The sequence below is a fragment of the Ylistrum balloti genome, unplaced genomic scaffold (genome assembly GCF_031769215.1).
Source record: "Ylistrum balloti isolate Yb309-2 unplaced genomic scaffold, AGI_CSIRO_Ybal_v1 Utg370988, whole genome shotgun sequence".
NCBI lineage: Eukaryota > Metazoa > Mollusca > Bivalvia > Pectinida > Pectinidae > Ylistrum > Ylistrum balloti.
This window is the reverse complement of record NW_026782553.1, coordinates 87,907-232,085: the sequence shown is the minus strand read 5'-3', so window position 1 is coordinate 232,085 and position 144,179 is coordinate 87,907. Positions and strand designations below refer to the sequence as shown.

The 144,179-nt window shown below is 34.4% G+C and overlaps 2 protein-coding genes and 1 long non-coding RNA gene across 4 annotated transcripts; all 3 read left to right on the top strand.

Annotated features, from left to right (window-relative positions):
* Positions 1-16,505: 16,505 nt before the first annotated feature.
* Positions 16,506-35,286, top strand: LOC132559869 (peroxidasin-like). The gene is made up of 13 exons (XM_060224500.1): positions 16,506-16,746; positions 19,090-19,219; positions 19,936-20,168; positions 20,924-21,109; positions 22,765-22,822; positions 23,893-24,005; positions 27,161-27,262; positions 27,893-27,994; positions 30,381-30,843; positions 31,094-31,309; positions 31,486-31,676; positions 34,598-34,697; positions 35,226-35,286. Exons 1-13 carry the CDS (start codon positions 16,506-16,508, stop codon positions 35,284-35,286), a joined length of 2,196 nt encoding a protein of 731 aa, XP_060080483.1.
* A 13,526-nt stretch (positions 35,287-48,812) lies between these two features.
* LOC132559868 (uncharacterized) lies at positions 48,813-103,505 on the top strand. The gene is made up of 59 exons (XM_060224499.1): positions 48,813-48,895; positions 51,203-51,342; positions 53,003-53,036; positions 53,134-53,195; positions 53,747-53,851; positions 54,189-54,350; positions 55,557-55,759; positions 56,816-56,933; positions 57,990-58,160; positions 58,528-58,607; positions 58,922-59,035; positions 60,103-60,259; positions 62,144-62,393; positions 63,152-63,293; positions 63,629-63,961; positions 65,042-65,200; positions 65,916-66,159; positions 67,177-67,429; positions 67,654-67,852; positions 68,078-68,169; positions 69,624-69,673; positions 69,774-70,118; positions 70,385-70,593; positions 71,922-72,061; positions 72,949-73,058; positions 74,042-74,197; positions 74,727-74,820; positions 74,983-75,140; positions 76,363-76,473; positions 77,500-77,619; positions 78,346-78,459; positions 79,300-79,464; positions 80,000-80,244; positions 80,827-80,965; positions 82,091-82,165; positions 84,088-84,228; positions 85,752-85,993; positions 88,134-88,272; positions 89,075-89,221; positions 90,660-90,803; positions 91,704-91,951; positions 92,267-92,411; positions 92,978-93,130; positions 93,369-93,616; positions 93,932-94,076; positions 94,610-94,762; positions 95,212-95,459; positions 95,776-95,920; positions 96,453-96,605; positions 97,063-97,310; positions 97,626-97,770; positions 98,302-98,454; positions 98,904-99,151; positions 99,467-99,611; positions 100,143-100,295; positions 100,745-100,992; positions 101,310-101,454; positions 101,995-102,147; positions 103,360-103,505. Exons 1-59 carry the CDS (start codon positions 48,813-48,815, stop codon positions 103,503-103,505), a joined length of 9,567 nt encoding a protein of 3,188 aa, XP_060080482.1.
* Positions 103,506-103,957: 452 nt separating this feature from the next.
* LOC132559874 (uncharacterized) lies at positions 103,958-106,365 on the top strand. Of its 2 annotated transcripts, XR_009554641.1 has the most exons (4): positions 103,958-104,416; positions 104,681-104,731; positions 105,678-105,743; positions 105,919-106,365. It is a non-coding gene; the product is annotated as an uncharacterized LOC132559874 (long non-coding RNA). The 2 variants fall into 2 exon arrangements; XR_009554640.1 differs by having other exon boundaries at positions 103,958-104,731.
* The last annotated feature ends 37,814 nt before the right edge of the window (positions 106,366-144,179 follow it).

The window sequence follows — 144,179 nt, the reverse complement described above, 5'->3', positions numbered from 1 at the left end:
ATTGAACTGATTACAGGAACATGTTCCGACAAATTAAGTTCACTTTCATCTAAAATTGACGCACTCTGTACTAAATCAAGGGAGCTTGCTTCAATGATAATATGGTCAATAAGTGTTGATTTACCCGTTTGGGGAAAAAACGAACTAAATGGACCTCTACACGTATTTTGTACATTGATGGATATCAAATTACACCGGCTTAAAAACCCCTGAAAAATCTTAGACCTATCATTTTCAACAAAGCTATACCGAGGACCTTTAATCTTGACATTCATATCGCCCATAAACATAACCTGCCCCTTCTCAGAATAAACTGAGTATAGGCATTCCAGAAGTTCAACATGTTCTGTAAACATTTCTATTGTTCTAGACGCGGCAGGCATATATACAACAAAACAATACAAAATCAAATCGTCGGAAAGAGTAATCTCTGCTCCAACTATTCTTGGACTATCTACCTCTATTTCTTGTACTCTGAAAAATGGTTCTTTGTACAACAGAGCTACACCTCCTCTAATGTTACATTTGTATTTGAACGGATCTCTTTCAAAAACGGGTTTAGCTATAACACTATACCCTATGGATTTAAATGTGTTGAAAAAAGACATATTAAATTCACGTAACCAGTGTTCAGATATACCACAAATATTAATGTTGAATTTCTTGAGACAGTTCACTAGGTAAGGTGTTCCTGCCATGATACCCTCAATGTTCCAACACAGTGCGTTCACAAAGTCAGCCATGCCTGTGTTCACTCAAAAAAATTTCACGCGGCTGCCACTCCCTCATGTAAATTCCTTCAGGCCAGAAGGACTTGTTACTGATAATCTCCTCATCTTCCGCCACGATATTGAGTTGTGCCGAAGCGGTATTTTTCCAACGTTTCTCAAAGTATCTAATCCATGTTACACGTACGTTTGCCTCTTCGAGATAACTTCGCATAGCGTTTTCAGAAGATATGTGGCGGTTAATACCATGTACATAGAAACGTTTGATTCTCCTTCTTGGCTTTTGACTGAATCCTACAAATCGATTTGCCACCGGATTGCAAACTGAAGAAGGAAAGTGGACCCTGATAGACTGTTGCGACTCTGCATCAAGCTCGTGACGCCTTAATACATTGTTGTTTCGCCTATTGTGAAGAGATTGCGTAGAACCGTTGACAGACGTGCCTTGCCTACCAGCCACCTCAATGGACTGATTGGAATCCTGAGAAGTGCCCGGGCCTGATGCAGTCTTGGCTGCTACACCTTTTGTGATATCTTCCTGGTTTTCTGAACACAGGACCTCAAATCGGTTGGATGTCACGATAGCCGGTATCGCTTCTATTGTACTCGAGTTGATGTTGGCTCTGACAGGATTGATATCTCTCTGTACTTCTTTACGTACTTTGTCGATTTGTTTCTTGAGACTAACAACTGACGTTGCACATGACTTGATTGAGTCTTTTGTCTCATCTAGGTCGGATTCATGACACTTCATGTAATTTGTCACACGCTCTGACACCAATTTCAACGCACTTTTGACACTAGCGACACCGTTAAGTTGTTCATCATCATATCTTTTTACTATGTTTTTCATGTCTGCTGTAGATTCCTGTGCGTCTTTGAAATCCGTCTTCACTTTCATTAGCTGTTTTTCTATTTTGTCTCGATGTGTTTTGCTTTTACGTATATTTTCTTCAAGAGTTTTAATTGAAGACGACACTTCCTTTTGAGTCTTGCTGTTCTCAGCTCTAAACGAATTTATTCCAGCAAGATTATCGGTGCAGTTTGCATTCGCTTTCTCTACATCTTCTTGCAGCTTTGCTATGGATTGCTGGTAAGTAGTACAGGCCGTTTTACATTCTTCTAATTCTGTTTGAATTCTCTTTACATCTTCTCTGTACTTTGTCGCCCTGTTTTTTGCACTTTCCTTTTCCTTTAGTAAATCGTCAATTCTCGAGTTCAGATGTTTAATTTCCTTATTGTGATCACTTTTAAGAAAGTACAAATCGCGTTTCAGGATTGCGACAGATTCCTGAAGAACACTGAAACCTGCTATTTCACGAGCGCCAATGTTTTTAGAGTTATTAGAAGGTAACTGGGTCCTCCTAACCCTCGTTGGGACAACTTCTGATAGCTCATCCACAAATTCGCCTTCGCAAGCGCGTACGAGTATAAAACAATCACGTGCTAATTTGGCTTGCATTGTCGGAGCGTTTGGTGTCCTAGTTTCTTTTCTTTTTCTCAAATAACCTTCTTTGTAAGGGAAATCGTCGCGAGAACAAGCTTTTTCAAACAATGAGTCACGCAGCAATTCAATATCCGCAACGTTATCACTTGTCAACCGTCGTATCTCGTCGACTAACAGCGTTTTCGGGCAATCTTTTGCCTTTTCAATCTGCTTCATATATATGTCTATAGTACGTTTGTTTTTGTCCGTTGTAGTCGACTCCCCACTATAGCATACGTTGTCATCATGCACCTGATTACAAATCACTAAAGAGTCACCATCTACATAACTTTCCTCAAATTCAGCATGGTCATCGTGAAAGTAGATTTGACCATTTTGCCAAGATGACGGCTGCATGTACACTTGGCTGACCGGTAATAGTTCTGTGAGTGTATTTGTATCTGAGCGTTCGATATCACCCACTTCCCCGTCATACTCCATCCTTATTGGAATTGCATTATCAAAATCATTTCATATAAAATAATTGATAAGGAAGAGAGAAAGTTATTAGATATTAATTGACCAATTAATTAAAAAAAAAATTCTATTGTTTTACAAGATAATCTTCAATCCCATACAAAATTATGGTTGCCATATAACAGTGCCCCGGTGGATGGTATAGACTAAATCTCAAATTCACTGAACACTCACGTTCAGTTTATCATTTAGAATGATGACTTACATTAAACAAGTCAATAGATTCAGTTCTACAGTGTACTATATATAATCCATTTGCCACTCTGTTGCATCACATTATGCTTTAAGAAACATGTCCGTGATGTTTTTACAAATCCGTGTATCCATATATTAAATGCGATATTAATACACCAACATAATTAAATCTTCTTATAAACCATGTAAAAACATGAACGTATAATAGACGGAATCGAGACTGTGTCTGTATCCTTCTCCTATCATGCTAATCATAACAAATATTGTTATTATTACATAACGAGGTGCATTTTTCTACATATCCTGTATCCCTCCATACATATGTATCTTGCGCCCCTCATCGGTGCCGATCTTTTTGTTGTACATATAGACTGAAGTTAATGTCATTCAGATCTATATATTATATAACAACAGTGATTGATATTATGGTTGTATTTGAAATGTTCCTGTCATTTAATAAATTACCATTTGACAACATTTCTTTTCCCTGTTGTTTTTTGTTTATAAGATATGTACAACAAATAACAAGCGGCAGTCTCTGAGCTGGTTTACCGTGCTAACACAAATATTGTTATTATTATATAACATGATATTGCTGAAACACTTTCAATTTAAGAGAAGTCTCTAAACATGGATCGTAAACACAGGTCTGTACGATATTCACTTGTAATACACGTAAAATGTAGGTACCTACAAGTGCTTATCAAGTACACCGGGTAAAAAGTAACTGACAGTCGTCCTAATATTTTGTACTACATGTAGTTATTTTTATCACATGTATCCTAAATTACGGTTAGATTATGTCTAATAACACTTTTGAGAAGAAAATCTAGTCCTGTACACACAAAAAATACTAGATATTCATCAAATTACACAGACCTGTGAATCATTATTTGAGAATAGGGCATCTTCCTAAAATATACAAAACTTACACGCATTACCTGTGACATTAGTACTTAAGTAGTAACAGCATCACTTGTGTCTTGTTCTAAAGACGTCTTCCCAACGATAATGTATAGATTCGTTTGTGGTTTGGTCCTGATGCAACCACGACACATGGCTTCACATTGTTTTCTTTTCACTATTCCTCCGAACCCTCTATCACTCAGTCCACATACTTCAGTGACAAAGAAAACAAGATCATGAAGCCCTATATAACACGGTAATACCCGGGAATATAAAAGTGGTGTATTTTTACAAATATGATACGGTATGTGTGGAAATATGTTGAAGCGAGTCATACATTTTCTATAACAGCATAAATAGATCCCTTTATTATTTCTTTCTAAAACATCATACTGATTTCGCATTTTATGTCCTAGCAATATACACGGTCATCTGCAGACAATCATAACAAGGTAAGATGAAAAAGATGCCAAATTTACCCGCCTTCTGAAATGATGCATTTGGGACAGCATGTATAAATTGTGACGTCCTAACAGGATGGTATATAACATATATAGTTTTAGATATGTCCTATCATTAATTGACTCGGTAATTGAGATGTTAAAAAAATAAACAACAACAGATGGACGAGGAACGTTGTTATAAAGCAGATAATGATCACTATAAGCCTTCAGATAGGACACTCTAGCAGGAAGTCAGTTTTTAAAAATGTTTAGCCCGCGTGCATAAAAAATGAATTATTGTAGTGAGAAAATTTAACCAAAAAATGAAAAGTCAAGACGCGAGTTTAAGCGATAATATATACATTGATTGTTCGGATTTAACCCCACATAGGAAGATACATAATTGGCATGAACACATAAACAGTCTCTTAGGAAACCTGATTGTGATTAAGTCAGAAATGTATTGTATCATAACGAAATAATAACCCTCAGTATCCATTTAAATGTTCGATCACACTAATTCATGTTCGTTAGAAACTGCGCGACTACCAAACCGATGACTGGATGCAGTCAAGATCCTCTGAAACACAGAGGCCTGTAACAAATCGCCGGTATTGTTTAGCAACTACAGTGAGCTAAAGTTGGACAAATTTACTCTTTCTTAAGCCGTTTTCCCTTGTAATCTGTTTTTTGATCATTTCGGTACCAAAAATTGAATTTCTCAGGTATTTATGTTGTTCTAGTTATAGAAACTAACTGTGTACAAGATGTCCATCGGGCCTATTGCTCTCCTAGCTTTATTTGGATGAAACTGCTTCATTATAAAGATTTATATCTTTTCCCCCCGTTGGAAGCAATCCTTCTACCTTCAGAGGGTTAGTTTAACCATAAATACAAGTATCCTTCACCCAAGCATGCTTTAGACCAAATTTGGACTAAATACTATCATTCTTATAAAAGAAGAAGTATTTAAAAGAATTTACCTTTTCCGCCATTGGGCCCAGTTCTATTTCCCCAATCTTTTATACCCACGTAGATTAAAATCCATCGCTTTTACAAATCAGTTTCATATTTACCCAAGGATGCTTCAGACCAAATTGGGAGGGGACCGACTGATTGTTTAATCATTTACAACACTGGTTGCCCGTCCCCCGAATATCATTTAGGTTCCCTTTGATTCCTGGAGAGATTATCAATTACGATACTGATAGGATAGCATTATGGTCGACAGACGCCTCTGTTTGATTTTACAAATCGACGTTACCTATAAAACAGCCAACTGATTTCATTAAAACATAGGTTGAATTCCCTTGATCCTTATTACTTTTATTAGACTGACAGTATATTTCGAACATGTGATTTCTTGTACATTTTTTTTATCGACGGAGTGAAGTTTTCCATAAAAGCTGGAATGACGATGGTTGTGACGATTCCAAAAGAAAATCTTGTCTATGTAAGAGAGGTAATTATTTTATCTTAACGCCTCCGATATGATTCGAACCCGGAACCTCTTGCGTGCTGGTCTGACGCTTAACTGATCGAGTAGTGCGTATACTTGTTTGTATTTGTTATATTGATAAGGGTCCAACGTAAATAAATGATTTCGCAATTATAATTGATAATTAAGTTAAATTTGAAATTACAAATATCAAGGTTTCACACCAGGATGTACTTTGAATAATAATAATAAAAAAAAAAAAACAGTTTTATTAAACTGCTTAATGGCAATGATAGAATCTTAGTTTAAATGGAAAACATATTGAGGTTGCAACGCAAGAGCGATGATCTTTAAAGAAGAATATTACATAACAATATTTAGATGAATCTAGTGATAACAAATGGAAATGGACACGATTTACGCCTTCTCAAAAGTACATATCTAAATTGTTTAGCGAGATAATTGAGTAGCCGATTAATCCTAAAGAGCTTAATCAGTGATGCTTAAAAAAGATTTATTAAATTTAAAATTGAAGTCTTTTCGGTAGGCAACTTTGATTTTTTTTCGTCGCATGCATAATTTTGTGTTATAGAAACACTACCACACATCTTACCATATATATATCCTTAATGTTAAAATAAAGTTAGATATGAAATAAGCGTATTCATGTTACTATTTATGTATATGTCTCTGCAGGTTATGTAATATCTAATATCTACTCTTAGGACGAAATCATGTCATTCTTACATAATTATAAGGATTATAAAATGTTTGCTATAAATTGTATATATCCAATGAAGCACCGACAGTCCGGACCGATGGCGCCAAGACCATCCATTAATACAAATTAGTTTCAATTCTCTCAAGGAAGCTTTTGACCAAATTAGATATAATTCTCTACCATTCTTTGAATTAAAAAAATATAATGCCTTTTAACCTATTGGGCCCGCTTTTCTGCCCCTGGGTTGGGGCAGGGTCAGATAAACCGTAATTTGTTTCATTCAAGGATGCTTCTGACCATATTTGGACAAATTCCTGTCATTCCTGTTGAAAAATTCAAAAATGATTCCTCTTTTTCATCTATTGGGCTCCGTTCATTCTTAAGGATGGTTATAGCCACCGTTTATACAAAAGTAAGTCTCCTTCACATAAAAAAACACTTAAAACCACATGGACGGAATCCATTCACCGGAAGGAATATTTTAATGAATTTGCTACATTTTCCCAACTTTTGCCTTGCCCTTCAGGCCCCAGTAGCGTCATAGCAACTATCGATAGAATATATAATCTTAATTAATAATTAATAATTCTTTCCCTTGACAATTTGTCAAAATCCGATTTGCTGTAAAATCTAACGGACGGACGACAAACTATAGTCTATTAACTTATTAAGATTTAATTATATACAACATAAGAGAGATTCCATTAACACTGGGCAAAGTTGTGAACAATACTATTTATCGCTACTTTTTTTTTATATACGTGCTCAATGAATTTTCCTCAAATTTCCAAAGCGTGTTTCACTTCGTCTCTTGTTTTTTAATTCAGGACTGATTATTTAGCCACAATGACCGTCACATAAACATCTTAGATTTTTTCCAGTTTTAGATTGTAATGATTGTCCCTTTCCACCAAATAAGGACAACATTATCTAATTCGTACAGAAGAAGGATTCATCTGTCCCCTCACGGGTCCGCACGTCTGCTTCAGAGGCCAGAACTAAACATATACAGAGAGACTTTTATTGGTTTCAGGTAGGGTACACGATTATCTTGTTAAACTACCTCTTAAACAAATGCCACATAAAATTTGAACTCTCTCATGGGTACGAGCATGCGAACTTAATTGCCGAAGATAACATTTACGAAACCTTTTTACGAAAAAAAGTTTCGTGTTCAATCTTGTCTTCAATACCTCTGATTAGTCAATTCGAAAACTACTTTAAGATGAACGCGATTATATCCACATTAGTCATTAAATTCATCTGTCATGCATGTTACATGAAACGGTGAGATGTTTTACGGAGATAAAATGTGTTTTGATTAATTTAGAGTGTGATCGAGATTTACAGGTATTTTACGTCAACACTATGAACCGTAACAACACAGAAGTTAATAAATTAGAAAAACAACCATATTATGAAGAAATGTGCACAAGAAATAGAAGATATTTAAAAGTGCCTTCAGTAATAACAAACATATTTCACAAGTATGTCTTAAGTTTAAGACTTGAAAGGTACTAGACACACAAGTAAAATATACTTGTTATTACTCAAGATACTGTTAAATATTCTGTTTATTACATTTTCACAAGCAAAATAGCCAAATTATTGGCTTGTTTACAGATATTAAGCAAGGAAGCTGACTAAGCTTTTCGTGGACACTACTCACTCATTATAACTTCGCAGTACGTGACAAAATATAATATTTTAAAAATGAAAATAAAACATTAAAATCATGTTAACACAATTTTGGAATAATGTTTCTTGTCCGATGAGGTAATTTTTATTGCATTGTTTTCTGGCTTTCGTGGAATTGAATTACGTATTACTAGTAACCAACGCCTTTAAGTCTCTGGTGCTGAGAGTTTTAGAGGCGCCCATACACCTCACTAGTTCATGCACATTTATTAATGCTCTATGTTTTCTCCAAAAAGTATTTATTAATTATACAAAACAACCAGATTGATAACTTATCAAGGGATAATGCCAATATCTGATGATAGATTGATAAGTACAATGCAATTTGAGTTCTGTTTCAGCCTTCAATTTTTGCTTTATATAATATTTGTTTTAAATATCCACATGACGTCATCAATGTACCTGTGCTGTTAAGCATCTGCATATCAGGGATGGAAGTGCTAATGCTTTTACACGTGTTGGTATGTTTTCGATACTTAAATTAGAATTAAAGTGAGCCAAAAGAAGTGAACATTGTACAAAAGATACATTAACTATTTCACAGTTACACTATCTTACAAGATTTTCCGTTTCCTGTAATAGAAAACCACACTCGAGTGATATTTCAACTAGTCTGAAGTATTAGGAAACCCCACTCGAATAAAGTTTAACTAATCTGAAGTTCTCTTGTTCATTTGATTGGACATGAAACGGTATTTGCCAACACAACCTTATTTATTTTTGAACTTCTTTGAAATTCATTTAACTATTTTCACCTTAAGTAGAAATTCAAATTTACAAGTACCCATGGTGATAAGAACTATCTACAGAACAGATAATCCAAACATTTTCTGCCGGTTTTGTTTTGTTTTTATCATCTTAAAAGGGAATAGACGCTTTGTCGAATTTTGATTTTGTCTTTGAATATCAAAATATGTGGTTAGCTTACAAACCAGAAATGTTAGGTCATGTCTGTCAACCTATAAACGTATTCTGATGCAGTTGATATTAATATCCGCATTTAAAAGGATGTTTCTTACCCATTGATTACTGGTATGTCCTGTTATATTTGTGTGATTCACAAACTCACTGTAGCAGAAATTTTGTTTTGTTGTTTACAATGGCGTGCCTCTCTTTTAACAGGGAGTAAGATACTCCAGAAATTTAAATCCGGATTTAAATGTTTTGCACGGGATCGTCAACATAGGAAAAGGGAAATTAATAGAATGAATTACAACATCTTGATTCAATAATATCAGTATCAATAGTTAACTTCATCAAAGAGATGAGTTTTATAATCAATAATGTATTCACATTCAAAATTAACAATGAGTAAATTTGGCAAGTTCTGATGATTGCGTCAAAAGTTATCAATGCATTTATTTCTAAAGTCAGGCATGTAAACGTAGTCAAGTGTCGATTGGTTATCAGAGAAAATCGCAAACTAAAAAATTGGATTACAATACAATTATTATATCTATTTACAATACAAACCATAGATTATACATACAGGTAACGCTCGCAACCCCCTCTAAAAAAAAAAAAAAAATAGAAAGAAAAACAAATGCGGAGCCACTACCTATATATGCTAACCCCTCATGTAAAGCTACAATAGATTAATTGACATAAACATCTTAACACATCACTCACATGTCCATGTACATATCAATAATATGTATAATAATTAATCTATGAAAATTATTCCTTATCAACAACTAATATGTTTTAAATACGAGCTAATATTGCGTGACTCAAATTTACTCTCGAAATTGGCACCATAATACAATTATGATTTCCTATCCAACTGCGTGCCTTCTGCGTATCAGATTAGGACCATAGAACAGGACTACCATAAATTTTATATAAGTTAAACATACGATACAGACAGAATAGTTTCCTATTAAAAAAGCAATACGGATGTACAGTCAATATAAGATAGCTATACATAAATGAAATTAGAAGAAAATACAGTTAAACGATAAGGAATGGTCATGGCTGAATGGAGCGCACAGGTACTCTGTTTAATCCGTTGATAAATCGGTATACTACAATACTACCAGCTAATATTACATAGAGTAAGACTGAAAGTAAAGCTTACCACAGTCTGGCATCTTTTCCAGATTCATAAACTGTAAAATCACAATATATCCAAATCGGACACACTATACAAAGAAACAATAAAAATTTTACTCTGTGCATGTCTAAACGTGACGCATTTTGTACCCAACGGTGCCTACTTGCCCGGCAATGATAACATGTAGCATAAACATAATATGATATACCAAGTACATTTCATTATGAAAGATATATATGTACAGGCCTTTGGCATCACTTACCTTAGTCTTTGAAAACAGCTGTATGATGCAGGTGTTTTCATTGCTCGGCTCTATAGTACCCAAATTTTATATTTGTATGAAAATAGATGAAGTAATTATAAACCTGATTTCATCAAATTTCGATATCTTATCTTTAAATTGCGCCAATTGGAATAGCACATTGGGCTTCACACTTACCAGTTCAATGTGCTAAAATAAATTGGCATGCTCATTCTTAAATATTTCGGAAAATAGTTTCGGACGCTGACAGTGTACCACAAATGACGTCATATTTCACAGATATGATATTTGTGTTAACAGTTGTTATTTGTTGTATGTCTTATAAACAAAAAACAAAAAAGAAATGTTGTCAAATGGTCATTTATTAAATGACAGGAACCATAATATCAATCACTGTTGTTATATAATATATAGATCTGAATGATATTAACTTAATATATTTACAAATTATCGGAAAATAGTTTGAATTTAAAAAAAAAAAAAAAAACATGGATATATAAGCTGCTCAAGACAAAATGTGTACCACTTGATGAAGATATGACGTCGCGCCTCGCTGATATTTCACAGATATGCTAAAACCGTGACCGCATATATTTGTGCAAACACGTTCATCCAAATAACAAGAGATACAAACTACATAGGGTAACAGATCTTTTTGGCCTTACATAACATTATAATGTGAAGAACATCTGTAGGATTATGACAATTATACATATATATATACATGAATATATAAAGTAACCATCTAACACAAATGTATTTATTTCATGAAATAAATTTTATTTGTGCAATTCCAGTGTTCTTTTTGGCCTTTTTGTTCGAGCCCCGAATTACCGAACGTTGATAATGTAATTATCTTCGGATGCGTCTTACGCGTTGTGCCTCGTTATGGTTTATTGTTATAAATTCACCTCGTTTTATTACAATTTTTTTATGATTCGTATGTAAAATCATCTCCACCGCAACATGTTCTTCTCTGACGTAAAATACAGGTGTATGTAAGCTTGTAATAACAACATCACTGATGTATATAATTTGATATCTAAACTCTTCTGCTTATGATTGCATGCTTCACAAATAGCAGTTTGTCAGTCGGTCTGAGTGAGAAACCATTATAAAGCAGAACAGCAAGCTTGATCAAAATGTTATAGTATTAAAACAAATTCGTGAATATGACTTTCGACTTCTATAGACAATTAACAGCTAGATATGAAAGTTGAAATTGTCATGCGACATTTTTTATTTGCAACCATCCGGGGGTCACGGAATATATTTTTCTGTCTGAAGAAACGTTAATGTATTTCACGCTTTTAATTTAAGGGACCTCATGGTATACCCATGTTTTCTGAAATTGAACAGAGATATCGCTTACGTTTTGTATCGTATTGTTATTCTGTCCGGTACTGTGCCACTTAGGAACGTATTCCTTGTCTTATAGGCTGTCCGTGGCATTAACGTTTTGTACAATTTTTTTTTAATGTAGGCGATCATGAAAGAAGCCATAGTTTTACCGAGATATGTGTATTTCGTAGGTCATATACAGTATTAATAGCACATATCTACAGTGTCTACCAACACTAAAAGGAGTCCGGTTATATTTTTTGATTAGTATTTGTGTATACCAATTTCACCAAAATCCACATATTTTCGCTCATTAAGTTGACATATGACATACCACTTTTTATCAACATTTTATCTTGGAGACACTTTAGGGATTGTAAAGAAAGACACGCTTGATTTGATGATTTCGTCAAAATATCTAGCACGTGTTTATTTATATTGAACTGTACCACGAAAAAATGTTTTAATCGGCATTTTATATCTTATTTTCCTTAAATATTTAAATGTTGACTATTTACAAACTGTTAATATTTAGCTCCCGATGACACATTCGTTAAAAGTCACGTGTTACCTACCTGTCATTTTACCCTTTTAAAATGTCTAGCTATATCTAAGCCCACCCTCACTACAGAAATATACGGCCGCCTAGAAAAGTAGATTAGTTCGTTTTATTCCATAGTAAATCTTTCACTTACAGCCCCCGGTTGCAGACATCGAGTCACGCTGTCAACATGAAATATCGAGCATAAACAAACACGATTCCTACATTTATGCAAGTGGTCATTTGAAATTAATTTTATGTTGATACGTCGGTATGCACAACATCAAATTATGCTTGTTCATGACGTTTCTACCAGATAAATACGCATTTCAAAACTGAAATGCCAGAATTCAATCCAACAAGCGAAACTGTGTCGTGGTGTTTGCAATAACCATACAGTATCCAGCCACAGGTACGGGCGTGAAGGTATTCCAAAACATCAGTAGGGTCCGTACACTATATTGAAAGTCAAACAAAACAACCGTTAAGAGTGATACGGAAACGTTACTTACCAGATCCCCTTTTCAAGCTCGTCTATTTGCAGCCCTTGAATCTCACATTTCATCAACCATAGGAGCTGTGCAAGGTACATAACACTATCATGCAGACAACGTTTTCATATGACCTTGGCTGAAAAACAAACCAAACAAACAATGTAAATTGTTAATACGCATCACAACAATATTTGCTTGTTGAAGACTATGTTGGGTTTTAGTCACCCTGATGCACCTTTAGAAAATGTACATTTACAATTCATTTCAAGTGCTTCCAAAAGTATCAGTTACACACACACATATATATATAACCCAAAAACCAACAACGAAATCTATGACTTTACGGGACTAATTCACCGCCCAATATATATTTCGATCATTCTTTAGATCACGTTGGATAGTATGTCTGGATTGTAACACAGGCTTCTGAATTTAGGACCTTGGCATCACTGACAAGTCCTAGAAGGAGGAAACAGCTGTATGATGCAGTTTAATGTATTGTTTGGCTCCATTGCATCTAACTCTAAATTCATATCAAAAGGTGATATTCGCGTGCGTGTTTTTTGTACAATCTTTGTCTTAAAACTTATTACTAACGAGCCGTAAGAGGACGAAGCAGGAGTATGATGCAGTTCGATTCATGACTTCGCTCGAATGTGTCTAAATTTGTATTAAAAGGTTCTATTCACTTGTGTACGTTTTGTTAACTGTTCTTAGGTTTGCTAAATGTCCTAAATACTGTTCGAAGAGGTTTCTAATATAAGAGTTGTTCCTGAGTAACATGTAGTGACGAAATAAACAGTCCATGAGATATCTAAACCCGGAGAGGATTTATATTATATTATGGTATTGCTATTAGTTATAGTCAATTTGCTGTGGTAAAAACGAAAAACCAAATAAAGCAAAACGAAGGAAATGCTCATTTCATTCTTGTAATCATCAATATTTTAGAGTGCATAAACATGCAATTAGTGGTTTATCTAAAACATGTATGTGGATTTGAATTTTGATCTTCAGTTCTTTCAACTGTGACCTCATGGGGTCTTAGCAGCCAATGACTCTATAAGGGCGTGGTTACAATGTTCATAGTTGATTAATCTGAGATTTTGTCAGTATAAATACATGGATGACAGCTAAAAACTCTGACTATCCCGGCGCAGGGTCTGAAGACATCGGTGCTCAGGTAAGTCATTATTTATATCATTTATTGGGGTTTATTTAAAAGTGAATGTTTCAAATAATCGGACGTTCAAACGTTTTTATTGCTGCTTCAAAGCATTTCTATTTATCATTGCTTCTGACTTTTATACAATCTATCACCCATATTTTTATGTAATTTTATGGCATTAGTATTTAGTTTAGAGCCAGTACTAATGACTTGAAAAACTTAGGCCCGTGACATCAGAGACAAATTCTAGAAAAACGAGACAGCAGTTTTATGCTAATGCTAATGTTAATACGTCGGAATGCACAACATTGATATAAATTCTTGTTCAATTTATTTGGAAAGATGTTATTCGCTTGTTATTCACTTGGCAGTATCGAATGACCGTTTGGTTGTATGTAGGTGACAATTACAAATATTACGAAAATTACTCTGGAGCTCATCGCGAAGTTATAAGGCAATATTTGCAGTTAAGACAGCTGTATTATCAAGTTTAATTCTACTCTGTCTAATTTCAAATGTATATCTAAATCATGAAAGGTGTGTTTTGTACAATCGTTAACATAGCAAGTTGTAGACACTGCTGGTAAACGTCAAATCCCCGAGGTTTGCCGTATCCTGCTTGCCACGTTTTAATTCATTCGAACAGTGACACGGTTAAGAAAATACACATGTACTTGACGCATTTCTGATATCATCTGGTGTAAAAAAAAAAAAAATATTAAATTTTTCTAATTATAAGCTGCTTTTGACATTTCTTTTGATCACTTTGGATTGCCCTTAGTCGCTTCCTAGACTTAAGAATTTTAGCATGACTGAGGAGTCCTAGAAAGACGAAACAGCTGTATGCTGCATTTTAATGCATTGTTTAGCTCTACTTTATCTCACTTTAATTTTGAAAAGGTGCATGTTATGTGCAATCCCTTGTATGTTTGCAAGGTCGGTCATATTCCTATTAACCAAACAACAGAAAATGATGCCCTCACCATAAATCCTAGTCTCAAGTGTATTATCTGTCTTCAGTCATATTTGAATTTGAAAAGCATGTAATATTTTGATGCGAGTGGTATACGGGGCTGATTAATCAAATCATCCAATTTAATAAATGATAATTAAAGACGTTATATCAAAACAAAGGCAAAAATATGGGGTTAAAACACCGATGAATACTAAACAAATATTATAATGTAATAAAAATATCTATGTGTGTAGGCTATCATCTTAATTTGAACTTACTAATTAGTCCATATCAAACACAAAGGACACATTTAAAGCTGAAGATAAAATTGTCATTCTTAATGTGACGGCTAAGAGACATTGTAAGTTACATTCACACTCTTGTCTAACAGTAAAATCATGTGATATGGAAGGATATTAGATTCTACAAGTCGCTCATTTATAACAGTAGCGCGGCTCCGTGTTTTACGGGCAAAGGGAGCTCACCTCGTGGATGAACATTTTAAATGATACGTTTATTAGGGCTGCGACATGTACAATACTGGTCATGTCTTTCTTAAACAATTATAAATTACTGTTTACAACATCCATCTGAACAAACATACGCTGGAGTTGCACACATGCCCTAGAAGTTCCCACATGCTAATACTGTTTTTATAAATCGCCACGAAAAACAAACCAGTGAAATGGAGAATGAAGTATGATTTCATGAATGCATAATCAGTTAAGTTACGCAATCGCACTTTATTATACGTAGCGCACAATTATGTGATAGGATAGCACATTTGTGTGGTTTGGTAGCAAATGGTTGGCTAATATTACAGAAAAAAATTTGCGTAGCAGCGTCTAATTAACAATCAGATGCCTATAAAGATTGATAAGTAATTATAAAAGATAATTTCCAATTCGACAGTTTTCGAAATAGCACTAGATCCTACATTATTCCGAATGTATACCATCACACTTCAGAGAATAACGAGTAGTATGCCACGGGCAACGATAAAATACCAATATACGGGTATATACGTTTACGTGACAGGTCCGGATTCCTACCGCCTAAGTCTCCCGTGTAACAAACAACCTGTAACTTCAGCACTGGCTAGGTCTCCCGTGTAACAAACAACCTGTAACTTCAGCACTGACTAGGTCTCCCGTGTAACAAACAACCTGTAACTTCAGTACCGGGTAGGTCTCCCGTGTAACAAACAACCTGTAACTTCAGTACCGGGTAGGTCTCCCGTGTAACAAACAACCTGTAACTTCAGTACCGGGTAGTTCTATCGTGTAACAAACAACCTGTAACTTCAGTACCGGGTAGGTCTCCCGTGTAACAAACAACCTGTAACTTCAGTACCGGGTAGGTCTCCCGTGTAACAAACAACCTGTAACTTCAGTACCGGGTAAGTCTCCCGTGTAACAAACAACCTGTAACTTCAGTACCGGGTAGTTCTATCGTGTGACAAACAACTTGTAACTTCAGTACCGGGTAGGTCTCCCGTGTAACAAACAACCTGTAACTTCAGTACCGGGTAGGTCTCCCGTGTAACAACCTGTAACGTTTGAATTATTCTAGTAACATTTTTTTTTATTTTAATCAAGGATGATGTCTATCAATATTTGCCTGTTGATGGTGGCAATCGCTTGCGTTATTGCAAGTGTCGCCGCAAATAGCCCGCATGAAAGAGAGGTGGAGCTTGAATTGGCTGAACGAATCCTGGATATATTGGAAGATGAGAAGCGAATGGGCTTCGACGCAGCCAACTTAGTAGCAACAGGAAAACGCTCAGGAGAAATGGTTTTGGAAAAGGACTACGCATTAAAACAACAATATTACTACCAAGGTATGTGATTTGGCTATTTATTAATTTTGTTTGTTTGTTTTCATTTTTTTGTTTGTTTAATCGCATATAGATGCTGTATTCAGCTCGTGTTTGACCCATCTTAAAACGGAAGATATTTCCGGCGGTTAAAAAAAAAAAAAAAAAAAGAATGAACAAAAACAAGAAAATAAAAAACCTCCAAGAAAATACCAACAAACCCGTCATCATATTGCAGTAAAAGTTAATTTTTTCTCAATAAGATCAGCATGATGATCCATACTTTTCATCAAGCTGCATCTTTTGAAACCCAATGTTACGAGTTTATCTGTAATTGGACGACTTTTTGTACGAAAATCGAGAAAATGGGTACATGGATATCGCATTAACTGCTACAGGTAAACAATATAGGTTGGTGATGATATTGCTATCAAGAAGCAATACATTTACAATGAGGAAATTGATATCATCACGTTTCTCATACAGCCTGGAAGAAAGCTGTCAGAGTTTGCTCCGTTGTAGGAAAAGATCGAGATAGGAGGCTGTAGAAGAGTGGTCTTACCACTCGTCGAAGAAGTTGTCGATCAGAAACTCGATCATTTTAATGACTTCATCCCCCGTATGTCTCTTCTTTGATTAGGACGTATTTTTCACGAAACACGCGTCATATATTTGAACTGTCGTTCACATTTATTGGTGAAGACAGGTTTTATAATGAGCGAACGAATACGTTTTACAATTCAGAACTGGGTATTGTAGTGGAGAGAGTGAAAACTGAAATGTTCTTATCGAGAAATGTTTTTAGAAGAGGGTGTAGAAGACTGGTCAAAAACTCGTTTGGGGTCTTTAAAAACTTCACACACTATTTACTCCACTTCTTGAGCAGACAGTATCACAATAAGACTGTAACCCATATTTTATAGATAGCGGTACAGTGGTAGTGAGTTTTTTTGACAAAGGTGTTGTTGAACAGCTAGACGAGCTAGTTATAAAACGTTGTAAATATGGATTCTTGTGAAGTTTAGGAATCCAGTATAAACGAATGAGGTCCGTATCATTAACATTAAAAGGAAATCTTCATTACTGTAATACTGAAATATGATGAGCCAGTATTCAGTGGTGTTACTTCTTTGAAAACTTCGCACAATGTTTACGTGGGATTTTCTTCGCTCTCAGGCAAATCTATTGTTTTTTTGTCTACAGGAAATTTAATTTATTCTCTGCACTCCTTGTACATGTCATGGAAAAACTGAAGGTTCCATGACTGACACCTTTTGGACAAGATGAAAAGTCTTATCACACACATGCATCAATCTGTATCACATACGAAGTGCCTCTCTACTCTGAGTAATTCCTTTGTTAAAAATAATTATACTGTATGTGTAATAATTAACAGGTGATAACGTACTGTATAGCTATATATCAATGTGTTGATACATTTCTAATTTAACCGAATTGATACGAGTTACAATCCATTAATACAATCCGTCATTAATCAGCTCTTTACTAAAATCGCAACTAGTCATAAATTGTTTGACTGATTTTGACCAAATTTAGTCAAATGCCTCATTGGGTATGGCAAAACAAAAGGGGACTGAGTGATGGGTCCCAAAAGGGGAAATGTAGCAAGTTCTTCAAATTCATTCTTCTTCTGTGGGGATTGTTCGATTTTGCCAAAATTTGGTCTGAAGCATTCTTGGATAAAAAATAATTTTGTGTAAAGGACGGGTCTCGTCTCCCAGTAGCGAGGCGCAATAGGAGAAATGAAGGTTGGTCTCGGTCCTCTGGGTGGAGTCAAATAGTGGAATAGTGGGAATGCCTTGATTCCGTCAAGAAAACTTTTTTTTTGTATCAACTAGCCTGACAAGGTCCAAGAGGAAATTCCCTGAAAATCCTTCTACCGTACATGGATATTTACCAAATTTGGCCTGAAGTGATTTTCATTAAAGACTTCGATCCAAGAGCGAAATTATTTCAGAAACTATTTGTCATAATTGAAATTCTTTGTAAACGACTGCATAGATATATAAGCTAGGTGAGCTTCGCATGCCCCTTTGGCCTCTTGTTTTTGTCTATAATGTATCAACTTGCGTTGACAGGAGCCATTGACTTGTGTGTTTTCCTGTTTCATTTAATATGAAGAAAGGACACGAAGGTCCTAAATTTAGTCACATCCTTCTAGTTTTGCAATTAGAGAATTAGTAAAAGGTGAGGCCTTCAATATGAGGTAAAAACCAATCTGTCGAATAACGTTGGTTTTGATCAGTCGAACCCTAAGGAATCAAATAATCTGTTGTCTTAACGTGACTACGTGGTGCGCTGTCTGTACTGATGGATGTTATCGCTATGATGTCAAATTCGTTTCAGGAATCGACAAGATCGCAGGCTCGGATGCTACAGCCGCTATAGCATACACGGACTATACTCCAACTCATGCCGAGGAAATAGACAACCATACGACCGTTGCGCTCGTTGCATTGGAATATATACTAGACCAGTAAGACATATATTGTATAACACATGAACCACATGTACTATCCTCGTATATCAGCGAGATATCTCGAACGGTTTAGTGACCATCCAAATGTTCTCAAAATTGGGCCGTTCCATTAGGCCGATAGAGTTACTTACCTTTATTTGTGTAAGTGTGTATTAACAACACGGATCTTGTACCTGTGCATACACTACTAATGTGGCATTCTTTCATTGAAAAGTTTGTATGTATTTGTGCTTTTTCATTTTACTTAAGATTTAATTAAGTAATTATACTGTCACCATTTTCAATTTAAAGTAATAGGTGAAATTAAATTGCTTTGGTTAGATTAACGATTGCCATTGATGTATGGGGTTATAAAATTGTCATGTTTTTGTATATCTTAATTGGTCGCGCTTTAGAGGTTTGAATATTATCGTTTCTTTTACACATCAGCATTATAATTCTTGAGATTTCAATGAACTGTTTTTCAACAATACTGCTGCATTCTTTCCTTTCTTTGATATCTTAAAATATCTGATGAATATTACAAGGACGAAATGCGTATATATTCCGTATTATTTGACAGTTTTGTAATGCTTTCTTTGTTTGAATTAAAATATGTCGTCTTCCATCAACCCAGATATGTTTAAAGTAATGCTGTTTGTCAAATATAAGCCTTGTATATCGAAAACGTCATTCCTTTTTCATTCTGACTCATCAGTGTTTCCTTTTAATAGGCTTGGAGTCCCCCTCGACGATTTGCTAAAGAAGAACCGTTATAGTGCAATTCTGAGTGAATGGAGAGCACAATTTGAAGAATATGAATCTAAAACTACATGTACCACAGCGGAACAAGATGCTGAATACCGATCAATTGATGGATCGTGCAACAACCTCAACCATTTTGATTGGGGAAAGGCTTTAACTGCACGAGTCCGAATGATACCGGAGGCTTTTAGTGACCGACACGGTAAAATTGAATGCACCAGTTTTTTTAATTACGCATAATTATTTATTCTGAACCCAAACTGCTCGAGCAAGTGATGTGGACTTGCCTACAAGGCCGTAATGCCACAATAATATTATGCCTTCCGGACCACTAGTTAGATCGGAAGAAGCGCATTTATAATTCACAACTGTCAATTCCTGTTGATTAACAACCTTGTTTATAAAAAGTTCATACATGTAGGCTAAATGTCCTCAAAGCATTGAATATTCCAAAACTAACTCTGACAATGCCCGAAAAAGATAAAATAAAACCATCCTTTGACAATGATCATTTCAAGGGTTTGCTGTCAGTATTTTTAAACAATTAACCCCTTTGTCTATCCGAATATTATTAAAAAACATACACTTACTACAAACGATCAACTGATAATGAGATGGGATTAAAATGTAATACAAGGTGTGGTAAAAACTCATCTATAAAAAAGACAATCATACATGGCTTAAGACTACTATTTGAACTGCATGAACGATTTGTTTACGTCTGGGGATATTGAATTGTACGTGAAAACATTCTTGTCTATATCAAGGAACGATAGTGTGAAATTTTGTGTTGTAACTCGAGTAAATCAGTAATACGATGAACACAAACTTTGACCTTTCTTCATTCTTATCTTTATTGGAAAGGGAGGTAAATCCATTCAACTCTTTTGTTGATTTGTTCAAATTTGGAAGGTAGACTGCTTTCATTCGTCATAACTGCACTATCTTTAAAAAAAGGTTTGTACGCACCTCGGAAGGCAGCAAATGGTGATGATCTGCCATCGGCCAGATATGTGAGTAACGTGATGGCTAGGTACTTGCCAGACTTAGCAAATACTCCGCTGGACAACGTCAGGACAGTTGCACTTACCGGATGGGGTCAATTCATAGATCATGACTTAACTGAAACACCATTATCAGCTGGTAAGTTTATATTGATTTCATTTTTATCTTAGATGTCTGGTCCGAACCGACGACAGTGTGTCTCTCATTGGATACAATCATTCTATGAGTGACGGGGAATCATTTTGGTTAAAACTGGGGGTTGGAGCCGCATGGGTAAGGGAAATTATTATAAGGATTCTGTTCCAATTCGAAATGAAGTATCGTTTGCATGGGGAATCCTCGTTTTATAAACAGTCGGTCATTGCCCGCAACCTCGGGTGACTAAACGAACTATCGAAAGTTTTGACAATGATAATATATTCTCGTTAATAAGACAGTTGCCATAGGTACATTGTACCACGTTATATCTGTCAAATGCGTGTTGATTTTGTCAGTAATCTATCCTCGTTCTACCTACTTTATATTATTATGAAAAACGTAAAACAATTACAACATGATTGAACTAATTTTCATTACAAATAAACATTCCAGGAACGTGTGCATATTGTCGATAACTCGACTAGATCGGTGGTATTCAGATACAAATTGTTCCTTTTTAAATTACAATGGGTTTGCTCATGATTTCTTAAATTCTGTTGAATCATAATCAAAGTGACTTTACCACTGATATGTGTGCTCTTAAATATTTCCCGATGTCTCTTTCTAGGCATCGCGGCTTTTTTCGCCTGATTAAGAGAAATTAAAGAGGAGACCGGTCAGGTGGTACATTTGACGTCAAAGTGTTACTTTAACTGACCATATCTAATATGTAAACATGAGTGAAGCAGGCAGACACATAATTCCATTTTTGCGATACACTTGATAGCCTTGGTTACTCAGTTCCATGGAGAACGTTCACATGTACCTGTGTCAACAATCGTAATATAACCAAGATAATAATGCGGATATCCAGGACAAATTGATAAAAGATATGGATCCGAGTTACAGTTCAGCATTAAAAACAGCACAAACTGAATTCTTTGAAGCTTTCGAGAGTAGGGCATCTTTAAAAAGGTTACGAATATCTCTCATATGCTTTGACTGGCGGTAAAAAATGTGACTTGAAGTTGCATTAGGCGTAATTTGATTTCCTTTGTTATAGGTGAAAATACAGCTACTCAACATTGCCTCCAGTTTTCCGATCACATTGTGCACAGTTTATAAACATCAACCATATAATTTGTTTATTTTTGCTACAAAACTGACCAGATCCTTTCCCCAAATTTTATCTCCCTTGCCTAAACGATGACCAAATACGACAAAAAATAGGTGTCGAAAATGTGACATATATACACGACATACGATAAATGCGATTTGATGACATATATCGTCATGATCTTAGGGGTCAGATAATCATTAATTCAAATAAAATGTCATATCATTAATTTTTAATCTAGAATTGTTATATATCTACTGTTAAGTTGATACAAAATGAAACTATTGCTTATTAAAAAAAGAACAATGTTATATACGTTCAGCTTTATGTTTAGAGGTAATAGTTGATAGGATAGATAGAAAAGAGGTAGTGGTTAGATAGAATATTAATTAGGTTATCTTAAAATAATTTGATGATTTGCTCTGGAAACGCTGAAATAAGCTATTTTGTGTTAATGGTAACCTTGCAATCATTAAAGCTGAAAACTGATCAATGGCTTGATTCACATATTTAGTCATTAACTTTTGTTTTTAATCAGGTTATGCAGGCGCTGCAATCGAATGTTGCACATTGCCGGAAAATGAACGAAGACAAAGGTATGTATGTGTGTGATTTTAATCATTCTGTGTACCTAGGATAAAAGCATTTTTTTTAAATGAAGATTTTCTGTCTAGTGTATCTCATAGAACTTCGTGGGTTTTCAGCTTCTGCCCGTGTAAGGAAGTATATTGGTACAAACCGTTGCATATAAAAACGTACCTCTTTACACAGCTTGTAACATTTTTTAAACAGGATATCTTCATCCAAGTAAAACATCATTTCTTCAAACTCCTGCCTCTATTTCTCATATTGCGTTGCCTTCATTCGAGAAAATTTTCAACAATTTTTTGCAACGAAACTCGAGAGGGTGAGACTTACAATATACAGAAAATCGAGATACCTTCATCAATGGATGCTTTAGATCTAGTTGGAAACAATTTTACGAATTTACTAAGTTCCCGTAATTCCTCTACCCACGGGAGAGGGCCGAATGGATGAGGTAATGGGGAAAAACTCTGCGACGATGATGATTGGTCACAGTCACTTTTCTTCACAAATATTCGAGCTTCATCTCCGGGAACGTGATTTTATGCCATTTCATTCATCAAAATAAGTGTTATGACCATCACTAAGGGATAAACAGAAACAAAACAAGATCCTTAACCTGTAAGTTAATCAGTCGACTTCGTTTTATTTTTGTAAAACAAATTTGGCCCATGTTACCGTGAATATAGACCAAAATCATTATTTCGTTTGCAAACTTCGGCAGGCTTCACAAAAGAGTCTGACAGCAAAATGTATATGTTACTAGACCGTAAAGCAATGTAAAGAATTGACGTTTGCCAAATGGACAGACGTAATTTCATGTCATTAATCATTGGGGCATTGTTATTTAATTTACTGACCTTACAATTATCAAGGACAGACATAGGCAGAGGTTACAATTCCAATTTAACTACCCATAAGCGTGTCCTGCAGGTACATTCGCCAACCTTCCGCACTATTGTAAATTCTAAATGTATGCCTGTCAACAGGTTTAACAAAGAAAGGGACAGGTTAAGCACCGATTTCATTTTGACTACGAGGAACAATCTGTATATTTAAAGATTCTCGTTTTCATTTACAGACCTCAGTGTGTTGATATTGAAATTCCTGCTAATGACACGGCATTTTTACCGAATCGAACATGCATGGAATGTGTCCGGTCAGCTGGAATCTTAGAAGATTTCGGAGAGCCAGGTAACAATGCAAAGCATACTTGAAGTCCTTTATTGGTTTCAATTCTTAACGGTTATATTAATCATATAGTAGAGTTGGATAACAGTCATATCAAGCGCATAGTCATAAGGGGTAACACGATACATTTGAGCTTCCGGCAAAGCTCGAAATTGCATGCTTCCTTTTTCCAGAAGGAGTGAAACCAAGGTATCAGAGTACTTGATGTATTTTGCTTGCAATTCAGCTAAAATGAGTTACTGGCAAGAATGATAAAGTCATTATTTGTACGTGGGAATGTGGGCTGTCGTTTAATATGGGGCAATGACACCTTCCCATGTAGACATTATTTCCTACGAGCCTCCCGATTTCACGATGAAGGTCCTTGCCATCACCGTGCGGTAAAGAATATGTATAATGCACCTATAAGTACATCTCCCTGTTTGATGGTTTCCACCAAAACTAAAACACAGGGAGGCAAACTAGCATTTTTTCCCATAAGCAATTACTGTTGATTGCAGCAATCAATCTACTAAATCTTTATGTAATGGGATCGGATAGGGTGCCTTCCCCTATCCCTTGTTCGTCAGGAAGATGATTTGAAAACGTTCGTAGGTGACCCTATCATCCATGGAAAGTGTCCGATTGACAATAGTCGTTTTGAGCCGGAAACAGTATAATTCTTTATAAGTTGGATCTTTTCCTATTTTTCCTATTTCACTTTCATTTTGAACTGACAGATGAATTAATTATGGATATGGTCAATAAACAAGGAAAACTTGTTGACCATTTTGATTCTACGATCACCTCCTATTTGAATACAAGGAAACCTACATATGAAACATGGGAAAACAATCACTACTTCAAGAATGAATAGCAATCAAAATTTAAAATGGCCGCAGGTTTGCAATTCGACCTAGAAACAGATCGTGCACGACGAAGGACAAGATAATACGTTTATATAATACTTTAAAATAATTGACCATTTGAACTACATGGCTGCTGATGGTAGGCTAGTTTTTCGTTGCTTTATGTTGTATCAACACCCGGGGTCATTTAAGACATGCCAGGTTCCCTTGGTGGATGAAAGCCGGTGTTTTCGGAGAAAAAAATCCCACTGTACTGCAGACAAGACAGGACTTGGCGACTGTCTTAAGTAGGCCTCGACCTAGGTGGAGGATTAATGATAAAGTTGTTCCAAGGCCTTAACCACTTGATGTGATTTAGATATAGCTATAGATAAGACTCTTATAACATATTCACATGGAACAGCGGGTACTTTTCATTACTAACTTATCTGTAGTCTTCGGCATGTTTAAGCAAGGGGACATAATTTGGAACTTAAGGTGAAATAAGACAGTGTTAAGGGAGTGCTAAGGGCTGCACCAATGAAGAGAGGTTATTTCATATTTGTTTATTTTGATTATATTTTCGTTTCTGTAAACTGCTTACATTCATTTCTTCTGTTCGATGATCCGATGATATGGAACTGGAATTATTGATAAAAAAAGTCCAGTGGTCAATTTGTGCCGTGTGCGTAAGACCTATATCTGATGTGTTATAAATTATCTTTTTAATTATGTACCACTCGGTATGTTTCATATCATCTTAAACATATTCTTATAATTTGCATTATTTTCTTATTTCTTTATATATATATATGACGGTCACAAGTTAATTGGAAGTTGCACCATTTTCCATGACGCCTTTTTGATTGAGAATAAGTGCATTGAATAAACTTTATCAGACATGCTTTGGAGAAAACTTGCATAATGATTGACCATCTCTCACATTCTGTCCGCTTAAATGATTAATTTCAATTATTTTATGTACTATTCAGGTAAAAATAAGCATACCCAATCAATCAAACAAATGACAATACAACAAAATATACTTGTACTTAATTGGCATAAATCAAAACTATAAGATTTCAATACGGGTATTCAAGATAATCAATGCATATTTATCTTTTCGTCTTTTTTATGACATGAAAATATAACCTTCAGATTATATTGGCAAGCAAGTGGTTTTCGATTTTATCTCTCAAAACATCAAAACTTTAAGCATTTACAAATAAATCCATTTCCATTTGAAATTGTTTCCTTTCATTTTTTATAACAAAATGTGAAAGAATTTGTTTTGGCAACGTGTTACATTTTGTTTCCTTGACTGACGTATCCTTGATATTATCAGTAAATTCCAGATATTAAATGCTGGAACGAATTCCATCATGGTAAGTATCTTATCCACATCATTTAACCTGATCGACAATTTTTGCCCAGATCGAGCTCTGACTTTCACCTTAACATGACAACAGTAAACTTCCTGGAATTAAACGCTGCACTTGTTCTGTTTCCCCTATGTCCTGTTACGCATCGCTGCATGTCTGTCAGGAATTCTTTTTGATAACTTCGTATTACTATTTGGTGAAAGGCACAACCTTGGGAATTCTATTTCGCCATCTTTGGATGATTATTCTTGGTATCGCGGTCAGCTAGACACTTTGATATAAGTATAAAATGATTTGTCAGATAATAAGTACTGAAATGATGCAGATAGATAGCACGTGCATGTGTGTACAGACAATCGCATACAGTAAGATGGACGCTTCCAGGCATCATTTATTCTATAAGATTGTTTCGACAGCGTTGAACTTGCAGAACTTGTGATGTCACATATTTGGGCTACTCATATCGCGGCGGCAAGAGTCAAAGGTGTATATTTAAAATAAATCATAAAACGCATTTCGACGTTCGCATTTTCTTGGCCTTTTATTGTATAATATGAAATATTTAATAACTAAAAATAGCAAAACACTCAGTAAGAACTTTAAGCCTTTCTGTATTGATTCAAGATGTTTGGGGCTATCAAATGTTCACCCGTTAATGTTACATACATAATGATCAATCTGTTCTTCTTGGGTCGCGAGTTGAATCAATCAAGGCAGATTCCTCTCAACTCACCACGAGAATGTTTCAAGTTGCTGTGATAAATCACGAACTCTGCATTCCACTACTGTTAATTATGGCGTCTGCTTCTTAACAACATCTTAATGACTTCATTCTTCCCATCCTTCAAATTGACCATTCCTCTTTACATCATATCGACTATTCTGGGAGAAATATGCCTGTGACTACGCTCCCTTAACCATTTATAAATATTTCACTTCTAAATTACAGGTCGAAGAGCACAGATAAATGAACTCTCGGCATTTCTAGACGCTTCCAACGTTTATGGAAGCGAAACAGAGCGTGCTGAAGAAATATGGGATCACCAAACAGGTAAAGCATTAGCTATTATGTATTAGGTAATTGTACAGTTTCATTGGATTTTCGCAGGAAGCACAGTTCAAAATGTGAATATAAATCCTTCGGCAGCCTTTCTTATCATGATATATTGCAGAACGCATGCGCACCGTCACATGAAGGTTTACACAACATATTTAACACATGTATTCACATATCATGTCCTTATCTATTATCCATACCTGGTGAAAACCGGGTGTACTCGTCTTTCAATTTCAAGAAGACAGTTTTGTACCATCAAACAAAAAATACTTGATTTTTTATGATTTCGTCTTCCGCATATCTCTTTTAACTTTAACAAAAAGAAATATCTCACGGAAAAAGAGAATATGATGGTATAAAGAGTGGAGAAATAGTCCGCTGAATGACATTCGGACCAGATGAGCTAAAATAAAGATATGAATATCCTGACATGGGTTTTATCATTTTGAAATTTAAATGAATAAAAATATGTTTTATACGATTATACTGACACGTTGAACATCTGTGAATCAAAGGAAAGTCAATGCTATATAAGAATTCTTCCATTGGGATAAAGATCACAGAATAATTCGGATTTTTTTTTCAAATAATTACAAAAACATGAAGATTGGTTTCTACATACAGGCAGACTGATTGAGAAATTGCCAGGATACCCTCCTGAGGATGCAGAGGAAGGTGCATGTGTGAAAAACTTTGATCTAATTCCGTATTACTGCCCTAAGGCCGGTAAGTTTACAGGCATAATTTTGTAATTTAATTAATAAACAGAAGAACTGCACTACAAATTCGTTCCAAAATAGAAACAATGCAGATATATGAATTATATTTAAATGCAACTTTAACCATTAAAAAAAAAAAAACTTATAAAAACACTCACAATATCAATTAATAAGACACCAAATAGACCAGTATCAGTTATCATACGAAATTTTGTGTACTATATTATTAATAAGTTTCTCCTTAAAATAAGAAATTTCAAAGCTTCAAATCAAACTTTGTCTTTTCATTTAAGCAGAATAACAATTGTTCATGTGTCGCTATGCATCGATCTTAATATCTGCGCGTACTACAAATGCTATTTATATCCTTATCTTAGTGCGCTGTTTTCAGTCGTATTTCGTAAACATGAACCTGTGCTCCAGTACCTGTATTTGGTACATACAAATAAATAGTCTTGTCCAATGCTTGATTTTTCCTTTGATGATTTTGACGTTATTTCTTGCTTAATATTTCATAATTAGTATACCTTAATACGGAATACTCAAAATAATGTTGGAATGTCAAGTGAAATATTGTTGAAATGCTTTGTAAAAGTTAAGATATATATTCATTTGTCTACAATACCTTAAGTTATTAGTCTTTTTATACAGGTTTGATACCAAAGTCAATGTTTGCACACAAAATGCTCTTGTAACCCTGATCCTTATAATCAGAATTTTGTATTGTGAGAGATGTGTGCAGTAATACGCGTTTCAGGTGAAAATATTATGACGCCCTTTGGCCATGTATATAGTATATATATCTAACCCACATGGACAATGATCGTATGGAATGACAGCGTCGAGATCAACCTACAAAAATAAGAAAAATACATATTCCTGTAAAGAGCTCCAAGTCTCCGGCGTCGTCATCATACGGTCTTACCAACTCGACCAAAATGACCATATCTAACACTTCTTTCACACTACTCCTCTGTTTTAACGTTTTATAGAGCTAAACAATAATAATAAAGCGGTAAGAAAACACCATGAAAATGCTACGGAAATGCCACGCTTAAATTGTAACAGCAAACGTGTATTTGTCAGTATCGCGTCTGAATTTTGAGAAGGTCTTTTTTTTTTTAACTTGAATTGCTTTTACCCAATGTGCCCGCGCCATCAGTCCCTGAGGATCAGCAAGACTCAAGTAGTACATATCACCGTATTGTTATTTTATATAAACCATTCTAAAAATACTTTCATTGGGATTTAAACAAATGTATTCTGAACAATTACTCTATTGGGCACAGACTTGGTGGTCCGATGCATGTCAGATCTACCACTTTTATACAAAATTGAATCGCATTCTTTACGTACTGATCGGAATGTAAGTACGTGTGTATCATATTCTTTAACAAATGGGAAAGACTCAAAGCATTCCAACAAATGAAATAATATTCTCCCCTAGAAGCCGAGACGCACTGGTTATTCGAATGATCCCCAAAGGATTCATCAGATCATTCGTGGCATGATCCAGACATTCCAACAGAGTAGAAGTGTTTAAAACCTTTTACTCGATTGCCCCATATAGGCCCCCTCCCGTCCCACGCCAGGCGACCACACAGTCTGTGATAAGCATTCTTCAACTCAAATTGGGATCCAATCCCTTCATTCCTACAAAAGAATAAGGATTTTGAAATTTGCCCTTTTGGACCCTGAAACGTAGAGAAAAACCCACAAATTGTACAAAATTGATCTTCCTTCCCCAAGAATGCTGCTAACAATGTTTAGTCAACATTTATGACCAGTAATGATTTAGGAACTAGAAATAGTAGTATAAAATACATTAATGCCGCCGCCGACAAGGCTTTGAGTCTGGAACCTAGAAATACATCTTTGCATAAAGTCTGACCAAATTCCGGAAAATCAACAATTTCGAAAGTATACTCACACTTGATCTTCTTCAAGTTCATGAAAGAACGAAGTTGCTTAGTGTTTAGATTGAATCAGTAGATGCTTGTTCTATATATACATAGAAAGGGCGAACTTTTGGTTTGGCTGCTGAAACACAACGACATTCAAAATGTACCCATAATTGACCTTTTGTTTAATGTTTGGCCAAATTCTGTCCTAGCATTAAGTTGCTAGAGCTTTACATACCTATAATATATGAGCGCTATTTTATGGACGGTTTACAAGTTGACGATCGACAGACCTCAAAGTATGACAAACGCACAGGACCATCGGAATAAGTGAGATAAAAAGGGTGTTGTGATCTCCAAGAATTCGAAAATTTCACTTGTTCCGGACATATAATGCATACTAGATAAATGACGATAGTAATTGGTTTTCTGAGAAGTAGCGGTATATTTAAGGTTTACTTTTCACTAGAATTTTTTCTTTTTTTCCCTTAGGTGATAGAAGAGCAAGCGACATCGCACATTTGACTGTTTTCCACATTCTGTTTTTGAGAGTGCACAATGATCTCGTTACGAGGTTGTCGATCATGAATTGTGGTTGGTCCCCGGAAAAGTTGTACCAAGAAGCAAGGAAGATTGTTGGTGCAATCCTACAACACGTCACTTACAACGAGTGGCTCCCTCTCCTCATCGGAGAAGATCAAATGGACAAACACTTCAAAGACAACTATAAATACGATGAAACTATACAGGCATCTATTTTGGACGCTTTCGCCTCTGCAGCCCTTCGCATGGGACATAGCTTGGTAACGGCACACATGGGCCGTATGAACGAGAAGTTTGAGATTATAGACATTCTACTAAACAGGGAAGCATTTCTGGATCCCTACTTATCTTTTCTTAGTATCGAAGAGGTGATGCGATGGGTGGTATCTGCACCAGGACAGGAAAGCGATAGGTATATTATCTGGCAATTTCAATAGTTGTATCCGTCTGTTATGTTTTTGAATGCAATATATTCCTCTTTAGAAAGTATTTGTTTCGTGATTTTCTTCAGTTTCAGAACCATATTTCATTTAAGATATAATAAGGCACACTATTTCAGCAGAAATGCTCTTAATGTTGGTTTATTACATATCAGATATGAAAATATTTATTAACACCTCGAATAAAGAATGAATTATACATAGAGACAAATATACTTTCAGATTTGTCAACCAAGATTTTCTGGACTTCCTTTTTGCCAATATGGGTATTCCACTAGATCTGGTATCGATAAATATTCAGAGAGGTCGAGAACATGGCTTAGGGGGATATGCGGCTTATCATGAGGAATGTGGCTTGGGGAAAATTAGAGATTGGGGAGACCTAACCGATCACCTAGCTCCCACAGTGGATGCACTAAAACTGGCATATCCTGACGGGTAAGTTAGAAATTGCTACACATTCAGTTTTAATATTGTTGATTTTGTGAAGTAATAATTAAAAAAAGCGCATTATGTTTTGTTCTAGTAATGACATATTTTAAGTTTGCTTGGTGATATAGCATCCACTGATGTTTTCAATGCATGTTTTTTTTTTTTTTTTTTTTTTACGAAAGATCGGTGGAAGACATTGACCTATTTATTGGCGCATTATCGGAGAAGCATACAGAAGACGCCCATTTAGGAAGAACATTCGCTTGCATCTTCGAAAGGCAATTCACGAGGCTAAGAGATGGCGATCGTTTCTGGTTCGAAAACGCTGACTTTCCGAACAGATCAGGAAGGAAAAGAGGAATGTTTACATCGGGTGAGTGCATTTTACGGTGAAGGAGTTGAAGAATTTTTTTCAAAATAGGCCTTCCAGTATTTACCACGTGAAACATAATTTTACAAGGATGGAAATTAATATAAAGCAATTAATAGCACTATGACCACTTGAAAATTGAAAATCTTGTCAGGGCATTTACCTCTTGGCATCAGTCATGTACACATGAAGATGTATCGAAGAATGCTTAAACAACTGATAGATGCTTGCATAGACTCATTAAAATGAAATTTAATACTCTGAACATCTCATCCACCATATAATAGGACAACGAACTGACTGACCTTTTAATTGACCTAATGCAAGTACTGTTAACGCTAATTCATGTATATCTTAGTCAACAATCATTAGTTGGAGAATTCATTGAAAAAGTCATCTGTAGTTTCCATACTGTAAATAGTAGTGTGAGATCATACGGCTAGATTTTCGGGTAACAGTTAATGAAGGCAAACTTATGGCTATAATGTATATGAATTCATACGTATGATATATATGGATTGCATGGAACTGACTCTGATTAGTTTGTCAATGTCTTCATAAAACAATACTTTCCTTTGTTTTATAAACAGTGGGCAAATCTAGAATGCACTGTAGGGTTGACCAACAGCTAAACAAGGTTCCTACAATAATGAGTTTGATTTTTTTTATTCACTGAACGCGAATACCAGGCATATCGAAACACAAAACTTTTGCTACGCTTAAATTTGACAATTGCATAGTTGCTTGAAAAATAAATTAACAAGATATCAATGTCATATTAAACTGCTGTGTTGATAAATGCTCTTTTATTTTTTTTAAAAATCAGTGCAATGTTTAAATATAACTGATTTGCAATTGCACGACCAGTTCAAGAGTCAAAATGTATATCATAATCATGTTTAGCTGTTGCGGAAGATATCACTTTTCAACCTCAATACAGCGATGTTGGTGTCCTTAGCATGATGGATGAGTCCTAGACAAACACCAAGAAAATACCACATAATAATGGTTCAAATTATATCAAAATAAAGATTTGCTATGAGAATCATGAAAAAGTACAAAGAGAATAAGACAAGATGTTCAAGAAGAGTTAGCATCTTCTGTTTAATCGACGATACCAGCCCAAAAAATCTTCGTCAAGTTATGTCACGTTCTCATGGCAACACATCCCTGTTTATTTGATTTATCCACACAACTTTCGTACGTTTTTTCTTCACATAGCCTCTGACAGACAACCACACAGGTCAATTTATGTCAAGGGAAAAAATGGCCGAACATACTCTAAACACTTATCTGCCTAGCATGATTTTTGTTAAGCCTCAGCAGTTTTCAATCTAATCGGCTCAAGAAACCTGTAGACCTTATGTCATACCTGACCAAATGTATAAGATACTATATATACTGTATCGGACACAGTAGCACAGTAGTTACTGAATAACTAGAAAAGTTCTTTTGCAGTGTCATGTGAAATACATAAGACATCTTCCATTACCGACTGTTGTTTAGTTTATGATATTTCTCGTAATGTTACACGGTACCCACATCAACATGACGGAAAATTGATATCGTCATGTGACACAACACTATTATTTCAACAAGAACAATACTATTCGAAAAAAATAGTGGTTAAGTCAAGACATGCACTGTATTGCTTGAACTGTAAGGCAAGACAGACACATGTACAGAATTTAAATTAGACACAATATATAAATAGCCTATCAAATAAACAGCATCATTCAGCCGTTTCGTCCTTTAAGGATCATCAGTGATGCTAAATATATACATTTTGAAACATAGGGAGCGAAATCACAATTGATCGAAATGCCACCATCTAAACATTATAATGCGCTAATCTTATACTTTGATTTTTTCGTTTACAACTATCTAACACGCATGGCTGACTGAACATGGGTTGCAATATAAGTGTTTAAGATAAGTTCTAAATGATTCCTTCAATATCATTATACCATTAAACGTCATTGTAGAATCATTCACTCACTGAGTTTGGCCTTCCGTATCATTTCCACGCTGGAACAACACGAATAATTTTAGATTGTTTCAGGTGTTTATCTTTTGGTGGTTCAAAGCATTAGTCAATGAACGTTACCTTTGAACATGTTACCCAAATATTACAGATGATGAAGTTTAGGTACGTCGACATATGACACCCGTACCAATGTGCATGGGTAATTTCTTTGGACCAGCATCTGGTATTATTTTCACTGTATTTTGTCAAGGTTCAAGGTTTCAGTCATTCTTTCTTCTGCTAATAGTTTGCCCTGGTCTAGCATTACGTTTACCTTTATTGTAGCACGATTCTAGTCGATTTTGATTCCGCAATATCCAGCTTGTACGAACATATTGCATTTTGCAGCCTTCCAAACATAGAGCTCATCAATAAGCATACATGATAATCGAACGTTAAGCGATATGAAAACAAACCGAACATTGTTCACCTATATCTACTCTTAAGCGACCGAATTATGTGGCTCATTTTCGGATCTCACTACGCATCACTTACTTTGAACTATCCCCTTCATGCCGAGGATGGCTTTAATCAGAAATGCCTTATAATACGGCCTGCTCTATTCCACCGCACAGTCGTAGGAGTTGACTTAAAGTGGCCTCCTACATATTATGTTTTTTTTTTTTTTGCTTTTGCTACTCTAAATGTAACATCTTGGATTTTTCTACCCTTTCCTTTTTTTCAGTCTGCTCATTCTTTCTGTGCTTTCTTTATCTTCATTCATGTTTCATTTGTGGTGTAACATAAGACTTGTTGAACTATGATATTTAAACGTGATATAACTATTAATCTGAAGCATAATCCTTAGATACCGTCTTGATATAAAATCTGTTATTTTAAGGATATGTAATATAAATACACATAAACATATCTTGCTACACACTTTGTATCTTTTTAGATCAAGTTGAATCGATCAAGAAAGTCAAGCTCTCGGGACTGGTCTGTCGACACTACAACCTTGAAACTATACAAGAGAATGCATTTAAGGTTCCTGACCCGTAAGTGCACATTATCAAACATACGTACTAGCAAAAATCTCTTTGTTAGATCTTGGAATCGAGATTCTGTCGTTACTCTACCATTGTCTTCATCTACACAACTTGTCACTGGAATTTCATACAAAGCAAATGGGATATTGCTTTAATCTGACCTACATTTTGGCGTTTGACTCTATTTCCTACACTACTAGTCACTTGACATTCTTGCTTGAGGCTTGGTTCAACTTGCAGTGTTTTAGCATATATTACTATTTTGTTGGAGGCGAAGCTGTTACTCGCCGCATTGTCTTGTGAACCAAAAATTGCTATCCATTAATGATACTTCAAAGCAAATTTTTATCTATCTGCCAGGTTGATGTCTATGTGTTTAAAAGAAATGTTGACTGTTAGCTGGTGTAAATTGAATACTCAAAAGCACGTGAATAGAACAGAAATAATTGACAATTTTTCCTCCCTTAAGAGTACAGTCATTGTTGATATGTTTGCTATTGGTGGTATTAATGTTGTTTTTTTTTGTATTTTTTCCAGAAATGACCGAATGCCGTGTAAAGATTTGCCCGGCATTGATTTGACTCCGTGGGAAGAATAGACTACTTGTTTGAGAAACACGAATAACTGAAATCTTATAATAAAAATCCAATATTTCCCTAGTTATAATAATCTCTACATTTCTGCTCTTCTTATTATTGTCCTAATCTATCATGCATGCAAAAAGATTTGAAATAAAAATTATTTGAAATCAGCAAGTGTTATATTGTTTTACTGTATATAGTAAATGTTTGTAAATGATATGTTTGGTTGCATCACATACACGTGCTCGGTTTTTGTATTCCGGACAGAAAATTATGTTCTCGAAGCATCATTTACAGCGTTAAAGGGCTTTCTTTATTGGGTGAGCATTTCGCATAATGCCTGTTAAAACACTCATCAATAAAAACATCATTTAAAGAAATAGTTACACTAATGCACAAGAAGATTAGAGATGATGTCCAATAGAAAAGGGACAATTGAGAGATGTATTGAACTCGGTGCCCTGGTTGAGATATATTGGTATATAAATGGTACTGCTTGAGTGCCGTAGGTAGCGTTCTTCAATGAGATAGCACTGACAAGCTGGCATCCGTTTCGCACAATCACAAGAAGACTTATATGTATACATAACAGCCGAATTCTATAATTAGGTTTCAAAGTAAACGAAAGTATAATTTATGGTATTCTCATCTCTCCTCATTTAATGCCTGAGACTCATGCCTTGGGCCTTCAAAACCAAAAAGAATTGCAAGTCAATGAGGCCAATGAAACATCGTAAACACCGTTTGATAATCGTTGGTATAGATTTACATGACTGTAGGCACTTCTGCTAAAATTGATCTCTTCAAACCCAAAATATAAATGTATGTTTCATTACGAATATAAATATAATGCATCACTTCGTATTTGCATTTCCCCTGTATTAGCAAATGCTAAAAATAATGTCAGCACAAATGTATCCTTCATAACAACTGAAAGTCCTCTATTGCTTTTAAATCACGAAAAGATAGACTCTTCACTTCATCAGTTACCACCAAATTATCACCAAATTTTATATGGGGATTTACATTATTCCCTTTTGAAATTACAATAAAGATTTAACGACTTTCAGTATCTAAATAGTCATTGTTCAAAAGAAAATCATGAGGTCTCGGTGACCAATGCAGCTGAAAATGCAGCACTTAGATGCCGGCTACCTAACAAAAACTCGATATTGTAAAAGATATATACCTATGTACTACAAATAATTATTTATTCCAAATGTCAGTTCGTTTTACAAGGGCTTAGTAACACATTGATACTACTGTGCTCAAATAATATAATTGTATTGTTTTCACTCTGATGCAAGATATTGGGAATACTAGATTGTGAAAAAGCAAATCGTGGCACAAATGCTGCTTTATCATAACCATCTATCATTTTTTAAATTTCATTTTACTAATTATTAACTGCTTGTTAACACGTCTTTAATGTCACAGAATCCATGCGATGTACAGACAACAATTTAAATCAATAAAACCGACGAAAGGTTTCTTTCCAATTTCTCACAATAACATATGTAACAATCCAAATTGGGGAGCGAATTACTTGATGGTATATAATGTGGTGATTGGTTAAAAACCATAATTATTTCCTTCTCCTCCTCCTCCTCCTCTCCTCCTCCTCCTCCTCCTCATCATCATAATAAAGTCATATGTCATCATTATCACCTTTCTTATTCATCACAATCATTTACACTTAGCACATTTTTGAGGTAAGAAAGATGAGATGTGGAAAATATCTTCAAAAACAGATGTGGATAGATAAACGTTTGGCAAAATGTCAGGCTGTGGGTTTGACTATTAAATATCAAGTTGAATGACATATCTCCACTAACTCTAGGTATTAGTAGAGTGTGTTATTCAATTGGTTTTCCTTGTCAATTTTCCGAGAACATTGTTACTTTCTGTAAATTGTTTATCTCTTTCATTCCAAACGTCATTAAATTGCAGTCAAATTGTTTTGTATAAAATACAAGTAACATAGAGTTTTGTTCTTTACTCAAAAAAAAATATACTTCGGTTTAGCTATTCACCGGTCTTTATCGGAAAGTCCAGCAAGCTATAACAAATTACCGATGGAATTTTGATATATTATTTTAAATGAAACCATCCAGATTGGAGAAGGAACAGAGGATATTTGAATTAAAAGACATTTCTGAAATTAAGAGCTAGTTTCCTAAGAATTCTACCTCTTGAACAAAATGAAACATGGTCTATTCGCTAATGGCACATTTGATTCAATGCCCTTAAAATCTATTCAAGATCATTGATGTGAAGAAAAACACGTTGGCCCTTAACTAATGCATTCCTCTTACATATTTGAAAAAAAAACGTATCATGCTACAGGCCAAACATTAGTACCATGGCCTTTTGAGATCTTAATTTTAACACAATTACCTTATGTGACAATGGAGATGGGTAGAGGTGTTCATTTGACCAAAAACGGAAGTCCTTCGCCCGATTACGTAACGTACCAAACATTAGAATCTTGCACTTTGTCTTTGAGAAGTCATTTAACAGTTCAAATATATTTGATCTAGTTGACCTTAAAAGTAGGTCCATGCAATCAGCATCATGGATATCTTGTATCTTGAAAGTTTGAGAATCTTGACCTTGAAAATAGACAAAAATCGATCATCCCGGTATGCTGCTACACAGAGGCTAGTACCAAGGGCAATTTACTGGTTAAGAGTTATCGTTATTTATGTTTTTGGTTTTCTTTTTGTTTAGTCCTTTCTTGGATAGGGGGTGTATTGTGTACGCTGTCCGGGCTTTTATATCTCATAGCATAAGACACATTAACTTGATAGTGGTCGACTTAGGTGAGGCAGCGTTTCATGTACCAAAAGTAGGTCACTGTGACCTACATCAAAGTTAAAAGTTTGTTCGGGTTCCCCCTCTTTGTACACTGGTAACCTGAACTTATAGTATTTGTCATTAGTGATGATGCAATAGGTCATCCTGACTTACCTTTTGTCCTCCGATCCTAATTAGGAACGGTCGATATCATCAATCCAAATCAGTGATCTTCATTCGTTAAATTGGTGATATCGCTTCCGATATATCTTAAATTGAATATTGAAACATGTGTCATCGGATGTGATCTCATAGGAACAAGAAACAACTTACGGTATACGTCCGATTTTGTTTCCAATAGTGACACTAACCCAATTCCTGATATGAATACGTTGGATCTGTCAAACATTCAAAATTTGGAAACTTGTGAATATATCAGATACACGCTGAATAGTAAGATACACTCGTAACTTTAATTGTTTTGTTTACAAAGAGCCACACGTGAACAGCCTTAGTGTACGGACATGCATTATATATACATGTACAATATCTATGTAAATAATAAATGAACTTCTCTTTACAGTAATTAATCATTTAAAATCGTATAGCGTCAGAAAAGAAATTTTATCTTAGTTGCTTATGTATTACTAACAAAATATATATCTTCAGGTAAATCTCAAGTGTTGAATACGGATCCGGACCTGTCCGTATATACCCGTACACAAGTAAACTTTTGTTGTCGGAGAAACAACTGCTCGCCACATTCTGGGGTGTGAAACAAAATACCATAAGAATAATTTATGCAGGTCCAGTGTTATTTCGGAAACTGGCGAAATAAAGAAGACTTTTCAATCACCGATCAATTTCGATGTTCAAGTGATTGCTGTTATATTTTTTCTGTTTAATTTTCAATCCGTAATATTTTTTACCAAAGAGCACAAAACATGTGATCCTATCACATGATACGGAGTCGTGCTGGTGTGCGCACAATTTTTTTTTTGTGCGTTGTGTGTTACCAAAATTGCAGAAGGTAAACACGTTTCATTTTGATTAGTAACAAAGTGTTTGATACATATGCAGGATAATTGCTTAATAATAAGAAATGATTCAGCAAAGGTAGCCTTCTACTAATGTGCTTCATCGACGACATCGTAAAGTATTGCACAACTTCAACATCGTGATGTGGCAAGCCTAGTAAACCAAACGTGACATCGTTACACGTGGGCGTCACGGTCTGCCATGAACTCTTTCCGTTGCGTTGACTTTACAGGTATTTTCGTGAATTTCAATGTGAGTAGCGACCTACCTTGGGTATTGCGAGAGCCCTCCCTCTATCAAGTTAGGATAGCCTAGACGTATTTGTAAAACCAATTATTGACTGAAAATGTATTGACGATTATGCTTCGTGGTGAAATCGAGACCAGTATGAATGGAAAAGAACGCATGTACAGTCATTATGTATTGGCAAGATAGGCGCACCGGATGTAGTGTTTTGTCACGAATGACGGATTTTAAACATTTAATGGGGGATTAGGTAAGGTGACCTAATATTTCACTTACTTTTTATACGGCTTTGTATATTCAATTCAAAATACTTTTACAATAAAAAAGTACCGCCTCTTTATCCTTTCAGTATATAAACTTTATTTTACAACAGTTGCCAACCAAGTTATTTCAACTTATGCTAATCTCTCTTGTTGGCCCGGATGGCGATGGTTCTTATTGTTGAAGAAAACTGGGGAAAGCCAACGTGAATTTGATGTTGAACCCTTACTTTTTCACGTCCGTTCCGGGAATTGAAACCCGGACGGCTAGGTAAAAAGCGATTGCCTTTCAACTGTGCCATCTCAGTTGTAATAATTTACAATGATCCAGAATATTCACATACAAAATGTATACCAACATACCACTTCATAAGATTAACATATACCAACATACCGATTCATAAGATTAAGATATACCAACATATTCCGATTCATAAGATTAACATATACCGATTCATCAGATTAACATATACCAACATACCGATTCATAAGATTAACATATACCAACATACCGATTCATAAGATTAACATATACCAACATACCGATTCATAAGATTAACATATACCAACATATTCCGATTCATAAGATTAACATATACCAACATATTCCGATTCATAAGATTAACATATACCAACATACCGCTTCATAAGATTAACATATACCAACATACCGATTCATAAGATTAACATATACCAACATACCGATTCATAAGATTAACATATACCAACATACCGCTTCATAAGATTAACATATACCAACATACCGATTCATAAGATTAACATATACCAACATACATATACCGCTTCAACATATACCGATTCATAAGATTAACATATACCAACATACCGATAAGATAACATATACCAACATACCGATTCATAAGATTAACATATACCGCTTCATAAGATTAACATATACCAACATACCGATTCATAAGATTAACATATACCAACATACCGATTCATAAGATTAACATATACCGACATACCGATTCATAAGATTAACATATACCAACATATTCCGATTCATAAGATTAAGATATACCAACATACCGATTCATAAGATTAACATATACCAACATACCGCTTCATAAGATTAACATATACCAACATACCGATTCATAAGATTAACATATACCAACATACCGATTCATAAGATTAACATATACCAACATACCGATTCATAAGATTAACATATACCAACATACCGATTCATAACATAATATATACCAACATACCGATTCATAAGATTAACATATACCAACATACCGATTCATAAGATTAACATATACCAACATACCGATTCATAAGATTAACATATACCAACATACCGATTCATAAGATTAACATATACCAACATAACGATTCATAAGATTAACATATACCAACATACCGATTCATAAGATTAACATATACCAACATTCCGATTCATAAGATTAACATATACCAACATACCGATTCATAAGATTAACATATACCAACATACCGATTCATAAGATTAACATATACCAACATACCGATTCATAAGATATATACCAACATACCGATTCATAAGATTAACATATACCAACATACCGATTCATAAGATTAACATATACCAACATACCGATTCATAAGATTAACATATACCAACATACCGATAACATAATATATACGAACATTCATAAGATTAACATATACCAACATACCGATTCATAAGATTAACATATACCAACATACCGATTCATAAGATTAACATATACCAACATATACCAACATATACCAACATACCGATTCATAATATTAACATATACCAACATACCGATTCATAAGATTAACATATACCAACATACCGATTCATAAGATTAACATATACCAACATACCGATTCATAAGATTAACATATACCAACATACCGATTCATAAGATTAACATATACCGATTCATAAGATTAACATATACCAACATACCGATTCATAAGATTAACATATACCAACATACCGCTTCATAAGATTAACATAAGATTAACATATACCAACATATTCCGATAAGATTAACATATACCAACATACCGATTCATAAGATTAACATATACCAACATACCGATTCATAAGATTAACATATACCAACATACCGATTCATAAGATTAACATATACCAACATACCGATACATAAGATTAACATATACAAACATACCGATTCATAAGATAAACATATACCAACATACCGATTCATAAGATTAACATATACCAACATACCGATTCATAAGATTAACATATACCAACATACCGCTTCATAAGATTAACATATACCAACATACCGCTTCATAAGATTAACATATACCAACATACCGATTCATAAGATTAACATATACCGCTTCATAAGATTAACATATACCAACATACCGATTCATAAGATTAACATATACCAACATACCGATTCATAAGATTAACATATACCAACATACCGATTCATAAGATTAACATATACCAACATACCGATTCATAAGATTAACATATACCAACATATACATAAGATTACATATACCAACATACCGATTCATAAGATTAACACATACCAACATTCCGATTCATAAGATTAACATATACCAACATACCGATTCATAAGATTAACATATACCAACATTCCGATTCATAAGATTAACATATACCAACATACCGATTCATAAGATTAACATATACCAACATACCGATTCATAAGATTAACATATACCAACATACCGATTCATAAGATTAACATATACCAACATACCGATTCATAAGATTAACATATACCAACATACCGATTCATAAGATTAACATATACCAACATACCGATTCATAAGATTAACATATACCAACATACCGATTCATAAGATTAACATATACCAACATACCGATTCATAAGATTAACATATACATATAGATTAACATATATATTAACCAACATACCGATTCATAAGATTAACATATACCAACATACCGATTCATAAGATTAACATAACCAACATATTCATAAGATTAACATAAGATAACATATACCAACATACCGATTCATAAGATTAACATATACCAACATACCGATTCATAAGATTAACATATACCAACATACCGATTCATAAGATTATACATATACCAACATACCGATTCATAAGATTAACATATACCAACATACCGATTCATAAGATTAACATATACCAACATACCATATACCAACATACCGATTCATAAGATTAACATATACCAATTAACATATACCAACATACCGATTCATAAGATTAACATATACCAACATACCGATTCATAAGATTAACATATACCAACATACCGATTCATAAGATTAACATATACCAACATACCGATTCATAAGATTAACATATACCAACATACCGATTCATAAGATTAACATATACCGCTTCATAAGATTAACATATACCAACATACCGATTCATAAGATTAACATATACCAACATACCGATTCATAAGATTAACATATACCAATACCGATTCATAAGATTAACATTCATAAGATACCGATTCATAAGATTAACATATACCAACATACCGATTCATAACATAATATATACCAACATACCGATTCATAAGATTAACATATACCAACATACCGATTCATAAGATTAACATATACCAACATACCGATTCATAAGATTAACATATACCAACATACCGATTAATAAGATTAACATATACCAACATACCGATTCATAAGATTAACATATACCAACATACCGATTCATAAGATTAACATATACCAACATACCGATTCATAAGATTAACATATACCAACATACCGATTCATAAGATTAACATATACCAGCATACCGATTCATAAGATTAACATATACCGAATTCATAAGATTAACATATACCGACATATTTTAGTCCATTTTAAATAACCAGTTGATATGTCGTATGAAGAAGGACGAAGTACTTTATTAATCAGCATAGGTTGTCATTTGGCATTTACTCTATCTGTGATTGATTCCTATGATGACAATGCATTATATAGATATTGATTTCGCTCAATAATAATTTATGTCTGAATATTACGTATTCTCGCGTTAGCCAAGTGTTTATGAAGACAAAAGTTTATAACATCCAATGAACATTTAAACCCCACAGCCTCAGGCAAGCACATCATTACTAAACGCGTTGAAAACCTCCAAATATGACAATTAAGTCACGGCCATATTTGACGAGTATGTCCGTTTTTCAATACGTGATTAAAGTATGAGGTAAACGAAAATAAAATACAAAATATGAATATATATTGTGATCATCAGACGCTAAAAAGATCAATAATTACATACAAGCGAGAATATAGCTGATATATTTGATGGAATGCGTATTTTATTTTACTTATCCTAAAGCTCAAATAATGGTTGACTTGTTCTTGTGGACAGATTAACATATCTAACTAAGACATCATTGTCTATATCAGTGCTTGCGTGTATTGCTAAAGGGAACGAAAGCTCATAGACACATTGATTGATTTCTTTTTTCAATTTTTAAAATTATCAAAGCAGTATTGTAATTAGATATTTTCTGTTAGGAAATATGAATAGTAGAAAAATGAAATTAAGGTAATTAAAGTATTGAACATCAATACGCAAGACGCTACTTTCACATTCATTGTCCAGAGGCAATGGAATAAGTGTTTGGCAATTGTTTTGTTTACAGAGATTGGAAAACAAGATATACTTCTATTATCCACGCTAGCCGACCCAGATTAAAGCGTGCGAGCAGGTTACCTCTACTTTTTCACAGCCGATCAAACACATTGTACAGAGGTAGCCGGCCACTGCGTCTCTTACCCCACACATTCAAGGCAATACGGTGATCAGTCTAGGACAAACTTATGTTATTTTTCGACATGTTTAGAGTGAAAATTGAAAATAGATAAAACATAGATAACAGAAGCACCCTCCAGATATTGATTTTAGGTATGACCAAAGAAATAATGACGTCATGTATTAGATACAGCTTGTTGTCGAGGAAAATACCAATCATTTAAGACAATGGATCTTTATCGATTATAAAGCGGCATGTGCATCTAGCGACCAATATATAATTAGCAGCATTGAAAATATTCCAATAACAATGTTTTTTTTTTTACTTTAAACAGATGTTGAGATAGTGTCATTTTACAATAAAAACACTATTAAAACGAGTAGGCTTTACAATACTGATTAAAGGTAGAAAAAAGAAACAAAACATCGCATGAATCAATCTGTCTTCAAACCCAAAGGATACGTCCTTCTTCCAAACTGTTACTGCAGATTGATTCCGACACACAATTAAACATGTCATATTTCTACTCAGCAGCTGGTTATCACGTAAGTCAATCTTCTCCACACGATCCATACTGCTGGACACACAAGAGCCAGCTACTGATTTCCAATAGTAGTAACACAACACTAATTGAAACATGCTTGAACTGTCAGTCATCTGTAGTTTAGTAAGAAAAGACTTCGCTCAAATCAATGCTGACATAGTGATTACGAAACAAACAAGGTAACGCTGTTGTTAGCACATCAGCTCCCTATCGATTAGTTAGAAATACTGTTAGATTCTTAACTGGGGATAAACTATGTAAGAGTTATTATCATTGGAAACAAAATTATGTCAAAGACAAAATCCCTTCTTTTGTTTAATTGTATAATGTTATAAATATTGTTAAAATTGATCATTTGATCAAATAACGCGCGCGCGCGCGCGAGAGAGAGAGAGAGAGAGAGAGAGAGAGAGAGAGAGAGAGAGAGAGAGAGAGAGAGAGAATGATCGACATATTAACAGAATCTTTGTTCAACTCGGAACAGTTCAGAAACGTGTCAAATGTGGATAAAAGGATTGATATGACATCTTTTGATAGAGTTTAATGATAACAAGCATTTTCTCAAAAACACAGCAAGCTAATTACACCGTAATTATTCATAATGATCGTGCTGTGTTTTAAAACTCGGAATTGTTCAAATATTATTGTGTTTGAAAAGCGTGTGAAGTTTGATGAACATCTCTCAAAAAAATGAGCGCTGGGAATGAATTTCTAAAGATATGTTATAGTCACCTAGACCTTGATCCCATTAACCCTGAATCCCGAACTTTGCCAAGACCTACGTACGTACACAGACGGACAAACAAACAGACGGAAAGGGAAATTCAAATTGTAACATTCCCCTCCCTGTTTAAGAAGTTTATATTCTGTTGACAACATTTAAACGTGCCAATCGATGCAAGTGATGCTTCTTTTTCAAATGCGAACGAGATCAACAACAACGTCGAACAAATCTTATTTCTTAAAATACTGCTTTATCTTTTTTTCTTTTTGTTTATCACATAGAATATTTATTACAGTGAAAGAAGTTAGTGTCACTTTCAAATAACTGGATGTGTTTCATCGACAATAATTTGCCTGTTGGCCCCGTTGTTGTAAACATTATTTTGATTTCAGAACGTGACATTACTTTCCTGGATTGACCAAAATTAACATTGCGGAAATTGTGAATGGAACAGAAGACGCTTACTCTTCCGCTTCACCTGATAATTTTCTCCGTTAATTTTTTCACAAGTATCAATATAAATCGTTCATATACTGCAATTAATCTCAATAATTAATTGGTATTGATTCATATATTCATATATATCATAATCCAGTCAGTTACGTCAAAATTAATAAAAAATAAGGCAAAACAGCAAAAAAAGAAAGATTTACACGAAGTCTCATGAAAAAAGTTCGACAAGAATAAGACAAGGTGATTCGGAAGTTGACCGTGTTTTCATCGGAACATCACATTCAAATGTCCTACTGTTTGTATTATGAAAAAAAAATAAATGAAATAAAAAAAACCAATATGGCAACATCCCCATGATTCAGATTCAAATTCCTTAAAACTAGGACAAATACAAACAAAAATGTTTTACAAGGAGACTAATGAAGAAGTACAAGAAGAATAAGACCAGGTGTTCCGGAATATTAAGCATCTTCTGCTTCATCGACGACCGCCATGTAAACCATGGTCAATCAAAGTAGGTAATGTCACATCCTAAAATTAGAACAACGTATACAACAACGGAGCCAACAGGCAAACTAACGAGTATCAAATACGTGCAGCTTCATGTCGCACTAAGACATATAACATTTCGCAATGACATCAATATCGCGACCATAAAACTTCCCCATAATTTTAATCAACCTGCATCTTCTGAACCCTTGTGTTACGAGTCTTTCAGCCAGTTGATGACTTCTTTAACGAAAATCGTGATAATAGGAACAGGCCCTTGAACATCAACTGCCATATGTAAATAACATTGGCTGGAGATGGAAGGGTATTGCTACCAGAAATGGAAAATTCTCCACAGGAAAATTGAAATCATATAACTTTTTAATGCATGGATATCATAATGATAAAGATAAATGATTAAGCATACTTGGTAAGTAATAATTACGAACCTACCTTGCAATGCCATTTTAATAACTGAATAAAAACGTTTAACTATTCGACTCAAAGACTGAATTGGCGACTGAAACAATTTTTATGTGAACACTTTTTACATAATAAAAACGAAATGTCAATGAATATCACAACAAAATAAACCAGGTTGCTGAGCAGTCAGATCGCCGATTGTCATGTTTTAAAATCAAAGTGACTGTTAATTGACGAAGATATACATTCAAATATTGATGACAATTAGATAATAGTACATATCTACACTTGTCGTAGTCGTTCATAAGACAATGTGCATCAAATCAGTTCTTTGCTGTATGTCAACTGGTGTAATCTTCAGTGGTCATATTACTCAAACACACCATACCATATTTCTCGCAAGTACTGCTAGGCTTTTCCACCGACTCCGTGAAATGTGTAATTTATGTCTTAGAAAACGTTCAAAATAATATTTTATGTCCTTTATGAACTGCCTCCCTATCTATGCCTGGTTTATGGAAGTATGAAGTATGTATGTGTATTCCATATTGTGGTAATGCGGAACCGATACCGATGTTTTAGTACTATTACGGTAAAGTATACCACTGGAGGCTCCCAGCAGAACACCTCACTAGGGATCACTTTATACACACAACATCACCAAAGAGTATTAGATGTATACAACAGAATTCAAAAGTTTCAGAGTACATGAATGTATGCCATTCCAGTTACTAATAGATCATTCAAATATTGTACTATGAGTTCGTCCAACGAAAACCTTTTTCACATTGAATAAAACCATCAAGTGCATTACTTGCGCATTAAACTACGTATAATCTCATATAGTCTCTGATTTCCATCAACAATAATATTTGAATACATTAACCATTTCCTACATTTGTTAAACGGAGTAATTAAAATGTGTAAATGTACTGCCGTGGTATTTTTCAACATTGGGCGCCTGCAATGACAACGCGGCTGGAATTAGTCTTGCTACATCTGATCAACTCTACGGATTAAAGTGCGCAATATGTAACTTAGCTAAATGAAGAATGTACAAAAGGCACACAGGTGGATAACACCTTCACGTACGTTTTTAGAGCTAGATGCAGTAGAACGAAACAACGAAATAAACTGTGTCATATGTATTTATGGTGTTCAATATGTATATATTGTATGTAATTTGTCAGAATATTTTGTGCTTTTGTTAATTCAGAGCCATTGGAAGATGGTCAAAGACGAATAAGAAATTACATAACAAAAATATAATACATTGTTCAGGGACTTTCATGAATAGACAGTCTCGTGCTGATCACTCAAACTTGAACATCCGGTTTCATACAAGACATCTCTCTAGAGAACACACCTATATTTACATATATGTATTAGTCTTATTGTTAACCATGAGGAAAGAACAGAATAAATCGGTGATGACAACGGATAAATTTTCTCAACGTAATACTTTTAAATGACATCATCTAGTGTTATAAGCATAAAACACCCTTAGCAGCATAACCCACGTGTGTGTGGTGTTATGGTGGAAATAGGAGGAGTCTGAATAAAACGTTTTTCCTATTGGACAAATTACCACTCATTAGCTCTTCAATCAATTTTGACTTGTTACACAGCATATATAAACTGATGTGACGAACTAGACAGTAGCGACCAGCGCTCGAAAGAGTCTAATTACACCTCTTCGTTTATAAATATCGAAAAAGATACGCACTAGTATTGAAGATATTAGAAAGAAATAAGATAGGGGTTATACCTCTCAGCAGAAAATGAAGACCTTAGAGGAGACAATGAGGTCCTGGTTCACCGTCCAGCTCATTATCCTAACGATTCTTGCCTTCGCTAAAACCAGGTAGGTATATGTACTTTCGGTTATGTTTCAGTCAATCACATTTTAGGGTTTAAAGTACATATGCTTATGCCTTAAAATTTGGTAACGATATATATAGTACCAACGTAGTCTGATACCGGAGCTAGAAAGCACGAGATTTTTCCTCTCGTAAATGCCGATTAATTGGTGTTTATATAAGTTAAGTGCCATACAAATAGTCATTATATCACTAGGAATTATAAGCATGGTTTAATGAAGGATATTAACGGCTTGTTGATGAACCTATGCATCATTCCATTGAGTACATTATACCATGATTGAATCTAGATGGAACTTGATATGGGAAAACAGATCATGCAATGACATAGTCTTTGTATACGCTTGTCAAAAATGATGAACGTATTATAGTATGACGTCTTTTCTAGTAAGATTTTATATTGGTTTGGAGATCTCGTTCGGTTCTCAACCGATTTCCTCCGATTTGGTATGCAAAATTTTCCAAGGCACATCGATTCGACAGAAAAGAGTTGATGATCCTTGTTTTTTTCATACAGATAATCTATTTTTCAGTTTTCAAGCAAATATTCTTTGATATTCAATAAGTCCAATTACCATGACATGACTTATATTTTCCTTCACTTCAAGATTTTAGAGATGTGTCCATATGTGCAAACATGATTTCTAGTACATTCCCAGCCTTTATTCCTATACTTTCTCGGACAATTCCGTTTAAAAAAAAATATTGTTGGAAGGTATCTTAAAACGCGCTCGAGACATACGCTTTTACAACTATGAAGTATGACAAAAGGCGCAACGCTATGTGCCTTCGGTCATTGTTTCGGGGGACAGTCACGTAAATGTATATGACTTAACTTTACAAACGCGTGAAAGACCGTCTAATGAGATACTTGTAAAATTGTAAATTATAGTCTATAGAGCTGAATACTCAGATTTCCTGCAGTATTGTTTTCAAATTATCTGTATAAGTTAGGGATATTCATGTAACTGCAATATAGATATAACTTGTTTCGCAAGTGTTTTAAATAAATCATATTCATAGACGATAACATTTTTCGCATAACAAGAGAGGGGTGTTAGCATTGTCAGTGAGCGGTTTAGACAGAAACAAAGTTGAATAGACATTGGTGCAATGTTTTCAAATCAGTTTGAATCATACTTTTACTAAATGATCCGTAACCACTGTAGAGATGGAGTACGTTGTATGGGCGTCGTGTGCCAAACAATCCGCAACTAATTAAAAACCCACGATTAAAAGTGTGGTTTCTCATAAATGGCCCATTTTGTTGCGTGTTCACCGTCACAATTGTTCACAGGATATGAGTTCACCATTGCTTGTTTTCAGACAAGACCCAATTGTATCTCTGTGAAGGTAACATTATGTAGCATGCGTCGCAGATCAATAATTTTTAAGACACCAGCACATCACAATCGCGTCACCCGAATATAATACCGGGCGGGTTTCAGATTGGCCACCGTAATGATTTGTAACCAATAGAAGATGTTTTCGATGTACTTCTGAAACGCGTGTGATGCCCGTTACAAATAGTGTCACGTTTGAAATTGACCTTAAATCCCTTAATATCTTATAAAACCAACCAGGTTTATTCGGATTGATTAATCACTTTATTTGTACATGAATAATAAAGATTTCTAATGGAGATAATTAATTAATGGCAATTAAAAGTACTGTTAGTTTTCCTATTTGCTTGGTATATTCATCGTTAAAAACAGTAGAATATGTTCATGTCATATGTTCGTTAGCTTTTATAATTAAAACACAAATATAATCACGGACCCTTTGAATGAGGGTCTGTACAGCACAGTGACCTCGTTTATAATTCAATCTTATTCGTGATTTGGTATCACGCTATTTCTTTAGAATGAAAACGATCATACAACGGAAAACACAAATTATTTAACCACATTTAAAACACATACAAAAGAAAAAAGTTTAGGAATTGGTTGTATTTTATATAGAGACCACTGATGAATTTATCGATTTTCAACATGTCAAGTGTACTGATTGGTTCGATTAAAATATTAACATAGCATGTGAAACTGTTCGGGAAGTTACGAAAAATGAGCGGCCTTTGTTGTATCTGTATACCCCCCGAAGGTGAGACAAAATAATCTCAACTCAGGGAATTTTTTTATTGAAATTACCACACAAAAGATTGATAATTTGATGGTATATCTCTGGCAACATATGAATGAATCTTTAACGTTTAACGGTTAACCAACAACAAATGTACAGAACTGAAAATCCGATTCTGCTGAAAAAGAATACATTACTTTTTTGTTTTTCAGCAATGGCAACTTTTGTAACAAAACATTCACGAAAACAGTGACAAGAGAAGCCCTTTGTTCAGAGGCCATCAATTTGCTTTATGATCAGTATACTTTGACCTCGAAGTACGACAAAAAAGAGTTATACAGTTTTATAACTAGTAAGTATAATCCATGGTATAAGTGATATTTTGTATATATATGTTACATCCATCACTCTTAAAACTATTTACAGCATAGAATTTAAATCGAAAACAAAACATAGATCAGCGTTCCTCGATCCTGATGTTTAATCTACACTTCAAGGTGTACATGACAGATATGTTGCTGTACCTACAAAGAAGGTGTCCACTATCGCGATCCTTGTCTGCAGATATTATTACATTTACATTATACAAAAAGAACTAGACTCTCTTGATGTTGATGGAACTACACTTATACATCTACAATTTTGCAAAGAAATACTGGCTAACCATACTTCGGTATTGCAAATAGATTGCCTATCAATGATAAGGATGTGGACACCCTCTTGATATTGGACTCATAAATTTCACAAAAAACCTTTGTCAAATATACTAACTACCATTCTAAGCACTATTCAACCTGGACTACAGTGCTATTGTGATACCGTTTACTAAAGGGGTAGAATCAATAGTATGTGGATTCTAAATAGGTCGAAAGCTCTTTTGACCAGTCAGTCAATAACCTAAAATACTAATTTGAATGTTAAATCACTACAACATTATACCCTTTTCTAAACTGAAAGAACGAATTCATTCTCTTGTTTTGAGAACTTTATTTTTCACGAAAGGTAAATAGCGGTACAAATATATGGCTGGTATTGAAACGTATTTTTTATGAAACGTATTTTTTTATAAACCGTTATTTTTCATGAAACGTATTTTTTATGAAACGTTATTTTTTATGAAACGTATTATTTTATGAAACGTATTTTTTTATGAAACGTATTTTTTTACGAAACGTTATTTTTTATGTAACGTATTTTTTTCATGAAACGTTATTTTTTTATGAAACGTATTTTTTTATGAATCGTATTTTGTTATGAAGCGTATTTTTTTTATGAAACGTATTTTTTATGAAACGTACTTTTCATGAAACGTATTTTTTATGAAACGTATTTTTTTATGAAACGTATTTTTTTATGAAAATTATGTTGAAGCAGAAATAGTAAAAATGACCATCTATGTGCTAATTTGCTTTTTTTTCATACGAGGCTGAATTTATCGAAGAACCTATAAAAACAGGTCGTGAATACCTAGCCAAGTTGTTTAATGTAACTTTCAAATATATTGATCGTAAAATTTAATCAGCAATTCTCTCAAATTGCTTCCGCATTTATCGATATTTGAGCACGTTTCACGTTATTACGTCATATATTTACGTTACACCAGTCAGGTCATTCAGGTCACTACACAGTGCACTATTGACAAGACAAGAAAACAATTGACTCTTCTATATGATGTTTCCTGTATGATATGATTTGGAAAAAATTACAGCTGCCATTGCGTCATATTAGAGGAAAAAATATAATTGTTAAAACTGAATTGCGTTCTGTCACCAAAACAATATCGTACTAATACATTTTTGTTAATAACAAATTAGATTGTATTTCAACAGCGTGCTGATCCTAACTTGTTGAGTTTGAGATAGCAAAAGATGGGGAAAAAATCATAAATAGTATGTAACAACACGTTAAATGTATACATTTGAGAAATAATGCAGATCTAGATAAGTTAAGGCAGTGGAGTTGCCATCATAGAAACTCGGATTGTTTTCTAATGTAATATCTTACATTTGCAGATGATGACCAAACGGCTATGTGTTCCTTCGAAAAGTAAGTCTTCATATAATTTTGTTTTCCTTTCTTTTGATAACGGTATTTATAAAAATATTGTTAACTACACTAGTTGATGTCATTGCTACAATTCCAGGTCACAGAAAGAGTACAAAACAGTATGCTGTGACGGATGGCAAGAACCAGACTGTGAAGAGCGTAAGTTATATTTGATATTTAAATGAAGAAGGAAATTGTTTGTCTGCCCGTTATCAAATAATCATAATTTTGGAGAATTCTTTCCGTTTGAATTAAGAGTTTCATCATTTAGAATGGTTCAGAACTATATTATATGAATGCAGTTATAGTGTAATGCACATAAGTACAATGAATTGTCGATTTTATAGCCTATTACACGTTAGTTTCACCCTTTTCCTTTTATCTTTTTGTTTTGATACTTACGCTTTTCACTTTTTTTTGCGATTTCTTAAGTAGTAGCTCAACTATGCAAAACATAATGTGCTTGTTTACGAAAGGAGGTCTCCCTTTCGTATAATTCACAAGATTTCTATTCATTTCCTCTATATCTATAAAAAGGTGTTTATGTTAAGCAGTCTTTAACGACGTCCATGTGCAGTATATTTTCGTTTTTCTGAGATTTGACTGCTGTTAAAATAAAACAACAGAAAATATGGATGTTGTCTCCTTATCTTACCTTAATTGATTTCACAAAGAGTTTCAGTGTAATGTTTTTCTTTTATCTGTTATAGCTATATGTAATTCTACATGCTATATTCACGGAACTTGCGTCAACCCGTACATTTGTGAATGTGACGAAGGCTATGCTGGTTTTCTTTGCGAGGACGATGTTTCAGGTAAAGCGAGTTCGTCTACTTGTTCAAAAGCTACTGTATTGATGATATATTCATCGAATCCTAATCATTTGTATCGTCTTAGCATTATGCTGATGGTGCACGATTTTTTTCACCTTTGACTTTATCCACATTAAAACATTTTAATCCGTATTAACGTATGTCTTGTATGTTTATCTTATAACTTTGAGGGCAATAGTCAATTCTGTTTAAATTTGACAGTTAATCAATTACTTCATACAATGATTCATTAGATAACATTTTGTAAACTTGATCCAATGTCTCTGTTATTTAGGTTTATTTTGCAACAGTGATGTAAACTGCTTCTCTCCTTTCGTAGATTACGACTACGGTCAGGAAAAACAGTACTGTTATGGAACATCTACGTGTTATGGGCCGAAGGCTACCGGATTTAATCAGACTCGTGTGACAAAGGAAGAATGTTGTCGGACAGGTGGTAACAGTTGGGGTGCACAAACGAAACGCTGTGACAACTGTTCAGGTAATACAAATTCAGCATAATTGTATAATTAATTTATTCAAGTAGTTTATACTACATCTATGCATATTCACATAAAGTTGGCTATGATCCACCCGTATAATAAAAAAGTACGATGAAGTATCAACTAAAAGCAAATCACAAAGTAAATCATTAAACACTTTTTATAATATCTGTCGAAATTAGTGGACAGGGTCAATTGACTAAGAACTTGTAGGCACATGTTTTGTAGTTAAATAATATATGTACATCAGAATACCTGTAGCTAGCACTTTGAAAGTTATATTACAGGTGCCAAATTATACTATTGATATTTCATATTTTATATTTAAAACAACATTCCTTACAAGTATAATTACTCCTCACGTTAGGAGAATATGATTGAGTTAGGGACTAATTCAAACATTTATATGCCTTGTTAAAGCACATGTGGTCGCCATACACAACTTATTTGCAATCAAACACAATTAGCTGATCATTAATTACTGCCACGGTAATGGCGTTACGCTGCCGTTCCGTCAACGTTTATGATGACGTCAGAATGGTCATGTGACTGATAACATTTATGGAAGTTTAAAGAACGCTAATTGTTGGTAAACTTATATATATATTGGTTTCATCCATAACGTTTGTGTTAAATGAATAAACCTGATGATGTTGAATACTGTGTTGTATATCTCAATGAAATAATGGACAAATCGATGATATAGGACCTTATGCAAGTCTCTAATACCATCCATTCAAACTATGAAATTTGCTACGCATTGATGCAACGTTTGCGTCAAGCCAGCTTAAATTTTATGAAAAATACCGAAATATAGCATAAAATAAATATTATTTTTCGTAAAAGGAGTGCAAACGTATGAAATATATCCGATTTTCTGTTATGATTATGACTCGTAAATACGAGAAATTATTTGCATTAAACCTAAATATGTGTCCATTCTTACGCTAACAAAAGGTTGATCATTAGAGGGAAGGTGATGTAGTTGCAGTTGTTTCATTGTTCATCGGATAATTTTATATTATGCTTTTTTATCAACATTTATAATCAACAAATGACAAAAAGAATATGCTTTTATGATTTATGATAATATGATGTCTTGATTTAGATTTAAAAGTTAAACAGTTAAAAGGATGTTCTAAGATATAACTTCATCGTGAAATTACTTTGCTATTTCACAATATTTTCCCTTACTTTTTTGACAGCAACCAGTGGAGATATCATTAATCAAAATCATGATATCGGGTTCCGTTCATGTTTAAGTTTCGGTCGAACCTACTACAGAACTTTTGATGGCAGGCAATACTCATTTGGAGGAAGATGTACATATGTGTTAACTAGAGCACCGGGACATTTTCAAGTTGATTTACAACAAATTGACTGTGAATTGCCATCAACATGCAAAAAGGTAAGGATTTTATTCTACATATTAGATACGTCGATCAATGCTTCTAGCAATAAGACAGCTATTAAAAGGGAATCGAGTCTAGGTTTGACCACAATGAATACTGTTAAGAATACCCAATAAGTGCTGGAATAAAGCATTCACCACCTCGTAGACAACCTGCGATATAAGGGTATTGTTGGCACTAAATAGTTCGTAACTTAACACTTCGGTTCGTTGCTTAATGAAGGTGAATCAAACATAGTTGTTCAAGTTAACGATACACATCTTTTCAAAAATATCTTCACCACCCTATAGTATATCTATTTCGTTTTAAAAGAACTACAATGATCCTGTCAAAGATCAAATTCAGTGCTTCCATAGAGACGTCCCTCTCCCCAATTTGGGTATTACTCGAAAATGAGAGGATTATTTTCATCAAATCTCCCCTTGTACGCTAATAAATGGTTGACATTGAATAAAAAAGAATAAATATAAGGATAGAAAGAGGATGTAAACTGATGTTGTTACAGACTCCTACATTTTGTTCACATTGGTTCATTGCTGATCGGATAATTCTAACCTTTGTCTGCGCATCAACGTACTAATATTAAAAAAAGATAATAGTGCTTACAATCCTTTCTGTTCCATATTATTTTTTTAAACAACATAGGAAAAACCCGATATATAAACAGAATCTGAATTCAAACATGAATTCGACTGATTCTATTTAAGAAGAAATAACACTGAGACACTTGAAAAAGTCTACCGACGTGCAAAGAGATGCGAATAAAGTATCATGTATTACTTTAACAAATAATTTCTGAAATTGAAATTTAACGTATTAAGGATAATGCAGTTTCAGAAAAGCAACTGCATAAGTGAACTTGATTGATGGCTTTTGTTAAATAGATTAATGATTTACCCAGCCTAATGTTTAAAACTTTAGTGTCAAGATTGTATATCGGACATCTTCATAAGCAGCAGCCATAACAGGAATTGTCATAGATTGTAACCGATTGGTGTATCTTTAAAAATTTGGGACCTACCAATTTATTTTCTTAATATTTTAATTTGTAGAAAGTTATCGCAGTTGATAGCATGGGTAATACGATTGAAGTAGTGGACGGAGTGGTCAGTGTCAACGAAGAAATTGTTCAAGTGGAAGAAAAGATTCCGACACTCAGTCAGGGGCATGGTATGTGTCTATTGTTTCTCCTTTGGTACATGTATCTTACATGCTTGATCATTGTTTACCGTCATCATTCCATATGAAAAAGGGGCAAAATAAAAAAGATCCTTGGTTTTAATTTGATGATGATGATATATATACACATATGCTGTATATCTCTGCATATCACAAACAGATTTCATGTACTGAATAAAATACTAATTATTTTGATAATACAACTGCATGTAATCATAATTGATTAGACGCAAACGCACCGTACGGGTTTTGTTAGGTAGACGAGTAGTCATGATGTATTTAATACCGACGAGATATATGACAATTTATCATCACAAGATTATTCGAGCATGTAAAAGGAAGTATTACTAACATGCTGGGTTGCAGTTTGTAACAGGTAACGCCACCTCCTGCTCGATGAAACAGTCCAACTTGGGTTAATTTGACGGCAGTATAAGTAAACAACGCTATTCATGTTTGAATCAAGCTCGCGTTGTTGATTGGTTCTTGTTGTTAAAAACTTTGTCCGATCGAATATTTTTTTTTCATAAGGAGAATTACCTCGAATTCGTCAGGATAGTTACGAAAAAAAATGAATAATTTGTTGAACACGCGGCGTGGTCACCACTTCAACTTGAATACCGTTTTGCTTACTTTCATTGAGATGACAATTACACATTTTTTCAACCATATACGAGGAAAAGGAGTTTCTTTACGACGTGTTTATTGTAAAACATATATAACAACAAATTATAGGAAAACTGATTCTACAAGTTTAAGGTTTCCAGAGATAAATGTTGTATGTAAGGCCAATTTTCGGTTTAAAAGTATCACCTATCATTGGCAGTTTGTTTCTCTATCAAATGCTTACATCGCTTCTGATTCTCTACATATGCAAATGGTTTAACATCGTTTAGAAAGATTTGTCAAATCTCTCTTTATTCTTACGTGTCAGATACATTTATGATTTATAATTATACCCGATTAAGTATATACACTGTGACTACATAAATATTTGTGTTATGTACAATTGCAAATAATAAAGTACGTGTTGTTTTTAATCTTCAGTTTGCACTGTTCTGAAAAGTGGAGATTGGTTATGGATAACATTTGAGAAGTTGGGACTAAGCCTAAAAGTAGATAAAAAATCCACTGTTTATGTAACCCTTAAAAACAAAAATGCTCAGTTACTTCCGAATATTGAGGGATTATGTGGCAACGACAATGGCGATGGTAATGGTAAGTGTGCGTTTCTTAAAGCATTGTACTGACAGATCCAGTATTAATTATCACCGCATCAGAACAAGGTAATATTAGGATCCGATATAAGTTTCTAAAACGCAGAGACTGTTGAAATAATGAACTTTACACGAAGGGAACAGCTATTTTGAAGGAGGTATCCTCCAGAAGCATTTTATTGTGAAAGTCGTAGTTAATGGAATCTTGTCAGAAACCGCAAAATGGTATGTCTAGACAGTCTCTAGCCAGGCCAATAATTGAATACTCGTTTTAAAGGTTTGACAGATTGGTAATTATTCAGATACACCATTGTTGTAGATTTTCTGTAATTAGTAAAGTAATATGATCATGTCTTTTTTTCACGTAGATGACTTCGTTACTCAGTCCGGTGTTGCGACAACTAACCCGACGTCATTTGCAAACTCGTGGGTAAACGGAGACGAAAAGGTTTGATTTTTTCCTTATTTTGTGATTAATATAGAAATGACATATTTATTCACGAGATACCTAGTATTGGGGTTACTTTAAATATGCGATTAATTTGATTTTCTAAGAAATGCTTTTTGTGTTCAAATCTTATAGAAAATTTGTTAGAATATAAATATGTAAAAAACAAAATTATGGACACATTTTTCTTTCAAATTATCATAAATGTACCTGAGGTTTGTAGTAAGGAAATAATGCAATCATTTCTCAAGAATCGTCGATGCATTTCTATGTCATTTAATAATGGACCCAATTGCGCTTTGTTTCCTTTTCAGTGCCCCATAGCGGGATCTGTTCCTAATTCTTGCAAAGATGATGTAAGCAAAGCACGTGCAATGGAGGCATGTGGAATTATGAGATCAAGTGTGTTTGCTGAATGCCGAGCAAAAGTAAGTGTACAAGTAACATCTGCACGGCGATGTTATATAATTTTGCTGTCATTGTTTAAGTAACAAATTGTGAACATCGTTTAGAATATCAACAGGCAATAAACAACAAGGTGTCCTCCTTTCAATATTATGACATATTTATATATTACAACTCGATCGAATCATATGGTTTATGCATATTTCTCACAATGTTTTCATTTGATTGTGTATGGTCCAGTTGGTAACTTTACTGACTATATATTGTAATTTCCACGTTAAAATTACAAAGTAATCATTTATATTATATTGTTAATAATGTACTAGGTGCTCTGTTTAATTGATCGTATACTCATAGTTTGAATCATATGACAGGTTTCGTTTGATATAAAGTTAATAACTGATTTACGGTCCACTGACAGTTTTACAGCACAGAAATAGGCATTCATGAAGGAAAGAATAGACAATTTGAAATTTTGAAATTCTGCTGATGAGAAATAAAAATGCTGTATGCTAGGTCATAGTTTAAAAGTTTTATATGTAAAAAACTCGATTTTAACAAAAATTGTCGGAAGTAAACTTTTTCTTAGACAAAACATTAAAATTATTTGCGTCAAATAGAATCATTCAGTCTTGAAACTGAGTAACAACTTTCTCTTCTGTACCTTACATTAAAGTATATTTCACAAATAGACGATTGATTAAAACAATGGAAAATAATACGTCGGAAATATTTGAATACCATTTTAATAGATAATATCTAAATCTTATGTTCTCGTATGTTTCAATAATTGAAGATTTAGTATTGATTATAATGTGTGTATGACCTAGATTATTAAAATTTTCAAAAAAATGTTTGTTACAATTTATAATTGCTTTTCCATTTTTGTGGTTTCGTTATTGTACGTCTTGTTCTCATTCGGGAATAAGACATTATGTATCCGTGTCGACCAAAATTTACACTGTAGGAGCCTTCGATAAAGCACTTTTGAAGCTGTGACTATGTCAACATTTATTTTGTTTATATTTTGCCTTAGTTGAATTGAATTTAAATTTATGTTAGTAATTTTGTTGTTGTCTTCATGGTATAGATGGCTTACATCAGTTGGTACCAGATGTGTGTGAACGAATACTGTCAAGCAGATGACGATGAAAAGGAATCAGTACGTTGTGAACAACTTGGAGCGTTTGCTCAGGATTGTTCTATGCAAGGGGCAGTCATAAATTGGAGGAGTCAGGGTTTGTGTCGTAAGTATTATTTATGATATAATGCTTATTGCATAAAATTGTCCCAGTAATGATACACTTGGAAACATGCTGTTGAAGTGTAAGTGTAAAGCGTTTTCAATACCACTCCTATTGAATCTGGTAAGAACGAAAAATACGGTAAAACATCATATAGATATTTCCATGTAACAGCTTAACTGTTTCGTAAATAAACATTATGATTTGAATAGTTGTCCCCTAGTAAGAATTTAAAACATATATTGTATTTTCTCAGAAAAAAATGTCAACATGTCAACTTAGTCATAATCCAAAATACAATAAAAATACAAAATATGATCAAAAGGAATATTTTACAAGGAAGTAAAGTACAAGGAGAAAATAAGAAAAGGGGTTCGGGAAGAGTAAACGTCTTCTTCTTCATCGAAGAGTTGATAAAAAGCATCTGTTGTGTCTGATTGACATTTGATTTGTTGCAATGTGAGGAGAAACCGCTTGCTTCTAAAACAAGTAATAAAGCAACAATGTGTCCGAGTTTCTTATTTTCCATATAGATATAGATCTCTAGTTTCTAAACCATTTACCCTTTTACAACCCAAATTTCAAAAGGTAGTAACCAATTTAAAGCTTTAATATATTTCACATATTTAACATATTTCAAAGCAATTCATTTAAGCAGCGAGTGTATTATATATATTTTTTTTCATTTTTTATTTAAGTTTTTGTTTTTACTCCCCTGCCTGTGAAACCAGAGGGGACTATAGCATCTCCTGTCTGCCTAAATGTCCGAATGTTAGTTTCCAGACGATAAGTTGAGAAAAGATCATGAATTTGAATGAAATTTCATTTACTGTTAGGTTATGAAATAGAGTGGGATTGAGTTTGAGGTCGAAAGGTCAACTACAAATGTCATTGTTGCTGCAATAAATATTTTGGTTTTGGTTTGAAGATGATGACTTCAGAAAGGATTTATGGATATAGTTGAAATTTCATACATTGTTAGGTTATTATGTTATACAGAGTGAATTTGCGTTTGTGGTCAAAAGGTCAATTGAGATGGTCACTGTTACTAAAAACAGAGTTTTATGGTCATATTTTGGCTTCCAGAGGATAACTTGTCATAGGATTGAGAGTCAAATGAGAAGCAGTGAAGAATTTGAAACTCACTAGACATTTATCACCATTTTTAGGGCCATGCATTAAAGATGCGGGATGCAGTTTGTATAAATATCACCAGTAGTCAACAGAAAAATGTTTAAGGTCACTGTGTCCAAAAGTCAAAGTCAAGTTTTCATCTTTTCGTGTGTATGCTGACACTGTAAAATTAAATTTACCTTTAAAAGTCAGACACTAAGCCGGGTTTTTTCTGATATGTCAATGTTTTAGTTTGTTTTCTGATTATCACTTAATTGGATTAGAGCTGACGGACTTGATTAAAACTTCATACAGTATTTAGCACATGGGAGTGCATATACTTTTTGTCCGCGTAATTTTCTTGTATTTGCATCTTTCCTGTCAAGACACTGATTTTTGGAGCGAGTACTTTCAATTGTTAAAATGAGATATCTGTTAATTGTTATCAATTTCTATTCTGCGTAGAAACGTTAATTAACAGCAGGGGTAGCCTGCTAGCAAATTTGACAGGAAGATATTTGCAATTACATCTACTACCAACAACATTCGACATTGTTATATTAAAAGAAGCACTGTATTTTTATACGATATGGCAAATTCAGCAATAGGAAATGACTGCGTGTTTGAAAGGCCATGGTCGAAGGGCCAGCAATAACTTTGTGATAACAAAATACAGTGAGACAATAATTTGATTAAAATTACCATAATAATATAACTCAATACTAATGAAAGTTCATGCAGGTAAACTGTTAGTTTTATTTCATACAATTTCAGCAAAACAGTGTCCAGAAGGTCTGGTTTACAACGAATGTGGTTTATATTGTCCCAGAACATGCAACAATATATTCGTGGAGCTTTCCGATGCATGTTCAAAGGAGAAATCACAGTGCGTGTCCGGATGCGAATGTCCAAGTGGCAAAGTACTTGAAAACGGCAAATGTGTGTTTCCGTCAGAATGTAGTTGCACCAACAACCGCATGACCTACAGCCCTAATGCAACCATAAAAGTAGACTGTAACTCCTGGTAAGCCAATGTATCTTATTACCTTTTTAATTATCGTTATTGGTACATCTGTGGGTCAAATATAATTTAGAGTACAATCTTTGCCCATATTGGTAATTTCCTCAACTATTATTCAGATTATTCTTTGGAAATTTACAACGTGTGGTTTCACGTTCAATTGTTTATAATCTAAATATCATTCTGTTATTCTTATTATTAAATAATTATTATACTCATCTTCAAAGTTAATATTTTTCGTTTAGTTGTGTTGCACTGCTATATGTCTGAAACCTTGAGTACCACTGTCAATCCTACTATTAATCTTAGCGAGTAGCGTTATTTCATTTCAATAAAAATCCAATGTTACAACATATGAATGTTTATGACCTCAGAGCTAACACTTCGACTAGCCATTGTTCTAACTTTCCTTACAACTATGGTCTAGCCGGGCACATATTAGTTGGCGCGATTTATGCATATTCTCAAAGATTAAGCTGCAAGATATTTTCTTGGGGAATTAAAATACCGTGAAACCTAATCATTTAATCGGAATGTGAAAATGGGGATACTTATGCATTATACATTAGCATCATCACAGTAGGATTCGCCTGTGATGACAAGGGTCTAAATTGAGAAACCGATGACACCACAGTAGTATAGTTGGTTTGGTTCTATTGATTTCCATATAAAATACATCATGTCGTTCCCAAAAAAAAAAAAAAAAAAGATTGCAAAACTCGAACAATTCACTTAAGTTATTTTTTCTCGCATTTCTACAGCACATGCAGTTTTGGAAAATGGCACTGTACAGAAAACGAATGTGCAAAAATTGGCAGTTTAACCGGCCTTTCCCATGTCCAAACTTTTGATGGAAAACATTTCAGCTTAGATCCATCTGCCTGTGCCTTCGTACTTATTGAGGTAAGTTAGAGAATGTAATAAAGAAGACTTCAAACAAATTCTAATCTGATAAAGTTGAACTCTACGTTGACATTTGCAATTTTATTATGAAGTAATACCATCATTAAATCCAATTGCTGAAGATAGTGTTGTCAACTGTGTCATTATAAATCACGATTGCTTTACTGATGATTAGTTTCCAGAGGATTGCAGGCTTGATTTTTTTCAAACGCAAAACTGATAGGGTAGAAATGTGGAAAATGACATGACGGCTCTTTTTTTCCTACATGTAAAGGTTTTGTCGGTAATATTTGTAAAATAATATTTCGTTGATTTGTTCCTTTTTTATATTTCAGTCAAGAGACCCGAATGGTGATAGTCGAATAAATCTAACCGTGCAGGCAGTATTTGATACTTGTCCAACAACGAGTACCATGCTAGGACGAAATTGTTTGGTAGCGGTGAACATCAAGTACAAAACAACTTCTTTAAACATCCGAGGAGATTTGATAACAGTCGGTGATACAGTGTTGAATAAGAAACAAGGACTGTACATGTATTACTCGTCAGACCTGGTTATCGAGCAGGCTACAACAAGCGTAAATACGATCAGGGGATTAGGATTCCAAATCTTTCTTAACCGCAAATTAAACATTTATTTGCGACTAGATAGAGTATTTGAAAAAAAGGTAAATGCATGATGTATTATTATTTATAGCGAAAAAAAATATATTTTCTTTCATCAAACTCTCATCAACCAAACAATAGAATTGTGTATCATAAATAATGTGGCCAAAGATGACATAAATAGTAATATTTTGTAACATTTTTGCCATTGAATATAGTGTTATTTTTCACTAGTGTGTCCAATATTTTTCGTATCTTTCACTGAATGTACTAAAATATCAAACACACTTGTGAAATATATTTGCTATTACTGAAGACAATATTAGATATCCTCGATTGATGTGTCTGTGGGTAGGTAAAACATATCCGAATTAAGGAACAAATCCCAAGGTTCTGCTGAGGGTTTAACCACATGTGTGGGTCCTGTAGGTGATATATCGCTATCAAACGTACAGATCTGTATGTAGAAACTTTCATTTTCAAACGTGTCTCCGCTGAGGTCAGAATGACGACGTCTGATCAAAACATAGAAACATTTGATTTATTTCTCCCTTATTTTCAAAAGAAGTTTATGTTGAGCAGTGGAATATTCACAGCCAATATTTGAATTGCAGTTTCACATATTTGCAGTTCTAAACAGACACCCATGCGTGTCGAAGTATACTTATGTGTTGGTATGAAGCATGAAAACTGAAATTAGTTGCATTAAATTTCGAATGATTAAATGAATAATACATTTGTTGAATCCGCCAACTTTCTGATGTATTTCCTTTAACTATTGAAACGCATAACGCAATCTCTGCATTAAAATATATTACCCTAGAAAGAGCAATATTACAAAGATAATACGGGGGAAAGATAACAACATATGTTAAGAATAACATTTATCTACATTTTTGTTGTGACTAAGGTGATTGTTTAACCAAGTACAAAATAAATTCATATCTTCACTAATCAACTGGATAAACGGATTTGTATAATCAAAAGATAAACAATATATTACGGATTTATACTTAACATATCCATCGAGCGTAAAGCCACCTTCATCTTCGCATTTCAGTGCGATAAATATGAATTTGTGTACTTTGTGATCTTATCTTGACATGTTGATTAATAACACAGATATCTTTCATCTTTGCAAGGTTCTCGGACTTTTTGGAAATTATGACAATATTGCATCAAATGAATTTGAAACGAGACATGGAAGCATAGAAACAAAAAGTCACATATTTGCCCATGAATACAAAGACTGTTTGGATCCATCAAAGGAATATAATCACCCTTGTCTTGATTTATCAAAGGTAAGGACAATAAACCTAGATCGTCCAATTTGTAATGCCATAACCAATCGTAATAATGATCTGGAACTTGAACATTACAGCATGAGTAAAGTAGGTAGTTAGCTTTCTACCTTTGACTCAGTGTGTGAAGTCTTGATCTTTCCATTTAATTATCTCGGATAACATTAAACACAGTATTTGAATGATGCAAAGCTGATTACGAAGGTATCAAGTATATGAGTTACCTTAATATGCCGAATTATCCTTTTCAGGATTAATTTCCCACATTACTTCACTTGTTTAGATGATATATTACATTTCAGTTTAATAGGTGGAATTCCAGGTGATTTTTAACAGAATTATGAAGATGTTTAATAGTATAAAAGAAAAATTATCTGATGTTTTCCTATATTACCCTCTGTTTGATCAATATATATATACTTATTCTGTCCTCCAACATCCTTTGGAAGTCTCCCAGAAACTGTTCATGGAAAATTCCTCAACGAAAATATCCTCTAAATAATCTGCAAAATCTATAACTGAATATCCATCCTCTATTTAAGAAATGACCTGCATACTGTTGTTCATTTTAAAGGACTTGAGGATGAAATGATAACGAGATACAATTATATAAAACACGTGTAATCTTTAATTGATGATTGCTAAAAAAAGATTTCTATTATATTTTTCTCCTTGTCAGATGAGAGGACCGTGATGTTTTTGTTTTCATTTACAGAAAATAAAGGCTGAAGAAAAGTGCAAACCGCTCATTAACCATCCAATATTCACTGAATGCTTCAACCATGTAGATGGTAACGTGTTTTATACGAACTGCATCGAGGACTACTGTGCAAGTAAAAGCCAGGACGTAAACAATACTGTTTGTGCTATCACAGAAGCGATGGCATTGCAATGTGCACACATTGGAGACTACAGTGCTGTTAATTGGCTTTATGATGAAACGTGGTCTGATATGTGTGGTACGTAGAATGTAAAGAAAATTGTCATATTAGCTTAAGTATATGATTGCAAAGTTTACTCACTATCAGCGAATTGCTATTGCACAATAATAAGTTTATGTGCACTAATAAGACACAACTTTAGTAAGAAAATCATAACAACTCACTGGAATTCATACTTTGGCGGCTATGTATTCACATTGCTGAGGCGAAGTATCATAAACAAGAAACAACAAGAAAATACCATCATGTCAACAAAATCATCATCCAAACATTGACCATCAAGAAAAAATGCATATGACTTCATTCATTTGGCATTGCGTCAGTTCGTATTATCAACGTGATAACAAACTTAAGATATACTCGCTAAGATTATTTCATAAAAGTAAGTCATTCTTTAAGATAGGTGACTTTAATAACGTTTAGTAATTCAATACCCCTCCTAATGACATTTAATTTCATTTAAACCTTTGCACCTAATCTTGTTTAAATGGTGACGGTATATCGTGAGGATTTAGATGAGGTATTTCTTATTGAAACACTTTTACAGAATTGATATTTCTACATGACGGTATTTGTGTATTTCCTACTTGTACGTCTGATACCGAAGGAAATGCATTTCCGTTCGTATGTTATTAAACAAACGTCAAAAAAAAAAATAAAATAAAAATAAACCAGGAAAACAGGAAGAAAAAAATCGTCATGCACACAATAACGGATAGCATCAATTCGTTCTGTAAATTTGATTCGCACAAATGTACTATGTATTTGAAGAGGTCTGTCAATAAAACTACCCGCAATTTGACCCAGAGGTACTGTTTTACACAACATGACTTCACAATCAAAACTCCGATCACGAATTATTTTTGCTCGCCTTAAAAATGCAGATTTGTTTTACCTTTCACTAATATGAATCATGTTTTCAAAATATTCGAAAGACTAGGGTGCAATAATTTAGAGAAAATCATCTTGAATACTGAATTGAAAATATATAGCCAACGAAATTTCTTTACATGTAACACTTTTGGTTTTGTTTAGCTGAATATGCTGTGTGTGAAGGGGGCAGCGTCTACACCACCTGTGCCAATACTTGCGAAGGCAAGTGCCGTGATATACAGGTCAATGATATGTCGTGTAAAGAAATATGCATGCCTGGATGTAAATGTCCGGAAGGCCAACTTTTGAGTGATACAAATGTGTGCGTTCTTATTGAAGAATGTTCATGTTTTGACCGATATTCGAACACGTTTAAAGAGGCACATTCAATTACCACTCAAGGCTGCAGAAACTGGTGAGCATGTCTTTATCTTTCCAACATACGATAAGCGACCTCAGATCAAGTTGTTTCGATTTGTAACTGGGGTCTGGTATTTTAATTTGCTTGAGTGACTGAATATGAAAAATAAAATTAACTTCTCAATAGATATAAAATACCAGATAATTGTTAATGTTGTTAAATAACATGATCAAATATGCAATGATTGAAGCTCTTTTTATCCTGTTTCTTTGTATCAGTACTTGCAAAAATGCCAATTGGGTGTGCGACAATGAAGATTGTGACGACAGTATTGACTGTCCAAAAAACCAAATCTACAAAAAAGGTCTCACTGGCTGCGAATCAACTTGTGAAACTTTGGACCGTACAATATCGTGTGGAAATTCTCTAACATATGACGGATGTGCCTGCCCAGATGATATGTACAAAACAAAAAATGTATGCAAATAATACGCCGTTCAATTTGAAACGAGTACATTTGCGATTAGCTTTGTTTCCTCAATATCAAGAGTGGGAAAATAATTGGAATTTATTAATAAACTTGTAATTCAAAACGTTACCAATATTTATCTTTATAATGCAAATATGTTTAACTGGTAAAGACGTTTTCACTTGAATTTTAATATATCATTCTAAAATTTGTTATATATCTTTTGTTTTCAGGGTACTTGTGTAATGAAGGATGAATGTCCATGTTCTCGTTTCGGCGAATACTATAGCCCAGGTGAAACTTTCGAGGAATCGTGCAAAACATAGTAAGTCTGCGTTGTATGCATAATCATGATCATTGCTGTCACCATTAAGAAAGTATATTTTCATATTCCCACTGTAAGTTGAAAAGAAAAAAAAACAACAAAAAATCCAACAGAAAACATAGTAGGAACGTGACTACTAGTTTGGGATTAGATCGTAGGAGGATGGTATTCAGTCACTTTCGCGGATGATATAGTCACTCAATGGCTATTTCAATGTAGCATAACGTTAGAATGGAAAATATTAACCCTCTAAAGCCCGGTATGACCGATGAGTTCTACAATTTACCGACAATATCTGAAGTCCTAATCATCATTTACGCGAAGGTGGAAAGCATGCAAAGGGCAAAACGCAAATGGTTCTGATTAGATCAAATGGGTATAACAAAAGTGTATTTAGGGACTGTTGTTTATTTTATATTACGTAACATCTTATTTACATATAAGGTAATTCAATAAGGTTTCCTCCTGCGCACAGTTATTCAGATGATTAGTGAGTGTATTTTTATCAGAAATGCTTGTATGCTTTTCAGCGTGCGGCGAATGAAGCGTTTTTGTTGTGATTTCCAGGATATTACCTCTAATGTAATTTTGCAAGGAAATTTTTTTTTTTTTTGATGTAGAACACATTATTACTATCATTGTTCCCGAATGAACTGTTTCGCTCAGCTTACCTCATTCTTGAATAACTGACTCATTTATTTTGAAGGATTTTTCAACTTCGTGCGATTATATTTGGATAGAGTAGACAGAAGATTGTCAAATGACAAAAAAAAAAAAAAAAAAAAGAAAAAAAAGAAAGAAATGAATTAAAAAATCCATTTACTATACACCTATATATATTGATATAAAAGTACGAAAATGAATTGAACTGCACCATACAGCTGTGACGTCATTCTAAGATTTATCAGTAATGTTAAGGGCCTAACGTGAAAACTAAAATCCGACTGCGAAAACAATTAGTTGTGTAAAGAAATGTCATAATTTAGACCGGGATATCACCGGTCTCATTATCCAGTAAATTCCGCAATTCTCATGTATCTGATGATATCAAAGGAGCGTCATATTAGTGTGTTTATTTTCTATGAGTCACTATTCGAATTAATCTAAACATGGCATGCACGTTACACAGACTTGTGTTTTAACAAGTCAAACAGTATGTTTAGATATAAATTGGACAAATATTCCATCTATGTAAAGCCACATTTATGTATAAAAACATGTGCTGTATTTATGTTGTGTGTTATCCAGTAAAAGGGGTGTATTGTATAGTCCTTATGATTACAATTCCATGCCAACTGTCTAAATGTCCGACTTGTTTGACTTTAAAAGAGATAATCACATATATGTACGAGAGGTATTTTATAAATGATATAAAATGAAATATGAAAAATAAAAAAAATCAAAGAATAGTTAATGTGCTGAAATGGATAAATACGATATGGTTTATCTTTTAGCCGCTGCAAAGACAGACAATGGAGTGTCATAGCTAAGGAAGACTGTCCAGGTAAGGGAATATGTATTGAACATTTGCAATAACTTCAATACATGGATTTTGATATCATAATTATATGATATTATTAATATGCCGACAATTTCTATTATAGCTGTGTGCTGGGCATCGGGAGATCCTCATTACACCACGTTTGATGGCATCCATTTCAATTTCCAAGGTGACTGTTCTTACACTTTGGCTAGGAGTAACGGGACATTTGATATCAGTTCAGAAAATGTGGAATGTGGAGATGGTGGCGTTACTTGTACAAAAATGGTACATGTAAAGTTACAAAGTGGTTTGACGATATCATTGGTAAGAGGTTCTCCCGTAAAAGTTGGTGACACAGTTGTTAACGGCATTAGCTACAAAACATCTGGTGTCGATGTTTCCATTGAATTCCCGTGGGTCCGTGTCACAGTCCTTGACGAAGATATTTCCGTGATGTGGGATAACGGTAAGTTACTGCTGATTATTTGTGTTACATACATTCTAAGATTCATTTTGAATACAAAATTTCATCTTTATAAAATGAAGAGAAACCATGAAGTGTTGAATTTTTGACTTGTGTAAGTTTGTATTACACCACAAGAAATTGAAACCTAAATTCACTATAAATGGCATTTTACCGGCGATGTATAAATGCCATTCTGCGATTTAACAACTCTTTCTCTTTGCTTATGCTTATGATAATTAAGTATATATCTTCATTCCCCCTACAAGGTACAAGGGTTTATATTTTCCTCGGCTCCAAATGGAAAGGCAGAGTGGAAGGTCTCTGTGGAAACTATGACGATATTGATAGTAACGACATGCTGTCTCAGAATGGAATGAATGATGTTAAGGATATATATGGGTTTGCTAACTCATGGAAAACAAGTACAACATGTGCTGATGTACATTCTGATCCAACAGAATCTTTACCTTGTCAGGTCAGTGATGATTTCTTGTCGTACATATTCATTTGAGTCCTAATCTGCTAGAATGCATCAATGTGGAAAAAATGAAGCAAGTTCTGAAAAGAGTTTAATCGTATATTCCATATGACACATCTTTTATTAAGAAAAAAAAAATACAGAAGATCGAACATAGATATATCTTCCGAAGGAATGCCGGATCTGAATTACGATATGACTCTATGTGTCTTAAATATATATAGGTCAACATTCACATAGGTGATGATACAAGGCCATCCTTAATTCATTTTGCAATAAAAAGGATATACCTCATCGATAAGTTTCATACATACTGGAAAACATTTGTAATATATAATTGAAAACACATGTTACCTATTTATTGATAAGACGAATCTCGGTGGATTGACATAGACGCATTGGGAAGGTATCGAGAAAATACAGAATACTACATTGAAGAAAAAAAATATGTTTGACAATTGTTTTTATGGATACCAAAACTTTCTATATTGCTTGACAACTATGGAATAGATTGGTATATCCAACACTTTGACATCACTTTTCCGGCCGACTATTTGCAGCCTCATTGATCATATATCAATATATTTTCCTTTACTTTCTTATCGACGGATTCGGAATAGTATTGTAAATGTTTTAGCTACTAACTGAAGTGATTACGTTTTCAGGTAGTACATCATATCAAAGGACACATAGTTTTGCTTCAGCGAGTTTCTTTCCAACTTATTCAACAGTTCAGTTAATAAAGGGGAAGTAATTAGGATACCAACGGTCTATAACATCTGCAGTGTTCTGCAGTAGACGTATATGCATATATGCATGTATAAAAGCCTCTTGTAAATATTTGCCCTGATATTTGATATGTATCATTTATGTGTACATGTCGATACATTAGTATTTGCAGCAATGGTATCTAGCTCATGAAATAAAGCAATGGAATTCAATTCTTATGATATGCTCATCAAAAATTTGTATTGTAATGAGGTCTGTTCTCATAAGGTTAAGAGCTTATACTTTATTGCAGATCTTTATTGTCATTCTGGCTTAAAAGTGATATTGATTTGCCGTTTACAAAACTGCGTGATAAAAAAACGATAATGTAGTGTTGTATAATCATGTGAAGTTAAGAATATTGAATTGATCATTCGTTATTATTGACAAACATGTAACAATATCCGTAGAAGGGATTTGTTTATTTAATTTTCATCAATACGGAACGATCCATTGAAATAGATATAAAAGTAGCTAAAATATCTTCAATATATAAATAAAGTTTCAATAATGAAGAAACAAGGTATGGGAATAGCTTCCTCTTTTATTTTGAATAGGGTAGTCAAAGTATCCGTGCTGCCTGGGCCGAACAGTCATGCAAAGTCATTATCGAAGGCGAGCTTTTTGCAGAATGTCGCAAACAGCCCAAAATACAGACAGACAAAATGTATCAAGATTGTTTGACAGATGCGTGCAGGTATTTTACTTTTTCTATTACTTTAAATAACCTATATGTTTTGTCCGATTCACACACTCAAAACATACTCTAATCAGTGTATCCATGTCTCGCTTTATTAAGGTTATGGAAATGCCGTAATGAATTGCCAGTACGTTGCCGTAATAACCATCCTAACATTTAAAGTCATGACGAGATATACCCATCCGTCAGTCGGATTCTTCTCCAACCATTTTCGAAATATTCTTTAACGAAATATCAATAAATCGTCCAATTGTATTGCTCGACAATTTGATAGTGGGAAGAGCTTCTACGTCTTTGATAGGTGAAATGAGCAGAATTACTGACTTTAAGTTAGTGCGGGGCAGCTTCGAACAAAAACTGTCCCATAATGGTTTTGTTTGTTTCTTAACACCATTTTAAAAATAACATCTGTTGATGATTTTACACTGGGAATATCTTCACTTTTGGTTATTTTAACACTTGACTTCGTGTCACATTGAAACCGAAATTCTTGATCAAATTTCCAATAACTTAATAGAATAAGTGTACTATTCCCTACATGAAGTGGTTCACTGCATACGAGTAGTACAAGTAATACCGCAAGTGTGTTGGTCTATGACTTTACTTATGGATCTAAACACTTCTTAAATACCCGGTGGTTGAATTACCCTTTCTCTTACATTTCTCCTTTATGTGAACAAAATGCTTGTGGTTAAGATTCATACATCATTAACCACGACTTTCGGAAGACCGCGTACGAAAAATCAACCTCTAATTCAAAATAACAAGATCATCGAACAAAACCATATAACGTAAAATAATCAAACCAATATATTCACATATAAAGCATACTATACCTCGAAAAAACTCATACTATCGTAATAAGTCACAATATATGTCCACAGTTGCAATAAAGGCGGTGATTGTGAGTGTCTGTGTACAGCGGTCGCCAATTTCGCCGAGGCATGTAACGCGTTGGGTATACATGTTAAATGGAGAACACCACATTTCTGTCGTAAGTATGACTGGTAACTAGGACTGTCATTTCAATGTAATAATTGAAAGTCTAGTTGTTTGATGTTATTTTGGTAGTATGCAATTACTTTGATACCAATTTCAATTGCGCAGTGTTATTTATAGATATAGCAATATGATATAACATTTTCATCGTAAATGTGTAATAAAAGTATTTGGTCATGTATACGATTTCTTATTTAAAAACTCCACCAGAAATGTAGCCGCTAGTTCGCAGATAAAGATTTTTTTACAAATGATTACAGTGACATTGACCTTGAGAAAAAATAAAATCATGAAACTTGCACTTGTTCAAGACATTCTAGTCCTAGTGTCTATTACGTGTGTGTAGACTGATAAGAACTCAACAACAAATGAAGACGATAGATCGCTTACAATGATTATCTAAAAACAGTGACGTGATGCAACAATCCTGGAATGAAGCTAGCATGATGGCTTACATGTGTGTGAAGTTTGATGAGAATTCCTTAGCGAATGGAGCTGATTAAGCACTGGCTGACAATAATTTTGACTGTATATATATATATATCTATATGAAAAACGGTAAAACTACATTTGGCTTTGTCACACCATACCTCAAAATCAAAATTTTCCAAGATATTGTAATACTTATTAAGCCTGTAAAGTTTGATGAGAAATCCTCAAGGAATGAAGCCGCAAGAACACTGACAAATTATCCGAGACCTAGGGACGGACGCAAAGACAGACTGTGAAAAAGTATACCCCCTCAATACCATGTTACCGGTATCATAATGTCTGGGTGCATTCTAGCCGGACGTGCATGTACAATTTGTGACATTAAGCCTGGAACAGATTAAGTTTATAGTTTTACCATTACATCGTAAAATTGATTCTCTTGTTCTGTTTTGATGGTTGTAATTTTACATCAGTTCACATGTGAACCAAACGTCAGTAAACGCTAATGACAACCGAATGAAAAGATGCATTTTTATCCCTTTAAAGCAATTATGTGTGAAGGAGGCAGACGGTATACACCTTGTCGATCGCCATGCCCACAAACATGTGTAAATATTGGCAACGAGCCGGAGCCATACTGCAACGATACGCAATGTGTGGAAGGTTGCAGCTGTCCAGAGGGATATGTGGAAAGTGGTAAGTGTAATCATGTTTCGGTGATTTGACGATTCCGTTCGTTTTAAAAGGATGATCTACCTCTGTCCAAATCCATTTATTTTGGTGTCTGAGAAAAGTGCAAAAGCTGATTAATCCTTATGACAAGTCCCCGATATAGCAATTACGTAATAAAATGCGTGGTCATTGCGTCTACATGTGTGTTCAGTGTAAAGCTAGAATAAGACAAATCGCTCTGGATTCCTATCCACCCATATCGCAATATATCAAATCCTCATTTTTTCTTAATTAGAAGTTAATGAACACTGGTTCTACTATTTTTTGTGTTAGGTTTTTGAATTTACATTTATATAGGTGGTACAATAAAATTAATTGTGAGTCATATTTACTACTGGAGGTGATCAGTTTTGCTTTTTTCTCCTTGACATACCAGTAAATCGTTTATTGTATCACTTTATATTCCGGTAGATGTCCGTATAATTATAGATTATGATTTGATTTAATATATTATATGTTTGAATGCTGTCTACTCATTATTAATTACTATCTTTTTAAGTCGATGGATGCATGCCTGCTGATGAATGTCCGTGCCATCATAAAGGTGTGGAATTTGAAGCAGGATCCGTAATAGTAACTGACTGTATGACTTGGTAAGCTTTTCATATCTCAAATATTTCACGTCTCGCTCCTAATAAGAATATTTACACAGCGAATTGATCTTTATTATTTACCAATACGGTAGGAAATGGGTTGAAAACACTTTGGTATATCGACAGGATTCAAGTTTTTAAAACATGTCGGTTTGTTGACAGTACCTGCGTTTCCGGATCATTTAAATGCGTCGGCGACAGCTGCAAACCTAACTGCACGACAGATGAATTCACATGTTCTAACGGAAAATGCATTTCAGACATGTATAAATGTGACACTTTCCACGACTGTGATGATGGATCTGATGAAGGAAACTGCAGTAAGTTTCACGCCTATGAACTGGACAACACTGTAAATAGGATAAAGTTGAGCTTAACGTTATGTTTATTATGATATTCTAATATAAATCGAATATACAAATTTTATAACGACGGTATGAGCTGAATTTGACATTTTGTTCCAGTGTACTAAGTACATAAACTAGGTAGATAGTATTCACCTGTTTTACGCTGCTGAAAAAAGCAGAAAATGTATTTTGTAAACTAATTTAGCATTGTGTCATCTCTACAGGTCTATTATATTGCAATCAAAGCAAGGTTACATCATTTTGTACAACTATATCAATTTCCATGGTCAATGAAAGAATTAAACCTCTGGTAAAATGATAGAGACTGCGTTATGAATATGTAATCATACTATAAGATTATGTGCTCTGGTAGACTTAGTATCTTTTGCTTCATAAACATCATCCATAATGTATATTTGCTCCTAACCACATGGTTTGATTAATGATGAAACGCTTTTTCTTCAAATTATCTTCATCTTAATTTTAGTACGTCCATGCAGGACAGCAGCAATATCGGTTCGAGTTGATATTTGTTCCAAATTCTGCACCAAATTATCTATTAAAAATATTAAGTTATTAAATGATGGTCTCATATATGCTAGTTAAATAAATGCATTGAGTGCGAGTGCCGTTTTTGAGGCTGTGTCACGTTCTTGGGATGTTGGGGAGCAGTCGCCGACTTCAAAGTGCTACCAGTATCATGCGAAATAAATTACTAGTTTGGGGCTTGCGAAAGCATTTTTTCTTGACATATCGGGTTTTATATGAGAATGAAAAATCGGTGAAAGGTATGTCGTGGTTATGTTACCGTCTACTGTTAAATAAATGTAGAACAACGTCAAATAACTAACATTTTATCCATGTATTGTATCTATCTTTCTATTGTTGCATTATGATAACCTTTTGAATAATACAAACGTGGAAGCATGGTTTACATAGAGCGGACGTGTTGCTACATCTGTTTGATATGATAAGGGGAAAAGGGTCGCGAGAAAGATAATCAATCACGTACTTGAAGATGGGAGAGGAACATCTCCGCCTCTTAATTTTCCTAACTCTCAAAAAATCCTTTTTTTCTGACCTATCATAAATTCAGGGAAAGTCCTGTTATTTCTCAGTTTTATAATTGTGAAATCAAGTGTGCGTTAGCCTATATTGTGCACACTCAAACAAATCAACGTCATTATTTGATCAGCATGCAGTCCAGGACAATTCCAGTGTGACAATGGCGATTGCATAAATGGAAATGAGGAATGCGATGGCTATCAAGATTGTATTGATTCCACAGATGAAATGAATTGCACATGTAAGTGAATTCTAAAAATACATTCTTTTCTAAAAACTATAATCTGTCAAAATTTAGGAAAAATAAACTCATTCTGTTCAATTACTTTTCGAAGGCAAAATATGTTTTGACGCTTTTTTATTTGATCAATGAGCATTTATGTACACATATATTAAAGTAACGTAGACAGAACAAGATTATTTTGAATTTAAAATAGATTAATTGAAAGTGATGTAATGTGTTCTTCACGTATTAAGCCTAACGAAATGTATCGCGTACATCCACAGCAAAATCCATTTTCAAACCTAAACTGTGAGAGCGATTCACCTTCGTTCCGATTTCAGTTTTGATAGATTGGAAGTTCTAATGAGACCCATAGTTTTCATTTGAGGAAAGGTTTTTTTCATAATTCTTTGATGGATCACACAGGTAAACAATGAAGCTTTCAGAAATGAAAATAATTAACAAAGTTATATGTAAAACTACTCGATTTTATTTCAGATGATAGTTACTACTATACAATAACCTGTCCTTAGTACATCATGTCTAGATTGATATATCTGATCACACACAGGTTCTAAACGGAACGAAAGTTTCAACCTGGACACCATCTATTACGTAGCACGCTAGATTCCTAGTTATTGATAGGTTATATTTTTTTACTCTACACTGTTTTTTCACTTAATTGTGTCGAAGTTATAATCTTTAACAAGGTCCGTGGCACGTAGTTGGACAGCTAACTCCACATCGAACCTCAGGCGTTTGGTGAAAGGAGAGCGCGTTTTTATTGCGCCGCTATTCTATGAGCCATGCACATTGGAAGTATATGAAGAATGAAATATCCCTGAACCGTCAGTCATTTTGTAAATCACTAATATGATGTTCCATAATATAGTGCATATCTAATTAAACAGGAAGAGTTTTTAAACTGGGTCAACTTTTAATTCAAATTCGAAATATCATCACAGAATTATATCCTTAATCGATATATTGCATTAAGCAAAACGATTATACTAAAATACCTTTCTTTCTTTACATTTATCAAAGATAACTGCAAGGATCTAACGAACAGCTTCCAATGTCCGGATGGAAACTGCTTCCCTCTGACTTTTCGCTGTGATGACGAATATGATTGTGATGATAGATCAGACGAAGCCAACTGTACAGGTAATATTTATTGTCTTACTTTCTATGACATTACCTCATAATCTCAGATAGAAGGCTTACGTTATGGTAGAACCTGTATGATAGGTAAATATTGTGTTATATTTTGTTAAACATACCATAACTATCATCAAATGATATTCTATAAAAAAGTCCTATTCCGTGTGAATAATTACACAATTATTTAGCAAACTTTGCAAAATCAGGTTATTTCCCGTTGCCCATAAATTGTTTAATATGAACACTAACATATCCTCTTCAAATAATTGTATGAATTGATTAGGAAAGAGAATCATTCCTGAATAAATATGTCGAAATTATCTTTCAATATTGTTAAAATGTGCATGAAGTCTTTTTGAATCTCTGCTTTGTACCCTCCATCTCAACCATTGCTACGACAACACGTTATCTACCTACCTTCCGTATCAGAAGTGATTCGATAATGATTCCTTTCATGAAATATATCTCGGAAAAAGAAAGTATGACATCAGCAAACTGATGGCAGTAGTCAACGTTTGGTAACCAATGCCCAAATTTATTCGTAAAAAAATGTTTTTTTTTTTTTTTTTTTTTTTTTTTTTTATATATTTAGTATTTGCGTGTAACAGTGAGAACCATTGGGTACTGGCACTTGGTTGTTTTGTTCCAATAAGCATTCATGATTAGTTACAATGGCGTAAGTGATATATCGTCTTCATTTTTACTGTTTACTGATGTATTTTCGTATAGTTTGCACTGATCCCCACCTTTATCAATGCACGACAACAATGAAGTGCATACCACCATATGTGTTGTGTGATAATCACGATGACTGCGGCGATGCTGAGGACGAAATAGGATGCAGTAAGTCTTCAAATTGTCTAATGTTGGTTACATACATCTAGATACAATTACAACTCAATTTTTATCTTAACTATGTCACAAAGTGACTCAAGTTTTCGTTATTTTGATTCAATAATGATATTCGTACTATTCAAACAGTGCTCAAACGACATTGTCGAATTTGCCACTTACATACCAATACGAACTGGAATGTAATGTTTTCTTTTATAGGAGCGTTATCCTATGTTACCAAATCAGGCAACCAATTCTTTGTTAAGTGGTAACAGTTAAATCCCGTTTTTCTTCAACGTAAATTCAGAAATAACTTTTGGTAATTTTCCAGACTCATATATTTAATATATGTAAATTTGAATTGCATGAATGGGGATATCGTTACAAAAATCAGGTAGTGGACTTTGATCTTCAGTTTTATTGCAGCTTGCATGCCACGTTTTAATACATTCGAATAGAAGCAGCAATCAAAACATACATATGGCTTCTCTTTAAATAATTTGATATTAAAACATACGAAATCTTCTGGACAAATGAATAAATGCAGCTCACCTTTTTTGTTTGTTTGTTTGTTTGTTCTTTTATGCTGGTCAGTTTTGGTTTTCTACGTTCGCCTACGAGGCTACAAAATTTAGACTCTTGGCCCCATCAACGATTCCTGGAAGTATAGGACATGTTTTATTTCATCGTGCTTGTTATATTCTGTAGAATACTGCTGTTTACATTGGATAACTTCAGTAAAAATATGTAAACATTAAGTTAATACTTTATTGATATAACATTGTATTATATATCTACTAGTTGTGCCTACCTAGCTCAAAAATAAATAATTGTTGTTTTTAATTACAGCAACAACCTCAACGTCAATTACCACAACTGCTAGTCCTCCAACTACCACTAGTAGTCCCTCTTCTAGTACCACCGGTCCGACTCCTACATCTTCTCGTCCTACATCTACAACCACAATTTCAACACCAACAGGAACAAGTCTGATATCTACAGTAACGACCCCAGGTATGTAGGTTGTGCACTTAAATGGAATATAGAAATTAGTACTAATTATATGTGCTATGTTTATAGACAATGACGGTTTCATAGTCAATCGGGCAATATGTTATTTCAATTTCCTAAAAGCATTTAGATTAAGCTGAAAATGACTCAATTTCATTATGATAGAGACGAAATATTCAACTTTCATTGATGAAATGGCATTGACAGAAGCAAATATCAAATGGTATAAATTCATGGTATATGATATTAGATTCAGCTATATCCGTCTGTCAAAGTATTAGTTACATGTAACCAAATTAACTAACGTACATAATCGTGCATGTGGTGTTCTCGGAATGATGAATTCACAAATTGGTCTTACGTTTTACAAATACACACATTTAATCATTCATTGAATTCGAATGCTAACACGAAGCACTTGTGTATGTTCTATTCTGCCACATTTTGTGCTACATTCATAATTTGTGCTGTATCTTTTTCTCAATTTCTATTGTGTGCCTTTTGTACAATCCATGTAGTCTACAAACTTTTCTTACAGAATGCCAGGAAATGACGATGGATTCAAGTTCAACGGCCGTTATTCAAAAGACGAAAGATGGCGTCATACACGATTTAAAAGCATTGGTTCATGGTGTAGAACCAACTATTTATTATAGCCTAACAAACATTGAGAGCGAAGTCACCTTTCTATCATATTCAGCACTATTATTTGGTGTCAACTACATTAATGTATATGTGCTAGATCGAAATGGTGTCAGAGTGAATGGACAGAACCCTTTTTCCGTAAGTTAATTTGATTTGGAAATGCGTTCCAAAAGCTATGAGGCATTCATACTAATGTCATTTATATATTCGGCTGATTTTGAGGCTGACTACATTTTTAGCTCGAATTATATAAGAATATAATCGTCGACAAGATAAACTTTCTTTTGACTCATTTCAAATCAAGTTAAGTATAGTATTTTAGACTGTGGAATTTTAGTGGTAATCTGTGATTCATTTTAAAACTGTATAACTAAAATGTGGCCAGGTACCTTTAAAACTACACATACGCATGTTTGTGTGTAATGCAATTCTCAAGTGTGTGTTTTGCGTGAAGTTAAGAACAACATGAATATTAGATTATACAAGAGCATATTTTTTTTCTTTCACTAAGTTAAATGGGGCCCATTTCAAGAAGTAAAAATCTTCATATTTTCTGTGGAGATGTGCTATCAGACATCATGGTAGTATTTACTGAAGATCACTGATTACATTTGAAAAAACCAAGAGTCTTTGACAAATTATGCTGTTATTAAAAATTGAGAGCTGTTGTTTGAATCAACATGTCTAAAAGGTATTCTAATGGTTGATCTCTGTTGACAGATGACACTTGACAGTGATAAGGAGGTCATCGTGCTATTGAACAGTACAAAAGGATATTCGTTGGAGTCAGAACTCCACCCGAGGCCATATAAGCCGGTGACGCAGGCCTTTCGAAATATAACAGTTTGCTACTCTCCAGGTGTGTACTTTTTTATATTAATTATGAGTTCTTTAGTACAACAATCAATAGAGCGAAATGTAATTAAACGAAACCCGAAACACCTTGTTATGATGTTAAGTTATAGTTATCAATCGTATTGATTATCATTTTCGTTTGGCAATAAAAGGGGTTTTCCAAATGATATTATCAAACGCAGGATAGCTTGTTCTTGAATTATCGAATTTACATTTATATCGGTGGTACAATAAAATTATCTCCGAGTCATATTTACTACTGGAGGTGATCAGTTTTGCTTTTTTCTCTTTGACATACCAGTAAATCGTTTATTTACTGTCTAATTTTGGTTACATACATCTAGATACAATTACAACTCAATTTTTATCTAAACTATGTCACAAAATGACTCAAGTTTTCGTTATTTTGATTCAATAATGATATTCGTACTACTCAAACAGTGCCCAAACGACATTGTCGGATTTAACAGTAACATACCAATACGAAATGAAATGTAATGTTTTCTTTTATAGGAGCGTTATCCTATGTTACCAAATCAGGCAACCAATTCTTTGTTAAGTGGTAACAGTTAAATCCCGTTTTTCTTCAACGTAAATTCAGAAATAACTTTTGGTAATTTTCCAGACTCATATATTTAATATATGTAAATTTGAAATGCATGAATGGGGATATCGTTACAAAAATCAGGTAGTGGACTTTGATCTTCAGTTTTATTGCAGCTTGCATGCCACGTTTTAATACATTCGAATAGAAGCAGCAATCAAAACATACATATGGCTTCTCTTTAAATAATTTGATATTAAAACATACAAAATTTTCTGAACTATTGAATACATGCAGCTCACCTTTTTTGTTTGTTTTTTATGCCGGTCAGATTTGGTTTTCTACGTTCGCCTACGAGGCTACAAAATTTAGACTCTTGGCCCCATCAACGATTCCTGGAAGTATAGGACATGTTTTATTTCATCGTGCTTGTTATATTCTGTAGAATACTGCTGTTTACATTGGATAACTTAAGTAAAAATGTGTAAACATTAAGTTAATACTTTATTGATATAACATTGTATTATATATCTACTAGTTGTGCCTACTTAACTCAAACATAAATAATTGTTGTTTTTATTACAGCAACAACCTCAACGTCAATTACCACAACTGCTAGTCCTCCAACTACCACTAGTAGTCCCTCTTCTAGTACCACCGGTCCGACTCCTACATCTTCTCGTCCTACATCTACAACCACAATTTCAACACCAACAGGAACAAGTCTGATATCTACAGTAACGACCCCAGGTATGTAGGTTGTGCACTTAAATGGAATATAGAAATTAGTACTAATTATATGTGGTATGTTTATAGACAATGATGGTTTCATAGTCAATCGGGCAATATGTTATTTCATTTAGATTAAGTTGAAAATGACCCAATTTCATTTTGATAGAGACGAAATATTCAACGTTTGTGACTTTGCAATATTTAACACATCGGTGTATTCATCCGATATTCTATTAAAATAATGATATTCAAATGGAATAGAAAATGCGACCCTGAATTTTTTTTTTCTGTGAGTGCGGCCTTCATTGTTTACGCGGCACCGTCCAAACGTTGTTGAACAGTGAAGTGACTGTGTGGGTATATTCAGGGTCACACGGGATACGTCAAGCTAATGAAACATTGAATAATTTGCAATGTAGTAGATGCGAGAAAAAAATCTATCACCTGCAACTAAGCGAGGTCAGGGTATCTCAATTTCTTGCTAAAAGCCTGTTACATCTTAACATAGGCTTATTACTCGGATGGGATTATGGTACAGGTTCTTAGACCTCGACTGAGATACCAGGATCACGCTCAGTTACAGGTATCATATTTCATTAATGACGAAAATAAGAACATTCTATTTTGAGTTTATCTGTTAGTTATAGACATCTAAAATGTAAAGCGTGATACTGGGAGGAAGCCCAAAAAAAAAAAAAAAAAAACAGCGTATAATAGGGAACGAAGAATGTCGCTATTTCGAAATAAACATTCATAATACGAAAATTATAATTATCGTACCTATCGTACGATCTGGATGAAAGTTGTCCATGTTAGTGTCATACAAAGGAAAGATCGACGTAGATGACCAATATCGAAGAATGGTTTCAAATTCTGGCTGTTATGTACGATAAACGTCGTTGTGTAAAAAACATGTCAGTGAAGACATCTCCACGAGTTCGTCCGCAGTGTATTTCTTTGATTTGGACGTGTTTTTTTTTTGAAATAAAACCTAGTATGGTTCACAATATTATAACAGTATTCAATATGTCAGGGTAACGAAGGTATTCATGATACGGGGTAAAAAACGCCGGATATCTATGTTTACATTAGACATTACGAACGCCTTTAGTATAAATTCAAAGTAAGTATGCTGCGATTCAGGTACATCCGTCAGCCCCAGTGTTTGACACATGTTAACGAAAAATAATCTACCGAATCATGCATGTTTGAAATACACTACATAAACAAAATATTGAGTTTGAGTAGTAAAATTGAATGGAGGGAACCATATCTACGGGTGCAGTTTTAATCAATGGTAAGTTTAACATCTGCCTCACGTAGGGTGGTCGGATGGTATAGCGGTAACACGCTCACCTTTTACATAGGCGTCCGCAAGGGTCGAACCCAGGAACGGACGTGAACATGTATAGGCTCAACTTCTCGACCACATGGAATTTCCTCGGGTACCCCCCTTTCCTCCCACAGCAATACCCCTCGCACGCTTGCCTCCGAGCAACTAAGGGTGCTTAATATCAGCTTAAAGCTTCAGCTTTTGGCCCTTGGATGCAAAACACATAAAGTGTATTTATTCATCCACGTTTCACATTCATTTTGGTCATTTTAAATTTCTCGACGTTGTCTAATCATCTCTCTAAGCGAATTATTTTAAATATTAGCTCGGAAATATTTACATTGAAACAACCTATTAAATGTCGATATTATTATCCATTATCCTTTAAAAGTCGTAAATCAAATCAAAATGAATAAATCTTCAGTTGTATGTCATCTTATTCCCTTTATGTTCTGTGCAAGAAAATTGATAAGCAATTTTCATGTTTCAATTGAAGCTACCACAGCGACGTCACCAGCGACAACGATATCATCAGAAACAACATCAACAACCACTACAACTACACCAGTCTCAACATCAACAACCTCAACAGGAACTAGTCCGTCAACAAGTAGCTCAACATTTACAGCTTCAACTCTATCACCTACAACAACCACAGGTATTCAAAGTTTTGTACTCGTGTAAGTATATTGATAGGAGAAAATCCCGAATAACGTTTCTGGATTGAACATTAATAGAGAAATGCATCATTCGCACAACGTTGTTCGGCTTATCAAATACCATGTGATGCGTCACGATTTAATGACTCTTCTTTTCCTTTTAATTCAAAAGGCCCAAGACCAACATTCCTGAAAAAGTAATTCTTTTCAAAACATTGAAAATTTAAATTCATTGTGTCTTTAAGGATTATGAAACAGTATAGTCATGTAGCAAATATTGTTAAGATAACAAGTTTTCTATGTGGCCATTATATCCAGTTAAATGTTCCCTTTAAATACAACGGTGTGTAGAACTATTGAACTACGTAAATGCGAAATATGACAGTACCTTAAGGTCACTACCATTGATAAAAACAGTACCTTTAGATATTGATATTTCTGTCGAAGAAATTCAAGGTAATAGGTTCAGCAGATGATCAGTGCTATATTGATGAGCACAATCGCAGCTTTTCTGTCTTTTATGATTCTTTCTATGAACTGTTTCACAACATTTTTAAATGACGATGAACATTGGAGATTAGTATTTCAATCTACTCAACCTGAGAAAAATGCCATTCTCAATGTCTTTTATGCCTTCTTACATTGTGTTTTCAACAAAACATCAAAACAATACCAGCAAGGCAACTTAATCATAATTCAAACTCAAGTTTCATAAAACTATAGCAAAATATGAACTAAAGAGATATTTACACGGAGACGCCCGGAAAAGTACAAGGAGAATAGGACCAGATGTTCAAGCAGAGTAAGCGTTTTTTTTACTTCATCGACGGCGCCCTCCATGTAAACCTTGGTCAATCCAAGTAAGTTATGTCACAGTCGCGAATGAGAACAAGGTATACAACAACGGAACCAACTGGCAAACTAAAGAGCATGAAATACGTCGAGCTTCATGTCGCACAAAGAAATAGAATATTTCTCAGTGAGATCACTATGGCAACCATAAAACTTCCCCATAAGTTTCATTAACCAGCATCATTTAGACCCTTGCGTCAGTCAGTTGACGACTTCTTGCATGAAAATCGTGATAATGGGAACAGGCACTTGCATATCGAATAAACTATGGCATATAAATACCATAGGGTGGAGACGTTAGTCATACAACGTGATGTAAAGTTGTTTATGCTGATTTCGTTGTATTTAAAGCTCGAGATTAGCAGCTGATTTCCAGTTCTGATGGATATATACGATGGACGTAGTCAATACATTTCTTGTTAATTAAAGACAAGACGTCATCAATATATCTGAAGGTGAAACTAAACGACTTTGTTTTGATAGGTTTTGATATTTCTTCTTTGATTTTTGAAATATGCTTCAATATAGGTCGCAACCATGTATTTATACCGCCGTTCGCCTTTCGTGGAGAAGAACGCTCTCATTACGAGATAACGAAGGCGTTCCTTCAGAATGGGGTACGGTGATATACAAGGTAAACAATTCAAATGTTCCTTTTACATTCTTGCAGAGTGCCAGGACATGATGATGAATTCGAATTCAACAGATGTCGTTCAAACAGTAAATGATGGCACAGTATACGATCTCAATCAAACAGTATACGCTGAGCCACCACCTGTCTTCTATCATTTAATAAACATCAATGGCGAAGCCACTTTCAAAACTTATTCCGCTGTGATATACGGTGCAAAAAGTATCAGAGTATATGTACTGGATCGGGACGGTAACAGAGTTAATATGCAACCTTTCCAAGTAAGTTTATTTTTCAACTAAATTCTAAGCCCAATCAAACGCAGAATACAAACAGCACTGGCTTACTCTGTCTAGGTCTGACAGGCCATCTCTTCAAATGCAATTTTGTCTCTAACCAGTCATCTCCTAACATACAGCTTTGTCACAGACATGTCATCTCCTTACATGAAGCTTTGTCACTAACAAGCTGTCTCCTAATAAGCAGTTTTGCGACTAAAAGGCCATCTCCTTACTTGCAGATTTGCGTCTAACAGGCCACCTCCATCAATTCAACTTTGTCAGTGTCAGCCCATCTCCTAACATGCAGCCTTGTCACTGACATACCATCTCATCGATGCAGCATTGTCACTACCAACATATCTCCGTTACACGCACCTTTATCACCGACACGTTATCCCCCTTACTTGCAGCTTTGTCACTGATACGCCATCTCCTAACGTACAGCATTGTTACTGACATTTTCTCACCTTAAATGCAGCTTTTTCATTATCATACCATCTCCCTCACATGCAGCTTTGTCATGTACATATCTGCAAACCTTCAACTTTGTCATAGACAATTTGTCATTTTGCCATCGTCAATGGCAGGCCATCTCTTAACATGCAGCTTCGTCACTGACATACCATCTCCGTGAATACCACTGTGTCACTGCCAAGATATCTCCTTACATGCAGTTTTTTTCACAGACCTGCCATCCCCTTACTTGCAGCTTTGTCACAGACCTGCCATTGCCTTACATGCAGCTTTGTCACAGACTACCATCCCCATAAAATGCCTCGTTGTCACTGACATGCCATTTCCTAACATACAGCATTGTCACTGACATTCCATCTCCCAACATACAGTTTTGTCACAGATAGGCCATCTCCTTACATGCAGGTTTGTCACTGACTGACCAGCTGGTAACTTACAGCTTTGTTACTGCATGATATCTCCGAACATACAGCTTTGTCACAGACATGCCATCTCCTTACATGCAGCTTTGTCACTTACTACCATCTCATTACATGCAGCTTTGTCACTGATATTCCATCTCCAAACATACAGCTTTGTCACAGACAGGTCATCACCTTACATGCAGGTTTGTCACTGACTGACCAGCTGGTAGCTTACAGTATTGCTACTTTATATCTCCGAACATACAGCTTTGTCAGAGACATGCCATCTCCTTACATGCAGCTTTGTCACTTCCTACCCTCTCATTATATGCATCTTTGTCAGTGATTACCATCTCCTTATATACAGCTTTGTCACCGACTGGCCAAATCCTCCTAACATACAGCTTTGTCACTGACATTCCATCTCCAAACATACTGCCTTGTCTCAGACATGCCATCTTTGTCGAGGACGTGTCATCTCCTTATATGCAGATTTGTAACTATCTACCATTTTATTATATGCAGCTTTGTCACTGACATGATATTTCCCAACATACAGCCTTGTCACGGACATGCCATCTCCTTACTTGCAGATTAGCCACTGACATAATATCTCCCAACATACAGCTTTGTATCAGACATGCCATCTCCCAACATACTGCATAGTCTCTGACATACCATCGCCTTGCATGCCTCGTTGTCACTGACTAGCCAGCGCGTAACTGACAGCTTTTTTACTGCATGATATCTCCGAACATAGAGCCTTGTCACAGACATTCCATCTCCTTACTTGCAGATTAGCCACTGACATAATGTCAACCAACATACAGCTTTGTATCAGACATGCCATCTCCTTACATGCAGCTTTGTCACTTACATGATATCTCCCAACATACAGCTTTGTCACAGACATGGTATCTCCGAACATACAGCTTTGTCACAGACATGTCATCTCCTTACATGCAGCTTTGTCACTGACATGATATCTCCCAACATACAGCGTTGTATCAGACATGCCATCTCCTTACATGCAGCTTTGTCACATTAAGGTCAACATAATATCTGACAAATTTTCCGGCCAAATTAAGATTTTATTTTGATAAAATAGATGTAATAAAGCAATAATAACGATAATAAACTGTCAAAATGTAAATACTGTATATAATTTTCCTTATCTTGTTTACCAAAAATGTAAATACATACAATAAATCAACATTTGATAAGCTAACAAAAACTATCAGCCATTCTAATTACGTTGACAGATGTCACTTTACCATGATACGGTGGTCGTCATACAATTGAATAGTACAAAGGGAAATTCTCTGGAGATTCAGCTAGAGGCGAGAGCTTACGGATATAGACGGCTGAATTTTCGATACATCGGTGTTTGCTATTCGCCAGGTTTGTATACCGTTTCAAATGGCTTTTTATTAAAAGCATAAAAATGAATTATGAAACTATTGTATTGTATGACAAAATAAGAAGGCAGATACAGAAAAGGTAATAGATATTGTCAGAATAAAAACACAACCATAATTAATTGTACATTGCGTACGTGCATTTATTCATATACACTGACTGTTCATTTGTCAAATAATTTTAAACGCCTAAACATAACAATATCAGTCACATCAAATGTTGAGAGGTCTAACAACCCTTTGAATTAAACGAAATTACGTAAAAATGAAATTCGCCTATTTGAAATATGCTAAAAAGTACCCCGTTCCTGGAGAGAGATATAAAAACCTTGAATCATGAAATTCACCTCATTGGCAAAACACCTTAAAGCCAAATACGCAACTTTCAATACAGGTAAAAACCCATATCTGAAGGAATCTCTCACTACCGATATCCACTTATAGAACACATATGATGTGTAACTTTTAACACTTCTTGGTTATTACGCCAACTGTACATCATACCTTTAGAACGTTTCACCGGTATAGAACGAGAAAGATTTTAATGACTGATGATATTAATTTTGCTTTTACGTTTAATGACATAACACTATTTAATGAACAGATTATTCATTACAAAAACCTCTGGCACACCAAAATATCGGTATCATCAATGACCTGTGAATATTTGCATGCATCATAGTTATTTCGAATTTTAAAGATGTTTTGGCTCGATACATTTTATTTTTCGGACCATTTAGATGATACCGTTATTTCATTTCGTTTGTTTCATATTTTAATGCAAGGTACCACTACGACGTCATCTGTAACAGTAACGTCAACAACCACTACCTCGTCAACTACGACAACGACAACAACACCAGTCTCAACACCATCATCAACAAGTGGTACGACTTCTACTTCTGCAAGTGAGACACCTACGACGCATACAGGTATATAAAGTATTATATATTAATGTCATATTTTATGAGGTGAAATTGTAGCTTTAGTCAGTATAAGAATTCAATGTAATCAGGCATCAGAGAAGATTGATTGCATTGATGAAATGGTTCGAATGCCTTCTTGTTGCATTTTTCTCGATCACCAGATTACCACTGGATTGGTTGGTTATGTAAATGTAATTGCAAAAAAAAAAAAAAAATTAGTTGGATAATCCCTTAGTCCAGACCTGACATATTAGAGAATTCGATATTTTGAACGGCTTATCATATTTGCATTGCTTTACGCTTTTGTTCATTGACGGACTGTCTCCTCATATATTTGAGGAAAGCGTATTGACTGCTAGTGCTTTAACAGAGTGTGATATGTTGGGATATAGCTACCACACTGAATTGGTCTATCGAAGGCACCCAGATGGACACCCAACTCGGTCATACTCAAAACGACCATTACAGAAGCAACATGATTATATATCTTAACGTATACTGGAGAGTAGTGACTATTTTGTAGACTCGAGCATGTCTCCCTCAAAGTCTTCCTCACAGAGGCGGAAACTCGACTGAAGACCAAAAAGTGAGGCATTAGGGAAAAGGTCAAGAAAGAGAAAAAAATTATTTGGAAAGTACATGAAATTGCACCGTATACCCCATATTTCAAGAACAATGTAATATATCTTGTGATATTTTCAATATGTGAACTAAGATTGTAGTATGTCCATATTTGTAGAGTGACAGGAATGTGAGTTATGCATACGATGTGTGCTAGATTAACACAAGATGTATGCACAATGAGTACATGGTAAGATTACTGGACGAAGATTGCTATCACACAGTGATTACAGATGTGTGATTATATCGTGGTTTAGAATTGACTTATCAATAAGTGTGGAATAGGGTTTACTTATCTTCTAAATACTTGCGCAATTAAGTATATTACCCAATTGAGTTACATATCAAGAGGTCCGTTGTAGATTTATCCGGTATAGAATGAATTCTTATTAATACTTTTAATTAAATGTTTTTAGTTTACAAAACACCCCACGAGACCGGTCGTATTGTATAGACAATCATCATATACATTAAGTAAACATTAAATGTGCGTCTCTTTGATATCGTCTCAAATCTTTTCCAATAAAAATTAGTTACATTATCACTTTCATTTTTATGTTATTTTGCAACGAAAATATAAAAGTAACACAATAAACACTCTCAATACCAAATCATTTACAAACATAAATATTACAGCAGACCCCGTATTTATCCAGAGATATCACTCTCATTCCAGGTTCACTATTTGCAGATACCACTACACCAATATTTTTATAGATTTTATCTATTTTTTTTTCGAGATTATGCCAGATGTTTGTTAATGCCCATCAAAGGAAGCTAACCACACAATTATTTTTATCTTGATGCAATGCTTTGTTTGCAGCTCCCACAACTTCGACAACTACTACAACAACGACGACAACTACCACAACGACACCGCCAACCACAACGTCTGAAATCACTAGTGCAATACCAACAACTAGTCAAACACCTACAAGCACAAGTTCGACGCTTACAACGAGGACAGGTATTTCCAAATGTATTTCCAAATATTTCCTCCAAGAAGTGTATTATAAGGCCGAAAGGAGTTAGATGCCTGAAATTTGTAAATCAAATCAGCACCAACTACTGCTTCGAAACCTGATACTACTAATCACACATCGCTATATATACAACTACTAATCAAATACTACCATCCATCAATCATTAACTACATATTTGACGTTTACAACTGCTAATTAGACACATTAAACTCCGACATCTACAGCTGCCAATCCGCCATTGGCAACTGCTTATCAGACAATAACAACTACAACTCCAACACCTACAACTACTAATTCGACACTCATAACTACTAATCCGACATCACAGCTAATAATTAGACACTTACAGCTACTCCTACGTCACCTATAACTAATAATCAGATCTATACAACAACTAATCAGACACTAACAACAGCTAATCCGATACCTATAACGAATCATCAAATAAATCGATAATACATCAGATTTCGTCATAGAGGTGGCTTGCTTTTATTGTCAATGGTAATAATTATAAATATCGAATATAGTCAAAATGATCTGAACGTCATCAAACTTCACAACAGGTACCTTCCCAATATCAGCTTAGATCATTATGTGAAAATGCGGTATAAACGTAAATTGGTTTATGATGAAAGTGTATCGTATTATATTGATACAAGTGTAATACACATATTGATATCAAACTATATGTCTGCATCGCATTTTTGTCAACAAGTGTTTAATTCTGACAATAGTTTGTTGAAAGCAATATATTTGTATCAAACCAAATAGAAAAATAATATGGAAAAGTTTTGTCAGAAAATATTACTTGTTTTTCCTCTTGTCAATATTTCTTAACTTAGTACAATAGGCGTGTAACCGAATCAAGTGTGACCGATTTTCAGAATGTGAAGATGATATGGTGACAGAGGATGACTTTGACGATGTTTCCGTGTCATCTACGGATGGTAGCGTTAACAGGCTGGATTTCACGTCTCACAATACCAATTCAACATCGACAATTTTGTACGAGATTCAGGATGCTATCGGCCAGACCAAATTCGTGCAAATCCTTGTAAAAGTACGCAACGTAAGGAGAATTGAGTTCTTGGTATTAGACGAAAGCGGCAAGCCGGTTCCTGTTGCTACAGAGGTAATTCATGATTTTGTTTCTCTTGATTGTGAGGTGTGTAATGGTGCCTTCAATATGACTAATTGCTCGGAAACAGTTTACATATGCACAACACCTGAATAAGCTAAGACAGCTTGCTGATGGCGGGACCTTACTCGCTTTATCGGCTGTGTCTTTGATTGATGAAACAAAGAGAAACGTATTCGGTTTTCAATTTTGATATTGGTCTGTATTCTTCTAGTTTTGTTGGTTTTAGTCTTAATTGATGAATGATTGTGTATCATGACACAATTGAATTCGTTATATTGTCTTTAAACTAATCCGTTTTGCCTTCAGATTATTGATGCAAATAACCAGTATGTGACGCTAGATGTGAATCTGAAAAGTACAGCGGGCCTTGCACTGCAAGTTGTCTTATTTTCAAGTGTATATGATCGAAGTGAACTGACCCTCATCGAACTTAAATATTGCGTCACAAGAGGTATTTTCTCATTATTAGCTCCGCTGCCAGAGATCATGCTCCAGTTGTTAGATACTTGGTTGAAGTTACACAATGATAAGATAAAAAAAAAAAAAAAAAAAAATGCACATATGAATAAAACTATATTGTTCGAATTCTGATGAATTTCCCGCTGCATATTTGTTGAGACACGTCAGTTGATATTTGGAAATTGTCAATATTCTGCTTTGAAATTTCCTATTTGTGAGTGACAACAATTTACATTTTGCATTAACCTCTGGGTAACTCTAATCAAGGTTTCAACAACCTGGGCCAGCATGTTCAATTCTGTGAAGAAAAGAAACTGGCTATGGATGAAAGTGTATAACATTATTTTGATACGCGTATAATGATCATATTGATATAAAACAATTAGTTTTATTCAGAAATTTCATAAATTATCAGCGATGCAGGATTAACTAGCATGATCGAAACCATGAATTTACAAGATACTGAAAAGAGTCTATTGCCGTGAAAACATGTCTTCCAGTAGATAAATTCTAATTTTTCAAATTATATCAATGCATTTCCAACGTCTGTTTTTTCAGGAACCACACCATCGATACCACCAACCACCTCAACAGAAACGTCATCATTATCTACAACTGCAACTACATCACCTTCCACCTCTATCCCTACAACAGCAACTACCTCTACAACGACCATATATACTTCTTCGGCACCTTCAACAACACTGACAGGTATTGAAGTGATTGCATTTAATCGATATATTCTGTCTTATTCTCAGCAATGATTTTTGTGTAAAAAATAGGTTTATTTTGACAATAGTTTGTTAAAAGCCGTATATTTGTATCAAACCAAATAGAAAAATAATGTGGAAAAGTTTTGTCATAAAATATTACATGTTTTTCTACTTGTCAATATTTCTTAACTTAGTACTATAGGCGTGTAACCGAATCAAGTGTGACCGATTTTCAGAATGTGAAGAAGATATTGTGACAGAGGATGACTTTGACGATGTTTCCGTGTCATCTACGGATGGTAGCGTTAACAGGCTGGATTTCACGTCTCACAATACCGATTCAACATCGACAATTTTGTACGAGATTCAGGATGCTATCGGCCAGACCAAATTCGTGCAATTCGTTGTTGAAGTACGCAACGTAAGGAGAATTGAGTTCTTGGTATTAGACGAAAGCGGCAAGCCGGTTCCTGTTGCTACAGAGGTAATTCATGATTTCGTTTCTCTTGATTGTGAGGTGTGTAACGGTGCCTTCAATATGATTTATTGCTAGGAAACAGTTTACATATGCACAACACCTGAATAAGCTTTGACAGCTTGTTAATGGCGGGACCTTACTCGCTTTATCGGCTGTGTCTTTGATTTATGAAACAAAGATAAACGTATTCGGTTTTCAATTTTGATATTGGTCTGTATTCTTCTAGTTTTGTTGGTTTTAGTCTTAATTGATGAATGATTGTGTATCATGACACATTTGAATTCGTTATGTTGTCTTTAAACTAATCCGTTTTGCCTTCAGGTTATTGATGCAAATAACCAGTATGTGACGCTAGATGTGAATCTGAAAAGTACAGCGGGTCTTGCACTGCAAGTTGTCTTATTTTCAAGTGTATATGATCGAAGTGAACTGACCCTCATCGAACTTAAATATTGCGTCACAAGAGGTATTTTCTCATTATTAGCTCCGCTGCCAGAGATCATGCTCCAGTTATTAGATACTTGGTTGAAGTTAAGATAAAAAAAAGCACGTATGAATAAAACTATATTGTTCTAATTCTGATGAATTTCTCACTGCATATTTGTTGAGACACGTCAGTTGATATTTGCAAATTGTCAATATTCTGCTTTGAAATTTCCTATTTGTGAGTGACAACAATTTACATTTTGCATTAACTTCTGGGTAACTCTAACCAAGTTTTCAACAATCTGGGCCAGTATGTTCAATTCTGTGAAGAAAAGAAACTGGTTTTGGATGAAACATTATTTGATACGCGTGTAATGATCATATTGATATAAAACAATTAGTTTTATTCAGAAATTTCATAAATTATCAGCGATGCAGGATTGACTAGCATGATCGAAACCATGAATTTACAAGATACTGAAAAGAGTCTATTGCCGTGAAAACATGTCTTTCAGTAGATAAATTTTAATTTTTCAAGTTATATCAATGCATTTCCAACGTCTGACTTTTCAGGAACCACACCATCGATACCACCAAGCACCTCAACAGAAACGTCATCATTATCTACAACTGCAACTACATCACCTTCCACCTCTATCCCTACAACAGCAACTACCCCTACAACGACCATATATATTTCTTCGGCACCTTCAACAACACTGACAGGTATTGAAGTGATTGCATTTAATCGATATATTCTGTCTTATTCTCAGCAATGATTTTTGTGTAAAAAATAGTTTCATTCTGACAATAGTTTTTTGAAAGCAATATATTTACATATATGTATTCGGCTCAATGATTAATATATAAACATTTATTTTTCTCATGAAAAATCAACAATCCAGTTTGGAAAACTTTTTAGTTTCTTTTAAACTAATCAGCTTAACGACGGTAAAATCAAAGAAGGTAATACTTACATAATGAGGAAAATGAAATCAGCCAAAAGCATCCTTTCTTTGATACATTGTTACATACCGTTAGGCTATATCAAAGCAAATAGACAATAAATGTCGAAAGGTTTTTTTTCATAAAATATTACTTGTTTTTCTTCTTGTCAATATTTCTTAACTTAGTACAATAGGCGTGTAACCGAATCAAGTGTGACCGATTTTCAGAATGTGAAGATGATATGGTGACAGAGGATGACTTTGACGATGTTTCCGTGTCATCTACGGATGGTAGCGTTAACAGGTTGGATTTCACGTCTCACAATACCAATTCAACGTCAACAATTTTGTACGAGATTCAGGATGCTATCGGCCAGACTAAATTCGTGCAAATCCTTGTAAAAGTACGCAACGTAAGGAGAATTGAGTTCTTGGTATTAGACGAAAGCGGCAAGCCGGTTCCTGTTGCTACAGAGGTAATTTCATGATTTTGTTTCTCTTGATTGTGAGGTGTGTAATGGTGCCTTCAATATGATTAATTGCTCGGAAACAGTTTACATATGCACCACACCTGAATAAGCTACAACAGCTTGTTAATGGCGGGACCTTACTCGCTTTATCGGCCGTGTCTTTGATTGATGAAACAAAGATAAACGTATTCGGTTTTCAATTTTGATATTGGTCTGTATTCTTCTAGTTTTGTTGGTTTTAGTCTTAATTGATGAATGATTGTGTATCATGACACATTTGAATTCGTTCTATTGTCTTTAAACTAATCCGTTTTGCCTTCAGGTTATTGATGCAAATAACCAGTATGTGACGCTAGATGTGAATCTGAAAAGTACAGCGGGTCTTGCACTGCAAGTTGTCTTATTTTCAAGTGTATATGATCGAAGTGAACTGACCCTCATCGAACTTAAATATTGCGTCACAAGAGGTATTTTCTCATTATTAGCTCCGCTGCCAGAGATCATGCTCCAGTTATTAGATACTTGGTTGAAGTTAAGATAAAAAAAGCACGTATGAATAAAACTATATTGTTCTAATTCTGATGAATTTCCCGCTGCATATTTGTTGAGACACGTCAGTTGATATTTGCAAATTGTCAATATTCTGCTTTGAAATTTCCTATTTGTGAGTGACAACAATTTACATTTTGCATTAACTTCTGGGTAACTCTAACCAAGTTTTCAACAACCTGGGCCAGTATGTTCAATTCTGTGAAGAAAAGAAACTGGTTTTGGATGAAACATTATTTGATACGCGTGTAATGATCATATTGATATAAAACAATTAGTTTTATTCAGAAATTTCATAAATTATCAGCGATGCAGGATTAACTAGCATGATCGAAACCATGAATTTACAAGATACTGAAAAGAGTCTATTGCCGTGAAAACATGTCTTTCAGTAGATAAATTTTAATTTTTCAAGTTATATCAATGCATTTCCAACGTCTGACTTTTCAGGAACCACACCATCGATACCACCAAGCACCTCAACAGAAACGTCATCATTATCTACAACTGCAACTACATCACCTTCCACCTCTATCCCTACAACAGCAACCACCCCTACAACGACCATATATACTTCTTCGGCACCTTCAACAACACTGACAGGTATTGAAGTGATTGCATTTAATCGATATATTCTGTCTTATTCTCAACAATGATTTTTGTGTAAAAAATAGTTTTATTCTGACAATAGTTTGTTAAAAGCAATATATTTAGTATTTAGACATATGTATTCGACTCAATGATAAATATATAAACATTTATTTTTCTCTTGAAAAATCAACAATCCAGTTTGGAAAACGTTTTAGTTTCTCTTAAACTAATCAGCTTAACGACGGTAAAATCAAAGAAGGTAATACTTACATAATGAGGAAAATGAAATCAGCCAAAAGCATCCTTTCTTTGATACATTGTTACATACCGTTAGGCTATATCAAACCAAATAGACAATAAATGTCGAAAGGTTTTTTTTTCATAAAATATTACTTGTTTTTCTTCTTGTCAATATTTCTTAACGTAGTACAATAGGCGTGTAACCGAATCAAGTGTGACCGATTTTCAGAATGTGAAGATGATATGGTGACAGAGGATGACTTTGACGATGTTTCCGTGTCATCTACGGATGGTAGCGTTAACAGGTTGGATTTCACGTCTCACAATACCAATTCAACATCAACAATTTTGTACGAGATTCAGGATGCTATCGGCCAGACTAAATTCGTGCAAATCCTTGTAAAAGTACGCAACGTAAGGAGAATTGAGTTCTTGGTATTAGACGAAAGCGGCAAGCCGGTTCCTGTTGCTACAGAGGTAATTCATGATTTTGTTTCTCTTGATTGTGAGGTGTGTAACGGTGCCTTCAATATGATTAATTGCTAGGAAACAGTTTACATATGCACCACACCTGAATAAGCTTCGACAGCTTGTTAATGGCGGGACCTTACTCGCTTTATCGGCTGTGTCTTTGATTTATGAAACAAAGAGAAACGTATTCGGTTTTCAATTTTGATATTGGTCTGTATTCTTCTAGTTTTGTTGGTTTTAGTCTTAATTGATGAATGATTGTGTATCATGACACATTTGAATTCGTTATATTGTCTTTAAACTAATCCGTTTTGCCTTCAGGTTATTGATGCAAATAACCAGTATGTGACGCTAGATGTGAATCTGAAAAGTACAGCGGGTCTTGCACTGCAAGTTGTCTTATTTTCAAGTGTATATGATCGAAGTGAACTGACCCTCATCGAACTTAAATATTGCGTCACAAGAGGTATTTTCTCATTATTAGCTCCGCTGCCAGAGATCATGCTCCAGTTATTAGATACTTGGTTGAAGTTAAGATAAAAAAGCACATATGAATAAAACTATATTGTTCTAATTCTGATGAATTTCTCGCTGCATATTTGTTGAGACACGTCAGTTGATATTTGCAAATTGTCAATATTCTGCTTTGAAATTTCCTATTTGTGAGTGACAACAATTTACATTTTGCATTAACTTCTGGGTAACTCTAACCAAGTTTTCAACAACCTGGGCCAGTATGTTCAATTCTGTGAAGAAAAGAAACTGGTTTTGGATGAAACATTATTTGATACGCGTGTAATGATCATATTGATATAAAACAATTAGTTTTATTCAGAAATTTCATAAATTATCAGCGATGCAGGATTAACTAGCATGATCGAAACCATGAATTTACAAGATACTGAAAAGAATCTATTGCCGTGAAAACATGTCTTTCAGTAGATAAATTTTAATTTTTCAAGTTATATCAATGCATTTCCAACGTCTGACTTTTCAGGAACCACACCATCGATACCACCAAGCACCTCAACAGAAACGTCATCATTATCTACAACTGCAACTACATCACCTTCCACCTCTATCCCTACAACAGCAACTACCCCTACAATGACCATATATACTTCTTCGGCACCTTCAACAACACTGACAGGTATTGAAGTGATTGCATTTAATCGATATATTCTGTCTTATTCTCAACAATGATTTTTGTGTAAAAAATAGTTTCATTCTGACAATATTTTTTGAAAGCAATATATTTACATATATGTATTCGGCTCAATGATAAATATATAAACATTTATTTTTCTCATGAAAAATCAACAATCCAGTTTGGAAAACTTTTTAGTTTCTTTTAAACTAATCAGCTTAACGACGGTAAAATCAAAGAAGGTAATACTTACATAATGAGGAAAATGAAATCAGCCAAAAGCATCCTTTCTTTGATACATTGTTACATACCGTTAGGCTATATCAAACCAAATAGACAATAAATATCGAAAGGTTTTTTTTTCATAAAATATTACTTGTTTTTCTTCTTGTCAATATTTCTTAACTTAGTACAATAGGCGTGTAACCGAATCAAGTGTGACCGATTTTCAGAATGTGAAGATGATATGGTGACAGAGGATGACTTTGACGATGTTTCCGTGTCATCTACGGATGGTAGCGTTAACAGGTTGGATTTCACGTCTCACAATACCAATTCAACATCAACAATTTTGTACGAGATTCAGGATGCTATCGGCCAGACTAAATTCGTGCAAATCCTTGTAAAAGTACGCAACGTAAGGAGAATTGAGTTCTTGGTATTAGACGAAAGCGGCAAGCCGGTTCCTGTTGCTACAGAGGTAATTCATGATTTTGTTTCTCTTGATTGTGAGGTGTGTAACGGTGCCTTCAATATGATTAATTGCTAGGAAACAGTTTACATATGCACCACACCTGAATAAGCTTCAACAGCTTGTTAATGGCGGGACCTTACTCGCTTTATCGGCTGTGTCTTTGATTTATGAAACAAAGAGAAACGTATTCGGTTTTCAATTTTGATATTGGTCTGTATTCTTCTAGTTTTGTTGGTTTTAGTCTTAATTGATGAATGATTGTGTATCATGACACATTTGAATTCGTTATATTGTCTTTAAACTAATCCGTTTTGCCTTCAGGTTATTGATGCAAATAACCAGTATGTGACGCTAGATGTGAATCTGAAAAGTACAGCGGGTCTTGCACTGCAAGTTGTCTTGTTTTCAAGTGTATATGATCGAAGTGAACTGACCCTCATCGAACTTAAATATTGCGTCACAAGAGGTATTTTCTCATTATTAGCTCCGCTGCCAGAGATCATGCTCCAGTTATTAGATACTTGGTTGAAGTTAAGATAAAAAAGCACATATGAATAAAACTATATTGTTCTAATTCTGATGAATTTCTCGCTGCATATTTGTTGAGACACGTCAGTTGATATTTGCAAATTGTCAATATTCTGCTTTGAAATTTCCTATTTGTAAGTGACAACAATTTACATTTTGCATTAACTTCTGGGTAACTCTAACCAAGTTTTCAACAATCTGGGCCAGTATGTTCAATTCTGTGAAGAAAAGAAACTGGTTTTGGATGAAACATTATTTGATACGCGTGTAATGATCATATTGATATAAAACAATTAGTTTTATTCAGAAATTTCATAAATTATCAGCGATGCAGGATTAACTAGCATGATCGAAACCATGAATTTACAAGATACTGAAAAGAGTCTATTGCCGTGAAAACATGTCTTTCAGTAGATAAATTTTAATTTTTCAAGTTATATCAATGCATTTCCAACGTCTGACTTTTCAGGAACCACACCATCGATACCACCAAGCACCTCAACAGAAACGTCATCATTATCTACAACTGCAACTACATCACCTTCCACCTCTATCCCTACAACAGCAACTACCCCTACAACGACCATATATACTTCTTCGGCACCTTCAACAACACTGACAGGTATTGAAGTGATTGCATTTAATCGATATATTCTGTCGTATTCTCAGCAATGATTTTTGTGTAAAAAATAGTTTCATTCTGACAATATTTTTTGAAAGCAATATATTTACATATATGTATTCGGCTCAATGATAAATATATAAACATTTATTTTTCTCATGAAAAATCAACAATCCAGTTTGGAAAACTTTTTAGTTTCTTTTAAACTAATCAGCTTAACGACGGTAAAATCAAAGAAGGTAATACTTACATAATGAGGAAAATGAAATCAGCCAAAAGCATCCTTTCTTTGATACATTGTTACATACCGTTAGGCTATATCAAACCAAATAGACAATAAATATCGAAAGGTTTTTTTTTCATAAAATATTACTTGTTTTTCTTCTTGTCAATATTTCTTAACGTAGTACAATAGGCGTGTAACCGAATCAAGTGTGACCGATTTTCAGAATGTGAAGATGATATGGTGACAGAGGATGACTTTGACGATGTTTCCGTGTCATCTACGGATGGTAGCGTTAACAGGTTGGATTTCACGTCTCACAATACCAATTCAACATCAACAATTTTGTACGAGATTCAGGATGCTATCGGCCAGACTAAATTCGTGCAAATCCTTGTAAAAGTACGCAACGTAAGGAGAATTGAGTTCTTGGTATTAGACGAAAGCGGCAAGCCGGTTCCTGTTGCTACAGAGGTAATTCATGATTTCGTTTCTCTTGATTGTGAGGTGTGTAATGGTACCTTCAATATGATTAATTGCGCTCGGAAGCAGTTTACATATGCACCACACCTGAATAAGCTACAACAGCTTGTTAATGGCGGGACCTTACTCGCTTTATCGGCTGTGTCTTTGATTTATGAAACAAAGAGAAACGTATTCGGTTTTCAATTTTGATATTGGTCTGTATTCTTCTAGTTTTGTTGGTTTTAGTCTTAATTGATGAATGATTGTGTATCATGACACATTTGAATTCGTTATATTGTCTTTAAACTAATCCGTTTTGCCTTCAGGTTATTGATGCAAATAACCAGTATGTGACGCTAGATGTGAATCTGAAAAGTACAGCGGGTCTTGCACTGCAAGTTGTCTTATTTTCAAGTGTATATGATCGAAGTGAACTGACCCTCATCGAACTTAAATATTGCGTCACAAGAGGTATTTTCTCATTATTAACTCCACTGCCAGAGACCATGATCCGATTATTAGATACTTGGTTGAAGTTAAACAATGATAAGATAAAAAAAAAATGCACATATGAATAAAACTATATTGTTCTAATTCTGATGAATTTCCCGCTGCATATTTGTTGAGAGACGTCAGTTGATATTTGCAAATTGTCAATATTCTGCTTTGAAATTTCCTATTTGTGAGTGATAACAATTCACATTTCGCATTAATTTCTGGGTAACTCTAACCAAGTTTTCAACAACCTGGGCCAGTATGTTCAATTCTGTGAAGAAAAGAAACTGATTTTGGATGAAACATTATTTGATACGCGTGTAATGATCATATTGATATAAAACAATTAGTTTTATTCAGAAATTTCATAAATTATCAGCGATGCAGGATTAACTAGCATGATCAAAACCATGAATTTACAAGATACTGAAATGAATGTATTGCTGTGAAAACATGTCTTCCAGTAATTTAATTTTTCAAGTTATATCAATGCATTTCCAACGTCTGACTTTTCAGGAACCACGCCATCGGTACCACCAACCACCTCAACAGAAACGTCATCATTATCTACAACTGCAACTACATCACCTTCCACCTCTATCCCTACAACAGCAACCACCCCTACAACGACCATACATACTTCTTCGGCACCTTCAACAACACTGACAGGTATTGAAGTGATTGCATTTAATCGATATATTCTGTCTTATTCTCAACAATGATTTTTGTGTTAAAAATAGTTTCATTCTGACAATATTTTTTGAAAGCAATATATTTACATATATGTATTCGGCTCAATGATAAATATATAAACATATATTTTTCTCATGAAAAATCAACAATCCAGTTTGGAAAACTTTTTAGTTTCTTTTAAACTAATCAGCTTAACGACGGTAAAATCAAAGAAGGTAATACTTACATGATGAGGAAAATGAAATCAGCCAAAAGCATCCTTTCTTTGATACATTTTTACATACTATAAGCGTATATCAAACCAAATAGACCGATAATGGCGAAAAGTTTTGTCATATAATAGGTGTGTAACTGAATCAACCGTGACCGATTTTCAGTATACGAAACTGATATGGTAACGGATGATGGTTTTAGTGATATTTCGTGTCGGCTACGGGTGGTAGTGTTAACACGTTGAATTTCACATCTAACAATATACATTCAAGTTAGACAATTTTTTGTGGGATTACGGGTACTATCTACCAGACTAAAGTCGTGGAATTCCTTGGGAATGTACGCAACGTAACTTATAATTCAGTTAATCAATTGTTGATGTCGCTCTTCAGGAATTTTTTATTAGTATCAAAGTCTAAGTGAATACTAGAAAATCTTATCTAAAGACTTAATATCTCAATCCTTACAATTAATGTTGGTCCCATTGTTATCGAAAATTGATAGAAAGGATTGCAATTGTTTCGTCCAGGTTCGAGACCCAGCATTGATAAAAGCATAGGGTTCCCTTCCCATAAATTCAGTCAATCGCTCATACGATTTTTTTTTCAAGTTAGCAGACGGAACTGGAGATGGTATATGTTCATCGGTCATCTTGACCGGATAGCGTTGGACAGATCAACAAACTCACGCAGTAAACATGAAAATAAACCAAATGACACTCATACAATCGATCAGATACTTCAAAACGTCTAATGCCGGTTTAATTTGTTTAAAGAATTTAATTACAGTTCCCCTCACCAGGAGATGTTAAATTTAAGGTACATGCATTTATCTTTCCAATGTCTAATTACATATTCTGTGCGACATCAATATATGACACTCACCAGTAAATGAGTAAAAAATGCTTATAATCGGAATTAAGGATTATCATATTAATGTGTTGGCCAATTTCATACTTTTTATTTTATATTCTAGAGACGACCGAATCCATGTCATCGTCATCAGTTCTTTCAACCGAAAGTTCAACATCAATTATTTCTGTATCTACATCATCGCCTACCTCTGCAAGTAAGTTTATAACTTTCATAAATTATCCCTTTTTTCAGCTGATGCTTGGATAAACAAATTCGAAAGGATTTATGCCAGGTAATTACTGTATTAACATACTTGATAACAATGAAACAGTGAATGTTATTGCACCTCAAGGACTGATTCAGCATTTAGCTATCAACCAACAGATCAAATTAAAAACAAACATCAAAATGCGAGGTATATTTCGATCCTTTGGCAATTATCAACAAATGCTATTTGAAGCATTACCATATGCTGCAATCGTCCTAAAATGTTTTCAGTTACACGAAAACTTGATATAGTTTCTTTTGCTTTCAGCCCTTAACGAACAAGGTATAAACACAAATTTTCTTTCAGTATCCGAAAGAGTCAAAAAGACAAAACATTTGTTATGGTGTGTTTGCTTTGTTTAAGTATCAATTTCAGAAAAATCCATTGAAACATATGTTAACCACCAGGTACGGGCTTTGGCGACAGAACGAGATTGTGGAAGTGCACTGTGGTAAGAAATATTGATATCTGTCTATAGTTGATATCATAATGTTACTTAAAGTATACTCTTTGTACATAAAGATACATTGTTTACCAAATATGGCAGTGTATCTAAATGGATCATAAGCATGCATTCTAGGTTTATTTTAGCATATCCGCTATTTGTTTTTATGATAACTTAGCTACGCCCAACTGGTAAGTTTGATTGGAATTGCTGTAATCGCCAAATTAAAGCCGTCAGAGTGCGACACGCCAAGTAAAGACAACTGTGAGTATGAACATCATAATGAATCTTTGTATTGTTTTTGCTTACTTACGTCAAGGTTTATATTGATCAGCATGCTTTATTTCGAGGTATGTGTGTTGTATTGAAAGATTTATAACAATGTATCCATATAATTATTCCTTGTGTTGGAGACCTGAAAAAAGACCACCAACCCAAAAGGGCATCAGAATAAAGAGATTGAAGGTTAGTGTACATTTTCGTTTAACTTTTATGTGTTAACGGGCCGTTAAGAATGCAATAATAATAATTGTAAACATTGATAAAGATAACTATTTCACATTTTCGTGAAGATCCTACACATTTATACAGAACGGATGTAGTGCCAAGATAGACAACGAAGAAAATGTGTATTAAATATGATATGTTGCGTGTTAATCCCAGTAACCTGGGTCTAAAATACATATCCATAATGGTAAGTATATAAAATTATATTGATTCTATTTTCAGTTCATCATACATCCCAATGAATAAACGAAGACGTCGACTTTCATAACCAAAGTAAGTGTATATTCATTGATTAACAAAGTAATCATGTGAAAAAAAAGATTTAGCAAACATTCATGATTTACTATATCAGTTGAAAATGGAGTTTGTGATATTCCTGTCCTAACGTATTTCCTGGTTTTTTATTCACGGTATTGAATCTCCACAATCTCGGTCACATGCACGTGAAATTGAGCAGCCTTTACTTTTAGACGTCAACAAGTATAACGTCAGCAAATTTATGATGTTGTTCGACTTTTTGCTATGTATTGTGATAATAAGAGATATTATTTGTTTTCTATTAACGTAGAAACACCTGATAAAGGATTTGTTGTTTCTGTTGGGTGTTCAAACGCGATGATCAAACGTTTCAAACGTGCTAACACGGCACGAAATCGGAACAGAAGGAGACCAAGGTTTAGTGTCAATATGTTATGCTAGGTCATAAGCCACTTAACTTAGTAATACCACAGTTTAGTGTTCCATAGGGCGCAAGGCGGCTTCAGTTCAGAAATATCACAAGGAGGCTCTCACGAGTATATTGTAGCCTCTCCTAAACACACAGTTTCAGTATACACACTCATTTCGCATATCACGGGGGGCCATCCTTATATTCCATAGAACATTAAACAATATAAAATATACCAACCACCAACAATTTCAACCAGTTAGTTTGTTAACAGGTACATGTTGTGGTTTCGTGATGGCCACTGCTCCTTCCAATGCATTTTGTCTCATTTACAACCAGTAGCACTGCCATGTGTTTGCTGCCCCAATTTTATAGTAGATTATTGGCTTTTGATAAAACTATTAGGCCTTTGACACAGTTTTCATGTAACTTAAAATGAAACAAATGACATAGCAAAATATTTCAACTCTGTTTAACGACTTGATTCAGTTAGTCACGTTTTGTTTGGCAAGTCGTACGACTACCAATGTTGCTATCTATTGCCTTTTTTAGTGTCTACATGTTGATGATAAATGCATCATCAGGAGAATGATTCCGGGTGGACTCCATGACATATGAGTACGTATATATGTTTATTGTGAGGATATATTGAAATTGATAAGTATATTTCATGCTTTTAGTAGATAATACATATATCTCATACTAGTAATTTCATGAATGTTCTTTATGTCTTCAATATGCTGTCATATTGAGCTAATTCAGCTCTTGATAATACGTTTTATTTGTAATTCAGGTTGGTTGGAACTGCGGCAAAGCATCCGTGAGGCAATTGGATCCATAGCTGTTTCAGATCAACTCAATATCAACGGCAATACTACAATAACAGAACATTAAATTGCTACAGTTACATACCAATCTACTGTAGGATTACCATATTAGCTCGGAAATAAGACAACAAAAATAACACTATCATGAAAATTAGCCAATAACTTCATACATTGATAAACATGCATTTTCTTACTAATGACGAAAATAAGCCGTGTCTTATTTACGAGCTTTTAGGGTAACGTTCGTTTAACTGAAACAGAGGTTGTTCACAACAATTAATATTGGATGTATATCATAAGCGGAGCAAAGATCTTGCTTGAGAACTCTTTACTACTACAAAGAACAAGGGACACTTGAATGAAATTATAGATTTGAATTAATAAAGTAATTATAATACGTGTATAAACATCAATCTGATTCTTTGTAGTATCAAGTTTAGATATTGACATGTCGTTCAAACGAGGAAATGCGTCGAAAATCCCGTTGTTATTCCTGACGGTAAGATCAACAAGATTGTGTTTACAGTGTACTAGTTTTCCTTCTATGTTACATAGAGTGGTGTTGTCAAGAAATGAATGCCAGAAGCACATCTTTGGTGATCGTGTTGAGACGAGAGATTGGTTTCAGGTTGTGTAGCCTCTTAATAACTGTTAGTACGCATCCGATATGAATGCATGTTCTGACTGCGTACGTTTGTGGGCAGCAATATCTTGAAAGCGTCCTTGTGACAGATAGGAACTGAAGCTGACACTGAAGAATACCGACGAATCCCTCTGTCTGCACTTTCAATCCGGTTACAGTAACGCTGCCGCAACAGAGCATTAAGCATGGATGAAGTTCTTGTTTGTGCATATCTCAAACAGGTAACAGAACACAAAACATCGCTCACGGAGTAGGCCCTATATTAGTCGCCTCATAGTGTAATAATGTAATGGAAGACTAAAAAGTGCAATTGCTGTCCTGGGAATCGGAAGTTAATCTGACATCATAGGTGAGAACGCTAAGCTAAGTGCAAATAGTGAGGCAATAACAAGATAGTAATCAAGCTATATTTTAGGAAGAAGGAAATTATCAGATCCCTCAGTTATCTCTTGTGAAGCACGCAATTATGACACGTACAATTACTCTACCTGAATTTCAAGTGTAGATTAGTTTTGTGTTTAGCACAGTCGTTTTACAAAAAACAACCTTCACTCAACCTAAAACATCATGGTTCGCGATCGTCGGCAGCACCGGTTCCTCTGGTTATTTTTACCGATCTAGAAAGGCAACTCACTACACAAATCACACAGATGCAGAAAAAATAACTACTTTGACAGCATTTCCTTCAAGTTGAAAATCACAGGAAGTTTGAAATAGGGAACGTCATCATCCGCGCCTATGTTTGTTCGATATGGCGAAGCTGAAAATCACAGAAAGTTTTTTGCAATCAGATGGGTGAATGGATTTCAAACAAATGCATACAAATAAAATATATGCAAATAGTCAATCACTTAGGAAACAGAAATCAATAGTTCACATCTTTTATATAAATTTGATTTTAAGTTTAAAGGAAAACGAATTTCCTATATATATCTAGCTCGTTGGAATGACCCTTCTACACATTACAGTGTTATATTTCCAAATAGAGAAAACAGATCAATCTCTCCAATATGGATATCAGGATGCTATCTAAATATAGTTTGACGTGTTATTGGATGACGGAGAATTAATCTTGTATAAACAGCTGGTCTTGGTCTTCGGTATGATCGTCTTTATTCTCTCCCAGTTGGGTCTGAAACATCAAGGAGTGACAGAGACTTAATTTTACATAGCCTGTAGGTCTGGACACTGTGGGAGGGAACCATGAGAATACATTCTTCTAAACCCCCTCGCTATCTGTAGGAATGTCTATCTTTTGTCCAAAGCATCCTTCGTCCGATTAGGTTATACATAAAAAAATAATTCAGAATTTCATTTCATTGGATGTTTTACGTCCAGTTAAGATTGATATAAGCAACCACAACATTTTTTGGTACAACATTGCCAATGTGCTGATGGCTGCAGTGCAGAAGTTAGGGGAGGTAGGCAAACGTTCGCCCACTTTATCCCATAATGCATCGACAATGGTTGTCATTTTACGGAAAAGTCAGCTTGAGTCATTTGTACCCTGCTTTGCACACAGACTAAACCTGCAGTTGTTAAACGTTTAGCCAAGGTACGACGTGTCATATTATAAGAGCTCAGTCGCAGCAGTCATAAATCAAAGTAAACACACATTTTCTGATTTTCACCCGATGAAATTTTGCCTACGAGATAATTGAAGAAGCAACCGTCATTGAACGCTGCTCTGATGGACACCAAAATGACCAATCTTTTCACTCATATCCCCCTCCCCTCATGCACACACACACTTGCCAGACTACAAGAGAGTCTGGTAATTACTCCTGAAGACAGAAACACTGTGAATTGATAACATGTACTTGGTTGCTTCGGTGTTCTGAAAATAATACAGATAATATATCACTATATTAGATAAATAACAGACAAATAAGTGTAAAATTATTTCCATCGATATTACAATTAATGCATTTGTACAGTAAAAGGATACAAAAAGCATACCTTATCTATATCGCGCAGATATTTATTTCAGGTATGTAGATACCATCATGTTGACCGGTCTTGCGACAAGGAAGGTATATCTGTTCCCTCAGAGGATGTTTTCTACTATTGAGGACATCTTTAGTGCCCCAATTTCATTTCAAAATGCCACAACAAGTAGACATACTCGTGTTCGTGAAAAGTAATGTGAGCAAGAGAAGAGCAAAGTTATTCAACTCACGAGAAAGTGGAAAAGAACAGGAAAATACAAACATGATAATATATTCCTTATCCAAACTCAAATTCAATACAACTAAAGCAACATATAAACAAAAGAAAGGTTTATACGGAGCCTCCTGAAACATTACAAGAAGAATAAGAACAGGTGTTCCAGAGGAATAAACACCTTCTTCTTCATCGATGACACCTGCCATGTAAACCGTAGTCAGTCCAAGAAAGAAATGTCACGTTCTCATATATTGTTTTAATTTAGAAAACAGGAATCGTGTTTCCAAGATCATACCAGAAATGGAAAAATATAATAGTATTATAACACAAGATAACATTCTGGATGAGATTCGGAGTTATTATGAAAAATGAAAAATGATATGTCGGCCGTAATACAGAGACAGAAGACGAAGACATCAGATAATTTAGATACATTTGAGGTTCCAAAATTAAATAACACTGAGGCAGAAACATAGAAGGGATAATAACACTAGACGAGGCAGCTAGAACATTAAACATTTAAAGAACAATAAATTATAGATATAAAAAAGTCTTACTTTCCCTAACTCAAAGACAAGGTATCATCCCGTGCCTTTCAAGGGGAGATAATCCTAAAAAAATAATAACAAAACAAAAATACCTGGTTTAAACCTTAACATTGATAAGACACAAGTTATGTGGATAGGAAGTAAGAGCTACAGTAGTGATATATTTTTTTTACCTGAATGGAACTTACAATGACGAAAGGTTAGATTTACTTTACTTGGAATAGAATTTAGCGTAAGTTTGCACGAAATTCCTAAATTGAGCTTTGATAAAAAAAGGCTAATTAAACTTAAAATGTTAATTACAAATGAACTAGAAGGTTTATCATGCCTAAAGGGAAACTAGTTGTAATCAAATATCTCCTGCTGTCACAAATTAACCATTTATTGCTATATCTTACCCAGATGAACACTTTCTGCAAATTCTCAACTCAATTCTTTACATTTTTTATGGAATGGAAAGGGTGACAAAACCAAAAGGGATATCACAACTCATAATCATTATGAAGGAGGTTTAAAAATGCTTTATGTAAGGCGATTTATAGATTCGCTAAAACTGAGTTGGATACGAAAAAGACTCTATCAGAAATCGTCTAAGTGGCAACTCATTTTCGAAGCGTTCTTTGGCTTGATTAAATTACTGTTAATGATTTAATTAAAGATCATAGGGATCTCACTTTTTATTGCATTCAAGGTTTTCGTAAGATTTATAGATAATACTATTTTCATGATTGTCGTAGTGTAATTTCTGCAATTAGATTATATTTGCAGAAAGCCAATATTTGTTTGAATCAACAATCACTTGCTTTTCCATTTATTCCAATTAATGTTACATTTTAATAAACATGACCAAAGGACCAAAGTATAATCTTTTTGTTAAAAAAAACTATTGTTTCGACAGGTAGAAGTAAGTGGGAAAAGACTTTTTAAGATGATAAATTGAATTGGGTTGCCATTTTAGCGCTCCTTTTAGAGTAAAGAGAATTTCAAAACCACAACGGTACAGTATATGATAATACAACACATTCTAACAACAAATACATTTTTATTTAAAACAGGTTTAGCTAATAGTCCATTTTGTAATCTCTGCAATTCAAAACGAGTCCCATGAAACCCAAATTTTTGCACAGATTAGAAATACTTTTTGATGCAAGCATGGTCCCATATTCTTTTAATAAACAGAGTTTGATTTTTAAATAGTTGTAAACAATGGGACTGTAACTGGAAATAAGACAGATAATGTCATTCTAATCATTATTAACTGCTATATATGTTATCATTAAAAACTTTATTTATTTTACAATAATTGCGAAACAAGTTATTTTAACTCATACTGATCACTCTTGTTGGCCCGCATGTAAGCGCGAGAGGGGTCTTATTGTGGGAGGAAAACGGAGTATCCGGGGAAAACGGGCAGGTGACCCTTACCTTTTCACGTCCGTTCCAGGAGTCGAAACCCGGACGGCTAGGTAAAAGGCGAGTGCGTTATCACATATCAAAGAATAGCGTCGGTTAAACAGAGTTAAGTGCCCTTAGTTTACATTCTCGACACCGATTCGGGGATTTCTCTGGAAGTTTTTGACGATTTTTCATCACTTATTTGATAATTACGCATTCAACATTTACTGTATATGCTAATACGCTTGGTTTGTGACTATGTTATATTACGAGAATACGCTGAATTCAATAGAACAGCAAATAGATACAGATACATACCGTATTTCAACAGCTGAATATCACAAGTTTGACCTTATTCTAAGGGAGATACCAAAGACGTGCCCCTACCGCCAATGCTTAAAATAGTCTATTGCAGTTGGATTTCAACCAATCAGCTAGTACGCTGATTGAAATAGCAAATGGAATCCTCTTCAATCAGCCAATCACAAAGAGGGTTACAAACAATCAATTTCAAATGCGTATTTTCCAACTTCTTGAACAAGCTGATAGGACCGGTGTGTACACCAGCAACCGCTACGGTTCATAACTTTATAAAAAAATCGAAGTTAAATGGTGAGAATTTAGGTACAAGCAGGAACATGTGACTGCTTACGCATATGATGAACACACCTCTCCCTACTTAATAATCGAGGATGTCCTTCTTGGTCGTCTTGGTCCTGAAATTTCCTCATTCGCCTCAATCGCCGCCATGTTACATTCTCTTGATTTTTTCAGCGCGGAACAGCGCGCTTGCCGCGCCGCAAGGGACGCAACTCCTTTTTGACACGATCGCTATTCTGTGATATGCTGCGCCACCCGACCACCCAAGTAAGGTTACATATATAAACATATATGCCAACCCTGCTGCTTTTGTTAATTCGATTAAAAGATGTTATGTGCGCCAAAAAATACAAGGGGGGAAACCTAAACAGAAATTTGAGATGGAATGGAAAAAAAAAAAAAAAAAAAAATGATATGTGATTCTTATTTAATTTTGTACTACTATTAATGCCTGATCAGGTTTTATTTGGGTTATCTAATTGATCATATAGCAAGTTTTTCTTTAGGTTACTAAATTAGTACCGTGTTTTTAACAGTCTATTATTCCACGAGACCCTATTTATATAAAAAATACATCTCGCTACCCCTCCCTACTCCCGTCTCTCTCTCTCTCCCCCCCCCCCCCCCTCTCTCTCTCTCTCTCCCCCCCCTCTCTCTCTCTCTCTCTCTCTCTCTCTCTCTCTCTCTCTCTCTCTCTCTCTGTACTTGCCTTTCTTATATATTTTTTTTCAATTTTCTTGACCTTTTTTGTACGCATAGTTGTCTCTTGTGTTTGTATGCTTTTTTTGCAGTTCTTTTGTTTTGTTTCTTTTGATGATGATGATGATGATGATGATGATGATGATGATGATGATGATGATGATGATGATGATGATGATGATGATGTTTGTATGGCGTGTGTAAAGGGTGCGTTTGTGGTACATGGTTTTGTCATTATTAGATGTTGAAAATCTTTTGAAAAATCTAACATATACATTTTTGGAAATTCCCTTTCTTTGTGATCTAAATTTGTCTGTTTTATATGAGCGTTAACACAACATTTGTTTCCGCGTATAATTAGTGTGATTGTATAAATTTCTTTTATCAATCTGGTACATGTATCTTTTATTTTAATTTATTTCATTATTTGTATTTATTTCTCTTGTCAATTGCATTTAATGGCAATCGTAATGTTACAATGTTGTGTTATGTTACTTTTTTACTTAAAAAACAACACTCTGTACATTACCTGTCCGAGTTTATACCGTGATATTCATCTTCCATCTAATTAAGCCAATCCCGTCAATTAAGTGTTCATGTTCCGTCATAACTAAGCAATAAAATCATTTCCGCAAACGTGTAATTTGAAAGTAAGGGGAATATTTATAAACAGCTAAAGTTTGGAATACTACGTTTAGTTGAATATACATTTCCATATATCCATTCTCCCGTAGAAAGAAAAACACATTCAGGAAAAATGTTGTATCAATAATGAAATAAATTCAGCATGATTCATAACGAAGGATAACTACTGTCTATTCATGCTTCGGTATTGCGATCACTGAGATTGTCTATTAATGATAAAAATATGGACCTCTACCGTTTACATTGGATCTTTAACGCAGAGACACCAGAATACGCATCAAGAGACTAATACCATGTGTTCCGGAACGGTTAGCGTCATCTACAACATTATTCATTAACATCTTGACTAATCGAAGTAATATGACTCTTCTAATTATAAATATCAACGGAATCATCAGGCGTGAACAAGCACTAAACACGTTCCTCCGCGAACACAAAAATACGCTGAGAATATTTGCTTATGAAATCAGTATGACAATCCAAAAAATTAACATAATCTTAACACTATGCATTTTTCGACACCCAACGTTTACAGTTATGTTACGTCAACCGTCTAAAGCTTTGCACAGAAATGCGATATTGGGAACAAGTTCTTGAATATCAAATTGTTATGTTCAGCACCTGAACTGATCACATTATACTCGGAGGAAGCCAGTCCACTCTAGGTATGTTACAAATTCATGTTAATTCCACACCCTGCTGTCGGACAACAGTTACGATCAAGTCACCTTACCTGTGGATTCTTCAAAGTCTATGCCAAACACATACGTAAGACTCGCAATAAGACCAAAACAAATAAAATGAACAGCAAAAAGAAGTGTACACTGGCTACTGATCTCGAAACAATCTTTTCCCTATCAATTTGGCACGATTCCAATAAATATGAGGAAGCTTACTCGAACTCTCTCCTATTCAGTCAGTAAAGTGCTTGACTCGTGTAGTCCGTGTTCTGCCCGCAAGAGCATGGTACCGAAAATAAGCTGATATTAGCAATAATGTCGTATTAACACTATTGTTGTGATTTGTTCGCGATATGCAATATTCTAATTAAATCAAAACGCCTACAGAAAAAAGACAGTAAAGAGTTTATCAATTTTAAATAGGGAATTGTGTTTTTTTTCATTTGTAGATAGGCTAAACAGCTTGGATAGTACGACTTACACGACATGATATTGTCACGAGATTGTCATAGCGTCTCATGCGTTTTCGCTGTTTCGAACACAGAAATGATGGTCGCCGATTGCGTAAGACAGGTAGTCACTTAATTCCGGACCTTTGTATAGTTGGTTACTTTCGGACTAAAAATCACGTATATAGAAAATCGCTTAATTCATGTGGTCGACAAGACGGATTTGACCGTACTTGCATAGAGATATCAACATGTATGCTATAACGCCAACCTGTGTATCATTTCTTGTTGGCCACATTCCTACCAGCACAATTTATAAATTCAAACCAACTGATCAACAAAATTTAACCAAACACTTCCATGCCTGCACACTAACCGTTGAACAGCACCACAAGTACCTTACAAAAGAAGCAAAGTTATCAAATAAGCATGACATAAGCATTTTGATAAGCCATGTGTGTTAACGATTCAATATACGACTTAATCGCTCGGGGTTTTTTTTATCATAGTTTTTTTTTTTTTCCGTTATTTCTCAGGTATTGCATCTCGGAACCCAATTACTGAAACACAAATGACCTATACGAAATCTTAGACTTATTTATACACTGATACATGCACTGTATAACGTAGTTAACATTTCTTTCGGCGGTAACGCGACCTCAAATTTTTGCCGTATTAACACCTCTCAGAAATGGTCACTGTCGCAACTTTTTTCTGGTGTATCACACAATCTGTTTTCATTTTGCCCTATAAATGATCAACGGAAACAATGCACCACCAAGTAACTTGAGGTAGATCAGTTGCTATCTACATAATAATCAGTCAGGATTACGATCAGGGTACATTATTCACTAATCAAATACAACTTTATAGAATTATTATAATTAGTAAAGCTGCTAGCACCTTTTCCATTAAAAAACCTTCATCATTCAGATGCCTATATTCGTTACACTTTTTTCAGAAACAGGTTTGGGCGACACATTACACCATATCAAGGTCCAACTTTGGAAGTATTGTAAATTCAATAGTTAAATATCAGAAGTGTCGAAAAAAGTCTGTATTATGCATTTTGACATTACAATATCGCCAATTCACTCTTCTTACCATAACGTATGGAATGCCGAGTACGTGATAATCGCGAGAAATACAGCATTCATGTACAAAATATCCCCTCGCGCCATGGCAACCACAATAAAAAGGGAAAAAAAGTGAAGGCACAGGAATGTTGGCATTGCAAAAAAACCTGTTTTATGTAAACACTAATGAGAAGATGAGTGAAGACAAGGATTTGTACCATTCGTTGCAAAGTATATTACCGTTTTACTATGAAACACGCTTCAAGTTCTTTGATACAATTACGCAACTAGCTATATATAGTATAGCGTCACAGATGTCAACATGTAATTTGTGATTTTTTTTGCTCATTATCAAAAGCAATGCTAATGGTAATAGTCCATTGCTAATGAGCTCATGCATCAGTAAGGCCGATAATCGAGTGAATTATTCTCAATTATATCTTCTCCGAAATATAGAAATGTCATTATTATCTGGACAGCCGTAACAAATCTCGCATTTAAGATGTTACTCTGTATACTAGATTGAACAATATATATATAATTGAAAAAGGATTACCATAGGCAACAGATTGTCGTTTTCGCTGCATCCATCAGATTGACTTATACATGAACATTAAGTTATGTCCTAAAATTAGTGTTATGCTATTAGTCCGTGAAAACTGTTGACACTTTATACGGCAATAACACAGGGCATTTTAAAACAAGACATCAAATTATTCATGTTACGCACTGGTGACATCAACATCAGTTGACTTAAGATATATGAGCAACAGCTTTATAAATGGTGGAACATCAAACTGTTATTGCATGAATGATCATATTTATTCAGAAAATCCATCATCGTGTAATGTGCATATTCCGTTTTCCAGTATTCATAATTGATTTAAATAGATTTAATATAGAAAATAAGTGAATCATTTATTTCAATAACATAACGTAATATTCTAATCAGATATTGTAAGTGCGCATTTAGCTTGTAACATGCAGTCCTTCTGTTAGTTTTGTCATCATGAAAACATCATTAAAAGGAGACAGCACTATAGCAATTTTATTACGATCACAACGCTAGATATAATAGCGTCAAACAGTATTTCAATCAGCATCATACCTCTGTTTAGTCCTTTTAAGGCTCGATGGTTATGCTTAGTGCCAAAATTTGAAAACGTTGGAGGCGACTGAGGTAAATTCAAAGGAATGTTAAAATCTTGATCAAGAGGTTCTCTAGTCCAATACTTCAATCGATTAATATTTTTTCCTGTATCTGATAATTTTTGAACGTCAAGTACATGAAAATGAAAGAAAAATAACATGAAATTTACATCGAGTTTTTTTTTTTTTCATGACAATGTGAAGAGCCCGTGAATTTTTATGGTTATGGCTGTGAATATTGCATATGATCATGCCATTCTTGAGAAATTACTTCATTTTTCAATGCTTTTGCAATTGTATTTGATTTAGGATATAAATTCACATCATTTATACATATATGAATTTCCATCTTTAATGTCAGGGATATTGCTTCTATGTTATTATGGTAAAGACAATTTTCAAAGCTATGAAAAGTGGAAATCAATAATCTCTGTCATACTAAACCGATACCGTGAATTATCAGTTGCGCTGTCATTTCTTTTTTCTTTTTCGAGAAAGACACTATTACACTTATAGTCACGAAATATGATCGATACGCATTCTTATTATTTCTTTATCTGGCAGATTAACCTCCGTGAACGACAGAGAACTCATCAATGAAACATGAGAAAACTATTCTATGGCCAGAAAAATTCCTCACTTTGCTATTAAAAAACATTTGACTCTTTATCACAGCCATGAAATATGGATAGTATTATTGTTAACTTGGAGAAAATGTATCAAGATTATGTAAATTTGAGGAAGACTATCAAATCAAAATTGAAAACGAAAAATTGTACATTTTGAATTTCATTTATCAAAACTATACGTCCTATGTTTACACACCTCCTTCGAGATGGAAGTCTTGAATGCTTATAGATGATAATAAGTATGCTAGATATATATCGCGAGTTTGGAATCAGGACAGGAATTACCGTTCATAAAATGTAAACTGTACTTCTGCTGACTGTTTGTTGCAGTTTAGCATCCTAATTGCCATGGTGATAGGAAGCGCGAACAGCATTTGTGGTATATCATGAGCAAAATTAGAATGAAATAGGATACAAAGAAAGGTGTTATTACCTCTTAATTTAATCAATGGAAACAGTTGGTACAGTTTTACGTCAGCTAATATGACAATTTAATGACCGATTACGATCAGTTTTTCCGTCCGTAAACAAACAAGCATTACGACTATTTGGTTGAATTTGCAAAAACTTTTCATACCCAAAGATGGACCAAAAATGCTCAAATTCAAAAATCCTCCTCATATTCAAATTTGCGGATAAAACATTTGCCGTGGATTGAAGAGTCTGAAGGTGATTGCCAAGTTGTGAAATGCATTATTCAATGATCTGATATTTGCTATGGAGGGTGTAGATTTTTCTATTTCTTATATTGATATCAACCGGTAAAACACATAGCGATCCAAAAAGGAAATAACATTAAACAAACTTAAATGTAAAAGACAAATGCTAAATAGGTTAAATGTAAATATTATCACAAAAGAGTAAAAATGTAAGTCAAAGTCCATAATACAGATCAACATCTTTCAGACTTTTGGACTGATCAGGAAAACAAATTTGCGGACAGATTTTTGTCTTGGAGTTAAACATGGAAAACTTGTTATCATTATTCCTTCATCAATCTTATAAAAAACTCCCGTTGTGTCTGTACTTGTGTCCTGTTGATTTTTGGATTGATTGTTTGTTTATTTATTTTTTGTTTTGTCAATTGACACTTATTCTTTAATTTCGTTTTTTTTGAATTTCACATAATAAAGAGCTGAGGAAAGAATAGAGAGTGGAGGAAAATCCAGCTTATAACTATTAAGTCAAGACCATGCATTAATGGGCAACAGGACCCTTCTGAGATATATGTATATGTTTGTTTTTTTTTAGGAAAAAATCCCAGTTAATTGGTGCCCTACTCATACCATACTTCATACACAGAATCCAAACAGAATGCGGAATATGCTAGTCTAAAATATGCTTATTTAAACGTTTCCGAGATTTAAAATAAAATGGGCTATAAAATGATATATGTAAAGAAATCTGAATAACATTTTATCCCAAATCTATTGCAATTTGGTGTAATTGCTTCGTATTATGCATTATCTTCAACATATATAACGAATCTTGTTTTATCCAGCATATGGATGCATAATACATTTGAAAACTTAACAATATTTTCATATATGATCTGCTTTTACCATCGGAATCATTTTAACGCCACACATCATTCCTATAAAAACCAGTTTAAAAACAAACATATTGATGAACGATGGAACTGCGCTTTACTTGTTTTCGTTGTGAAGAATTGATTTACAAAATTCTCCTCCTTTAATTTGGCAAAGATATTTTACTTCTGTTTTAGCTCCATACAGTTGTTGTATGTGGTTAAATTCGCACCTGGAGTTGTCTATGCATTGTACTGATTTTTCTATTTTTCTATATTTCTTTGAAATGTGTAACTATATATACAACCTTCATAAAGTCCAACTGGTTTATTTTCTGGTCTCTTGATTCTTACTGCCAGAAATATATGTTATGAACAGAAGCAATTTACCTGTGCAAAATGAATATAAAAGGTGATATTTTTTTTCTATTTTGCGTATTTCGACTTGGTGAACAGTTGTTAATTCATATAGTATCCATCACTACCGTGTGTACACATCAAGTAAGTTATTCTTGCGGAAAGTCTGAAAATGGACTGATGCCTTTAATATATCATCAATTTTGAATGTAAACAATTCATCATCTTTAGTTTGCTATCAATAAAATATCAGAACATGCAGACAATGACTAAAGGCTCTTTCAAATTGGTAAAACGATGTTGGACATACTTGATAGTGTGATCGAACAAATTAACAAACCTAGAAAAATCCTTGTCGTCAAATGGTGCCTTATCGGAACTCTTTTATGTTCACGAATGTCCCTTTACTACTAGAATACCGCTTTTCAAAAATAAGTATTACTTTGTCAAATATGTAGATGCTTTTATAATCACATGACTTCGGGTTGATGGGAAGTCAAGCAAGAACTACAGCAAAAATAATTAATATAGGACATGTTATGTGTTTTAGGTAACCCTTGACCTTGCAAGCATCATGTGTAAACCACATACCTTGTATGCATCACTTGTGAACCCTTGCGTGCATCATCTGCGAACCCCTGGCCATGCATGCATCACTTGTGAACCATTGCATATATCATTTGTTCCATTGCTGAAAGATCATTCTTAAAGTAAACAACAAAGCTGAACAAGTTAATTTGTGAACCATTGACCTTGTATGCATCATTTGTGAACCCTTGACCTTGCACGCTTCATTTGTAAACCATTGGCCTTGCATGCATCACTTGTGAGCCCTTGCGTGCATCATTTGCGGACCCTTGGCCTTGCATATATCACTTGTGAACCATTGCATGTATCAATTGTTCCTTTGCTGAAAGACCATTCTTAATGTAAACAACAAAGTAAAACAAGTTAATCTCCCTACAGTTATCCATGCTATCAATCCCTTGATGATAGATGCAAATTAAGTAATAGGTAGCAGGAAACAGTTATTTTGCATTTTTTCCTGAAATTGTTGGTCATGTTTAAGGTACGCAGGTACAGCAGTTTGGATATGAACCCCTACATTTATATGTACTCAATAAAAAAAGAAAATCGTACATAGTTCCCCCCGCATTACATCCTAGCTGTATGGAAATATCTGGTCAGGTATTACATCAAGAAAAGTCTCCCTTCCCGACAATCTACCCTAAAATCAGCCAAGAGTGACGATGTCATTGTCTGACTTTGTGAGCTTCTTTAGTCTAAATCACGTGGGACGATCAAGCCAAGCAGGATTTTTTAAACGAATAATTTCATCAGCCACATTAATTATCTACGTTGGCATTTTGATTTCTCCTTTGGCTGAGATGCCACGCGTAACGCAAACTCAAAGGATAAGACCAACTGCAATATTGATGGGTGATCATAGCCAAATTGCTGTCCAAGCTCCTGGGATAGTTTCCGATCATCCCAGGAGCGGTCGTCCGCGTGTAATGACCGAACGACAAGATAGGATGATCCGATTGTTGCACTTGCGCAACAGATTCAAGACTGCAGTAGAGAATGCGTTGCATGGTACTCATGGCAGACCCACTAGTGCTCAAATTGCCAGGAACCGCTTGCGTGACGAGAGAATCATTGAGCGCCGACTTTATGTCGGGCCACCTCCGACACCGCGGTGTGAATATATATTTACATCACAATTACATTAGTAGTAAAGAAGTAAAAATTAAGCAAAGCAAAAATTTCCTATGGTTTCTGACATGTGATTGGCATGGTTACCAACTCAAAAAATGCTGATACTGCTCCAACCTCACACTACATCTCTCTCTATATATAAGAAAGTTATTTCTGAATATCTGTATTAAAATCAACAGCACTGTCATGGTTACAAACTACTTACATATTAGCAAATTCCTTCTTGGAACGCCTTCACAACATACCCACGTGTAAACAATATAAAACTTTCACTTCCTACAAAGTTAGTTTTTGATATGTAGACAGATTCGAGACTGCCCAAATAGCAATCTCCAACACAATGCAAAACTATTCTTAAAATATGAAACCCCCCATTCTTCACTTTAACATGACAAGATTAATCGTAGCAATTTTAATTAAAACCTTTATAAACGGGCAATCTAATGAACAAAAATATCACCCATGGCCACACCTAGAAACTGTGCATCAAGGTTAGTCGGGATTAATGTGTTCAATGTGTGAAATCTAATCAGAATACAAGTAGATATTCAATGTTTTTTTGATAGTATCAGACATATAGAAATGACATAATTTGTCGAATTATAGAATATCCGAATTAAGACGTTATTTTTTTACTGATTTTCCTTAGTCACAACCTAGGTTCAACAAATTTCATTATCGAATCCTAAAACGAAACAGATATATAATGTAGTTTAATTGATTATCAAGTATTAAGCTTGAATAAAACCGATGGAAATGTTTTCAATTTTGTGACTTTTATGTAATCCTTAAGTCCTTGAAGTCTGCTGTAACTCATGTAATATGTTTGAATTCATTCGAATATTTACACTAATTATACATATTTCCATTCTCTAAATTATACTTGAGATTGAAATTGACTAACAAATCTTGTTCCCCTCCACAAGGATACTTCTCACTAATTTGGTCAAAACATTTTTGACTAGTATCGAATTAGGTGGACGAACTACAGACGTAACATGCAATTATGTCTTGCAATCTCGCTATCACTGATTTTTTAAAAGGAACATCGCTGTATTTTCAGATGGTTTGAGTGAAAAAAATATATCAATGTGGATTTTACATAACTTCTCTCTAAACATACATTTATACGTAATCAAATTGATTTCATGTCAAAGCTGGTAACAGGCTAACATGACAGATATTGACAAGCATGCATGGTTTGTCTGCTGTGTAATCAGCCTTCGGGTAAACATGTATCGATAAAGGCGTCTCTCCATTCTTATAGAATAGTGACATAACGTTGACCAGTAATGAGTTGAAGTCAATTATGAAATATACAGATCATTTAAGATATATAAATGATATGAATTTTTAGTAGAAATCTGCTGTGTTTTACCACCATTCCTTGGGCATGCTTATACACAAAAGTCATGACCAAGTGGCTATTGGTTATTCACTACTATGACTTTTAAAATCGTGAGAAATCGTCAGCCTTTGGATGCTGGCTACCATAACAGGCTTCAATATTCAACAGAACCACTCATTTCCTTACCTTTCTCTTTAACACATAAACTTTAATATCATGTCGACAACAATTGCGGAATAATCCTATCTGTTAGATGGTATTCCCATGCAAACAGTTGCGGTTAATATAAGATGAAAGAAGGGACGAAATATCGCATGGTATAATCCAAACTCAAAATAATTAAAAAAAAAAAAAAAGGGGGGGGGGGGGGGGGGGGGGGGGGGGGGGGGGGGGGGGGGGGGGGGGCAAACAATAAACACAAGAACGATTTACACATTCCTAAAAAGTACAGGTGGATTCATATCAGGTGTTTCAGAAGAGTAAGAGTCTTCAAATGAGTACAAAGTATATAACATACAAAACCAACAGACAAACTAACGAGCATCACACACGTAAAACTTCATATGCAACAACAAAACAGAATACTTATCAAGTTAGTGTTTGCAAAAAAAAAACTTTCTGTGGATCAGAACTGGAAACCTTATTTCTGACTTCTTGTCTACAAGCCATTATTAATTGTGCAAACTGAGACTAAATAAGGTCAGAAGCACATAGGGAAAGTGAATATTTTTTAGTTAAATGCTATTGTGATCTGAGGGATCTACAATGGAAAATTGGATTTAGCAAATTCATTGAGGTCCTTTCAATTCATTCGCAATCAAAGTATTTTGTCAAAATTTGGTTAAGAGCATTCTTGAGTAAAGAGGTTTGTCACATCAATCTGAGAGTAGGGAACGAGGCACAATAGTAGAACAAGATGACAAAAATAAGAAAAATAAAGAATAGAGCAAAATATGAACAAAAGAAGTTTTAGACGAACATCCCTAAAACAGTACAAGGATAATAAGACCAGGCGTTTCGGAAAAGTAAGTGTCTCCTGCTTCATCGACGGCACTTGCCATGTAAACCATTGTAAATCCAACTAAGTAATGACAATATTTCAATTAAGAACAAGATGTAAACAACAACGGAACAAACAGCCAAACTGATGAGGATCAGACATATCCAGCTTCATAGCGTAGGAAGGAAAAATCTGTAGCATATTATGAAATATAACAATTCTCAATTAGATCACTATAATGACCGTAAGACTATCCATGATTTTTTTTCAATCTGCATCTTTAGAAATCTTATGATACGACTTTTCCGTCAGTTGATGACGAAAATCGTGATAATGAGAACAAGCCCACGAATGTCTAATCAATTGCTATATGTCAACATACATGTAGGTTTGGGGTGCAGGAATTTTGCTTCCCAGAAATGGAAAATTCACAACATGAAAATTGCGGCGGATTTAGAAGAGTCTGTTGTTTCTCTTCCACGCTTCCTCCCTATGGTCAACATGGTACATGTTATCTGAACCCCTGGCAAGGATCACGTTTGACAACTTAATAAGCTCCCCCTCTGGTTTAGATCCCCAATCTCATCCTAAAGGAGGTGAAAAATTTTATTAGTCAGTTCCAATTCTGCCGGGCATATACGATGGACGTGGTAGATAAATGTCGTGTTATTTAAAGACAGTCGTATTCAACATATCTGAAAGTGAAATTTATCAAATTTGTGACCTTGGTGAAGTTTGTATAGAAAAGTATATGAAAAATCCTTCAGCTGTGTAAATTATAGGATTTTGTCTGTTCTTCGAGAGCGATGTTTGTTTTTGTGAATGGGACGATATTTATAAAAGCGGTCACGGTAAGTCTGATCGCCTATAGAAGTTTCCAATAGGGGAAGTTTGGTTTGAAAATTCCGCCGTTAAAACGGTGGTGTTTTAACAAAATTAGTTGAAAAAAATGTAGGTTAAAAAGAACATAACTCAATTTTGTGTAAAATGATAGGTCTTAGCTTACTTACAGATGAGGGTCTCCATTGGATAGACAGATGCAATCTTTGAGAAAAAGTTTCTGTTGTAATGGAAATATTTGGACAAAATTTTGTTTGAAACATCATGGGATAAAAGAGATTCCATTATGCGATACTCAAGTCTCTGGAGAGGGACGATGCCAAATACCAAAAATATTGATAAGACTCTGTGTTAAAGTCTTCGCTGTTAACGGGTAGGTACGATGATATTAAAGCTAGCGGTTTCCTTATACATCTCTCTTAATATGCTGAAGACACTTCTTGTATTAGGTGGATAATCATTGTCTGAATCTTTAAAAGAATTAACTATCTATGAATGTATATCCGGGCTTAATTAAACGTCTTGGATAATATGGATGAGGTCTAAGAAATATAACAATAACACACGCAGTTTATATATGCCAGATCTGACGCTGCAATTCGCAAAAGCCACAGATGATGCACTCGAATTAAAATTTCTTTTGTTTACTCAGATGAGGGAACATTTAACAAAGTTAATTTCATTTATTGTGTGTGTGTGAAAAGTTGACCAAATAAAGATTAATAAAGAATGTTTCCAATACGGTGAATAAAACTTAATATTGATAATTTTGCTGATTCGTTGAAATGCAGTTGACTTTACCATTTACCGACGAAAGTGTGTTCAAACAGTCATGCGATGATAAATTTTGGAAAGATGTTTATAGAGTGAAATAAAGTACAGATGTTCGAAACAACGATTATTGATATTGAAAATTCAATGTTAGAAATACCTATATGGATATTACTATATCATAAGAACATGTTTATTTGCAAACAATAGCATATGAGGATACAAGAACTATAGTTGATTTGCATTTGCGAGCGGCTGGTTGCATTTAATCGGTTTAAAGAATGCAGTGGTGCGGCAAATAATACTATTTTACATTCACTTATTTCTGAAAAAAATTCATCTGAACAAACATTTTTTTCATATTTTTTTTAAAACGATCATCGTAGGGAACAAACTGTTACCGGGAAATGTTTTTTTTAATTTTTCTTCTTTTTGTTTTTATAAAATGCCTTTTCAGGTAACCAAACTTCAGCGGCTTCCAGTATGAAATTTTCACCCTGTGCTATCAACTGACTGTAAGCTATTTAATGCAAGTCAAAATGTTCAAGAAATGTTTACTGATGAATGAAGTTATCTATCAACCAACTATCTCCTTTGTTTGGAGTTAAAAGTAACTAAAGGCTTAGCTTAAGAGTTGACAATCAGGATATTTTAACAATTAAATCCTGCATCTACAAAACAATATGTCGGCAAAGTTCTTTGAATGTTAGTTCCCAAAGTAATCATAAATTATAATTTAAGCAGCAACAGCGTACCGCGGTACGGTACAATATATATGCCCGTCCATGCAAAAGAAATTTTCAATATCTAATATATCAAAATTACAAATATAGAAATGGCAATTAGTCCAAACGGCATATGAGAACACAGAATTTTTATACCTTTTTAGGGATGATTGGGAAACTGATAAACATCTGCGGATAATATTAGAAATGGTAAAAAGAAAAAAGGACAATAACGTTTTGTAATATTGTTGGGTAAAAAAAATTATTTACGGGAACACAATCAGATGTTGAGACTTGTAGGTATTAATTCTAATTCCCTGCAGGGCAGAGTAATCACAAGGATAATTCTGTATTGCTTATTTCTTAAACAAAGCGTTGTCAAATTGACTATAGTGCATTGCTATTATCTTGTGTTTGTGTCCATGACCTACCTACCATCTCGTCACACTTTTTTGGACATTCGTTGTGTTATAAGAACTTCTATTCTAAGTAAGATTGCGTTCTCAAATTAGTACAGGGTTTGCAACAACGGAACCAACAGGCAAACTATCGAGTATCAAACACGTCCAACTGCATTGTACAAAGATATAGAATATTTCTCATTGGAATCATTATTGTGACTGTAAATTTCACCAATATTTTGATCCATCAACATCCTCTGAAACCCTTTGTTAAGATTTCATCCGTTAGTTTGGTAAATTGAAATAATCACGCTTATTTATGCAGCTTCGTAAAATGATGTTCATGTTGATGGAAAAGACAGATAAACGGCTGCTGTTGAAAAGTCTGTCTCGCCCTTGAAAGCCAATCCTTGTGGATATATATGATAGATATGGTCAATAAATCGTTTAATATTTTAGTATATCTGAAAGTGAAATTAAACAACTTTGCAATATCTTTGTGATCTGTTTTGATAAACTCTTCGATAAATATAGTCTCGTCATATATAGACCGAATTTAATCCACTCTGAAAGTGAATATAACGCAGCATGCTCCCACTTACATTAAGAAAACTAGAAAGGGCAGCCACTCTTTCAAAGGCGATCAAATCAAACAATAGTTCATGAAAACTAAGAAAGGATATCTTCATGCAAACATAAGTTACCGACGGACAAGGCGGGTGTATAAGAATGACACAAATGCAACTTAAAATTTATTTGTTTGTCGTGTAATGAGATTCCCTCTGTCATCAAAACGTACTAAAAAGATACTTGAATATTAAAAACTTTTATAACCGCGACAAAAATCGAGAACAAAATGAAGATATCGACCATGTTCACTTTGCTACCTTTTAAAGACAATACTTTGAAAGATATATATTCACGGGTATTGTTTCTGGCTCACAAATAGGAAGTTTGATTGGTTTATTGTTTGTAATATCCATTTAAATAGTTATTCTTTTCAAGGAGAAATTGAAAAAAATGAAACTTTTGTTTTTCGAGTCCCAAATTCTCAAATTTTAAATCTGTGATTTGTGGTGATAATCCATGTAAACATAACTGAACTCTACCCACTACTTTAACAAAGGAAAACAATACTAAAATGCTACCTGCGATATCTGCGTCAGTCGATTGTACGTCAAGGTAATTTATTGGCTGTTTAATGTTTTGAAACACCAGTCAGAGACTTCGTTATCTGCGGCGTTCGATCCGAGATGAAAGTTACATGCTGTGTGAGCATTTATCCTGACAGACCTCTTCATCACCACTTTAAATGTGATATTTAAAGAATAAATCGGAACGAACATGTTAATATTACTACTCATCTCGAAATGCATTGTGAAAAACTAATAATAAAAAAAAATTTAAATAGGCGATCAAATATGTTCCAATTTGTTTGCATCAAACAAAACGTACCTGCTTCAGAAAGAAATAACAGAAGGACGTGATTATATCCATGCTTTTGCTTTTATGAGTGACTGAAATATGATTTCATTCAAGTAGTAACATTTCTTGCCTCGAGTCTTCGCTCGAGTGAGACGAAAGGAAGTAATGCTAATGATAAAGGAGGTTTCCAGTAGAGGGCATATATGTTGTTTGTAAATTTATATTGATTCAAAGGACTACAGTATTCACGTATCACAGTAACACAAGTCTGTTCACAACATAATCAGTGTTAAAAATAAGACTGGATCTCTCTATCTCGCTCCTTCCCTATCACTCGCAATACACAGCAATACATGTTTTTTTTTTCATCTTTTTAAAAAGAAGTTAATGTATGGATTGTGCGTGTGCGTAAGTGTGAGTGTATGTACATAATGGCAGATGTGTCTTTACGTAGTGCAGTTACAACGGTCACTTATATGTCATTTGCATCGTGGATTTGTAGCTTACCTGGAATCCGAAGGACCAGTGAGCTTATGCCACACTGCGTGCGTCCGTCGTCAGTCGTGAACGTTGCTTACCCTCAAGGTCACAGGGGTCAAGTATGGTAAAATCTTTAAACAACCTCTCAATAACCAAAAGGCCCAGGTTGGTGATATTGGGTCTGTAACATGCTGTAATAAAGCACTTCGAATTTTGTTCATAGGATTCAGCTTGACTTACTTTCAAGGTCAAAGGTGTCAAATATGCCAAAACAATTAAACGAGTTCTCTCAATGACCAATGGAACCATAATGCTTATATTAGACATGTTACATGACGGAGTTACGGGCTACAAGTTTGTTAATAAGAATGAACTCAACCCTGCTGTCAAGGTCACAAGGGTTGATATGTCAAAATATTTAAACGACATCTTAATAACCAAAAGGACAAGAGAGATGATATTGGGCCTTCAGCATGCTGAGATGAATGACTGGCAAGTTTATTCAAGTGAATGATCTTAACCCACTTTCAAGGTCAAAGGGGTAAATATGTTGGAAATATTGAAACTACGTCTTCTTTATTAACCTTATTATTATCTTAATCTGCTGCATTCTCGAGTAAAGGGGAATGAATTTCCCCAAATGTAGTCTGAAGCATTCGTGGGTGAAGCGGAATATGTTGTGTATAAACAGTGGATTTTGCAAGTGCTTTGAAAATTTACCTCTCCTATAAGATTAGATGGATATTGCCCAAATTATGTCTGTAATATTCTTGGGTGAAGGGGACTACGTTTTGCATAAACGATTCATCCTAGCCTCCGAGGGGGGAGAGGTAGGCTCAATAAGGAACATTTAATTGAGTAAAGGCCTTCCATGCAAAGATATTGTCAGTGTTTGGTTTGAAGACATTTTTATGAATAGTGAATCTAACCTCTGTTTGACCACAATGGTGGGACCCAATAGGAAATATATCACAAGCTGTTTGTCACATTTGAGATCCTTTATCAAATGGCTGAATTGTTAAATTAGCCCGCTGAACGATGCAGGCCCCTTGAGCCTCTTGTTTTTGTTTTAGTTTTCTTTTTTCAGCATACCATGGTGGCAGCCACCAAGTATTGACATGTTCAACTGGAAAATCTATGAAGAGTCCTAGAAGGACAAAACTAATTTATGATGCAGTTTACTTCATTACTTATGGTGTTTACTTTTTGTTATTTGTATAATATATGCTTTCAACATTGTATTGCCGGTATTGTCCATTTTGTTAGTAAGGATAGGCGGTATCGAACAAACGTAAGTCAAATAGACTGTGCATGAACGTATACGGTTTAGTTATCTGGCTAAATGTTCTCTTCAATAGGCATTTAAATACCCATGTTTCGATAATACATTCCCTAAGAACATTTTGGCGGTGTCGGGTGTCACGCTTTTTTTAAAAGAGACACTATATGATAATTCTGTCACAGCCAATGAACTTGAAAGGACCACATTGTCAATATTTCTACATGAATATAAAAGCCTAGTCAGCTGCACTAGAAAACAGTTTCGATAAAAATATCTTCACTATTCGATATTATAATTTGAACATATATAATTATTACATATTATATAATTTTGACCTGTTACTCATCAGTTTTGACATTCTTTAAGTGATAGATCAGTTTCATCTCCAAATGCTAACACAACACACAACTACGCAAGCTTAATTAGTGGAGGTAAAATATGCATTACACATGTATCGATGTCTCCTAAATTTGTCTGTTGTCAAAATCACAATTTCACTGAATGAAGATATTTTACGATTTATCTAAAGAAAGTTCTTAATCTTTAACATTTCCAAACTAATTTTCTTTCCATTTTCTCTGAAATGTATCAACATGACTGTATCATTTAAGGCCCATGAACAAATATCATCTATGCTAATAAGAATGACTAAAAGGCTAATACTTCACACAAAGAAATATAATGATGTTAAAACATTCACATATAAAGTTTGAAATATCAAAGTGGTGACATAGACGAGGTTCGTTTTGTCTATGTACTCTCTCAGTTTAAGGGGCTTGGAAAGAAAACATCTGTAATTGTGCTCTGTGTTGGTGACAAGCTTCTTCATTTAAATCTGTGCTATTTTTTTTTTTTTTTTTGCAAATATTTTGAATACACATCACACCAAAAATTAAACATACATTTCTACAACTGGATTTTAAACTTTACCTTGTCATATTTTTATTCGTCTAATCAATGGCAACGAAATATGTTTATACAAGAAAGTGCGTAATATCAAATCGGTTGTGGAGAGGACGGGCAGTCAGACATTAAATATCCACGACAAATGACACATCCATGACACATGTGTTATCTCATATTGATCCTGCTAAGTTCTGGTAAAGGAGATATATGTAGATATCAATTGTCATGCTATCTAATCCCTCTGCTTAAACAAAAATCGTTACTGGATCGCTTTTACCTCTACGTACAAGATGTTACAGGTCTCGGTAAATACATATCTATGTAGGAGTAGCCATCAGACTAGAGGCATTGATTTTCTTCGGACTAACTTCGTACCGATCAATTATCCCGAACAAAGCCCTTATATATTGTGTTTATGAAATCAAAGTAACATATGGTCCTACAGCTAGAGGTGATGGTAGGGCATGATGAATAGGCGGGGAACTGGATAACGTTACACGCGCTATATCAATTTCTACATCATCCTTAACGACTGACGACCACGATCGATTGTCAAAATGCCAACGATTTTTTTTTTTTTTTTTTTTTATCAAAAATGACTTTAATATTAATATGCAAGTTGCTTAGTGATTCTATCGTATTGATTGGGGAACTAATAATTGATAAGTGTTAATAGTTGTTTAATTGGTACTGAATTTATGCATTTTCATCCAATTAGCAAACTTTATCCATGAATTTGAAGACGAAGATTTCTGTTGTAGACAATGTTCCCAGCTATATACATATATATATATATGAATGTACTGTTAAGAATGCTTCTCGGAACATTTGTGCCACTAGGAAATTTTCGGGCCAACATGTAGATGGCACTTTGTCCGTCCTTCGTTTTCGTACCCAGGGCATCACCTTGCCCACAGTGAAGCAAGGATCATGAATCACTATGTAAATTACCTTATCAATGGTGCTGTGAACATAAAGAACAAATTGTTTTGTTTTTCTTTATTATTATTATCATTATTTGTGTGTGGTTTTTGTCTTTTCCCCCTTCTTTTTCCTTTTATTCTATATCTATTTGTTGGCAGCCTGGAAGGACATTATTAACTTATCCAAATTGATACAATAATTCAGCTTATACCCTCTTTGGCATTATTGAATAAATAACATTTCCAGTGAGGTGACAACACGTTACTTATCTAATAGGGGAGTTTCATTCAAGATGTAAAGAAAAACTCAAAATTACATTGTAACATGAAAATACAGCATATAAGTTAGAAAATCGATATCAATCTTTTTGCATTTTTTTTTCATTTCATATAAATCTTAAATCAATAAGGTATGACATGTTGATGCACACTCGGCTTTCATGGGAAATCGATGCACAACCGTGAGCCTGTGTTAATGTTATCATCTTTGTCACGTGATGCAGTTGTAGCTGGGTGTGGTAGACAGTAGAAATACATTGATCTTCATTCAAGAAATAGACAATATGATCAAAATGACATTTTTACTTTAGTTTTTTTTAATGTAAGAAAAGAAAGAAAAATATCAAGCTTGCTATCTAATCGAGCAAATTCGAAAGCCATTCTTTGTAATGTAAGCAAATTTGGATTGAATGATAACAGTTTGATGTAAAAACAGTCCTTGGTAATACTATTATAAGATTTAGACCAAATTGTGTATGACATGAGACAAAATGTGTTGAGCCATGTAAACATTTCGGAAATGATTACATAAATGCTTAGTCATCAGAAGAAAAAATAGAACAGATTTCTTTTGAGAATTTAACTTATGTCCAACTTGTGAACGTCCCTTTCATGTTATCAAAAAGTCTACACCTAGACATTTTCGATTCTTACGTTTATTACAATGTCGGGGCAAAATGGCATTATCTAATGGTGAAGCTTGCAGTAACTGTATGCACAAGTTTACGTCAGCACATTAATAAATCGACCAATCAGAGATGCACAGGTAAGCACTAGCGGTTTGTGACTGTGAGTTACACCGACCGGACCATCCTTAATCAGTTAGTCTAAATCCAGCGGATTCCGGCACGTGTTCTTGTAGCTTTCAACGTATACATTGAAATTCCATCCAGAGCAATGGTTTATATAAATTTATGATTTAGTCAAGAATTTGTAATCAAGATCCCCCAGGATTTAATAATCGTTATCTACAAACCATAATGCAACCTAATACAAATAAGTAGTTTCCGCTTATTTATTTAAACGAATCCACATTTTCTCAAATTTATTTCTAACTAATAAATTTATACAAAATCGTCAAAACTTTGTCTTCAATGCTGTTTACAAGAGATAAAGGATTAGAGCTTAGGATGGTCATATGATACAAACAGCAATAGATTTGTGTTAAGGTGATCCATTTATATTTGAGATGCTTAAGTAATAGCAAAGTAAACGAAACAAAGGATTAGCATACAACACTTAATGTAATGCATTATGTTAAAATATACCAGGTGTGTTCTGTTCACGAAAATAACAGTAAACATAAAATATAAAGAGCAAGATTTACACGGAGACTCCGTAAAAAGGGCAAAGAGAAAAACTGTCTTTGATCAAGAGTTTTCAGATGTTAATCTTCAAACGTTAACGGCTACAATAATAATAAATTGTTCTGTGAAAATATATTTTCAAATACTAGATCTACTTGAAGTTTTGTTTGTTTTATACCAAATTCAAGAGTGTCTTTATCACGGGCCTCTGACTAAATCAGATGATTTCTTCGTATATTGACTGTAATAATGTGTGAAACCATATAGGACATAGAGCCAGACAATAAGTTAGCCCATGAAAGAGATGTCTGTAGTTCAACGCTGTCTAGGTAAACAACAGGGGTTCTCAGCTGGGGCCCTAGCTGGCAAGTCCATCGAAATAACTGACCATATGCACTCATATAATAAAATTTGATGTTTTTCTGCAGCACAAATTGTTGAATTGAATTGTAACACTCTGACTTTTGTAATAATAATTGGTAGTGGTTATTTTTTAATTTGTTTTTATTTTGTGTGATTTTGAACATGGAGATTTTTGCTATCACGGATTCAAAATTAGGAGTTTTGGAGTAACATATTTTATTGCCGAAATAAATTTGAAAAAGGGAATTGGGCACAAGTTATCACAACTTATTGGAGCCCTCTCCCATCATACATTTTCAAATACATGCTTATAAATATATAGGCTTAAACATAAATTATACATATTAAGCATTCACACACTGACAAAAATGCATCATTGTGTAAGAATCTTTTAAAACCATTTGCTGGATTTAATAAAATTTTGCACATGTTTAAAGACAAAATAGTTAAGGTCCTCAGAAAGATCAATACTACCAAACAAAAGAAGCTCTAAATTCAAATCTACTTATAATTCAGCCAGATTATGAAACAAAGTGCGTCTTTCATTTCTGAAAGTTTGACACTCAAAGAAGAAGTGAAAGGCATTCTCACAAGGATGTCCACAGGAGGAAACTGGGTTTTCGGCTAGATTTACTCGATAAAGATCGTATTTAAGGGAACTACAACTGTGTCTAAGTTTAGTATGTATTATGTTTAACTTCCGTTCACAATAACTAAAATAGATAGTTGGTCATTGTTGTGTATTTAAAGTAAGTGAGGTTTTAAACAAATTTATGGAAGGCAGTGACCTACAGAGAAATCTAACAAGTTCCAGCTATGAAGCGTAGAATGTATAAAAGAGAGGTTTGTAAGAGAAAGCTCAAATAGAGGAACTCTATAATCATTGTTATTTCTAAGATTGTATCGGTTATTATCTGCAACAATAGGTGGCAAGAGATCGTTTAAATAATCTGGAGTTAGATTGTTATGTATCTTAAATAAAAGTTGAAGTTTTCTTCGTTTTCGACGATTCGAAAGTGTATCTAAACCAGCTTCTCTTTGGGCTTTCTCTAATTTATCGGATTCAGTATTAGTGCAACCGTCCCACAATTCACACGCATACTCTAAAATTGGTAAAATGAAAGCTTCGTAAATTTTTAAGAGACTATTTCTATTTAACAAATATTTCAACCTTCTTAAGACATTGATTTTTCTTCATAACAGACATATATGTAGCATTGATATGATCCCCCATTTTGCGCTGGAATTAAAATTTACCCCCAAGTGCCTATGATGACCAGTAAAACTCAAATCTTTCCCGTCTAACTTCAGGTCTAAATCATCATCTATATCATTGGAATTAGAAATAAATATTACCTCAGTTTTGTCTGGATTGAAAGTAACCAATCACGTTTTAGCCCAAAAGTTTAAAGAATCAAGATCCCTTTTTAAGACAGTTTGGATTTCAAGACATGATGAGGAAGACTTCAATACAGAAGTATCGTGTGCAAAAAGACGAGCAGATGATTCAAGGACATCGGCAATATCATTTATGTATATAAGAAACAAAAGTGGTCCAAGAATGGAACCTTGAGGAACCCCTGCTGAGTTTGAACCTAATTGAGAATAAACACTATTTAGGAAAACTTTCTGCTGCCTATTAAATACATAGTTTTCTAGCCACGCAAATAGCACACCACAAAGTCCGTACGATTTTAATTTTACCATCAAACCTTTATGCCAAACACGATCGAATGCTTTAGAAACATCACAGAAGACCATATATACATGTTTTTTTCTCTTTAAGAGCAATACAAATATTGTGATAAATTTCAATGAGCTGATATGCAGTAGAATGCGCATGCATACAGCCAGACTGGTGTTTATATAAACAATAAACTGTTACCAGGTGGGATATACAGTGGATATGAATCCCATCCGGGTGGAAGATAAATATTCATGGCGCCCGTTCTATCTATCTTTCACCCGGATGGAATTCATATCCACTGTATATCCCATCTGGTAACAGTTTATTGTTTATATTTCCATTTTTAGACATGTATTTCGATCAATAAAATGAAAACACAGAATACAACGTTTGAATTTTCCGCTTATCGTAGGGTTGACGTCATCAGATCAGTTAACGGAAGGAGCAATGATATAGTTCCTTAAAATATAGTTCCATGTGGAGTAAGAAAAAAGAAACACACACAAACAAAACCTTTGTGATGACGACTTTTATTCGGAATGCTATTGTTATATTTAAATTAATTTAAAGTAATAAAACACAACTATAAAAAAAATCAGACGAGTAGCTATGCGAACTAATATTGTCGTAAACCATGAGGCGATGCCGTGGACATTAATACTAGAGACTTTATTTCTTCAAAAGACATACTTAATAATAGGTCTTCTTCATTATCCTGAAGTTCATTGTTTTTTCTGACTTTTCTGGTAGCTCAAGTGTGAAATTCCACAAGTTTATAGTTGCCTCGGAGACAAAGATTTTAAAGATGATGAATCTGAATCCATGGTTATCATTTAACTCTTAAGAAGACGTTTTTAAAGGTATATTGTATGTGTAAAATATATGTATATCTTATTTTAGATTTATGGTTGAATTAACATTCATTGTATTGCATGTATGAGGACATAGCATGACATATAATTAGTGTACATGTACATTACTCCTTTAAAACCGGAAGTTGTAGTCAGCCATGTTCGTTTATTTTTGGTGACACCTCACCTTGACTAAGAATGTGTATTCATACGCTTGAACAGATGGGCGTGTATAGCCTGATATACTCCCATCTGGTTAACATAGAGTTAAAGGGGGAAATGATAGTAGAATGGAAATATAAAACAATGAATTTTCTACGAAATAATTATGAAATTTTTTTGAAAATAACACGCTCAAAGACTTTTCCAACAGTAGATAGAAGAGAAATCGGTCGATAGTTAGAGGGAGAATGCCTGTCACCTTTTTAAACAGTGGCATAACTTTTGCTACTTTCCAATTGGCTGGAAACATACCTGACGATAAAGACATCTTAAAATAATTTCAATTGGAATACAGCAGTTTGTGATGTATTTCTTAACATATGATGACTGATCCCATCTTCACCCGAGGCCTTTCCGAGCTTCAATATCTGTAAAACATCACGGATTTCATTTCTATTTACTCTTACAGAACTAAACGTTTTGTTGGTTTTAGACTCAACTACAGGAATTGCAGTGTTTCTATCATCGACTTGTGTAATATTACAAATATAGTAATTTAATAAGTTAGCTTTGTCTTCATCATTAGTAACAACATTATTAGTGTGAGGATCTACAAGAGAAGGAATAGATTGTGAAATTCCAGTTGAATTTAACCTTTTAATAAGTCGCCAATAAGATTTTGGATCAGAAGACACAAATTCTTCAATTATACCATGAACATTCTCATAAAATAATAAATGGGCGTGTTTTTTTCATGTTGTTAACCTTATTTCGTTGAGACTTAAATTTGTTAACATCCGAAAGAAGCTTGGTTGACCTCGCGATTTTATGTAACCTATCACGAATTTTCAATTTTTTCCTTAATTCAGAGGTCATCCAAGGTTTATCATGAGGTCTAATAGTGGTCACTTTAGATGGAATGCATGAATTCGCAAAATCTAAAAAAATATCAGTAAAACATTCACAAGCAATATCAACTGAGTTACAAAAAGATCATTCCAATCATATTTAGAAATAGGATCATTAAACGTTCGGAAATCAGCCCTTTTATATAGCCAAACTTTACGCTTATAAATAGATCTAAAAGCACGTGGGGGATTAATACAAGCAGTACATCTATCATGATCACTGAAGGATTTATCAGCTGATATTATATAAGAATCAATACAAGAAATAGACTTAATAGAGTTAAGAGAATGGGATCCAGAAGGCTGGATCGAGTTGGTCCAGTACGAGTTGGTTCCTTTTATGACATTAATCATACTAAAAGAACTTATAATTTCGAAAAGATAATGGTTAGAAGATGCAGGTAACAAGTCGACATTTAAATCACCAGTTACTATTATATTTGGTGTTATGTCTAATGCATTATTAATAGATGTACGCACAATGTCCCAAAAGGGAAACATATCAAATTAGGAACACATCCGATATTTCATGCACCGTACTATTTACTAGCGACGGACTGAGGGTTAGTCGTAAGTTTTTAGTAAAGTGCTAATGGTGAGCTGTGATCTGTTTTTGGTGCCAGTACAGGTATAACTCGTCTTTCCATTTTTATCTGCCACTATATTTACTGCTCACTTTATCAATGTATGTACTTTCGATAAATCGACACTCTTCCTTCTTCCTTTCTTCACGTAGCTGTTCACTTTTCGACGTTTTCCGATTATTATATTTTGTGATTGTGACGTTAGTATTTGGAGAGATTGGAGATTTTAGTAGGAGTTTACTAAGTGGTTAATTAATAGGCTTATTATGTGGTTACGTATGGCCGAATGAGTGTTATGTCATAATTTCAAACTGCGGGCGTTAAACGGGTAGGGTTGACAGGGAAGGAAGACTACTGGAGGAGATAGGAAAGACGGGCCGGTAGAGACTTGGCGGAATATAGGAATGGGATAGGAGTCTGATTTATTTTTGGAATTGGGTTTGCGGAATTACGCTCCTGGTATATGTCCTATTTTAGCAGCAATGGTCGTGTTGTGTGTTGTTTTTTGTATTGCGTCGGGTTATTGACAACAGAAATGGAGCCCTACCATGTCCCTTGTTCTAAATTTGACCTATCCCGGAACGCGGGACTCGCGCTGCCTATCATGGAAAATTAACGAAAAATCTAAATTAGCTATGACATAAAAGGCCATGTTGCAGGAAAATAACCGTCCGTTAATTGCTTTTTGACATTTTTAAAGAAAACGGTATTAATCTTAATGTTTTTACCTAATATCAACAGTAAACAATATGTAAAGATAAAAAAAAAGTCCCCCTCAACCTTCCTCCATTTCCCTAGCGCTATGGCGGAGACGTCAGCATTTTTGTTGGTATATCTGTCCTTAGCTGGGGAAGTCGCATACTTTGATGTACTTATACAACAAGTCGGTTTATATATTCGATAGGTCTTATAATCCAGGTAATATGCATGATGTTTACTGGCCCGTATACCTGTGCCAATAACACCTGTAGTTAATACGTAACGGGGGTCATAACATACCACTGTTGTCACGGTACATTTAGCACCCGATCACGAGTTTATGGGTACGGCATGCTTGTACGTACGTAGTGGCCACGTAGTGGGTGATAGGGCAGTTTTAATTTTTTTACGAAGAAAACGTTGATGAATGTAGAAATCACAATTTCATGGAATATTATTCACTCCCTCCTATATCGAAATGAATGAATTGAATTACATAAAATATACACTTGAAAAAGGCGGAGATCATACTCTTGTACAGGTAAATATATTTCTTGTATCTATCTATTTATCGCACAAACACTTAAAAACATATAAAAGAAACAAAATTTGAATTGTATGATTGTACAGTAAGTTATTATAAGATGATTTGTATAAAACTGAAATAGGAATTGTATAGATTTAGTTTATCATATTCAAAATACAGTTCACTACATGTGTAGATATACAAACATTATGACAGTTGAAGCGATTATTATGTGTAATATATCGATACCAGATTTGTAAACCCAAACTGTCTTTTCACGGCTCAAATTTGTTAACTCCTTAAAAAAGGAAAAAATGCAGACTTCATCACTTTGCTATCCTCTGATCAATTTTTGTCATATTAAATGTTTTGTGTAAGATCCTTTTGACATGAGCGTCAGTTGGAGATATGCCATGACTGGTAAATAAAGGATCTAGACTATTCTTTTATCTCACAAACGTCAATATACTTGTTATGAAGAGCTCTGAGACAGATGTAAACTGTATATACAGCTAAATCTCAAGGAACAAATAAATCATTACTATTCAATTGGAAGTCCACAAGCCCAGGCACGTGGTCGGTAACATCTGTTAGTAATAAAGACGATTGTCAATAGGATGTGCATTCTTCACAAACCCTGCATAATTCTACTCAAAGTTTAGTTTTTAAAGAATGTTAATTATACCCGACACTTAAAAAGGATAAACTTGATTCGACCAAAACGAAAAATCGACGATTAATAAAATGAAAACCAATTTTACTACTGCTTTTTATGCATAACAAACTCTTCTCACAGTGATAGATTCCATGATATGCGCGATAGATTAACCTCTTTGAGATGGTGAAACACCTGCTTCCCCAAGACAGCCAAAATGCAAACTCACAGTAAGATATTCGAAAGATATAGACTTACATCCCGGTAATCAAGTCTACCAAGTTTGAAAGCGGTCGTTGAAAACTGAAATATCTTAGGATATTGAAATGTTTAGTTCAGACGGACGAACGGACACCGCTACATTGTGTATTACGTGACGGATGTATAATAATTCTTTTTTACATGTCCTGTGTACCTGAATTAAGGTATTCGGGGTTCAGTTCATAACTTCCGATCAAAATTCCAATAACGGCATGGTATATGGTATGAGTATATAATTTCTTGTAGGATTAGTCGATCGCTGCACTACAAAAGACAGAAAGAAAGGAAAAAGATCAATAAAAAGAATAAAGTAAGAATCAAAGATAGAGAGTTCAGAAATGGCATTGCATTTTGCATCGAACACTACTCATTCTAGCCAGAAAAATACAAGAAAGATACAGCTGGTCGCAATTACCATGGTTACGGATATGAATGTTATTGTGAAACATATGTTAACGAAACGATTATTGTCTCACCTGCTCAAAAACTGTAATTAAAGGACAGAAGGAAGGACGAAAGTTTGAAGATTTAGTTTTTCTTCTACCGAGACTAAAGATCTGAAAGTGTTGTTATTTGGGTCAAGTATAATAAACACTGTTCAACGTTGCATTGATTATTCAGAGGGTAGAGGGGTGTTACTGCATTTAAGCTATTTGTGTGCAGGTAAATTTGCTTAATCGATTTTCCCTATAGGGAAAATCCATCGGCAGAAGAGGAAAGGAGCGTCATGCTTTGCACTGAATACAAAACTAAGCATATTTAAACATTATATTTTTTTAATAATCGCAAGATATATGAAACAAAAATAACTCCACAAAATGGCACCCCTCTCCCACCCCCACTAAAATTTTAATAATGATAATAAAAACAAAATCAAATAAAATTCGACGAAAGTCTTGGTAGCATTTAATTTATTGCAGACATTATATTTTGTTTTAGACTTCTACACTACCCATACTATCAAAAACAATTTGTTCTCTGTTTTGCTTAACAAAGAGCCATCACAGTTTTTTTCAAGAAGTTACACTCAAGATGATATGATTGACCGTACCTAGTCTTCATTTCCGCAGAAACCGCCCATAACAATTGATATTTTTTACGAATCTTCGCACATATAATTGCATATTTTCCTTCAGTGTTCGTAAAAAAAAACTTCTTCAGTTGAAAATGACCAAAAAAGATTTAAAATCCGATTTTGTATTGGTTCAGAATTATGCTACTTCATCAAATCAAATCGCTCTGTGTCATGTAACTTTCCGTCATTTTATATCATGATGGTAGTAATGGAACTTGACAGTTATGAAAAAGACACAAAATTACATTTTCCTTGCTTTCCATACCATTAATATTTTTGACTTGAATAATTGATGGTTTTTATTATCTCATTCTATCATCCTTTCTTTCTTTCTTTTTTAATAATATATTTCTAAATAAATGGTGTGGTTCTCTATGTAAAGGCATCGCGGAGAAATAAACTAATTACTGTCTTTGATGAATATTAGCTCGAAAACCACTAGTCAAACGTCATATCATTAGAAAGTTAAATAGAAAACGTTAACAGATATACGATGTCGAACGATGTTTAAACGACGTGCTTACGATTTCTGCATTATGTATGAACGGCAGAGAGCTTGTGCAATTGCAACGTCCGCACAGAATGTACGGCAAGATGGACGATAGAAAAGAACTCTGTGCGATAACAAACGTAGTTGATATAGATTTAAGATTTGTTTATCAACAACATCAATTTATGTGCAGTGAAATCACCTTCACAGACATTGCCGATTTTATACACAATCCTTGATATCTACAAATCTAACGGAAAACAGTAACGAAATGAAAATGTTGAATAATTTGGAAACGATAAAGTTTTGAATGGTAGTGTCATTGATTATTTCTGAAACATCGGCATGCATTGAAACCCACAAATCAACTCGACAATATGTGTAGATGATTGTCAAAACAGTTGTGGTTAACTAAGTGTAAAAAGTCCTGCGTCAATTCAGTTTTCCTCAGAAGCTTTACTGGATTAATATAATACTAATACTTGAATGACACGCCTCTTGCATGCATTCATTTCATATACATATACTCTCTCATACAAACACATACACGGTTGTCACGGACAGATAGGGATACAAGTCCGTAAGTGTGCATGTTTGTACAGACAAACAGCATGTACAGTTACCCTATCCCACACATATAGGTATATACATGTCAATACTATACCATCTGAAATTTCTGTGAATGTATGTTTAACATTGAAAAAACCTCATTGTAGTTCATTATATGTATGACCTACATAAACACATGTAAAGATGCATTTCTTGAAAATAAACAAATTTTCATATTTTGGTGATCGGCAGCCACATGTGTATCTTCAAATCGACATCGACCGGCCTTACATCGTTGCTGTAAACTTGTCATGAACTTGACTGCGGACGATGTCAGAAGATAATGTTGTTGATTGGCATAAAGAACATATATAGGCATATATTTATCAATGTGGTCACAGTAGAGTTTGATTTTCATACTCAATTCTATTCGGCTTCAAGAAATATCTTCTTTTTTATTAAAGAGATGTACAGAAAGGAGCGACTAGTGAGATCGTGTAATAATTTTGAATACTTGTTCTTATCTAACACTTGAAAAATATAAGGTTCACTGTATGTCTGTAATCACGTGTCAAGAGGTAAATTACAACACTTCACTGGGATACGAACCTCCGTACATCGCTACTTTTCAATGCGTTCCATATCTATTTTAATCCGGAATATTTATCAACCACCCGTTCAGATTTCAGCAGATATTATCGCATTAGGCACATTCTGTGTGATATAATTGTAGGTTTCTGTTTTGGATCGCACATTTCAGACGATGTACGAATGATGTTCGCACGATGTTTTTTAGTGCAATAACTGCACCTAAAACCAATATTGCTATTGCACAAAATGATCTACCTGGAACTTGTCTAAAAGTAGCGATATTAAACCGTAACTAAAGGTCAAGATGGCTGCGTATTTCGTTCTTTCGATCAATTCCAAAATAGACAAAGAGATCAAACCCGAAATGGTTAGTCTCATACCAAAAGGAGCCCACATATATACATGTAATAATAAACTAACAATCCGATATGTCAACAGAATCTCAATTCAAACCCAAATTCATTGAACGTAGGATAAAATATGAACGAAGATTTACCTGGACACGCTTGGTGGTAGGACGTTAAACAATATAAAATCAATACAAACCGGAGTTGACCTGAGTTATACTGTTAAACACTTTCTGTTGGACCGCGCGGATCTAACAGAGCAACCAGTCCTAAATCTGAAATTTAGATCGTTAAGATTTACAATAATTTTGAATCCTTGAAAGCTATCAGATAATATGTGTTCCACAAGGTATGGAAACCAAAAGCCAATCACTGTGTTTAACTGTCACGTGTTTTTATAAAACCATTTACCTTACTTTCTTGAGTTGAATGTTGACATCGTTTGATGTTGTGCATTTCAGTCAGTGTTTTGCAATTTGTTAGAACTGATAAAATTCTCATTGTTAATGGCGAGTTCAGACTATACTCATCAGAAACCAACCATTTAGATAATTCCCCGCATGTGTCAAACAAAACGCCTGTTCGCGAAGCTAAACATATCCTTTTGACACTAATACGGCAGTTGAAGTTCAAAGACGTCATACATGTATTCGTTTGATACAGTTCCCTTTCTTATTTCGTCATCATTCAGCACGTGTCATCACTTGGTTTTCTTTTGTGTATAAATTTATAATAAAGAATAATGGCATAGTTTATTTCTCCCGTTGTTAAAAAAGGTATGTCCCTTTAAATCTATTTGTTCCTTCGTATAGATTAAGTTTCTACACATAAAATAATTGTTTGTAGAACTGCTATTTCATAAAAAATCAATTCACAAATGTGAACAATTGTTTGATAGAAAATACCACTGCGGCCATGTGAAAACTCATGTGTCCGTGTCCATCTCCTTGTCAACAGTTTAGATAACACTATAGTAGTGTCCTTAGGTAACGTCGTTCTTTGAGGCATGTATTATTTTATTTCAATCTATTCTATTCATCTTATAATCATTTAAACTCTCATAACTGCTCCAACCTGTTGCAAAACCTAGATTTAATAACCGAAAATCGTCATGATTATTTTGTAAAAGCTAAACCTAGCTATGTATTCGGTGTATAGTAAATATTAATCTGAAACATATAACGAAATAAAAAAAAACTTCCACTACTAGGAGATTTGTATTTATCCTCAATGCCTCTAAATAAGTTTTAATAGTATTTGTTACAATATTCCACCGAATTAAGTTAGGAACACTCCCAAAAATTAATTTAGGCATTGACCAGAATCAATAGGTCACTAGTCATCTACTTGAAGTATTTTCCTATACAATTTATAACAGAGATATCTTATACAAGAAAAACTATTTTTTGACAGCGAGTTGGACGTACAACTCTTATAAGATGTATATCTTAAAAGTGAATTATCTAATTATGACTTTATCTCGTATTGCAAACTGTTACACGTTGCCTTTTTGTGCAAACTTTCATCATGAAAAGATTCTGTTGAAATAGAATGTCCTCCGTTCTGATTAGCAATTGCGTCGTAGTCTACATTTTGTTAGGTATTATTGACATAGCTTGATCTCCATAGAAATCACAATATCCCGATAGAAAGGCTAACAAAGCAGCTCATTTTAAATCCATAGCGAACAAATGTTATATGCATCGTCAGTCAATTTCTCAATAACAAACATGAACCAGCCAATCACATTCGAGCCAAATGGCGAAGGCAGGCCCAGTGAATAAATAAGATATATCGAATGCATTAAGCAAATAAAATACACAAAAGGATTGCTTACGTAAAAAAGCTGGTATAAAACCAAAGGATAGCCGTTGTCTGGACAGCGACCAACGCTCCTTGAAGAGAGACGGAGAGATATATTTGAATATTTTTATGTTGACTTTTGGATCAAAACGATATTTGCAATAGAAAGAGGTGACAAGGAAAGCCCATTTTTATTTTACCACCCCTTTTTCGGGACCATGGCAAAGAGCTTCCATATTTTCTACGGTGTTGTGACATGGATACTCTTTCTAGGAACAACAGGCCGATGGAATGCCGCATATGCTTACACCTACGGCGAGTAAGTGATACTGAAATATATAATGTTTGAGTAGCAAATTACTGATGGCAATAACAATATTTCAAATTAGAAATGTTACATAACAAAGTTGAATTATAACACACCAATGAGGAAGATCATGCTTTCCTTTCTTCTTCGTTTGGTAAATAACATGGAGAATCACGTTTGATATACGACAAACGGAATTAGTAATATCAAAATCTAATCAGAGCCGGAATTTTCGTGGTTTGGTATGTGTGCGATAGAAGTAACATCAGTGGTAAAATCTTATATATATATATATATATATAAATATATAAAATATATGTAAATGGATAATGAAGTATCAAAAATTTTGTTTTTATATAAAGACGGTTATAACTCGATAAAAAAAATGAAAAAAATGGA

Bases quoted from the DNA above. Each gene is read 5' to 3' on its own strand.
- LOC132559869 (XM_060224500.1), top strand. From the start codon at position 16,506: ATGATGTCTATCAATATTTGCCTGTTGATGGTGGCAATCGCTTGCGTT. The intron at 24,006-27,160 runs GTAACAATGCAA...TCTAAATTACAG, and splicing joins AGAAGATTTCGGAGAGCCAG to GTCGAAGAGCACAGATAAAT. The intron at 31,677-34,597 runs GTGAGTGCATTT...GTATCTTTTTAG, and splicing joins AAGAGGAATGTTTACATCGG to ATCAAGTTGAATCGATCAAG.
- LOC132559868 (XM_060224499.1), top strand. From the start codon at position 48,813: ATGAAGACCTTAGAGGAGACAATGAGGTCCTGGTTCACCGTCCAGCTC. The intron at 96,606-97,062 runs GTATTGAAGTGA...ACCGATTTTCAG, and splicing joins ACCTTCAACAACACTGACAG to AATGTGAAGATGATATGGTG. The intron at 100,993-101,309 runs GTAATTCATGAT...TTTTGCCTTCAG, and splicing joins CGGTTCCTGTTGCTACAGAG to GTTATTGATGCAAATAACCA.